At 43.4% G+C, this 144,179-nt stretch overlaps 3 protein-coding genes across 14 annotated transcripts; 1 reads left to right on the top strand and 2 right to left on the bottom strand.

The window, feature by feature from the left end:
• Nucleotides 1–1,607: 1,607 nt before the first annotated feature.
• On the top strand, nucleotides 1,608–32,056 carry vwc2l (von Willebrand factor C domain containing 2 like). Of its 7 annotated transcripts, XR_001479737.2 has the most exons (7): nucleotides 1,608–2,875; nucleotides 4,698–5,104; nucleotides 12,532–12,624; nucleotides 18,905–19,034; nucleotides 26,975–27,526; nucleotides 29,183–29,250; nucleotides 29,341–32,056. XR_001479737.2 is itself a non-coding variant. In XM_015358654.2 (5 exons), the coding sequence occupies exons 2-5, from the start codon at nucleotides 4,715–4,717 to the stop codon at nucleotides 27,121–27,123; spliced, it is 747 nt and encodes a 248-aa protein (XP_015214140.1). In that variant the 5' UTR covers nucleotides 1,608–2,875; nucleotides 4,698–4,714; the 3' UTR covers nucleotides 27,124–32,056. The 7 variants fall into 7 exon arrangements, 3 of the variants coding, with proteins under 3 accessions (XP_015214140.1, XP_015214139.1, XP_015214141.1); XR_001479738.2 differs by having other exon boundaries at nucleotides 26,975–27,175; nucleotides 29,183–32,056; XR_001479736.2 differs by having other exon boundaries at nucleotides 29,183–32,056.
• A 1,226-nt stretch (nucleotides 32,057–33,282) lies between these two features.
• On the bottom strand, nucleotides 33,283–52,539 carry bard1 (BRCA1 associated RING domain 1). 2 transcript variants are annotated; one of them, XM_015358663.2, is made up of 11 exons: nucleotides 52,103–52,539; nucleotides 51,690–51,746; nucleotides 50,825–50,970; nucleotides 48,620–49,590; nucleotides 45,854–45,934; nucleotides 45,281–45,453; nucleotides 38,469–38,589; nucleotides 38,083–38,203; nucleotides 37,331–37,423; nucleotides 35,398–35,495; nucleotides 33,283–34,050 (listed from the first exon to the last, which is right to left on the bottom strand). In XM_015358663.2, the coding sequence occupies exons 1-11, from the start codon at nucleotides 52,261–52,263 to the stop codon at nucleotides 33,589–33,591; spliced, it is 2,484 nt and encodes an 827-aa protein (XP_015214149.2). In that variant the 5' UTR covers nucleotides 52,264–52,539; the 3' UTR covers nucleotides 33,283–33,588. The 2 variants fall into 2 exon arrangements, with proteins under 2 accessions (XP_015214149.2, XP_015214147.2); XM_015358661.2 differs by lacking the exon at nucleotides 51,690–51,746.
• Nucleotides 52,540–57,293: 4,754 nt separating this feature from the next.
• On the bottom strand, nucleotides 57,294–143,892 carry abca12 (ATP-binding cassette, sub-family A (ABC1), member 12). Of its 5 annotated transcripts, none has more exons than XM_069197089.1 (75): nucleotides 143,577–143,892; nucleotides 138,721–138,796; nucleotides 136,938–137,031; nucleotides 132,215–132,374; nucleotides 128,455–128,579; nucleotides 127,758–127,831; nucleotides 127,368–127,544; nucleotides 126,716–126,912; nucleotides 123,089–123,207; nucleotides 121,702–121,790; nucleotides 120,928–121,086; nucleotides 120,376–120,581; nucleotides 119,691–119,821; nucleotides 118,972–119,102; nucleotides 118,435–118,605; nucleotides 117,289–117,503; nucleotides 116,854–116,984; nucleotides 115,817–115,937; nucleotides 114,766–115,690; nucleotides 112,907–114,093; nucleotides 109,387–111,633; nucleotides 108,076–108,179; nucleotides 106,489–106,565; nucleotides 106,048–106,223; nucleotides 104,999–105,129; nucleotides 103,884–104,026; nucleotides 101,924–102,097; nucleotides 101,259–101,464; nucleotides 100,417–100,568; nucleotides 99,921–100,020; nucleotides 97,282–99,693; nucleotides 96,658–96,761; nucleotides 94,912–95,018; nucleotides 93,912–94,171; nucleotides 93,734–93,810; nucleotides 93,164–93,294; nucleotides 92,462–92,632; nucleotides 92,118–92,282; nucleotides 89,853–90,048; nucleotides 88,726–88,865; nucleotides 88,361–88,480; nucleotides 88,119–88,209; nucleotides 87,518–87,697; nucleotides 86,123–86,438; nucleotides 85,390–85,504; nucleotides 84,514–84,843; nucleotides 83,950–84,019; nucleotides 83,591–83,725; nucleotides 82,686–82,841; nucleotides 81,472–81,655; nucleotides 81,078–81,296; nucleotides 80,421–80,617; nucleotides 79,567–79,724; nucleotides 78,756–78,992; nucleotides 78,340–78,481; nucleotides 77,530–77,776; nucleotides 77,337–77,426; nucleotides 77,102–77,195; nucleotides 75,971–76,098; nucleotides 75,336–75,423; nucleotides 75,119–75,227; nucleotides 74,634–74,688; nucleotides 72,806–72,983; nucleotides 72,467–72,582; nucleotides 70,490–70,664; nucleotides 68,986–69,239; nucleotides 67,430–67,631; nucleotides 66,927–67,036; nucleotides 66,311–66,461; nucleotides 64,248–64,382; nucleotides 63,215–63,318; nucleotides 62,749–62,841; nucleotides 62,224–62,329; nucleotides 60,495–60,632; nucleotides 57,294–59,556 (listed from the first exon to the last, which is right to left on the bottom strand). In XM_069197089.1, the coding sequence occupies exons 2-75, from the start codon at nucleotides 138,787–138,789 to the stop codon at nucleotides 59,461–59,463; spliced, it is 17,073 nt and encodes a 5,690-aa protein (XP_069053190.1). In that variant the 5' UTR covers nucleotides 138,790–138,796; nucleotides 143,577–143,892; the 3' UTR covers nucleotides 57,294–59,460. The 5 variants fall into 5 exon arrangements, with proteins under 5 accessions (XP_069053190.1, XP_069053189.1, XP_069053186.1 ...); XM_069197088.1 differs by having other exon boundaries at nucleotides 112,907–114,872; nucleotides 115,113–115,690; XM_069197085.1 differs by having other exon boundaries at nucleotides 112,907–115,690.
• Nucleotides 143,893–144,179: the final 287 nt, after the last annotated feature.

Below are 144,179 nucleotides of genomic sequence, written 5' to 3'. Positions count from 1 at the left end.
GCCACCTCAGCTCAGAAATGGATTTTATTGATTTTCTTTGCTACGTGCACCTCATGATTATAAAGTTTGAGTCTTAAACAAACCAAATGCCTGCCTTCTTGCTGTGCAACCGAACCACAAATAAATATACCGCCAATTATTTTTTTTCTTGATAGAAGCCAAATAAAACAGATAGCACAGCCATTAACCCTCTACTGCTCAGTTCTGTAAAATCCATTTTTCTGAGGTCACGAAACCTGCCCCTATTATTTTATCAATTCCTGATTTTGAACCGTGACTGTTTAATTAGAATGTTACAGGGATCTTTAAAAACTATTGGTTATTTTACCTAAGCGGAAAATAAGCTCCTTTAAAATGCCTGTATTGGTAGTCTTTAAGTATATACTGTAGGTTAAAGTGTCAGTACTTTAAATAAAGAGGATTTCAATGCATCCTGATTCAGGAATTAAAAGTATTTTTAGACAGTTATTGAAATAATTGATACAGAAAGAAAACAACAGAAAACTTTACGTAAAATGTGTACTGTGTTGAGTGAAACAGATATACAGTATATGGATATATGGATACGATGACTGCTGTCATGTTTGGGACATCAATATGGTGGGATAGGTGGGTTCAAGGAAATGGGGGTTAAGTATATCCCCTAACATGTCTGCCTTTATAATCTTGGCACAATTTAACATGTTCCATTTACAATGAAAGAAGTTTCTAATTGATTGATTGGATCAATGGTGGAATCAGTCCACAGGAATACATTCCCTGCCAGTTGTCATGTAACAATGTTAACTAGGAAGAGCTGGAGTCAAAGTTATTCGTCAGGATTGAAATTGCACTGTCAGTCATTTTGTCTGTTTTTTCTTTAGTAGCTGACAAAACCGTTTGTTTTTTTTTTTTACAGTAGCTCTGGAAAACTTCCCGTGTGCTGCTGGTGTCAAGATGTAATTATAAGATGTAAAACAATTGTCTGTAGATGGATGATGCAGAAAATAAACTACTTTAAACAGAATAATAAAAATGCGTCCCTATGTAAAAGTCCAGGTTGAGCTTATTTTCAATTTAAAGTCATGTGCTGCTTCTGCACACGCAGTTAAGGGATAGGTGTGTAGTCACAGTTTCTCACTACTCCTCTAGAAACCATAAAAATATTTGATAAATTCGCTTTGTAAGTTCTCTTTCCTCATTGTATTCTGGAGACAAATACACAAATAGAATGTTTGATTTAGAAATCCCTCACCATCAGGCTGTATTAGTGGGGGGTATAATTGTTCCAGCGATGCGTGAATTTGTTACAAATACTCATCACGGGATTTTTTTTTAACTTGCTAGGAAGAGTTAGTCATGTGAAGTCACACCCTCTGCTGTCCATGGTAATTAATCCAACCGGAGTCAGGGTCGAAGACTGTTTATTGCAAGCTGTATTGTAATTCATAAGATATCCTTTAATTTAGGATTTTTATTCTCTATATGTTTCCTCTTCTTTAGTCTGTTTAATTTATGCTTGAGGAGCAGATGAAGCCTGTGGTATATAGTAAGGCAGTGGCCCCTATAGGTAAACTGAAGTATTAGCTTCTATTCTAAGGTTTGTTGCATTTAAGGAATCTCACGCATAAGGCACGTTTGAACAGACTGTTTGGCGTTCACATTACAAAACTCGTATGAATATGCCTCTTTTACATTGAGTCTGACATTTATTATTGCAAAGTTTCGCAGAGGCCGAGAGCTTTTTGTCCGAAAATAAAGTGCGTATTATTTTGCTCAGGAAGGTTGACTTTTTATTGCGACAAGTAACCAAACTACAGAGAGCAACACCCTGGCCTTGGCGTTCTTTCTTTCCAGAGACAGTATTCAATGGTGGGAGGCGGGGGGGGGTATCTATTTTTTGTTCATGATGTTTCGGGCACGGAAAAAAAAAAGCTTTTCATTAAAAAAGACGCCTGAATTTTAGTCCCTTGAAGAAGCCAAGCGCCACAGAGCTTGCGTGGACTGGTCTGAGGAGGCAAAACCAAGTCATGCAGTTGTCTCTAACGAGACGAGCCCCTTGCCTTGTTGTGTAAGCGACGGCGGTTCACAGGCGCTGTCCGTGGTGCTGAAAAGGGGAACGCGCGCGTTAGCTTTCAGAGAGCGAAGCTGCTGGGACGAGCCGCGCCTGTGCTCTCAGCTCGCACGGCTCTGGGCGTATTTGAGAGAAGGATTACAGTACTTTGCACCGGTTTTGTGAAGCTGTGGGGTTGCGGTCTTATCTGTGACTGTAAACGGATTAGTCTGCGGTTTGCGTCTTGTTCCGCTCCTGCATTGATGTCCTTTTACATCTTCTTTCTTTCCTCTGTTTCGAGTCTCCACAATCGTCTCGTTTTCTTCAGAGGGCTTCTGGAACAATTCATTCCTCTTGCTTTCCTGTTACATCTGCGCTATCTGGAAGTCCCGTGAGCATCCTTGCTTCACAGAAGACTGAAAGTGCCATCGAAAGCCAAGAACTTTAACTTCTTCATCTCTTTCGGAACTTCGGATAAAAATCACAAAACCGACATTTCAAGAACCCAGAAAATATTTTTACTGTTCTTTTTTTTTCTTCTTTTTTTTCACCGCGGTTATCACTCATCGGCTCGGTGGAGACAAAATTGAAAGTAATGAGTTCATCCAGGTTATATACGAAAATAAGCGTGACGCCCCAGCTTCCAGAGAAACGTGTAGATGGGCAGGGGTACTAAAGTCTCACGTCGTTTTCAATCACGTCTTGTTGGGGAACGGATTATTATCTGCCTTCTACAACCACATGGTTAAACTCTAAGCTGGACTGTATGTCTAGGCAGTCCAGGGGGGAACTGGACTCGCTTGATACCGACTTTAACAAAGTGGAACCAGAACTATAAGCGCGGTGAGTCCAGTAATACCTATTGCAACTTCATTAAATATGGCGTTGTGATTCCAATCTATTGCACTGCATTCATTTTAAGTCTAAACAATAGACAAGTATAATATATAGTATCTCCTCTTGAACACATCTGTTGCTGTTTTCCACAATACGCCCATAGAGGAACCATTTCCATTCTCAATGAATGTTAATGTTACACGGGATGTATCCCAACTAAATAGGCAATTCTGAAAAAAATAAAACGTGATATCAATCCTTACACGTCACCGCGATTTTTTTTTATTTTTTTTTATTTTAGAAAACGCAACGGTATCTCAACGACTTCTGTAAAGGTTCACTTTTGAGTCAGGCAGCTGCAGCGATTCTGGTACAGCTGTACAGTACGTACAACATCTGCCAAGACGCTGAAATCGGATTCAAGTCATGTGCAGTTTGATCACTCATTCTTATACTGCCGTGAGGGGTGTTCCATTAGGAATCGAACTCGCTACCTACCTGTAATTTGTTTTAGCAAATTGGAATTAACCCGATTACATACAGGAAGAAGTAACCTCTGATTGCCAAGTATTTATTAACAGATTATTGATCTATATACCGTTATATACTGTATATATATATATGTTGATTAACGGAGTAAAGACTTGCTACCTGCTGTTTGTGTATTAACCAGGCGTTCCTACTTAACACGTACAGTAGTATAGCCATAAATAGTTAAAGCTTTACGTGCTCAAAAGCTTTCGATGGCCGTCTGTTGAGGCTGTTGTAATGTAATCAAAGTTATGAACAGCCGAACTCGTTCTTCACCCAATGCTCTCGGTTTCAATGAGGCATTGTCTCTGCTGTCAGTACAGTTTTAACAACAAAAATAAACGTGCAAATGTGTTTTCTGCAAGCTTTCGGCAAGCGGGAGCGTATTTAGCAGTCTAGCTCTGAGGGCTACGAAGTGATCGAATTAGAAGGGGGTGGGTAGGACTCTCACGCTGTCGCGGGCGATTGTCCAAATTATTTTGACAAAGAGGCCAACTCGGAAGACCCTGTTTCCGAGTTCTCTATGCGAGAGGCCAGCCGGTGGGGGTTGTCTTTGCCACGCTCTACAGATGACTAAGAGACAGAAAAGAACTGGTACTCGTACTGTAAATGTCGCCGGCGCTTTTATTTCTCCCTCTCCATTAAAGAAAAAAGCGCTACCTGTACCAATAATGCATTTATCGATACATTAGTCATATCTTCTGTCCACAAGGGTCAGGCAGATCTCTGTTAAGGCGGGTTGCCCCAGCTGAAACCTTAATAGAAGTTCTATTCTTGTTGTTCTGACAGAACAAGGCGAAAGGCAACAGGCAACAGGAAGCCCAAATTATTTTCCTGTTCCGTGTGTTTTTGAATGAATTAAATCTATTTTCCCCCCACTCCGAGAAGAAATTCTGGTTCTGACCAGCACTTTTGCAGTGAATGCCAGGAACATTCACATTTTTGTGTGAGAGTGAACACCAGACAAACAGTATTCCTCTTTTGTAAAGTATTCTGAATAATGTTTAGACTTTTGATTCAGAGTTAACGGTAGGCCTTAGTGTGCTGTTTTTTTTTAAAAGCCCTTAAAAATTTGAACCTCGCTGTGGCCTTCATAACTTCCTCCCAAATCAGGAAAAAAACATTAAAGTGCCTACCGAATCGTATAGCAACAATCACAATTTCATTTTGCAGGAATGAGTGGAGCGGAATAGTTATTGTATTATTATTACTCATAAGAATAATATTATTATGTGCTAACTCAGAACAGGTTCTGTTCCCTGGTCTGTTATTAAGACCCCGATCTTTTAATGTCTAGGAAATCCACAGAGAAGGATGGGCCCTCTTGTTCAAGTCGCTTGTGTACTCCTTCTAGCCTTCGAAGCCCCCGTCTCTCCGGCCGCCATCAGTCCCGAAGACTACCCGGCGGACGAGGCCGACCACGCCGCCAACAACGACAACATCCTCTTCGACGACTACCGGGGGAAGGGCTGCGTGGACGACAGCGGGTTCGTCTACAAACTCGGGGAGCGGTTCTTCCCGGGCCACTCGAACTGCCCCTGCGTGTGCACGGAGGACGGCCCTGTCTGCGACCAGCCCGAGTGCCCGAAAATCCACCCCAAATGCACGAAAGTCGAGCACAACGGGTGCTGTGCCGAGTGTAAGGAGGTTAAAAACTTTTGTGAATACCGGGGGAAAACGTACAAAATCCTGGAGGAGTTTAAGGTAGGATCGACATCTGTTTTATTTTTGATATTCGGGTAGAAACTTACAAAAAAAAAACACTTCAGACTAAAAAAAAAAAAGAGTTTAAAACTACTGGACGATCTTTTGTTCCAGGTGCAGTTAACAGGGATCTTAAAACACACACATTTAAGACTTTGAGCTGAGTTATGGCCCATTACAGCTATAACTGCCCATACTGACGTAATTAGCTTTGTATTGCCAACACAAGTCTAGCATTAGGAAAGGTAGTGTAGGTAATTGCTACTGAAATTGATTGTTTGCGTTTGTAATTGTGTCTGAAACTGTAATGTTATATTCATCACGCAAAGTACGTTATTAAAGTGTATAAATACACAAAACGAGGCCTATTAGTACTACGCTTGTTGTTGGTAGATTGAGTAATTGTGAAATAATCTACACTGCTGTCAATAGATCTTGAAATTCCGAAGCACCGATAACTGTGGCTGTCTGTGGGCCCCTTACAGTGCATTCAGTTAAAAATGTTTTCAAATCTTTGCTTCCCTTACAGTAAGTAAAACCGTGTCCTTTATCTTTAAGGAAAAGACGTTCAATTACTTAAACCAGTGTATTTACGGCAGTCTTGGTAAAAGGTCCAACAGGGGGTTTTATGTGCTGTTTTAATGCTTTATGGACATTTATTGTAACGGATGATTTCTGCTTGTTTTATGGATGTATCGATTATGCGCTCTTTGTATAGCAACCTGCAAATTAAACATAATATAAATCTTAACCTCCTGCAGCGCAAGAGGTCCCGGACAAGCGCTTGAACGGTACAGAGATCATCGCCTTATGTCATTAACAATACAGCAAATCGACACCCATCCATTGATTGGTATTTACATAGCTTTATTTCACTTAAAGAACTCTCCCCCAAACACGGGCCGACGTACCGTTACGCTTTAAAAGCTGTGACCTGTTTTTTTTAAAGGTCATGGTGATTTATACCGTAATAATTAAAAAGAAAACGATTCGTATATATATATACAGTCGTAGATGTAGTAATATTTATTACACAGTGATATGTCTATGCTGTGTTATATTTCCTCATTGTAAAATTCACTTTTTAATGCCTTGTGTTTCCGTTACTCGCATTCCAGAGACACTGTATGTCTTGAAGAGGGTTTTACCTTCTGTATCTAGAGCTAAACTGTTGTTTGCAGTGAAAGTAATTCTGTTCACACTCTGATTTCACGGAAGGCAAACCCCTGTACAGATTATCATTAAGCACAGCAGTGTTTACAAACACGCATAAATGATATTTCAGGGTCATCGTCATTGGCATCAGAAGACTAGGAAATACTGTATAATCTTCTTTGAGAATATTATAACCTGCTTAAAGAATATCAGGGGAATGCACAGAAAACATACAGTTCAGCCTTTGACTTTTCTTTGAAAGTGAGAGCTTAGTTGTATACCAGAATTAGAGAAGAACCCTGCATGTCTGCCTCTTTAAAAAAAAAAAGATGAAAGGTAGTTTTAACAGAAAGCAAGCCGTATAGTGGTCTGGTCACTAACTATGTCTTCAGGAGCACTCTCTTTGTGAGTGAATTCTCGCCATTGCTGTAGGAGCTTGAGCAGTGTCACACCTGTGTCTCTCGTGAGGGACAAGGGGTGTTCAGTCTCCCCAGGGGACGCAGGGCAAGTAGGATCACCTCTGGCTGTTTGGTGGAGACAGGAGCATCATGGCAGCATCCGTGAACCCCCTTCATCATCTTATTACCTGAAGGAGAATCTTTGCAGTCTCCCTGGGTCGCTCTTTGCTGCTGTTCTGTATTTACGGAGCTCAGTGGGGCCTCAGACATGAGGGCGGGCAGTGTCTTCTCCAAGTTAATAGCATTTTTTTTAAAATGCACCTGGAAACTAGCTAGGGGTTTTACATTTCCTGTAAATCCCAGATCAGGCTGTGCAGGCAGTTATCTTGGACTTGCTGTGGCTCTTGTTAAGGAGTCCTGTGGTTTAGAGGGTTCTCCCAACATGAATGGGGAGCGCCAACTGGCAGGGAGATCAGCAGAGACAGTTGTCTTTGTTTGAAGGAGAAAGACAAAGGTTACATTGTGCACCAACAGAAAATGAAACTAATACAAAGACGATGAAAGTACTGACAGGGCTCATTTAGGGACACTCAAGAATAAGGTACAGAATAACAACTATCATCTTGGCATGTCTCCTTACACAAGATGTCACAATGTCTGGATGAGCTGGGTTAATGTTCAGTGAGACCAGCTCATTCTAACAATGTGTCTGAAAAAGTTTCCAAGATGACATGGCCCAGGTGCAAACATTGTCTAATCATTTCAATATCGAGACCACAGGCAAGATTCCCTTTGTATAGGAGTTTAATTTCAGGCTTCATGTTTCTAAGGCTCTAATACTGAAGTTGAAAAGCAAAATAATAAAATTTCATTTCAATTTTAATCTGTCCATTTTTTTATATTTTACTCATAATAAAGTAGGGATCCATTTCCTGGTACTTGTGTTGATCTCCTTCACTACCCAGAATGGATCTATCTGCAATGGGACTTTTGCCCCTTCATGTTTGAAAATAAACATGAGAGTATTTATCTGAGCCTGTTCAGAGATATAGCCCTTGGGATTATCATCTCCAAAGACTGAAAGTTTTGCCCATTAAAAATATGTGAACTACAGTAACTGGGTACTCAGTTCATACGGTACAAAACTTCCATATATATTTCAAAAAGAAGCATCAGCTTCTTTCATGGATCCAGGGTAATGTCCAAGGAAGCATTCCAGTGCCTTTACACTGTGACGGACGAGCTGGCAGGGCTCCAGACAGTTGGTTTAGCCAGAACACAAGTACTCCGTGAACTTTCCCTAACTTTTCTCTTCATGTCAGTCCAGATTCTTGCAGAATACATCACCTCTGAAATAACAAAAATGTCTCCCTGCACTGCCTGCTAGAAGGCAAGACTTTCATCTTCTGCCCAGGAAAACTGCTCCATGTACCTCTCGGGGATTCATGCTATAAATTTATAACATTGACTGGTAGCAGCAACACACATTGTACATTTGGAAGACATGGAATTAATTGTAGCAGGACCGACGAGCACAGGAAGTGTTTGTTTCTGTTATTTTTTCCTGCTTTTGCTTGTACTGTGGGCTAGGAAAAATGAATAAATGTGAGTTCAATTGACTAAGACTTTATGAAGCTTTGCTGCTGAAGACAGTAATATATTTGTTTATTTTAAGCGGATTTCTTAATTGCAGTATTACACCAGAAGAAGGTGAATGACACCTTGTATACATGCCACATCTTAAGCAAAAATACTGTAAGTTGATTTGTAGAAAAAAGTCTGCCACCACCTATCTGTCGGAGAGCTTATCTGTGATATTTTAGCAGGACTAGGACCGCATTACCTAGCGAAGTGAACACCCTCACATCACAGCACACACTTTTACTATTACAAAAGGTTTTGCGTGTAAAGATAATATCTTATTTTGTCAAGTTAGCTTCATTATAAAGCCACTGAATTGTATAATGGGTTGTGGGCCACTAAAAATGAGATGTCAGCACATTGCCCTCTTATCCTGGAAGAACATACATACAGTACAGTAAGAAAGGTCAAAAATGAGAGGAGCCTATTTGGGTAATCTAGCTCATTTTTTAGTTATTGCTTGGTATTAGGATGGTATCCAGCAGTTTATTGAAAGAAACCAAGGTATTCTTCATACGGCCATAATATGTGGCTGGGTAACTCATTCCACATTCCCACATCCCTTTGTGCAAACAAGTTCCTCCTGTTGTTTTTACGTGTAGTTTCCACCAGTGTCTGATGGATTATGGTTCACTGTTGATTCTGAGGAAGTCCATGGGCTTGACTTTCACAGTGCCTTTGAGGTTTTGTGAAATTTGAATTGGATACTTCTCTAGCCTTCTCTGTTCAAGACAAAAAAATAATAATTTTCTTTTGGTTTGAAAGAGTTGGACATTTATTTTAGGCCATGAATGTAGAGCAGGTATCTCTCTCCATGCACACTGAATGGATAATGTCACCAAGCTAGGGACCTGCACTTACCTCAGGGAAAATTAATGAAATTTGCAGGCAGTCAGATCCAATTTGAAAGAAAGAAGTGAAATATTTTCAGACAGCGCAGTAAGGTTTTAAGAATGTGAATGCATGGCAAATAGATAACTTAGATAACTGATAACTGAGCTCCTTTCACTGTGTACTCTTTTCCTCAGCCTTGATCGTGATTATTCTGGTTTGTACATGATTCCTGCTGCATTATGTGTTGATTTTGTACTTTACATTTCCTGAAACGCGTGATTGCAAATCTTTTCATACATTCATTAATGTGTTATTTACTAAGGCCATTAAGCATAAGGCAAAGCAAAAATATCGTTTCTCACTAGATAGTTGGAAAAGTTCTACAATTGAACCTGCTTTTTTGAACTAAACTGTTGTCAATAGTTTTACAAGATTTAATAATAATGATTTTATCAATGCAGTCTCATGCCCATCCATTTGCCCATAGATGATCATCTTCATCTGACATTATTAGTGTCACAATCACAGGCAACACCAGTCAAAAGGTTCCCGCATCTACACTGTCTTTTTTTTTTTGTTATTACCTCCTGTATGAGGTTCTAATTAACATGAATCATGAAGAAATAATAAATTTCGATAGACATACAATATCCTCTGAACAGTTAAACTGTAATATTCCAACTACTTTGAATTTTGTGCTCTAGATTTAGTAATGACATCGGTATTTGTATTACATTGTAACGATCCACTGAAGTGTCTGCTAGATCAGTGGTTCTCAAACTTTTTGGACCAAGTACCACCCCTAATCCAAACAAAGCATTCAAGTACCACCTACAAGTCATCATCTCATAGGAACCCCAGAAATTCTCAATGACCAACATGAGTGTGCGTGCACACACTCACACATACATATAATAAATATTATAATAATAAACTTTGATATAGCGCCTTTAAATGTAGCTTCTCAAAGCGTTTTACAGAAAAAAACAGTAACAACAACAAATAAAAATAATAAAAAAGCACCATTTTAGTGAGAGGGGTGAGCCTGTTTAATCGAGCAAAGCAGATGTGAATTCATTTTTCGAGCCTTGATACAATTCACAACAGAGTCCAACAGATTTTAAATTGTCAGGCATTTTCTTGATGGAAAGCTCTCGCGGTGAATGTTGCAATGCGTCCATTAATTTCTGGAGCAACCTCTTTAATTCGTGCAACTACACTTCTATGTCGGCATGTCATCGCTCTAGCACCATCTGTACAAACTCCAACACATTTTATCCAGTCGATGCCATTCTCTTCGATAAATTCAGAAGCTGAAATATGTGCTCTCCTGTAGTTCCTGTTGGTAGCGGTTTACAGAACAGAAAGTCTTCATGGGAAATACCCTCAAACTTGTATCTAACGTAAACGAGCAAATTGACCAAATCGACTACAGACTCATCTTATTGCATCTTAACGCGCTCATCTTAACGCGCTCTATCAGCGTACTTTTGATATCATTTCAATAATTCTATGAATGACCGTGTCTTTCAGGGGGGCAGCAGGTCGAGCTGTTTAGCAGCTTTTTCTCCACACATAATACGTGTCAGCTCTTTTGCCAACGGTAAATAAGGTTCTTCAAAAATAGTGTGGAGCTTACCTGCTTTAGCAATCCGCAAGCTTGCATTTTTCCCCGTTTCTGTTTTTATTTCCGTATTTATTTTAAGTTTTTACTTCATCCGCATGGGAGCGAAACGCAGAGACGCTCTGTGTATTTTTGTGTATTAGCGCGCACTGTATCGCAGTACGTAGGCTGCGTATTCGACACGTATTAAAATAGAAAATATGAAAACCGTCCCGATTTTTCAGCGCACACAACAAAGTTCTATGGATCGTATGGCGTACCAGCTGGCGGAGAACCACTGTGCTGGATAAAGGCTAATATGGAATATTGAACCAACTATCTAACCTGGAGATATGAGAAGCTGAGAGGGCAAGTAAAAGGTCTGAGCCTGTGATAAATGAACATAGACTCCTCTGAATCATCCCACAGCAAGGGAGACAGTCTTTCACTGTAACAGGACATTTCACTGTCTGGGATTACTGAAGCCGAGTGGCTCTGAATAACCTGTGATGCGATGTTGAAAATATATTTAAAAACATTTTAACACACCTTTGATTCTTGGAGCACAGACACAGGTGGGCTTGTCACCTATGGTTCTCCGTCCGGTCTTGTGAACACATGAGAGCCCAGCATCAGCAGGCAGAAGGTTGCAGCTAGGAGAATTATAATAATGTCCAAACATCTCTTCACTGTGGAATGGATTTGATTTAATTTGTGTTAGGCTGTCGGAGACAGTACAGTGTAGTATGGTAGCCTTCGGAGTCATGCCTGGCGGTTAGCGGGTTCATGTCATTACTGAAGACATTGCTGTTGAGCTTGAGTGAGACGCTTTGCCTCCAATTGCTCCAGTCCATTCAACTGTGTGAATAGGGACCATCTGGGGGGAATCACATGGTCTCCATCCCACTTAACGCTATAGAAACCAAAATGAGCTCTGTCCTGTTGAGCTGCTGTGGATTTTATCTTCACTGTTCAGTGTTTTTTAGTTTATGAAATGAAGTCAGTTATGTAGACAGTTGCTAAGCAGTTAAGTCACTAATGAAATTCTCATTTATTGCCACTCTCTCAGCGTCAGTGTGAACACAAGTGCCCTGTAGCACAGATGTCCACAGCCTAACCTTTCTGAAGTGTCAGAGAAAGCGATTAGCTGTTTCTAATTTGAGCAGCCCAGTTCCTGCTGAGACTTCTTCCAAGTAATCAGTTCTTATTATCAGATCCATTTGTGTAATATACATTATTCATTTTTGTAGATACATTTCACAGCAATATTTTATAGGATAACTTGTATGAGACTGTCTTTTCATCCATCACTCTTAATGAAAAATTAATATAGACAGCAAAATATTCCCCCTCACGGCAGTGTTTGCAGGCAAGTTTGCTCACGGTGTGTTTAATTGATGGCATCTCTCATTAAGACGCCCACCAGCATAACCTTTTGTGTGGGAATTTTGACATTTTCTCCCTGGTGTCCCAGCATTTTTCCGAATAGCCCTGCATAGCAAATGTCTGTAGACATCAGGATCTAAAAAGTTCATATCTGATGAACAATGACCTGTATGTTCTTTTAGTAAACAGTGCAAAACTACAGGAAAATCTTGCAATAATAATCTGCATTCTATATAGTTACTGTATACTCTATGAGAATGAAAGTCAAAAGAAAAAGGTATTGACATGTGTTTAGTGACATCACTAATAGGCTTTCTGGTGTGGACAGAGTATGGGAGAAGATGGTTTATTGTGTGTGTGTGAACTGTGCTCATGTGTTCCCTCAAAGATCTCTGACTCACCCTCAGTAGGTGTTTCACCTACAGGGATCCCCGCTACCTGAGGATGGGACTGAGTCGCCCGCGACCTCTGCGCAGCTGCAATCAAGAATCGGGAGCAGTAGGGTGAGTTCAGATCCCAAGCGGATGGGTTGTGCTGGGATGTGAACTCAGGTCCTTCCACAGCCAAGGAGCGCCAGCCTAGGGCTGCAGAGCGAGAGGCGAGGACTCACTGAGACAGCGCAGGCCTGCTCACACCACAGGGCACGGACCCTTGATACACAAGGCAGCTTTCCCACAGCCCCGCAAGGGGAACCAAGGGGCTCTGTGCGTGTGCCTTTATCCAGTCACGTGCATGAGAGATCTGTAACACTGTACAGTCCAAAAAAGCATCACAATCTGTCCTTACCTCGATGTACTTCACCTGTGGAATACTGCGATCATGATGCCATCACGCATTTCTAATTCATGCGAAGGCAATACAACTACATTACGGATGCATTTGTCCTAGTGTCTACATATGACTTTTTCTTCAAGCTTTACTGCTGTGTAAAGGAATAGACACTGTAAACAAAGTATTTAAATTTCAGTTGTTTTAGTATAAACAGTGAAGTGACAAATCTTCATTAAACAAGAGGTTTTAAACATTTTACTCATACGTTTCCCTTTTTACTATGTGGACAGTTTTTATGAACAGAATAGATATAACATATTGCACTATTTATGAACAGAATGAATATTAAATATTGCTATATATATGGTATACTGTAAATCGTATATTTACAGGACATCATTGCTGTGGTAGTTACCCAACAGATTGCCTTGCAGTACAGTTCCTGGAGAACATGGCAGAAAGTAAGGATAAATAGAAAATGACACTTTTTTTTGTACAATGCTTTTTCAAAGCGAATTAGGTCAGGAAGTGCTCTGCAAAGGAATCTAGTAAGTACTGTCGAACACAGTGGATTCTTCAGTGTTCGAATTGATTGTCTAGTGAAAACCTCCTCTGCACAGGAAGTTCTTTTTATTCCAGGGAATCCAGGTACCAGGTACAAGCGAGGATGTGTCTCTAGGGGAGAGAGAGATCCTCTGTGCACCCCACATTTGGCCAAGCGACATTAGGAGTTTGAAACAGGGGAACAGGCTGCCAGGACACCGCTGCTTGGCAGTGAGGTCTTAGAGGGTAGCCGAGTCTGCTGTGTGGTTGACTCATCAACCTCCGAAGCTTCGGCTCCAGCTTTTACAGAAAGGAGTGTGTTATAACACCGCAGGGGCTCTATCTGAGGACAGCAGGAGTGAGAGATTCATTGGGACAGCATGACAACCGACCCTTTCAAAGTCACACATGAGAGGGGAGAAATACTTGGGGTCCCCAATGCAAGAATACAGTAAAAGAAATACAGCCCAGGACAACATGTACAACTTAACTTGGCTCATTGTGACTGAATGAAGTGTAGTAATTAGCTACAGCAAGCCACACCCTGTTCTATCAAATCACAGACGCTGTTTTACACACATGTGAGCATTCAGTAGCCTTCTTTTATAATCAGAATCACGTTAGCATTGTCGATTTACAGTATATGAAATCATCAGGTATGTAATAATCCATGTCAGTCATGCCGTTTTGAAGCAAAATAAGAAAGAGAAGGTTTTTTTTTAGAACTATGGCACATATGGTAGCAAATATCTCTCTCACTCTTTCTTCCACCTATAAAAAAAGTTGCCTTGTGTCTCCTGTCCCTCAGTCCTCGGCCTCTCTGCTCTGCACTTCCTGACGTTGGTAAGATGCTGTTTGAAGTTGGCAGATTTGGCATGCAGACTGTCTTCATACCTCTCACTGTCCTTAGTTAAGCACATCGCATGACTCCCCAAGAATACATTTCCTTTATATAACAACGTTGCAGAATTAAAGTGCCATTCAGTAAACGTTTCCTTACTACCTGCAATATAAAATGCTTGGTCAGTTTTTTCGTAACATTGTAATATTTAAGTCTCACATCGATCGGCCATTAATGTGTTTGGGCATCACTGATCTACAGATGCTACGGTGATGATGCTGGTAGTGTGTGTACTGGTGTTTGTTCATCATTGTATACTAGCATGAATTATGTTTGTTATTTCCATTTATTTATCTTATTTTACTCATTGAATTCATCTTATTACCCTTACAGCAATATATTGAAAATATGCTAAACTAAAACATACAGGTTACTTTTTCAGTATTTTAACAGTCCCTGTATAATCCAATAACAATTCAGAATTATCAATATATTGCAAAATAGTCCATTCCAGCACCTGTTCTATATTTTGAAAAATAAAATTGGCAGTTAGTTGAAGTAAATTTACATTTGTAAAATACAAGTCACACGAATGAAAAAAGCACTCTTGCACAATACTAGAAAAAAGGAAAAGTGTTTCTAAGATATATACTATACATTGTGTGCAATACAGCAGGGAGAATGTTTGTCTTCTGGTGTTGTCTGTAATTGTAACATGTATTGCAGCAGGAATTATGGAAACTACACAACATGAAAGCAAAGCATGTTGGGTGATAGGTACCATGGAACAGACTGGGCAGAGTGGCACCAGTCATCCCTCGTACAATACGTCTTGGTATACCCTTGGTAAACTTAGGAAGAAAACCTTTCTATAGTCCACCTGAAGGAACACACACTGCTTCTAGTCTAGCTGTGTAATGGTGGGAGTTTTCACTGGTCCCAGTGCTGTCTAAAAGTTATTGAAGGCATCACAGGACACAGACTGTCCTAAGCTGGAAAGAGTGATGCTGAACCCTAAGTTCTCCAGGTTAGGGGCTGCTGCTGCCTTATTCTCAGCGTGGGTCCAAGAGCAGACTGCAGTGGGTACAGAAGCTGATGGCTCATTCGTGTATCTGTAGATGCTGTCGGAGCTGCTTTGTTCTGATAAGTGAACACAGAGTTTAGCGCTTGAATTGCTGTAGTAAGGTGAGGGCGCTTGTCCAAAAGTGCAAACCGCGTGTTCCTCAATGCTCATTTTGGGGTTGAATTACAATTTTTCAAGTTTATGTTTCTAGAATATTTTCTGTAAAATTATATATGCTGTAGTCTCGTGTTATTTAAGTGAAATGCATTGGAATTTAATTTTGAAAAGAGATCAAAGGAACATTAGTAGTAGTAGTAGTAGTTGATGAGGTTTTTGTCCTTTGGAGTGTTGATTTCTTGCCTCCTTAACGTTCTTTGGTACTTTGCAGTTTGACTATTTTTTTACTTTTTACACTACCTTGTCCAGTCCTTGTCAAACCGTATGCTCTTGTCAATAACACTTTAAACAATACTTCCTGTTTTGCAACAAGAAGTGTATCTGTAGTACGACTCGAAGACCCTGTATGTTATTAGAATGTTTATTAGTATAGATTGCAGTGTCCATTTGCAGTCCACTTACGGTACCACTTATTATTCCTGCTAAACTAATTTCTACATTTTTATTTTACAAGAAATAGTAATGGTTCTTAAAATTGTAATAATAAACTATAGTGTGTCCAACAGTATATGTCATATTGTTAATGTTGTATTATTGCAGAGTAATTTTGATCGTTGCAGTGTTAAATCAATGAAAATAATCCTGTTAAATACTGATATCTAGGCACACTTTCCAAGCATGTAAAGACAACCTGCTGCATGTCACAAAGATTTAAGTTTATTCTAATTCTTTCTGCCCTGATGTGATATGTTCAACTTAACTTGTGACGAATGCGTAGTAATGGAATCACTTTGTGTGTAATATAGTCTAGCTTCGGATAACAGCTCCCTTGATGGCTTTTTTTGTGAACAACTTTGTATTACCTTGACAGTGAAAACATGTGAAAAGCAAGCAGAGAAATTAGATCTAGACCCAAGGGACCATAGTCCCTCCTACATAACGGTCTCTTTCTTAAAGAATCCAGTGTGACTCTGCGACTACACTTGCAGTCACAGAGACTGGATGTCCACCTCCTTTCAGTGCAATAACAAAATAATATTTTTGGCCTTTGAGCATGGTGATGCCGCAACATTTGTCATACTGAGTTTATCATTTCCTGCGTTCAGCTTAGAACAAAAACACCTTTAGATCAGGCTTCACTGATCGGAGCAGCTTCGTCCTGTGGAATCTCTGCAAGACCAGGGCACTGTGGTTTTGTGGTGAGGAAGCAGGAGCCTGTATCAAAGCTGACGGTGCTCAAGAGATTGGCCTGCATGAACATGGACATCACTGTGCTGTATAAAGTGTGCTTTCCATTCTCCTGAGAGGTCTGTGATGTGAGCTCCCTTATCGCCTTGCAGTATGGACACAGAGGGGAAACAGAAATGACACTCATAGGAGTATGCTGTAGTTCTCATTCTCTAAAGGTATCAAGAATAGATGAGAGTGAGATCATTTTATATAGTCCTGTATACAGTACAGTACATTGCAGTGACACATCTCAGTCATTTTGCTTTGGTCTCATTTTCACTTAATATGTTTCCTTTTTAATGCAGAAGCACAACTCGGTTGAGATCATCTGTTGAAATGTTAGCCTTTGTATTTTACGTTAATAGCTAATCCGCACAGATCTGTTTTTTGTAGTAAAAATGATCTTTTAGCTTTATAGACATGTTGAGAGGAATAAATTATCTTAATGACAAGGAACCTGACAATGATTCAATTAGATTTGACTGGTAAATATGACAGGTTATTTGTTGTAACTCACCATATTGGCTGCTTTTATGTAGTTTGTCTGCAGTTGTTACCATCAAGGTTCTGAAAATTCTGATCAATATGAATTATAGATTGCTTAATGGCAGAATTGGTTTCTATGCATTCCATTCCATAAAGACCCATACAGTTGTTTCCCTGTTGATCCAATTAAATAACTATCAATTATAACATTATCAATATTGGAACAATAAAAAAATCATTTATTTCACTTTATCATCTGAATCCTGATTCCCATGTGCTTTTCATACACTGTTCTCAAAATACACGTTGCCAATTCTACTCTTCTTTCCTTCTTTTACAGTACGTGCTTTTAAAACATCTTACGTTTCTAACATCTTTTACCAAACCTCAGTGGCAGATGCTATTTGAATGAAAAAATAAAAACAAATACAGAGTGCATGAAAGAGATTTAACATTGGAGATAAACCAGAGGACTCTATTTTATTTCTGTCTTCACAATAATGTACATTTTGTACATTGCAGTGCCATTAAAAGCAATCCTGTCTATTTTTTCTAATGAAAAGTGGTATTATTCATCCTGGAATACCTAAAATCTAATACAATGACTTTATGATTGCAACTTGAAATGCTTCAGACAGGACCCTAAAATATGAAACAGAAATTTCTCAGATTTCAGCAGGTATCAGAAGGATGTCTTTGTCTGTGATTTACTGTGGCTCGTTGTTTGTCAGGTTGGTTTTATTTCAGTATTGTGTTTTGATTGACATCAGTTGAAGCTTATTCGATACACTTTGGTGATCGAGGTCACATAATGGTGTGTTGCACTTTTTAAGGTAGACAATTCTGACTCTTGGAATGGTAACAAGATCAAACAGGGCCTCATGTTGATTTTCTTCCTTGCATTTTCCTTCTGGAAAGATATGAAAAATTTCATATATGCATTATATATATGAAATCGCAAAATTCGTGTACTGTACTTGTATACTTTTCATATATTACACATATGTATTTTAGTGCATATGTGATTTTGTGTACATAAGTCATGTATAGTGATACATGGAACTGGAAATGACTACCCATATTCTTTCCATTGAAAAGGTGGACAGTGTATGTCCTATTCTGTCTCTAGTGCCCACCTCCAGCCTCTTGTGTCTGAACTAGGCTTTGAGATTAATATTTTCACGTGAGAAGAAGAGGACAAGTACAGAAGAACCTTTTTTTCAGGAGAAACTGACACAGATGATCTGTTTAACCATAAACAGAGCTGTGTAATCACACTTATATGAGACTCTGGTCCCGTAAAGCTGACAATTCAAGTTCTTGCAAATCACTGGAGTGCTGATGCGGTGGCCTTCGGAAGCTGGTGTCATTTTCTTGATTTGCTGCTGTTTGGTTGAAGACGGAGTTCTGTAACAACAGCTGAAGGTTAAGGATAAAGAGGCGGCAGCATCCTGGTAATGAAATGTGGGCTGTGGTTCTGAATAATGTTGAAGTGGAAACTCTGCCAGATCCCAATCAATATAGCTGTTTTTTTTTTCACAGTTCTGCAGGGCTTTCTCAATGCTCTGCGGTCTGAACATCTGTTACTTGCTTGGACTCACTGTCCTTCTCCTGAGAGTAGAACTTTGATTTATCCATCATTGCAGGGTGTAGCAACAGCCCTCTCCCGGGTCGGCTTTTCTGAAATCTCTCTTTCTCCCATCTCCTCTCCCTGCCCCTCTCTGCCCCTCAGCCCTCGCCCTGTGAGTGGTGCCGGTGTGAGCCCAACAACGAGGTGCACTGCGTGGTGGCGGACTGCGCCGTGCCAGAGTGCGTCAACCCTGTGTATGAGCCCGAGCAGTGCTGTCCCATCTGTAAGAACGGTAAGGGCCTTTCCCGAACGTCCTGCTGTTCGAAAACGGGAAGGAAATGATAGAGCTGGAGAAAACGTTTTGGAAGTCATGCTGTCTGTCCCGCCAGATCATTTTGGTTGACCTAATGAACAGGTATACAGTATAGGTTACAGGAGGTCATTTTAAGTTTCAAGAGCATGTGCTCATTAAGAATTATGGAGAAGAATCTTGTTTGGAACTTGCCGCAAAGGGAAACTGACTGAAGAGACTTCTTATTGCTCGTGTATCTTGTATATAAAGCGAAAGTTAGCAGCCATGGGCTAACATGTTACGTTTCAAGAGATAATTAATATTCATTCTCCTAAGTCATAGATAGATTATTTAAGTATTAATTAGTCCTGGCCCTTTCACAATGCTAGTAGGAAGACTAAAGACTTAAAAAGCTCTTACAAAACACCATACCCCTGAAATCTTGTAAGGTGCATACTGTATATATGATCCATTTCACAGGTCAGAGTTAGTTGTGTCATGCGAATGAGTCCTAAGGACAAAACTGTTGTCTGGGTGCTGGCTTTGACATATTATGTATACACAACTTACATAACATACAAAACATTTTCCAAACCCAGCCCTCCAGAGGCCGTGTCTGCCTGGAATGGATGGGTCCTTAAACATCTTGCAATATCTTGGAAACTAGAGACAGTATACGCCTGGTTGAGGACTTGAATTCAAGTCAAAATCTCTCAAGGTGGTTTTGATTTCTAGCCTTGTGGAAAGACCAGAGCTATTTCACATATGCATTCCCATAATGCAAACCAATGCCTTTCTCTGAAAAACAAGAAAGATAGATAACAAGTAAGGCAGATAGATAGCATGCAGAGCAAAAGCATAAATGTTTTATGTGTACAGTGTTAATGGCATGTCACAAAGTTGTGAAGTTCACTCTTGAGGATGAATTTCAATAACTCAAGAAGAAGGAAGGGAGGAAATATGACAGCAAAGCCAACTGAAACATAAAAATAAAAAGTCTCCAATGAGGTGCTCTCCTCCTAATTGCTGCAGCCCAATTTATGCTCTTTGTGATAAATAAAATAGTAAAACACAGGAATAACAAAGTGCATTGATTGAGGGTGCCGTGAGATATATTAATTAACCCCAAGGGAGTTCTCTGCCTCCTATTCCTAGTTGTGCTTGTCAGCATTAGCCAATGCTTAAATTAGAATTATAGGATTCCAATTGTTATTGGCTCGTAACAAATCTTGAGTGTGGAGTCAGCTGAATCTTGGGTTTCACCTACCCTCTGGAAAGTGCATCTTATCTGGAGCTCTGTAATTGTCAGGCATGCTGGAGAATCAATGATCACACAGGTGACTGGGAAACTCGCAGTTTTTGTGAATGAGAGATAGAGGCTCTTCATTAGTATACCACAGCTCAGCCTGAGGACAGATGGGAATAGATCCCGTACTCAAAGACTCCTACTCAGTTAGAGGTTTGCATGTAAAATGGGTCTGCGGAACAAGTCATTTTACACAACATCTTGTCATGTTCAGAGGATTTTAATAATGATAATTCCTTACACTTAAATGGCACTTCTCTGGACACTCCACTCAAAGCGCTTTACAGGTAATGGGGATCCCCTCCACCACCACCAGAGTGCAACCCCACCTGGATGATGCGACGGCAGCCAGAGTGCGCCAGTACACTCCCCATACACCAGCTCTCAGTGGGGTGGAGAGCAGATTGATGAAGCCACTACACAGATGGGGATTATTAGGAGGCCCTGATTGGTAAAGGTCAAAGGGAACTTTGGCCAGGACATTGTGGTAACACCTCTACTATTTTCAAGAAACATTCTGGGACTTTTAATGACCACAGAGAGTCAGGACCTCAGTATTACGTCTCATCCGAAAGACAGCACCTTTTTTCTACAGTAGTAGTGTCCCCGTCACTATACTGGTGCATTAGGACTCACACAGACCGGAGGGTGACCGCTCCCTACTGGTCCCATTAATACTTCTTCCAGCACCAACTGTAGCTTTCCCATTTTTCATTGCATGGCTGTATCAATAAAACTAGCACTGAACGTATCTCTGTTCTTATTCAAAGTTGCATGAATGGAGTAACTCAAGTACAGTGTGCTTTCATTAGAAGTGATGCGCTGTCTTCATGTCGAAGTTAAGCTGTGTTTTTTCTGTGTCCGGAAGTAGAGGGAAAAAGAAATGCTCTTGTTTGGCAGAAAAAAATGACATCGTCACTAATGCAGCTGCAATAGAACTAAGAGCCAGGCTGTCCAATCTTCCACTGCTATTAAAATAATGGAAAACATAACTGAGCTTTAAGATGTATCACTGTGTATCCCACATGGCAGATCCACACTAAAACCACTAAATCAAAGGACTCAGTGATTCACTGATATCTCTCTCACTGCACAAAATGGCATTTTCACTACTGTCTCATTGGTGCTAGTTAACTCAGACTGATACTTTCAAAGGTTATGCACAAGAATCTTTTTGAACAGGCCATTTTCAATAGCCTTCCCAGATACACAGTAATTTTGCGCTACAACTTAGGTATGATGTTGTAGCTGTTACATAATGCAATCTACGAAACGCTCAACATGCAATATAGTCAAGTTTATTACACAGTTTATTAGAGAATCCATTTGATATATGTCTTATCATCAGATCATTGCATTTTTCTTCTTCATGCAGTTTTCTGTTTCTTTCCTTTCAGTACAGCCTGTTCTTTCCCAGTATGTGTTTTCTGTTGTGGATGTGGTATTGTCTTTGTTTTTCTGTTCTGTATTAAATCTTAAAAATAAGATTTCTTTAAGATTTGTGAAGGCCTGAATTTGAAGTCCCACTTGCTAAACTCACCATGGTGAGGGCAATTTGGCATAAGGATGGTTAATTGCTGTCTAATAGGGAAAGTCTGAAGTCACTGTAGTACCTCTAAAGGCAACTCCAGAGGGATTCTGAGAATTAATAGGGATAGCTTTTTGGCTTTTAGACTTTGGGTTTTGGTGATTTATCTGCTGTTTATTGCTTTTTATGGTTGTTTTTTTATGGTTTATCATTGTCAGAGTATGACTTTAATTGTATAGTGCTAGGGAAGCGCAGTTTGTTTGTGTATATTTGTCTTGTTTTTTGAGGGATCATTTTTTCTGAGCCCTCCGTACTGTTCTCTGTGTAAGAATGTACCACTGTGTAAGTCTGTAGGGGATGGAAATCTGTGAAATGAAGCAGAATTAAGAGAACGGTGACCGGTTTCATCTTCTTTTCATCACAACAGCCCTTTCTATTGCAAAAGTAAAATGTATTCTTGCTGGGAAAGAGAACTTCACATACGATTATAATGAAAGCTGCAAAAATGTTTGGTACGTGCCTCACGAAATGTTTCATCACATTACACAAGAAAAGAAAACATCCATTCATTTTAACAGAACTGTGCTGCAAATGAGGAAGTACTTGAAATGACAGGGATTCGCCTGGTTACCTTATTCATAGGAAAATTAACTTCAAAGTCAATGTGTGAACTTCACATAAAAATCAATTAGATTCATTGGTTTATTACACAGTAAATAAAAAAGTAAAGCTAGACCTATTTTTAATACAGCAAACATCACAAACTAAAATACCTTTAGTATTCATTAGGCTTTTAATGTATATTTTTACTGACTGTGACAAGTTTGTTACTTCATCTGTTTTTCAGAAAATACAGTTTGTGATCCTAATGTGTCACCCTTATTTTCAAGAAATGTAGGACTATTTGTTAAAAAAAAAACAGCCCTTCATATATAAAAGAACTCTTTTACTTAATTGATTTATTCCGGGAGACAAGGGGTTATGTCAAAACATGTCTTCTGGTGACAGATCTGAAAACAGCTTTTTTTTGCCAGATAAAAGTCATTGGCTAATTTTAGACTTCATTTACCACTGAATCGGGCTGATTTTATTTGTGTTCCCCTGTAGCGTGGAATGACCTATATACTGGGCCTCTTTGTCATCCTAAGCAAGTCGAGTGCTTCTAGGTGCAGTCGGAGCTTTCAGGTTCCTGCCTGCAGCTGCCAAACCTTTAATACAGATAGACAAAACATCGCCGAGTGCCGCTTGTTGTGGCATTTGATAGAGCCTGGGTCCACTGCACAGCCCCAGGGCCTGGTCCTGCCTTGAGGACTGATGGACTGCCAGTTAGCTGTCTACTGGAGATCCAGAGATCGGAGTGAGATGCACAGGTGCAAGTAACTCATTGACCTTTTCACCTACAAGGTCTGTTCCTGACATACCTTCTGCTTAGGGCAGAATGCTCTAGGGCCAGTGGTCACTACTGGACATGTCTGCTCTTAAGAATGAAGCCTTTTGAAAAGTGAAAAAGGTTTGAGCCACCTAGCTGTTTTGATGGATTGATGGATGATAGACATGATGTGCATTGCCATAGCACTGTCTTCTATGTCTAGACAAACGGATTGGCTTGATCACCATTGGCTGTGCTGTGTTCCAGCTCGCCCCCATGCATGCTCGGTGCTTTTAAGGCTATCTGATGTCCTGCTGTTCATCAGTTCTATTGTTTCGTGATTGATTGTGAAATGGGGTTTGTGTGAGTTATGGAGTGATTGATTTTTGGCCTGCGTAAAGTGTTGGTTAATGGGAATTAGTATTTACAGCGTACGTCTCAGGGGCTACACTTCAAAAAGGACGGGAGAGAGTCAGATGTGAACCACCATGCTGAGGGAGTGAACAGCTTTTAAAAAGGGAGTAATACAAATGCAGTACAATGGCCACAAACCGCAAACCCATGTCGATACAAATGAGTCCCCGTCTGGTGAAACCCTGATCCCCATGCAAAAGTGCAAAAGGATATGTGTACTGCAGGTGAGCAAGTACTGTAGGAAACTGGATCAGTTTTGCTTTAGTTAGGAGGAATGCTCGTGTTCATTCTGTGTTTACTTTTCAGTCTTCTGCTGAAGCTTTCAGTTTCCAGCTCAGGCTTAGAGCTGCACGCTGGGGCGACAGCACTGTCTTAGAGCATGGCACTGCATCGCTGCAGCTGCAGCCATTTCGTAAGAGCAGCAGAAAGTTCACACATGAGAGGAGGTCAGTAGGGCCCCTCTAGCTCACTCAGTTGCTGGAAGCTAATTGATCCAAGGATGTCACCCAGCTGTTTCCAGGAGGATCCAAGGGTATCAGCTTCAGCCATTTGGCTTTGTGGAGATTGTGCAGAGAGGCTCAAATGAGAGGTGACAGAAAGCTAATTGAACTTGACTAGATAAGGAACAATAGCTGCAGCAGCAGGAATTCTGTGACAAAACCATTAAGTCCTAGAGAGGTGACCGCAGTCCTCTCTCCCTCACAAATGAGGGCAACCGGAACCCAGACTGCACTCTGAAATCTGGCACATATCGGATATGGAAAGCCTTGCTTTTATACACTGTGTTATTGTGTATAAATGAACACTACAATTATTTAAAATCATATTTCAAATCTTCCATTATTACAAGTCTCATCTTTTTTCTGGGAAGGAACCGTGCAAAGTGTCCAAATCTGTACTGACTGTAATAGCAAAGTTTCGAACTGCCCCAGTGGGACTGAAAAAAACAAAATTAACAAAATCATGTGGTGTTTAGTGGTTGCACAGTCTTAAAATGTAACCCAGCTCCACTTTATTTAATATACAGTAATCTGCTCTCCAGGCAACACTGACCCCCCCTATGGGTCATCACTGAGAACACACCCTATCTGAAAGCTGGAGATACAAAATGCTAAGGATTTGGACAGTTTCTTATGTTACATTATACCAAGTGTAAATTTAAGTTAAACACAAAACTTTTGACTATAATTGCCAAATTTAAAATGCGATTTTACAACAGAAGGCACAGTAAACGTAGCACAGGTTTAGATACTATAAATTGCTTGTTCCTTCCACTAAGACATTGTCTACTTGTGGGCACGGTCAGGTTCATGTGCTACAGTGTATTTGTCATCTATTGAACACATCCTTCAGTGCGAGTGAATGGATATCATCATGCCAAGCCATCTGGGCATAAACAATTGCTTTTGGCAGAGCTGGTTACTGAACTTTGAACTTTCGTCTCCGGTGAGTTTATTTATGTCTTTCGCCAAGTGCTTTCCAGATCAATAGGAATTAGGACTTGGCAGACCTTGTTGACTGCTCTCCAGGCCCCAGTCAATGGATTTTATCATGTTCTGCTCTGCAAAAGCTAGCAGACTATAAATTCCCCAGAAGGGGTGGAACTCGCAAGGGAACCTGAATTTCAATTGACTGCTCGGCGATTTTTCTCCTTGCCCTTTGCCTGTGTGATATCAGCATAACATCCTCGTTTCGCACTATGATTCCAGTTTCCTCTCCCCTCCTAACTCCATGACTGCTAGGCCTCGGCTCTAACTGGTCTAAGGGCACCAGTGTAGCAGATGTGATTAGATCCTAGATCTCAGACGCATCTTGGAGTGTCTCGTCCACGGGTAACTCCATGTAGCCTGCCACTAGACTGAGGATTCTGGACGCTCAGGAGATCTGGGAGATTTGTGTCTCTGTAACAGTCTAATTTATGCTCTCTTGAAAACCGGTTGCAAGTTTTGAATCCAATCCTATGTAATAGCATACCTAATTCAATATAAGAATATAAGGAAACACAATAGAGGAGAATATCTGGTCCATAGCTAAATATTTTTTGCAATTATATATCATCTCTGGTGTTTTAAACACATTTTTGTTTAGCTCCCAGTTGTGTCCTCTGGATCCTGTTTCACTATTCTGAAGTGGTTCACTGGGCTGACTTTATCAGTGCCTATGAAATTCACAAATACTTGGACCAGGTCCATTCAGAGTGTCCTCTGTTCAAGACTACAAAGCTTCACTTCCTAAAGCCTGTCAGCGTAGGACGTTCCTTCAAGAAAGATATCTCACTCCGCTTCTCTGGACTGATCCCAGAGTGGCGATTTGTTTTTTTGTAAAGGCGCAACCAAAGTTGTACACAACGTTCCACGTGGAAAAAATATGTATAAAATGATCCATAAGTTATCGGGAAAACAGGGACACAATACAAGAAAAAAAGATTTCCCCTTCATGTTTACGAGAAGCCATGGGACACCTTTACTCTGGCTTAGTGGCCTAACTATTTCAACAGTCGCCACTAGGGATCACTGCTCTGTATGGCTTTTCTGTATGCAGTCCACTCCCACATGCTTTTTATGTGGCACTCGGACCAGACAGGATGGATGGCTTTCCGAATGGGGATAATCTCCCATCACTCTCAGTCTCTGGTGCCCTCTGGCTGCATCCAGCTTCTGCTCACTTTGGGAGTATCTTGTAACAAAGGGCATTTGGGGCGGACCTGATTAATTCTGTTTCTGCACGGCCCATGACAGCTCCTTCTCCAGTGGGCATACCCAGTTACCCCTATGGTACTATCCATTTAGCCATAGGCACTATCAGGCTTCAAACATGAGTTCTACAGATCCTTGGAGAGCTTTTCAGTAAGGGTGCTTTATAAAATACAGATGATTGCTGTTCTATTGCCTGCAGGATGAATTACAGACCAAAAAAATCAGTTTTACTAGACTGGATAAAAACGGTGAAACCCACACCTCACAGCCGATTGCATTCATTTGTAGATTTAGTTCATAAGGACAGAAGGGCAGCCTGATTGTATTGCACAAGTGCATAAACAGTGACAAGGCGGTCAGATCCTTCCTCTAGTCTTCACAATTCTTCACAAGAAACGCACTTAAAAAAGACAGTTGAAAAACGGAAGAGAAGCAGTCCTCGTGCTCCCCGTGTTCTCAAGGGGCTTCCTTACTTGAGTGCCTCCGTGTCCTTCCTGGCAAGCAGTCAGCCCTTCACGTGCCCACACAAGCGTGCCGAGGCCCCCACTGCGGCAGTGCGGCGCAGATTAAGACTGCGATCCGTCATTTGCTTCTCTGTTTGTTGTTGTCTCTCCCTTGTTGCTCCAGGTCCAAACTGCTTTGCCGGAACAACTATAATCCCAGCTGGGATTGAAGTGAAGGTTGACGACTGCACCATCTGTCGCTGTCACAACGGGGACTGGTGGAAACCGGCTCAGTGCTTGAGGCGCGAGTGTCTAACCAGTCAGATTTCATAGGAGCCCGAGAGGGAGACGACTGCAGGAGGCCCACCTGTTATAACTGACTTGAGTACAGCTCCTCCGCTTACCTGACGGATAAGCACTTTTTGAACAGTCATTCACATATTTATAAAAGGAAAACAAACTTGGGGGGAAGGAAAACTGAAGCAGCTTTATTAAGATTAGGCAGATATCCCTGTACTTTTTCTATGATGGTTCCTAGGTGTCCTACTCATACAATGCTTTCTCAAGAACAGCTTTTTTCAATTCTCAAAACTCAAGTTTGTGATTCTGACAATTTATTTGAACTTCTTTACTGCAGGAGTAAATCTGTCCTAAACATTAAGCTATTTTGTAAGGCGTGCCAAGTAATAATATAATAACATGGTGGTGCTCCATTAAGAGACTTTTTTAAGAGCAGGTGAGTAAGAATGCTAAAATAATGACTGAAAATTCACCTAAATGAGCCTGGCTTTGGGGGAGGAGTCCATTTTTAAATGTATGCACGGGGGGGGGGAAATTCCCAGTTCTAGGGGCATCGCTATTCCTGTACTCCTGGTGTTGCAACTTGACAAAGCTAATTGCTGTTTAAAAAGTTCCTGGACAGAAAACCAGAGCAAATCTAAGTCAGAGTGATTGAGTATATGGTGCAAATCGGAACCCTGAATAAAGAGGGAGGAACAACACAGCAAATAGTTGTAAGCACACCAGTGACAATTCTCACTGTATCTCGGTATAGACAGAGATAGACTAGAAAGACTTTGGGTTTGAGGGTGACGTAACCACATGGACAGTTTTGAGGGATAGTGAATTATTTTAAACCTCGTAAGCTGTTACAGAAGACTTCTCCCATTAAGTCCCATTAGTTTTTGGAATGACACTCTTGTTGGTGTTATAGTTCAGGTGGGGAGCTGCATCAGCATGCGTAGGCTGCAAAGAAACAAGTAATAGGTTTATTCCATGCTGAAAAAAAGAAGAAAGAAAACACAACGGCCGTGGAGCCTTCTTCAGGTGTGAGGAACCTCAGGTGAACCTCAGGAGGAACCCTCACACCTGAAGAAGTCTCCACGGCCGAAACATTGTGATTTCTTTCTTCTTTTTTTTTCAGCATGGAAAAAACCTATTAATTGAATTGTTATTACTACTTTGAATTGTTATCGGTTGCTTTTGATTGAAAAGCCAGACAAATCTAAATCTAACTTATATAAGCTATCAGTCTTAGAACAACTGTTAAATACCTTAACATTAGGGATTTTGCACATTACCTTCTGAAATGTGGCAAATAATCCCTCACAATTAGACTGCACTTAGTAATGACTCCCTCTGATTTATGAAAGGTTCTTGGGGACTCTGATTACCTCACCAATGGCCTCAGGGGAAGATTATCAGACTGGTAGGGAGTGAGACACATGAGATCTGTTCTCAGAGGACTGGGATTGTGACACCTCTCTCCTGAGAACAATGGTACAAATGAAACAGCTGGGCAAAAGAGATGTGGAACTAATGAGGCCTACCTATGTTTTGGATAAACCTTTGGGAATTAACATTTTGGGGCTAACACAGGGGTTAAAACTGAGAAGATTAATTACTGTAATGGATACTATTGCACAGTAGTGATATATCTCCATGCAGTAGCCTAGGAAGCCTATGATCGAGCTACTGTATAGTTTATTTCAATCCAAGAAGAAGAGGCATGTCTTTACAAGAAGGGTTGTAGGAGGATGAAACAAGCTATCCAGCCATGTTGTAGAAGCCAATACCCTGGCTCCTTTAAGAACCAAATGGTTCCAATTAGCTATTATAAGCTTCTTATAAATTTCAATTTGGAAAGGCAATGTAAAAATATTTTCCGTTTCAATGCTTTACCGATGTCCTCCATATATAAGATACAACAGGAATATTTTGAAAGTTTCGCTAGATTTCATTGTCCCTTACTTTCACATGCAAAAGAAGATTGTTTTGCAATACCACTATAGCTTGAAACTAAGAAATTAATAAGATGATGAAGGCTAAACCTTCTCATTTTCTTTAATGAGACCATTTTTGACTAATTACTGCCCCCTCCTTTACATTACAGGGAGCCCACAGCACTTCTCTGTAAGGAAGAGAACACATCTCTGAACAAAAGAATAAGCTGAGAATAAGGTCACCGACTTGGGAGCAATAAATATGATTCTTCAATTTTCAGTCATTACATGAGCTGTTTTTTAAAATATGTCGTCTTTCATTTTTCAGATCACATTCTCATGCATTAGGGACTAATGAAAGAGCCCTCTTTGGATTTTCGAACCGGCGGTCTCCAGTAATACCTGAAAGTGCTGACGTTAATGACACACGTTAATGAAAAACGTTGCAATTCATTACCTGTGCTTTTCTTAAGAGAAACTCACACAGAAGACTGTTAGCCACCATCCCCCAGTGAGAGATGAATTGTTTACCAAGACTGCAAAGAAATGCCTTGAAATTGCAGGATTTCCCTACAGGGCCGAGACGAGGAATTAATTTTACATTAAACTTACAGAAAGGTTATCCAGCTTTTAAGAGGCCGAGGGAATTGCATTTAGATTGCGCCAGCTCTGTTACCTGGTCTGTGGCTTATTGTCAAGCTTATCACTGTGTTTACAAGCTTGAGGGTCGGGTTCACTTGCATGATAGTATGGAGAAAAGTATTTGCTTGGTGTTTTTAATCTAAGAAAACATTCTAGGACGCATCTTAAAAGATACGCTCTTTACCACAAAAATGACTTTATCTCCCTTTTCTGTGTCGGCGCTCTCTCACGAGGTGTATGAATATGGAATACAGTGAACTGATAGGACACATATTTAAAGCAGCAAATAATCTCTTCTGAAGTAAAATGCATTGCTTTCTGTAGAACAGATGCATGCATTTTGGCTCACTCTGTTATTATTTCTATGGAGATTATCTGACAAACTAAAAAAAAAACTACAAAGGTGGGCGACGCATGGGTCAGGACTACAGAGTCCTCATCTGGCTCGCGTCTCGGGAACCCCTACATCTTTTTTTTAAAAAACACACTTGCAGAACGTGGCCATCAGACGTCTTTGGAAGGCTGTCACATTCTGTGGAGATAAACACAGAGGATCCCGGACGCATCCTACCTTCAAAGGAGACATGTCCTGGATGGATGAGGCACAATGCAGCAGCTGGAATGTGAGATCTTGGAGAGCAGAGGGGATAGTGAGTGTGACAGGGCTGGAATAGCAGGGATGAGGGAAATGAAGAGCCCGTAGGCCAGCTGTTCCTGGGGGGGGGCATTTCCCTTGGTCCTGGGGAACCCCACCCCTGCAGGTTTTCATTGCAGCCGAGATCTTTACTAGAATTAAACCTTGAACGGTTTGTTTGGAGGGAACCTGTGCGATTTTGTTTTCCTACTCGAAGGGCTGCAGAACTTCGGAACTGAAAATTCAAATCCACAGTTGAGAATAATGAGGTCTTAGTAAAGGGTCCAATGATTTGAGGAACGGAAAACGGCAGGCATGAGGTTCCCCAGGACCAGAACTGGGAACCCCTGTACAGACATGTACAAGCCCATTTTGAGACAAGGTGTCAATTACAACACCGACACTCTGCAGGGACAGCTGGACTCCTCCCATTTGGTCATTGTGGAAAACGTGTGGGCTGCAGTGAGTATCCAGCAGGGCAAGTCATAATACTTAGCAGAACATTTTAGGCAATGCAATGTGAGGGCACCCAAATGATGGGATTTTTAACGCAGCTAAAAATGTCATGTTATATACTGTATATATGGATGCACTTTGGTTTTAAGATGAAAGAAAGGCCTGAAATCTCTAGTTAAAAGGGTAGCCTATTTCCGCTCATTTATAAGTCTTTTCTTGTAACTGAAGTGTAGAATACCTCATGCCAATGTAGTGCAGAGCCTTTTGCACCTTCACAGTGCCCTACACCTACTTAGGCAACGAGCACTATAATACAGACAGACATGCACTGGAGTGTGCTCGGCGTACTGCATAGTCACTGGGCTTAGTGACATTCCAGCTGAATATTTCCCCCGTCACCACAGGCTGTAACAATAAAATATTACAAAAGAAAAGAAAACCTTAATATCGAAACGCCAGATCTTGCTGAGATCTCAAAGGTACTTGGAAACAAAGACGCAGAATTGTCAAGTTTCCAAATTCAAATTGGAAAAAAATCCCCCGGCCTGCCTGAACTTTACATAACTCATGGAAAGGACAATTCATGCTGCTTCTGGAGCACAATTAGCATATTTCCCCAGGTGGGCAGAATGAAGTTTGTAAGTAATGTTTTGTATCCTATTGAAAGCAAAACTAATCCTGGCACTTTAACCTCTTAGTAGTCTTGGGCCATATGCATGAAACTTGACATTCTTCATTGATCTGACGTTATTAATGTGGCATTTTTTTTTCAAATGATCATCTGTGGTTGATTGAAAGATCACGTAGGCTAAATCTGTCTTTCTTAACACATTCAGGATTACCAGCATTAAACCAACACTGTTGCTCAAATCTGCTAAAAAACAACATGTCCAAGCCACTCGTCACTAGGCAAAACTCCAGTTTTATAAATTGCACGCAAAGTACTGCCCTCCTTCATTTCCTTCAGACTTACCATGGACATGTTTTATACATATGGCTCCCAGTGTCTGTATCCCAGTACATTGACTTGTCATTTTTGTAAATTGTACTGCTGATCTCTTCTCACAAGACACCAGCTTACTGTAGCTGTTGGCTATCGACGATTGTTCATTTTTTTAAGATCCTGTTACAAAATGTGTGCCTGGAAACGAGCTAAAAAAATACTGTTAAACAATCAACTTCTTTACTTAAAGAAAAATCTACATATACAATATGTAAATATGTATGACCTGTGCAATGTGTACTCGGAAAAGGTGAAGGAATTGTGTATAAGAAAAACTATTTTGTTAAATAGAAAAAAAAACGTGTTATTCAGCAAAACCCATTGTGCGTTTGTTTTTTAGAGCAGCTAGTCACACCACGTCGGTGCAAGCATGTATTGGCTTTCTGCTTTCCTCCACACACAAGGTAAACTCACTGCTTACAGGAGGGCTAGACTGGCCCAGACTGCTGTATTACACTGAAACCCCAGACCCTGGCGCAGATCAGAGCACAACACAGCAGGCTCTGGGCTCTGAATGGGGAAAGGAGAATCGTCCTGATGACTTAACACGTAACACGTAGTTTTTAACAATACGATTGAGCAGTTTGTTCCTGAAGTCTAGAGGCCTAAGGAATTCTCACCAGCAACTGGGCCTGACTTCATCACCACCGATCCCAATGGAGCACTTCCAAAGCTCTACAGAAGAGAGCATGGAAGTCAGATGTTTTTCTGCAAAGGACAACCTGAATTATTTTTAAATCCCCCTTCAACGGAGTAGGAAGATTCTGTAGATGGATGTACAGCATAAAGTAGCAAATGCATAATTTCCCAGAAGTCCTGTAACAAGCTTTGTTTTCGAGCAAATTCAGATGAGACTTTTCAACAACAGGGAAAAAAACAGACAAACAAAAAAAAACAAAGCACAGGAAGAGGACAATTGTTTTAACTTGGTCCAAGCAGATGGTGAAGACCTGACTTTTGTTCTCCCCTCCTCCCACCCCACGCCTTAAGACTTCTAATTAATCACAACTTTTAAATTGCCAGTCCCATTAATTGCCTTTACCATCTTTGGGGGCCAGAATGGGGAACCAATTTAAAGCAGAGAGCCACAATCAATAGCAATTAGGGGCTTGCCATCTCATCCTATCGAAAGGCTCTTCCTGGGACGCAGCCAGACAGCACCCCTGGGGAAGAGAGGCCAGTAAATTGCAGGATTCTTCAGACTTTTTACTAAAAAACAAGCGCACCTGTCCTGGTTTCTTACAAAATCCGCTTGCTTCCTGGCAGGCGGGTGTAATTGGTTCAGTCTTCTTTTCTTTTTCTCGGCTCCTTCATTGTGCCTGAAACGCATGCCTTCCTGCCGTTCTGGTGCAAAGCGGCCCCGCTCTGTGACTGACTGCAATGAGCGCGTGGCTTGAGAACCCAGAAGCACGGGATTCTCGGCTTTTCCTCTCCGGGAAAAAAACAAAACAAACAAGCTTGGGCTTTGTTCTCCTAAAGCAAACTGCGGGCTGAAACACAGAGTGGGGAAAAAAAACTCTCCAAAACAAAACAACTGACGCTGCATGATTTATTTTAGAATATATTACTGCAGAAAAAGACAGGTAAACATAAATATTTAACAACAGTAAAAATTCACTTAAGAACACCTGCTACATTTAACATCTTCTCTTAGTGTGTGAATGTACATACTGGAACACTCTCTTCATGACAGCTGCTGAGCCATTAATATAAAAAGAGAAGAGGAAAGATATCCAAGATACGTACAGATATATTCACAGCTCTTGTACAGTCGCAGGCAGTAAAAGCAGGGGTTCAGATGCAAAGAAATGGCGGGAAAAACAGAACCTCCCCCCAAATAATCATAAATCCAAGGGGACGGACCCGGGTGAGATCCGAGCGTTTGCCACCTGAGTTTCATGCACCGTGGTGTGGTGTGCCGCCGGGAAACCTCGGCTCGGCGCGCGCAGAGGGCCCGGGGGCTGGGGCTCGGGTTCGGGCACGGGGAGGAGGCGGAAGGCCGCGATGCAGTCCAGGAGCCAGGCCGAGGGGGCGGACCAGACCTTGCCCAGGCGGACGCGCGGCGGGCGGTAGGCCGAGCCGCGGTCGTACAGCACGTACTGCGTGCAGGAGCGCTGGTCCGAGCCCGGCGGCGCGTGGTAGGCGGCCGCGGCGACGGTCTGCGTCACGTCGCTGTCGGGCTTGGGCTGCCGCAGGAGCACACGGCCGCCGCCCTCCCTCGCCAGCCGCAGCAGCTCGTCCCTGGGGGGCCGCCGGAACGAGCCGCGCAGGAAGAAGAAGCAGCCGTCGAAGAGCCGGGGGAGCTGGGGGGGACACGGGTTCCATGAGCCCCTCTGGGACCCTCACGCGGGCCTGCCCCCGGAACGAGAAGCCCGACCGCACGCAAGTGTTCCAGAAATGTATCTAATCTAATCCATCTAAAACATATAATACAATACATATCATATCATACCTGTCTATAATCTATCTATCTAAGACGCATGTAAATGTATCTAAATCTTATAATCCCCATCTCTGAACTGGCTTCCTCACTCTGCTCTCCTCCCCACTGAGAGCTGGTGTGTGGGGAGCTTACTGGTGCACTGCACACTGGTGGGTCCTCATCACTGTAAAGTGTCCAGAGTAACAAGTAATAGGTTTATTCCATGCTGAAAAAAAGAAAAAAGAGAACACAACGTTTCGGCCATGGAGCCTTCTTCACCTGACAACCTGACAACAGCTGACACCTGAAGAAGGCTCCACGGCCGAAACGTTGTGCTCTCTTTCTTCTTTTTTTCAGCATGGAATAAACCTATTACTTGTTGCTTTGCAGCCTACGCATTCTGACGCAGCTACCCACCTGAACAACTAAGTGTCCAGAGTGTCTAGAACAGCGCTATAGAAGTGGAAGGAATTATTATTATGATGTGTCTGTGTGGAGCTTCTGTAAAAAAAAAAACAACAACTCCTGCAAATCCAGAATGACAGCAAATGCTTGAAGGATCCGATTCCTTGCGAGTGGAATGCCAAACCCTGAACCTCCTCGGCTGACTTTGCTGCGACCCCCCCGTACATGCCTACATCCCACAGGAGAGCCTGTTGGGATGAGGGCCCTCCCCTGCAGAGCGGACTAGGCAGAAGAAACGGTGCTGGGCCTGGCTCCGTTCATCGCGGGGCAGCCCGGGGATGGGTTTCTAAGTCTTGGACTCACGCGCAGATTCAGGTTTGTGGACGAGCACAAGCTGCTGGAATTGTGCCGCGTCCTCTGCTCTTCCTGCAGCCTGGGCTTGCGTCTACCAGAGCCAGGACCACTGTTCTCGACTTACAGGGAATTCCAGAAATAAATGCGGACGCTGCTAAATATTCAATACCGCAAAGCAGAATGCCTCTGAAGGTTGGCCTAACAAAACCCAAAAATCAACTCTGCAATAATTCAGCTATTGCTTTTTTTTACTACAATGAACAAAAGAAGTAATTTATGGCTGTATGCTTCGCCGATTTCTAAGGATTTAAGACTCCCACAGCAGAGCTGTGTCCCACCTCCGTCAACGTCGCCCCGTGAAACTAAAACCGAAAAAAACCGAAGCCGCAGAGACATCTTCGTGGTTTCGAGATTCTCCAGTAAGAAACGGCCCGAGTGTTGCGTTTCCCAGACTGTATTCATACGTTACCATGTTCTCTCTGTTCACACGGCTGCGCTGGGCCCCCTCTCCAACTTCATAGTCGCTCTCCGGGGCAAGGGTACCAGCCTTGAGAGAGTGTTCCACCCCTGCACAGAGGAAACACAGCTCTGAGCACGCGGAAAACACCGCAAATATCCGCTGGCGCCCTCTTAAGAACACAGACATGAGCCCCTGTTATTAATGGGGGCCGTTTCGGTCAATGCGCGATCCAAGGTATTTCACCGGTTCAGAGATGTCTTTTCCTGTGACACTGCATTGTTCTATGCTTCTGTGGCTCTTTCCTGTGATACCGCATGCCTACGGGCTGCTGTGAAAACACAGCTCTGAGCATGGACAAGTAGGGTCTGAGCTCGATCTGGTTCTCAGGAGGCGGCCCATCCTGTGTACAGATGTTCCCAGGACCACACAGTATTAGTTCCATCTCTGCAAGATTTTCTGGCACAGTACATCACTCATACCGTTGTCTGGATTTCCATTCTTTCTGAGAAATGATCAAAGCCCTTCCTACTTCTGCATTATCTTCTATAAACATCCTATCTACACCTGTGCTTCTATAGAAGTCATTAACTGTAATTACTACCATTTTTTTTAATTACCACTCAGCAGAACCTGCATTTTAAAAAGCCTTCAAAGGCTCAGCGAGAAGACGGCAATACCTGCATACAACCAGATTACTTATTTCTTTCTGAATGATATAACTGCTCATTAGTGCAACAATAAGGCTTAATTAACACATCTGTTAATTACATTTGTAAAAACAGCAATGTAGTCCCCTGATGGGTGTTGGGCATTCATTCAGTGCTCATAGTGTCTGCTCTGGGGCAGTGATGCAAAACCCTGGAAATTACTCTGGCAAAGCGAATTTCAAACTTGCTTTGCAAACACAGCACTCAGCACTTGTTGTGAAGGGCTCATCAGGGTGTCGCAACACAATCTGTACTGCACAGAATTGGGGGAGAAACGAAGTTTGAAAAATGTATACAAGTAAGTATACACCTGCGCATAAAGGAAAAGCATCTTAAAAAATTAGCCAGTAAAGGACCGAAGACAAAATGGCTTCTAATGGGGGTATTTATTAATCTCGTGAAGGTCCATCATGGATCCGACACAGTCACTGACTGTGCTGGGAGATACAGTCACCGAGCTGTACAAAGGCAACACTGCCCAGTACTGCAGGATTTACCTAGCGGCACCGTCTTTTCCTTCCCCCTTTGGCTGAGTTCCCCCCCCCAATATATACATCCATCCATTTTCTAGTCGCTTCATCCGATTCAGGGTCGTGGGGAAGCCAGAGCCTACTCCGGCAAGAAAACGGGCGCAAAGCGGGACACCACAATCGCAGGGCAGACACAAACACACACACACACTCACACCAGGGCCAAACTTCCCTGAAGCCCATTGACCTATCAGCATGTTTACGGACTGTGGGAGGAGCCCAGAGCACCCGGAGGAAGCCCACACCAACAGGGGGTGAAGGTACCAACTCCACGCAGACTCCACACGGACCGGTCCGGAATTGAACCCAGGGCCCCAGAGCGGACCTCCGCGCCTACTCAAGATATATAGTGGGAGTAAACGCTGAAGGCGGGATCAAGGCACAAGGCTCCTATAATTGGATGGGAATTCTTTGGTCCGATGGGATCTGCACCTGCGGCTAGAAGGTTGCCGGTTTGTATCCCGCGGCCGGCAGAGGAATCCTACTCTGTTGGGCCCCTGAGCAAGGCCCTTCACCCCAACTGCTCCAGGGGTGCTGTATAAAAGGCTGACCCTGCGCTCTGACCCCCAGCTTCTCTCCCTGTCTGTGTGTCTCATGGAGAGCAAGCTGGGGACTGCGAAAAAAGACAAATTCCTCATACAAGAAAGTGTATAAGTGATCTTTCACTAACCGGTTACCGCCAGCGGACTCGTGGCGGATACTCACACTGAAACTTCAGGATCCAACAGCCGTTCAGCACAGCCAGCAGGCAGCTCAGAGTGGTGGGCATTGGGCCGTCCGCGACCACAACGTGGGTCACTGAGGGGCAGAGGGAAAAAGCAGGCTGTGCCTCAGACGTGACAAGGCCCTTTTTAGAATAAGTGTGGCGTGCGACCCCACTGGGCAGATGTATTGGTCGCTCAGAAAGACACCTCCTTCGACGACAGTGTAGTGAAAACCAAGCACCGGGGGGAGAATCTGAGAGCAGTTCACGTACAAACAGCCAAGAGGAACATACCCCCTGTGGCCAGTGGCCGCACACACCAGGGTGCCCATGAGAGGGTAAACCATGTACCTCCCGAGTTTAATCCTGGGGAAACCACCTCTGCTGTGCGCTGCCATTGTCGAAAAGCAATCTTCACTCTCCCACTGACAGTTTTCAATATGCAGCTGTTTGAATCGGCCTCCTAAATTGATAAGCACCCTACATTAATACAATCAACACCAGTTTCTACAGTTTTCCACGGAACTTTAACTCTATTGTTTGGTCTTCTTTCTAGATTTCACCTATGAGAAGGAGAACATGGCATATATATAGCATTCCCTGCTAATCCCGAGATTGCAGTGGGAGAGGTGATGATCTCAAATAAACCCGGTGGAACCCGGAGCTCTAGACCCGGCGGCGGACAGAGGACAGCGGCCTTGGGAAGTTAGTTAGAAACAGCCCACCGCGCAGTCCAGCCCCTGCGAAGTCCTACCCGCGCTGGTGAAGCTCTCTGCCTGCCCAACTCCCAGGACTCTGCCCAGCCTGGAGAGCTGTGCCAGCTGGGGCTTGGTCAGCTTACTGCCCAGCACCGTCACGGACCCAAATCCTCGAACCTGGAACAAAGCGCAGGGACGTACAACACTACCTGCCTCTGTTTGTCTTTGCCCATGCTGTCTTATAAAAGCTTTAACTGAATACGACTGCATTAATTAGACTCATGAAACAATTAGCCGTTTTGGGAATGATAAAAGACACTTGACAACATCGAGCTTCTTCTTAATATTATTGTTTGTTGCAATATCGAAGCTTTACGCTGTGAAAAGGGGTAGCATCAGAAACGAGCACCCCCTGTCTGATTCTGCCTGGCCCAAGCCTTACCTTGCTCAAACTGGTTTTGGGGCTCTGCAGTGGGGTTGGGGTCCCCTGGGGAGTTGCCTGCAGGAGGGCCTTCATCTCGGGCGTCTCGGCGTAATCGGCAGGCCGCAGGCCGAAGATATTCCTGCAGCAGCGACACACACGCAGGCTTGATCCACACGGGCAACTTGCAAAGCTTTGCGCTAAAACAAAAAATCCGCTCCTCTACTGGGGCACCTGCAACTTTAAACTTAACTTCTCCTGCAAGCACTTGGAGAAAAAAAAGACACCCCAAAAGCACAGAAAAAAAAGCTTTGGAAGAATACCTTGGCTTCCTTTCTAGAAACAGGACGTTTTAGTAGTTGTGGAAAGTTTCAGAAGTTTTCAGAAGAGAGGTGAGTGAACTGAAAGGCCTCCTCTCATTTGCCACTGTTCTCCTGTTCTTTGAAAATCACCCTGGAACTTGTTAGCAGGGAGGATGAACCAACAGGGTGCGAGAGGCTCTCAACAGTACCGTGTGCCTTTTCCCGAGCAAATGCTCACCGCACACCGTCCCACTGCCTTTCCCAAGCTCATGACTCATTTCTTAATCAAACGCCTCATTTTAATTAAATGCTCCTGGCCCAAGAAAGACTTTTATTACTTCCTCTTCTGTACTCCCATAGCTAAGAGCGCACGACAGGGAGTTCGCACAGACGAGCGCTCAGCTCATGGACCCATCAGCAATGAACTCAGTCAGGGCTCCGACTGAGGAGGATCTCCTGCTTATCGTGACCTTGCACGCAGCAGCTCTGCTCTCCTACCCTCGCAGTCCCCCTCTCTCCCCGAGACCTCTCCTGCCCAGTTTCTCTGAAACGTTCCGTCTGGAAAAGCCCCTGAAGCACACAGACCAGTTAACAGTTTGTGAAAGCGCCCTGCGGCACTCCATCGGGAAGGACACTAAACCAAATAAAAACTGAACGGAGACGGAGTTTTTTTTCTAACACGTTCTCCGCAGATCAAATCCTAACCAGCCCCAGGAGGAATGAGAAAAACTGGTTGCCTGTGAGCCCTGATCCTGCTGTATCTCACTGATATAAGACAAAAACACACTGCTCCCAACTGACTGCCCGCTGAAACAAGAATTGAGAATGACTTTCCTCTCCTTCTACAGCCTCCCTCTCTGATGAACATGCTATTTCAGCTGCGTTACAGTGACTTTACATACAATTTCGTACAGTACAGGTATATTCTATGCTATCACAAAAGTATGCGAAACATAGGATATAAGCACACTAAACTGCAAGAAACAATAATGCTTTCGTTTTGCAGCGGCTGCTTTGTAAACCACTGCCTTCTCCTCTTTTTCCTGGACCTGCAATTCCACAATCCAGCAGGTTTTATACTGCAGGTCACCCTTCAAGCATCATCTTTTAAAGGCTTGGAAGACAAACATAGGTTCTTGGCCAATTCAGAAGGCAATCTGTTCTGCTTATGCAGGACTGTTCATCCCTAGTCCCAGAAGGCTGAAGCCCGTTCTTATTTTCGTTTTAAATGATCTGTAGCCGAACCCAATACCCGATCAAGGATCAATAAGAAACCGTCTGCAGCCCCCCAGGCCCTGGGTCTGTCCCCACTTGCAGCAGACAGAAGCAGGCTCTGCTTTCACACATGACGTGAGTTTAAAAGCAGGCACTCAGCTCCAGACCACAGAGCGCCCTGCTCTCGCTGGCAGCGGTAACCTCCCCTGACCCTACCGACCCTGGTCATTCCTTTCTCCCTGGCGGGGGCAGGCTGTTGAGTGCCCGTTCCTCAGCGCCAAGCAGTAGCTGGCTCAGGCCATGGAGGCAAATTACTTTCAGCTCATTTGATTGCTTGCCAAAAGACAGGAGAAAAAAAAAGCTGCTTTCTGCTGGATGTCCAGATGCAGCTATGGACCGAATCTAGAACCACGCTCCTAGCTAATCTACTGCTTTCGTTTTGCAGCCTAGTGTTCCAGTGCTTTACTGAACAAACTAAAAAAAAAAACAACACAATGCCTGCTGTACACATCATCGGCTGAAAAACCAAGCTACCACACATTGATACACCCCAGCCTCTCGCCTGCTAAACAGCCAGGCTCCAGTGTCAGAAGAGACGTTTTAAATCCCTTTAAAAAAAGGCCCGCGAAGCACAACCTGCAGACGATTTTCTTCCCTTCCTACACTGTCGATTTGCTGCACAGCTGCAGCTGAAAACAGCACCTGAAATGAGGTGCTGCATAAACAGCACTTTAATGACATGTAAAATGAAACGGTTCGAGAAGTAAATGGCTAACAGTATGTCACCAGCTCTGACAGAGTCTGGCAAAATGCATCCTAAAGCTCAATCACACTTTTGTTTTACAAAAATCGCAATTGGCAACTGTGTGGCACTATTACTTTCTTTTTCTAGCATTCTGTTAGCGCTCACTGGCAGAGAGATTTCGCTGACAATTTTCGCCCTATATCCAACCTTACCTCTTGCAATTCAATTAAATTCCTCTTTGAACCCTTCCAATCAACTACACGGCACAGATACCGCCCTGGCTAAAGTCAGTAATGACCGTCTTTCTATCCTTATTCTCCTAGAGCTCAGTGCCGCTTTTGACACTGTTAATTACAACATCTTGAGACTGGAGTTTCTGACATTGTTCATAAAAGGTTAATCTCTTACCTTAGTGATTGCCAACGCTTTGTCTCTTTTGGGGTTTTCAGTTCCACAGTGCTCAGGAACGGGCCCCCATTCTATTCAGCATTTACATGTTCCTTCTTGGTTAACTCTTAAGATCACATGGTCTGAATTGTCATTTCTATGCAGATGATTCTCACATCTACCTCCATACTAAACCCGACACTAAAGTGGCAGTTTCTGCACTCTCTAATTGCATCTATGACATGAAAACCTAAATCCATAGTGACCAACTTCAGTATGCCCAGAATTCAGCAGCCAGAATCCTGATGCTCACCTACAAGGCCCCTGCATGGCTTGGCACATCAGTACTTGTCTGACTTAATCGCCCTACTCCCCACCTCACAGCCTTTATTTGTCTGGCTCTGGTCTACTGTTTGTCCCCAAAGTTTGTCTACTGTACATGCAATGGGTGACAGAGCCTTCTCTTGTTGTGCCCCTAAGCCCTTGAATTCTATCCTCAAGGACAGCAGGGAGTCACATCCCTTGAGCTCATTCAAATCCAGACTCAAAACCTTCTTCTTCAGAAAGGCTTTTATTTAATTGATATCTACTGTGTTGGCCCACCTACACCCTTGCTTCAATTGTTCTAATTCTGTTATCTCCTCCACAAAGTGCTTTGAGAAGCTGTTTTGAGGCGCAATGTAAAATACAGTTTATTATTATTAACACTCTAAACCAAGGTCTCTAACCCTGGTCCTGAAAAGCCCCAGTCTTATAGGGCACCTGTGTCTAAAGGTTGGGATCACTTGTAAGTTATTAATGAAGCAAACATCATTAACAGAAGACCTCTGGTCCTTGAGGGCAGAAGGGTACTAGGATTCTTGTCCCAGATGATCTGTACTTGACTTTTTTAAGACATGTGCTTAATTGACCAAGAGGAAACAGGTCCAAGTCTTTAGTAATCTGTGATTTAATGGTGTCCCATAAAACCTGCTGCACTGAGGCCTTTCAGGACCTGGGTAGGAAACCTCGTGTTCAGCAAAGTTGCACAAATAGCTGTTGTGCAGTAAGCCAGAGAAAAACCTTCAAAGATTCACATTCACCTGTTTGCCCAGGTGATCCAGATGTGGTTGGCACAGCTGGCACATCCCCACTGGAGGAATCCCACTTGCAAGTCATGTCATGACAAGGTCAGGCTCAAAGCAGCTCTGTCTGGACTAGAGGACTGAACCCTGCCTCTGAGCATGAGCCTTAACTGAAGCAAAATGGGAGCTCCTGAATTCACACTTAGCGATTCAGTAACAGCAAAACGAGAAATGACTTGATGGCTGTATCTGAAGTGTGTACCCCTCGGCAGACCCTTCGCAATTCCAATGTGCAGCACACCCAGAGCTTTAGATCCTGAGTTATTTAAAATATGAGGTTTGCCAACCATGACACACAGCATGCTCCCAGCACCCCGCACTGTTCTCTGCAGCTATCAGCTCCCTGCCCCCTGCCCCCAGCACCCTGCTATCTGCTGCCACCAGCTCTCTGTTCCTCGCACCCTGCGCCCTGCTTTCTGCTGCTATAAGCTCTGCTCTTAGCACCCTGCTTTCTGCTGCTCAAGCTCTCTGGACGCTGTACTCTGCCACCAGTGCCCTGCTATCTGCTGCCCCCTGCACTCTGCCCCCTGCACTCTGCCCCCTGCACTCTGCCCCCTGCACTCTGCCCCCTGCACTCTGCCCCCTGCACTCTGCCCCCTGCACTCTGCCCCCTGCGAGGGCCGTGGCGAGCCGGAGATTGATGGCGGGCGGCGAGGACTCGTGGGGAGCGCGCGCCACGCGGCTAGGCCCCGTGTGAAATGAAGGGTGACGCCGGGACCATATCAAGCGATTAATTAAAAAGAAGCAAAGAAAAATAGGTTTGGTTCGGGAGATTAAACGTCTGCACCGCGATAAAACCTGGGGGACAATTAATAGGTCCACTGGTCCATAAAATATTTAATTTGGATTCATGAAGCCTCCCCCCCCCCACCAGCACCAGCGGAGAAAATGTATTGCTTCTGTTTAAGAGGAGAAAAAAGAAAAATAGAGCTGACGTGGTTCCAATTATTAATGTGTATGAAAAAAAGAACATGCCCACAATACAGAAAAAGTAAACGATATTTATTCAGCAGCATCTGGCTTTGGAGGCAATTCCAGAGGGAAAAGAAGTAAATAAATAAAACTCCTTTTCCTACCACTAAGTGCTGGTGGGAGTTGCCAGGTAACCTGTTTTCAGACAGATTTTTTGCTGCCTGGCTTTTTTACAGAAACACTGGCTCATTTCTCCTTTAATCTTGGCCACAGTGTGCAGTGGGGTTATGTGTAATATGAAACCAGCCTTTTGCTAGGAAAGACCAAAAAAACATCTCTCTGGTAAAAACTATAATTAAAAACCCTTCCTTAAACGTACCAGCGCTCCATTACAACACTAGATTACCACACACCTGCTGGTTCTTCCACCAGCCCAGCTTCATTACTCAAAGCCCTAATTGCTTTCACAAGGAGCTTGATTGGAACATTTGAAAATGTCCAAACAGTTCCAATGAATCCTATTGTGAAGTCTAGGGGTTCAGCTGTACAACTGCGACTCTCAGTGAGAGCTCGGCTGGAACAGATCCCAGTGTGTGGCCCTGTAAGACCAGGACTGGGAACCCCCGCCCTTAGGGCAGAGCGGTGGCACTGTGGCTCAGGATCTGCGCCTGTGGCTGGAAGGTTGCCGGTTCAAATCCCACGGCCGGCAGAGGAATCCTACTCCATTGGGCCCCTGAGCAAGGCCCTTAACCCCAGCTGCTCCAGGGGTGCTGTACAATGGCCGACCCTGTGCTCTCACCCCAAGCTTCTCTCCCTGTCTGTGTGTCTGTGTCTCATGGAGAGCAAGTTGGGGTATACGAAAAGATTAATTCCTAATGCAAGAAATTGTATATGGCAAATAAAGTGATCTTATCTTATCCTTGTGCACGCACCATGAGGGCTCCCAGACAAGCACAGAAGCCACAGGACTGTCTTTCTGCAGTCTCAGACCGCTTGCAGGCAGGATTCCAAACACAGTCTGCAGTCTCAAACGCGTAATTTCTCAATAGCACAACACAACATCCCAGTATTGAAAAATTCATCTGATTAAAAAACAGAATAGCTAGTCGAGAGCATTACACCGCACATATCTGTACAGTATGAGACTTGCAGGATGGAACAGTGTAGAGATTTCGGAAATTAAAAAGAGATTACACCCTTAAATTATTTTGCAATTTGCAGTTTAGCCCCTCCAGTCAATGTTTGGCTAGCCTTGCTGACCAAGAGCCGAGTCGCTTACACAGAGAACCTTTTCTCATTTGTCATTCATGAGCTGCATTTGTCTTTTGAATACTGCAAACTTTTTTTTAAATGTAATTGTTCATTTAACTAGGTAAATAACTGGAGAACAAATTCTCATTCGCTATGCCGAACTGGGAGACAGTTCACACAGCAGGGCGTGAATCCTAGCACTCTGAGTGAAGAGCTCCGCTCTCGTCACACAACAGTGCTTCACATCTTATTTGAACCCGCAACCTTCCTATTACAAGTCCGCAACCTTAACCACTAATCCACACTGCTGCCCAATTTCAGATTCTAAAAGTCAGCCTTTGGACACCCGTATCTCTTTCCATGAGCTGATGAGCACTGCAAGCCTTTCCAGAGGCAGAAGGATGGCAACCTGACGGTTAAATCCGTTTAATTAAATCCTGTATCTTCCCCAGAAAAAGAAGAAGAAAACATCCTGATCTATTCACCTCCCCCAGGCTACAGATGTCTCTGCATTTCTCTGTGTATTTATCCATCAGATTTAATTAACGTTCATCCATCTCGCTATCTACAAAACCTGCATCCATCTTTCCAAAGTGATTATATATCCTCCTGCCTTTCTATTTAAACATCTATCACCACTGGACTGTGACGATCCCTGCAGTCGAAGTGTCCGGCAGCCTGCAGCTCTTTGTCCATCAGCACACAGTGTGAGGGGCCCAACACACTGCCTGACAGCCTCTCCCTCCATCTCCTGACTTTGCCAGAGTTTAACACTTAGGCCGCGCAAGAACAAAAGTCTGCCACTTCACAAAAGCCCTGGACCCAGGAGGAAAGCAAGCATGGCTTCATTTAAGAGGGGGTGCTTCGTGACTGGACAGGGGTCAAGGGGAGACTCACACTACGTCCTGCGAGGCGCCGTGTTCCAGCAGCAGCCCGACGACGAGCGTGTGGCCGTTCCTGACCGCGTCGTGCAGCGGCGAGTCGTTCTGGTACCCCGGTGTGTTCAACAGCGCCCCCTGCTGCAGCAGCACCTCCACTACAGGCAGGTGTCCGTGGTTACAGGCCTCATGCTGCAGCATCAAGGATATCATACGACACTGGATTAGAGTTCTTTTTCTGGCACAGGGTAGGCTGGATCACGATTGAAGGAAAAGAGCCTTAACAAGACAAAACATTCAACAAGACACTGTGCACTGCTAAATCTCCACTTAGGAATCTTTGCTGAATTTAATGCACTATTTATGTATCCTTTATGTAACAAAGGTCACAGTATGTATCAGCAGATCCATTTCGAGAGCACTGCACTCCTGTCTGGCACAACAACCCTCTAGAAAGGACGGGAAGGGGACCCCAATGGTTTAAACAGAAAGACAGAATCATTCACACTGAACAAACTGGCTCCGTTCAACACACTAAGACACAGCTGCCACCTCACCGCGGCAGGAAGAGCACCCAGACACAGACACTCACCAGGGGAGTCCAGCCAGCATGATCCTTCAGGTTGGGGTCTGTCCCGCTGCTCAACAGCTCCTGCACAGCCTGCACATCTCCCTAGAGAGGCAGAGGATGGAACCAGGAGAAAGAAAAACTGTGAAATAGAACTCGCTGATCTCCACTGCACACTTGGCAGAGGTCCTTAAAGAAACTTCTTAACGGAGCTCCCCTCCAGTCTTCTCTCTGCCCAACACACTACCATTGTAAGGGTCCCAGGTCCAGTCAGGACTGCTGTCCAGGAGGTTTTAGAGTCCCTTCAAATCTCCAGCTTCTCGAGGACAAGGAAAGGCTTCAACTGGTCCAATTGAGCAATTAATGAGTTCAATTAAGGGCTCAGGAGGAAGAAAATCTGAATCTTTCTGGCCTCCAGGATCAGGGTATTTTGGACCGCGGGGGATTCATTGATGTGTAACACCAGAAGGTTTCTTCTTCCCAAACTGCACTCAAGACCAGCTAACCCGCTAGAACTAGGTTTCAGGTAACGAGACATATATATCAAAGAGATAAGAGCAGGGGATCGCGTCAGCATGCGATGGCGCCAGTCAAGCAGAGGTTAACTTCACGCAGAGATGCAGAAAGAAGAAACACCGGGATCTCCTCCGCTCACACCCAAATAACTCTACAGCCTAAACTTTTTTCTTCCCTCTCCCCCCCATGTTTCAGCATGGAGTTAACATCTAACAGTTTCTATCGGTTAGCACTTGTTTCAGCTCCACTTCCGATGTATTTCAGCTGTCTGTCTGCGCCAATGCGCTGACACAGGAAACCCAGGCAAGCAAACTTCGCCCCAGCACTCTATTATCAGAAACGTAATTCCAGGGAATTAAATGAGCAATTAGAAAAGCTGTAATTAATGCTATACTAATTAAAGAGCAATTCAGAAGAGCTCTTAATCAGGGGTGCACCCTGTAAATGTATTGGAGACCCTTTTCTTCATATATAATGAAAGTGTTCGTTACCAATTTTAAATTTGACTTATGCTTCAGAGCAGTATGAAAATTACCTAATGTAACCGCACTGTTTTCTTATGGATGCAGAACTCTTCCCAACAGCTTGGAAGTAAAGCCCAAGCACTGTTTCAGACACTGACTAAGAAACTGTGGTGATGATTCTCAGTTTGAGCAGATGGAGATATCATATTACTCTTTAATGGTCAAGGAAGCCCAGGCCTAAATATCTGGTGTCTTCTTGTACTGATCAGCTGCCTATTTCATTCCTTTCTTCCCAGTGTGAAGAGCAACCCGTCCCTCCCCAGCACAAAAGACAGACTGGCGGATTAGGTGTGGAGTGGGAGAGCTTGGCTCTTCCACTCCAACCCAGTGCAGGACTGTTGGGTTACACAACTCGCCCAGCTCCAGGGGATCAGTCCAGCAGTTAAGGAATACCTGGTGCAATCTGAGGGCAGCACAGTGGCGCAGTGGTTCGCTTTGCTGCCTTGCCGAGCTGGGACCCTGGGCTTAATTCCTGGGGTGCTGCCTGTGTGGAGTTTGTGTGTTTCCCCCATGTTTGCAGGGGATTCCTCCCATATTTTCCGAAGACATACTGGTAGGTTCATTGGCTTCTGGGAAAATGGGCCCTCGGTATGAATGCGTGCCTATGTCTGTCTGAGCCCTGTCATGGACTGGCGTCCTGTCCAGGGTGTATCCTGCCTTGCTCCTGTTGCATTGCATTATATATATTAATGGGAACAAGCAGAGGTAAATTCCTCGCTGAAGAGTAGGACATAAAGGCCCAATGTTTCTGCTGCTGAACCTCTTCGAATGTGAGGGAAAACCAAACTCTCTTTCTCCCACTGAAGAAGGATCAGCAACCGAATCACTGTCTTTCTTCTTCCTGCTTTTCAGTGTGACATTAACTTTGCTTGTTCCTTTACAGCCAGCACACACTGATGTACTGTAGCTCCCCGCTCGAACCTAATAATAATATTTCTTTTATATAGAGCATTTTACTATGCATGATCTCAAGGCATTAACCATCAATCACAAGAGAAAGGCATGGGCACATTAAAACAGCAAACGAGACAGAAAAATGTCAGGATATAAAAATGAGTTTTCTACATCTGATAAGGGTTGAGAGATCATTCCGCAGTCTTCATGGACTGGATGATCCGGTGTGTAAATTCCACTACATCTATTGCACATTTTGTTTTAATAGCCTAAAAAAACCTTCTGCAAGAAGCAGCAGAGGGGTGATGTACGAGATACCCGGGTGCCGACAACATTAACACGCCGTTATAGTCATTATCAAGAGACACATGGACCGAGCGGGACAGAAACATTCACAAAGCCTTCTCCGGGCAGGTTTTCAAGTGCCATGTTTCATTTCAAACGACATCCTGCAGGTCCTTCAGCCGTGCCCGATAGGACTGCGAGCCAGCCCGACATATCATTATGAAAATATTGATTTCTACGTTCATGCTGCTCCAGAAGTGAGATGGAGATTTCCCCCTCGCGTGCCAGAACGGCTTTCACTTCCCCACCTGATGCAAAACCACCCTGACGAAGCGCAGACTCCGCTCTGCCCAGCAGAGAGCAGGAGCGTGGAACCTGTTGGGGTCCTGCCCCCTAGATCAAAGCCTACTTGCGTTTGCTGAAAGGAATTCTGGGAAGAGATCCTGGAAGCAGAGGAAAATTGTGACGGGGCCCTCGTGCACCGAGGCGGCACGGACCACGTGTCCACCAGGGATACTTCCATCCCTGAAGGGCAGCGCGAGTCAGAGCCATCATCTCCGTTCCCCCCTACCTTTATAGCTGCCAAGTGCAAGGGGGTTTCTCCTTTGAAGTTCTTCTTCATCGCTGCCAGTCTCCCGGGGGGCGCCGCCTGCCCAGGGGAGGCCGAAGACCCCCGCCTCAGGGGCGCCCTCCTCCTCGGCGAGTGTGGCGCGGGCTCCCTGCCACCCTCCCCTCCCGCGCCGGACTCTGGGCCCACCCTGGCCTTCTTGGGGACGGGCGGCACGCAGGGGCCTGCGGGTGGCGGGGAAGAGGAGGCGCCGGCTCGGCAGCCGGGGGACCTCCGCGGTGTTCTCGGGGAGCCCTGAGCACTGGAGCGCGTGCCCCGCCTCGGCCTCAGGGGGGCGCCCTCGCCCGCGGAGCCTGTCCCCTGCGGCGGAAGCGGCGCCGGCTCTCCCGCCGGGCCCGGGCTGGGAGCGGGCTCCTCCGCCCCGTCTCGACCGGTCTGTGGAGCCCTCACGGCCACCCGCAGGGAGGACCTCCTCGCTCCTTCCCGCTGAGAAGAGCCAGCCCGCGGCCCCTCGGGGTCTCCAGCACCGCGGACCACATCCGGGGCCAGGAAGGACACAGCTTTCTTGGACGTCACCTGCTTTCCCTCCAGTCCCTCTTCCTCCTCCTCCTCCTCCTCCGCTGCCTTCGCCCCGGGGCCCCGTGCGGTCTGGACGCCCCACTCCCGGTTGACGCGCTTCAGCCTCTGCCTCTTGCTGACCCCGCCCTTCGGTTTCCCCCGGGTTGCGGGTCTGGCGCCGTGCTTCCTCTTCCTGCCCTCAGCCGAGCTCTGGGACGAGGAAGAGGCGGCGAAGTCGAAGACGGAGGCCTCGGCCGGGCCCGCCGGGCGGCCGGCCTCCGCCTGCGCGTCTGGGGCTCCGCTCCCTCCCCTCTCCAGCCGGCACCTGACCTTGCGGCTCCGCGGGCTGAACCAGATTCTGAAGTTCTTCCTGTGCCTCCCGAGGGATCGGGCCGCAGGGCCAGCCTGCGGGGAAGCTAGAAGACAAGATCGCCTGCCGCATTAAGACCTGCTTTTCCAGCGGTCGCCCACTGAAAGACACTCAACTCACAACTAAATTGAGATAAAACGCTGCACAACGGGGATGCAGTTTTGTGTATTCTGCAGACATCCAGAAAGTCAAGCAAGCGGAACGCCGAGGTCTTTAATCTTTAATTCAATCAGTGCTTTTAAATGCTTTCTATTTTAAATAACCAGAAAGCACAGCATTCACCACAAAATAAAAACAAACTTAAAACAGAGGCTTCCGAGTGGCTCCACGTGCAAAGGTTTTCTTACAGAATGCAGAGTTAGTGCAGGATGTGTACTGATCTGAATTCTTCATCAGTGAAGCAGTTTCACTGTGGCTGGCTGGGCTGATCTCCACCAGGTTATCCCGGAAGAGTCAACAACAAGCGCTGCTGCTTGCTGTGTAAGCATAGCATCGCCCCTCTAAGCGATGCTGCCTCTCCTGTAGGCACTGTGGGATCTGCAGCAGGAACATTTGGTGGAATGGTTGTGCGCAGTTCAAGTTTTAGACAGAGATACACATGGCCCCATTCACTGGTGCAGGTAGGAGAGCCACAGAACTAAACCCAAGCTGGTGAACCCCTGGCGAGTTCAGATTTGACTGCATACACTTCCAGTTCTAAGTGAAGAAAAAATAATCCGCAGTTAACTATAAAGTGCTCGACAGCAGATTCCGCAGAAGAAAAGGGTAACGAACTGGGGAGCTCAAGTCCGCCTGGCCTGTGTGACAGCTTAGACAGCAGGTTGGTGCTTTGCGCTGGGCGCGAGAAACCCAGGGTGCCGAGCTGTCGACGGCAGCTGGGTGCCGGCTCTGAAAGAGGGTGACCCCAGAGATTAGCGCCGCCGTCATCGGAGACCCCGCGCAGCTGCAGCGCAGAGTTAAATCGGCCTGCTTTGTCTGTGCCGGGAGCCCAACGCACAAATACACGCCAGAGCTAATTACACTGAATAATGACAGTAATTAGCTCTACAAAGATAACACTCCACAGAAGAAAAGAAGAACTATGTAGATACGGAGTGAGCTCCTGTGTGGACTCTTTATGAAGGGTTAGGCGAGGCACCATTATTATGCTTCATCTGTTGCACGTTGCCTTTTAATAGCACACAAAATCCCAAAGAAGAAAAGAACACACGTCCTGCATGGGCCCTGTTAAAGACCTTAACACTTCGCCGGCCGGACAACGGCGGGAGTAGCTGAGTTACCTGCACCTCCGCAGTGAAGCAGGGACTCCAGCTTGTGGACGTGCTGGGTGATGCTGTCCAGCTGCCGGTTAATCTGCAGGTCTGTGAGCCACACCGGGGTGTGACACACACTGCAGCCCTCGCTCACACACCCGACAGCGCATGTCCTGCAACGACACACACACACCTCTTGATGACTGGCCCTCAGGTGAACAGAAATGTCTTGACCAGTCTGCTCCCATCCATCCATTTGCTAAGAGCTTCTTCCAATTCAGGGTCGTGGGGGGAGCTGGGGGCCTATCCCAGCAAGCAACAGGCGCAGGGCAGGGTACACCCTGGACAGGACGCCAGTCCACAGGTCCGCAGGGCACAGACACAAACACACACACACGCACCAGGGCCAATTTTTTTTCCAGAAGCCAATCAACCCACCACTGAGAGAGGAAACCCATGTGAAAACACATGGGAACATGCAAACTCCACACAGACAGCACCCCCGGTCCGTAAATGAACCCAGTGCTGCGAGACAGAAATGTTAACCACTGCACTGCCATGCTGCCGCCCCCACTGCGATCCCACCTTGAATATTTCACCAATTACACATCAGGAGAGTCGAAGGAGGTCGAGTCAGCATTGCGAACAGCACCATATTATAACAGCAAGTGCGTTCGGTTTAAAAACACAGTGCTCAAAGGTTCTTGTCTGGCATGACTACAACACGATGCTAAACCATTATTCTGCCTCTCATCGCAGGCTGGGCGAAATACAATGTCATTCCTCTTGTGCTGCACTCTGACGATCCCCGTTTTGATACTGTAAGAGGCTTGCCTGATTGCAGTCGCTGATTTGCAATAGCTGCAGGGTGTTCATGCTGCAGGACACTCACCGGCAGAACACATGTTCACAAGCCCCAAGACACACGGGCTCGCTGAGGAGGTTTTCACTGCAAGACAGATCACAAAGCACCGCGTCAACACAGACAAATGCGCCCTAACTTCAGTCACACCTTCTCAGTCATGTCGTAGATCATGTAATCCTGAAGTAAAGGGGTACATACGGTATGAATCGTTCCCTTTACTCTCAATCGGCTGCATTTATAGATTTAAACATTACTAAAACGCGCTAATAAATCCTTCAAGAAATCGATCACGTAAGAGGTTTGCTCGAACCAAGATGCTCACTACTGGATTATCGCCGGCTGTTAGGCAAGAGGGGGGGGTGCGAGTGCGAGGGAGGTTAACTGTGAGCTGGAAACAAAGTTTTTCCATGTTTCAGGGCTACCGGAGGGGGCTACTGTACCATCTGCAGCACAGCAAGAGGCTCCGCAGCTGCTCGACCGACTGGCGGGTTCTCGTCCAACTCCCGGCCTCGGCCTGCGGGGACAAGCGGCGGTCCATGGACCTGCGGGCCGCTTCGTTCCCGGAGTGACTCCGCAGAATCGCCGTCCAGTTCCCTCTCATAAGTAACACAGAGATATCCGGGTTGAAGAGGGAATTCACTTCTCCCGCCACAAACGGCAGGAAAAGGAGGAGTTCGCGCTGCCAGCCTGTGAAAACAGACACAAATAGCAGTTATTCTACAACGCTGTTTTATTCTGGCCGGCTGTGTGAAGTGTGTAATAACTTTTTGCAGAACGCATTTGTTTAAACACCGTAGATCCAGTACTTTTGGATTATACGACTTGGAAAAAACTTAAGTTGCCGTGCTGGCCGCTTTATTTTTGTTTCCTACCCGAATTCGTGTAGTTACACGCCCTATTCGGGCTGTGGACAGCTAGTGTCCAATCACAGCAGACCTCGACCCGAAGCACACCCACACTTCCGCTGCAGCCCAAATGGGGCGTGTTTCTGCATGAATTTGGGTAGGGAAGATGATGCGCCCTGTCCCATATATAAAACCTAGGCAGCAGTAACATTTTTATAATTAATAATAATTCCTTACGCTTATATAGCGCTTTTCTTTCACTTGTATGCATTTTTAACGCAAATGTCTGCACACACCACTGTATGCATCTGTATAGAATTCCACTTAAAATGCATTTTCCTCGTTTCAGATGAAGCATCATTCTATGATATACCGAGTATGTGTATTTAACTATTGCGGTCTGTCATCTGAATTCAATTTGGAACGGTAGTTGTGCGATTTTTTTGTCAATAGAACGCAACTTTTTAATTTTGTACATTATAGTCTTGTTTTGTACTTCAAAATACAGAGTTTCAGCATGACGAGGAAACTCAGGAATTCCAATCCACAGGATTTTCTCTGTGGGCGCGTTTACGGGACCGCTGCTCTGACCATCACATTTCAGTATGCTGTAATGTGACGAAAGACTGATACACAGTTCTGTCTGCACCTGGGCGACCCCCGTGTCTGCTGGGTATCGTTACAGCTAGGCCTTTAATCACCGGTGTTTCCTTGATGAGACTCTTTTCTGCACTTAGGTCTTGGTCTGAAAAAAACCCTCCGTCCGTGTATCCAGTTTCAGTGTCCTGAAAAGCTAAAATCACCACAGGAACAAGTTATAGGTTTATTCCATGCGGAAAACACAACGTTTCGGCCGTGGAGCCCACTTAGTGTGATACATGAGCAGTTCGCTCATTTTATTGTGAACATTTTCATTTTTTTAGACGATTTGGGAAATCGATTAAAGGGCAAACAGAATGTTTTTGTTTTTATAGACATATATTTTAACTGTTCTTTTGAACAGTGTGACGACTTTGAATGCCTACCACCTACAATTTGAGAATTAATCTTACCTTATGAGGAACTTGATGAAATGCTTCTAGAAAGGCCAGATCTACCACATCACATACTTTGTTCATGTTTCATGTTTGGATCAATCACTGCTGTAGTTGATTAAAATGACTGTAAAGGGTAATTCTCTTTCTTTCTTTTAACTTCACACTTAAACATGATTTTATTGTATTTTTGTTTACTATACATTTGTATAATTCATGTACAGTACCTTGAGAACGCTCCATAGTAAAACGAACCATATAAGAATAACATTGATTGAATTAATGAATTGTCAGAAGTAAGACCTACATAATTACTTGCTTTTGTTACCCTCTAGGTGAGTGCTACAATAGTATTTTTCCTGTTAAGTGCTAATAATCAGCTCCGTGAAGTTGCCCCCATTACAGACAGCACAAACGATTAAACCCACCTCATTCGTTAGTGCTGCGTTTGTGCCGGTTTGTGCTGCTTTCGTTCCCGAGATACAGAGCCTTGTTTTATCGGTGTCGTGACGTCACTCAGTCCCCCTACAAAGTTGTAGGGGAACCGGACCGGTTCTTCTTTATATATATATATCATTTTTGAAGTACAAAGCAGAAGGTGTTTTCCTACCTTAAATATACGATTAAAATCGTTTAAAAAAAACATGAATTCATTACAGAAAGCAGAGGAGACAGTTATTTGCAAATAAAACATGTATTTATTTCGAAGAGTACGAGGCATTGTGAATCAATAAAGACGTTTAAAAAATAAGCCGATGTAGTTATTTTGTAAATAAGTAAAGCATTTTAAAATCAGATTCTCATTGACAGTAAACAAGCCGATCCACCTGGCGCTGCTCGCTTGAACAGCTCTCAGAGCCGTGATTGGCTAAACCCCCGAACAGCTCGGGCCGCGATTGGGTGAAGAGTGAGAATCGACACTCTGATTGGGTACAGCGCCACAGCGGAAGTTCCGAGAACATGTAGATACACAGGGGATGGATGTTCTTCTTGGTCCAAATACTGTAGCCGTGTGTGCTGTATGAGCACGCTGGATATACAGTAACACATCCATTGGTTTCCAATTACTGATCAATCTAAGAGAAGTCGCACTGAGGTCAAAACTGAATAGCAGACAAAGAATGTCATGACATTCACAGCGCGTTTACGACTCCGATAGCATGTCATGATAGGAGTGCGGGTATGACGATTACATCGCCATACCCATTGCGACTGGCGCATCACTGTCATGGCGCCACTGTGACGACTTTAAGTCCACATATCGCGATATGGCATGCCCCGACAAAACGCCACCGCCCATGTCGCGACACGGAGTCCACATATCGCGATATGACAAATGCCACTCCGCGTCCATATCGCGACATGAAGCCCACATATCACGATATGACATGCCCAGCCAAAACGTCCACCCCCCATGTCGCGACATGGAGTCTATATATCGCGATATGACAAAAGTGCCCCCGCCCCATGTCGCGACATGAAAGGCTTTATATCGCGATATGACATACCTCTGACAAAATGCCCCGCTCCAATGTCGCGACATGGAGTCCACATGTCGCGATATGGGGGGGCACTTTTGTCATATCGACATACCCTGACAGGATCTGATGACCCCATGTCCAAAGTCCATATATCATGAGACGTCCTATCTGGATATATCATGTCCTGATATGAGACCTTTGTTGCAACAGCTGATGCCAGGGTGGCATGGAAGCAGGCGCCAGTTATACACTGCAATCAATACACTGCCGCGATATACATGCGATATACATGGGGTCCCTATCATAACATGCTGTGGAGGTCTTGTCGCGATGGTATCCAACAGTTATGCATTTGGTAACAGTGTCACGGTAGGGAAATAAAAGGAAAACGTGCCTTAGAAAATAAAAACCATACACAACCTTATAATCACGGTGATTTTATACATTACAGCCACAGGTTTATGTCATAGATGGTTAACTTGTTGGTATGCATCATGTCTTAGTATTATTCACATCCAAGGAGGCTCATACTGTATGTTTATGGATATTGATTGTCTTTAAAATGTTAAGGGTACGAGCTAAACTGTAACAGAGCGCTTGAACTCGGCAGACGGGGTCACTGGAGGTCAAACTCACCGTGCATGGTCACGTGATCACCGGAAACACAAGGCTCTATATCTCGGGAACAAAAGCAGTAAAAGCAGCACTAACGAATGAGACCGGTTTGGTTTTCCTACAACATTGTAGGGGGGCTGAGTGATGTCACGACCCCGAAAAAACAAGGCGCTGTGTCTCGGAAACGAATGAGGTGGGTTTAATCGTTTGTGCTGTCTGTAGGGGGGCCAACTTCACGGAGCTTTAATATTCCTGTCCTGAGTGGCTGAGCAAGAATTGTATTTACTAATAGAGTGCCATTAAGCCCTGGAGATCTGTTTATCTCAAGGACTTGCCACACTTGTGACTCCTCTGTCTCCACTATGCTTATAATACTATTTATTATGGAACTTTCTTTGATCAGCTGGAGGCATGGTGCCGCTCAGTACTGCCTATTATGTCTTTGGTAGATAATGTAATTTTCTTTTTTATTTTCATTTTTGATGTCTCCCTATGATTTTATCCAAGCTGCATAGTATTTATATTTTGTTTGTCCTGGAAATGTTTGTTGAGATGGATTCTTAAAATGATAGGATCGTTAATAATGGCACAGGTTTTATATTTATGAATTTGTATGGCACCTTTGTGAAAGATAAGCTACGTTTTTGGAATTTGTAACAAATGGAAAAACAGAACTTGCACAAACTAAGTGCTTTTGCTATACAATGAGTACCAGATGAAGTGCTTTTTGGTTTGTTTGTAGGAAAACATACAGAATCATTCATTCATATGCATATCCTTGCTGCATGACCCCTTTTAAATAATGATGGGCAATGGAATTTTTTTTTTCTGTGAAGCTCTTCTGAACTCATAACCTAAATATCTGCATCAGCATCTGTGTCACATGAAAGGCTAAATCCCAAGATACGGGAACATTCGTGTCCGTTTATGATGTCATTGTTTTGCCTGAGCTGTGGAGTCAAGGCTTCTTACTGAAATATGACAGAGCTCTGTATGCATGTGTGCACGATACATGCCTGGACTCTTCAGGAATCAAGCAGCATTCCATGAGTAGTCCTGAGGGCTGTTTTTAAGGTCCAAGGAGGACAAGAAAAACAATAATAAGGCTTGTTTATTTCGGCAAAGAATTTATGCTTTTAATCCACTATGAATTGGAATTGGCAGCTTTCCAAGTCTATCTCTGAGGCAGTAAGAATTTGAAGTCTAGGCTGAATAACATTTTTATTTTCTCAAAAGCATACTGTTATTGGTTTCCCCAGCTTTCCGTGGTACAATGACTGCAGTACCTAAATGGAAGGCAAAGCAGGGATTTATCTTTTTTCGGTAACGATCAGTAGTGTGGGATGAGAACTACAGGGAGCTGCCCAAGGATAATTTATTACACACCCTGACACTTCATCCAGGTCTTCTATGGCCCAGTCTGAGTCTTCTGCATTAATCATGTGGCTGCTGTGATTTAAAACCATTATTCAGCTCTCTCTCCCACCCCCTCAGAAGTTTCGACACCTTGAGAAACGCAGAAACAAGTTTGGGAAGATGCAGGGGGTCTTTTTTGTAGAGGATGACTACATCATACTGGCACAGTGCCTGGCGTACTCTCAGCACGCACATAGTTCTGTGATCTATATAAAAAAATCAATGCCTAAGTCATATGGCTTGCATTTCATCCATCCTCAAGTTTATTTTGCATAATCTTTTTTTTTTTTGCAAGTGACATTTTTCGAACTGACAGATGGAGCCCACCTATAAATGCAGTCCAACGCCTTTTTGTTCAGACAGTTTTATTTTAGATTTAAGTCGGGGGCAAATGACATTGTGTGCAGTGGAATGTCTGACATTTTCTTAGAGCTGTGAGTCTGGGGAAGCTGCTATCTTGATTTCTTTTGCCTATAACAGTAGTGTGGGAGGATATTAGTGACAATGTAAACGTTAGGACCTTGGTCAGGCTAGCATTCACTAATAAATACTTGTAGGGCATCTTTGACTGCTCCCTGCAAAATTCTCAAAGGTGCCCCACCTCTTGGGATCTCCTCATATAGATACTGAGCCAGGAATGAGCTACGTTGCTGCAGACCAGCATTGCTGATCTCGTATGCATACCAGCAAGCCTGTAGGTGCCAGTGGTCATCTCTGCACATGTGTCTGTTTATTTCTTTAGCTTGTTCCAAACTGTTTTAGCTATTTTAAACAGGGCCTTGAAATCCCTTTCCCCATTCTCCCTCCACCTCCGTCGAGCTTGATACGGTTATAAAACCATGACGTGAATAATTCGGTTTAAAAAACAACGGTCTTGTAAAATTAAGCATACGCCCTAGTACATTTGTGCATTACAGCATATAAAAATATGCAGAAAGACATTTTTCCCTTCCCATAGGACTACAGTAGCAGGTTAGAATGATCATGAGGAAACCTAACCAGAAGACACGTATGCTTTGTGATGTGATTTCATCAGATGGCAACACAATTCCTCCAAGTCCCAAAAACAGCTGGGCATAGGTCGTTCACTCCACCCCCACTGCCTGTAAGAGAAGGGCTAATTGATCCTGACATAGCAGAGGAAACGCTTCCCCCAGGGTTGGGTTATTGTAGAAACAGGACATTACAGGCTCCACGAGATATTACAGGATTCTATTCTGAGCATAAGAAAGATGACTGATGAGAGAAGGCTTTCTACCCTTTGTGCTCTTCTGGTTGTATTCCAGTCTCATTGCCTGTACTGGCTGTACTGGGAACAACACTCCCTCCCAGGTTCGAAACTAAAGAAGGCTTTCGTGATGACCATCATGCCACTCATTTGAAGTGTCTATGGAGTTTATCCGGTGCTTTTTTTTCAGGACTGTAAATTTCCAAACCCTTTTTATTACAAGTCCTCAGAGGTCACAATGCTGACCATTGCTGTTGTTTTAAATAGAATCCACTGGGTTTTGGCTCAGTAATCATGCCATGTTACAAATGAATCTGGGGAAATGCCCGAATGTGTGAGAATATGTGCTACTTCACAGTGAGGGTCAGTAAGCTGACCTTGGGTATTGGTTTATCTGCTTTCACTAATGAAATGAAAACTTCCTTTTTACTATTTTTGTCCTTTCCGTTATAAAATAAAACACAACAATAGTTACATTTCAAGGAAAATAAATATTTCAGGAATTTCTCATTGTATATATACTGTATATATTCTGTAAACCATTTTCACATTCTGTTAGCAAATGTGCCTTTTCATCTCCTTTAGTTACATGTTTCACATAGAATGTTGCAAAAGAAAATTGGCAATGTCTCAGCATTGTTTAAACAACCACATTTTAAACCTGCACCTGAAATGCATTCACCAAACAGTGACAAACAAGTGCAGAACAAAGCCTTTTATAAATGAAAGTTCAAAACACTCAGAAATAAAAAAGAGATAAATAAATTAAAAAGTTTGATCTTTTTTTCCCCACATCTGTCTCATTAAAAAATGATCCTGGCAAGGAAATTGTTCTCATTTCTCATTTGAGACAATAGAGATTTTGGGAGGTATCATATTCCTACACCTCAGGAATGGAACCTGCTCAATCGTTGACAGATCAGTCAGAATAGCCTCCTTTCTTTTAGGCAAAAGAAGTCCTTTACTACAGCTACTATTGAAAATGATAAAATGCCTACTTCATTACCGTTGATCTTTCAAATTATAAAATGAGGTTCTTAAAAAATCTTGAATTACAAAAATAGGTCTTTATCAAGTATTGTGCAAGAATAAAAAGAAACGTCACAGAGACATTTTCACATGTGCAGCATAGCTTTGACTGTCCATACTGTGTGTGCAGTTGCAGGCACTGCTTCTGCTCTAAATGTTCACAAGCACTGTGGGATCTGTAGTCTCAGTTTCTGACCCGTTTGAGCTCCTCTTGTTTGTCTTGCCCATTGCAAAGTTAATGAAGACCTGCAGGAAAAAGAAATGGATTAGTCACTAATTCCTATAAAGGATTTGTAGAAATGTAAATGCTATAACCACATACTTTATGGAATGTGTTTTCTTTTTAATCTTAAAGCATGAGGCATTGGAAAGAGAAGAAAATGCCATGTCACAGTTTTTCAAGGTTTTCACTTCCTGTACTGTCATTTCATACCCAGGGCTCCAGATATTTCTAAAACTTTCTCACTTTGTGACATATGTCACTTTCTATAGTAAACAGGGCAGCTTTCTCAGCATCCCAAGAGGTGGTTTCTATTTCCTTTGATTCAAATTTGAATATTGGAATTTCTTCCAATTCTTTGCGTTCCTTTTAGTCCTTCTTAGTTTCATTCACAGCCGGGGAGTCTAGGGAGGGGTCTACTTTTCATGTGCCTGCTTCTGGGTCAGGTCACGCTGCAGGTGTCACGATCGTAACCCCTCCTCTTAAGAGCGCTCCAGCCCTTCCTCGTTTGTATCATTCCTGCCACCTGTTCCTTGTTTCTTCCCTGTTTCTGTTCGCCTTTAAAAGCCAGGCACTCACTTCACCCGGCGCTCTGCATCTGATCCCTGCATCGTGCGAGCCCGGGACCTGGTTGTGCCTGGCTCCGTTATGTTTTTAACTTCCTGCTCCTGTCCTTGTTCCCCCCGCTGGTCCCGTCCCGGCACCTGATTTTAATCTCCTGTTTGGACGGATTCCTCAGCCTTGGACCTTTTGCTTTAGTTTCTGGATTTCCCCTTTTGGATTTATTCTGGACTGTTCGCCTCGGCCACACCTCCCCGGATCACCACCACCGTATGGACACGCCCCCCTGTTTTCATCCCTGTTCCTGCATGACTTTTCCCTAGTGTATTCCTTCCTCATTATTCTGGATTGTGTCGTCCGCATAGGGTGCGGAAAGAACTGTTCGTTACAGCAGGCCTCTCACCTCATCCAGCGTGGTCTGGCTGACAGAGAAGTGTTTGATGTGCAAGGCTTCCTTGTTGGTCTCCAGCTTGTCGAAGATGTCTGCCACGCCTCCTGAAACCACCGGCACATGGTACTCCACCATTCCCAAGTGCTGATCCTGGGGAGGAAAGCCGGACAGTCACACCTGAGCACCTGGCTCCTTCTGCTGGGAGCGTGCGTTCTGCCATGAGCTTACATGAGTCTACTGGGTAAGAAATATTAATAATAATAATTCCTTACACTTATACAGCGCTTTTCTGGACACTCCACTCAAATTGCTTTACACGTAATGGGGACTCCCCTTCACCACCTGGATGATGCGACATAGTGCACCAGAATGCTCCCCACAATGAGAAGGAGAACAATGTAATGCAGCCAGTTCGTTGTTGGGGATTATTAGGAGGCCATGATTAGTAAGGGCCAATGGGAAATTTGGCCTGGACACCGGGGTTACACCCCTTCTCTGTTCGAGAAACACTCTGGGATTTTTAATGACCACAGAGGACCTCAGTTTTATGTCTCATCCGAAGGACAGCGCTTTTTTACAGTATAGTGTCCCCACTAACACCTCTTCCAGCAGCAACCTTAATGTTTCCCAGGAGGTCTCCCATCCAGGTACTGACCAGGCTCACACCTGCTTAGCTTCAGTGGGCTGCTAGTTGTGAGTTGCAGGGTGATATGTCTGCTGGCATAGAAATATTGTACTGTCTTAATCCTTTCAATCAGCATGTTTCGTTCGGTATATAGACAGATAATTCTATTGGATTTCTACTGGGATTTGACATCTTTTTTTGATGCTTTAACCATGTTTTTTTTGTGCCCCAGATTGCAAGCCGTGGTCTGCATTTTGCATCACAAAAAGTTAGCTTTCAGCTTTAGGGATGTTAGGTGTGGAACAAATGCTGTTGATGGCAAGGAACACCTGACAAGGGGTCAAGCGGTCAGTAGCTTTTCTGTAGCCAATAAGAAGTCTTGTAGTAGCGAGTGTGTCGTTTAAGAATTAATATATCCCAGTCAATTTGAATTAAAGATTGCTGAATAATAGGAGTGTTTTCTTCCACTCCCCCCGGCTAAGCAGCATTAATAAACAAGTTGCTCTAATCATGGAATACACTCGTGAGGGCTTTGAATAAATTGTAGAGCTCACGATTCTATCTGAGACATTTACACATCAGCATACATTTGGTGGAGAAACCACTTAACTCTGGAGTCACTTAGTCAGTCTGTATATCAGTCTCTATTCTGCCACAGGTACCTGCCAGAGAACTCACTCATTTTGAAAGCTTGGTGATATAAATGATCTAATGTTAAAACTTTTTGTCTTCAGAAGCCAGGATCGCAAGGCAATTATATCTAGCCCATTGGGACTTCTTTATCTACATGAACATGCAGTTAAGAATAGCTTCTATTTTCAGTCCCACTGATACATGCCTCATTGTTCTGATTTGGTTTAAGATTCATTAATTAGGATCTGACAGTTAATGAGGCATTAATTATATAGTACTTCATCTATCTTGTGCAGTGCAAAGGCATTAAATTTGAAGAATATAATTTAAAAGGGCAGGTGCCCTTAGGTTAGAGAGAGACAAGAGTGTTGACCATGCTTTGCAGCTGCAGATCACAGATGCAGGGGAAGAACTGTGCTTTTACCATGATCATTCCGTGTGGAGGACAAGCTGTGAAACATGTGCGACTGATGCTGCACCCACCTTCATGTAAGTGCTGGGGAAGTGAATCTGCATGAAGTTGGTGATGAGGTCCACGTCATGCATGCCCACAGAGAGGTACATTTTCACAGTGAAACCGCTCCCAAACCTTCAGTAAAAGATAGGAACATGCACTCCTTACATACTTCATATTTTCAGAACTGCTTCTGTCAAGAATGTCAATAAAATTAGGGACAGCAATGCCAAAGATCTGATCTACTGAATACTTTGGTGCAATTTTTTTAAAATGACCACTGTAATCCTTTAATTCCTGTTCTTTATTGTGTGAATTTTTAATTCTTTAAATTTTTATAGCACTAAAAAAGTAAAATACCATTACACGTGTTCATTCACAATGATTTTGTAAAGTTTAGGGATGCCTGGGATAGGAAATAGAAACAAATGAATGAAGAACTGTGATTCACCACAGAGAGTTAAGAGTCAATCAGGTAATTTAAGATCATGTGCAACCAGAAGGTGATTACCACTGTGGTATTTTCAGCATGTGCGAAGTGGGAAAATACGGACCTGCTCTTGATGTGCTGCAGAGAGCCCAGACACTTGAATTGTCCTTTCACCATGATGGCCAGTCTGGTACACACAGCTTCACACTCCTCCATGCTGAAAGACACCAGGAGACAGACAGCCATCAAAAGGCAGTTCTTCTGTTTAACTAATCTGGCTCATTAGTTGATATCTGGCACAGCTTTTGTGCTTCTAAATTAAGAGGAGTGAATTATTTCATTTTATGAAACTGAAGAACAATGCTCCAGTAAAGAAATAGGTATTTGAAATCCTGTTTTAAAGATCTCTTACACCCAGAAACTTGACGCAGGTTTGTGACTTGTCACTAGAAAGGTAAGGCTGAAACGTCTTGTCCTGATTTGTCAAGGCTTGCAGAAACAATTACCACGGTAACCTGAAAGGTATGTCAGTCTCCATATGTGGCACAAGAAGAAGTCCATGCCCATCAGGGGTGGAGAGCGCTTCGTACCTGTGTGAGGTCAAGACGACAGCAGTTTTGGCCTTGACCTCCTCGGAGATGATCTTCCAGAGATGACGTTTGGATTTGGGATCCATCCCCGAGCTGGGCTCATCCTAAAGCGATCACAGGAAATCACAGTGAAGAAAGAGCAACCACAGCAGATCTCTCTGCAATGATGGAAATGTTCAGGAGCACGGAGTTTGGTTTTCTCCACATGAAATCTGAAGGTATTACATTTCAGATTCCAAAATATTTTAATTGCAATATCACTGAACACAGAACATTTTATTCTGAGACAATTTTCCAAAGTTAATTGAAGTGCAAAATGTTTCAGCAGCAAATGTTTTCAAATTAGCTCTATGCATAGGGACACATCTATCCATGTTTCAGACTTTAAACCTGTTAATTCTCTTTTTAAATTAAATTACCAAAGTTATCACATGCAAAAATAAAAGACTGAGAAATTGAATTCAGGAGTAATTAGGATGCAATTCTCCACTGGTTAGGTTTTTTCCCTGTTTCGGCACACTTTTAGTTTACGAGCTGCAAATAATGCTTTATAAATATGTGGCAAGTAAACATATTAACACTAAAGTGACCACGCGTGTTATAATAAGCATTAAATCAATCATCGCAGGGGTCACGTTCTTAACACGTAATTAACACTGTTCATGTCTTGTTCATGTATTACATTTTATAAAGCATTTATAAATGGAGCTTGCAGACACTAAACCAGGGTTTCCAAGTCATGGTGACCCCCCAGTGCCACGCTAGCCTTAAATTTGAAACAATATGATTGATGACTTTTTTTTCATCATTTCTGTTGCTGATTGAATTTATTTGGTCAACTCAGTAGCCCAGGATCTCTCCATATGTAAGTGCTGAAAACACTAAAATAGCCCTAATTCATGACATTCTTAGTTCAATAAAAAAGCCGGGGTCACCAGCAGCAGGACTGTTAGCTGAAGTATTGCCCTTCCTCTGCGTGCCAGAAGGCTGCCAGCGGTTTGGGAAGGGCAGGGCGCCGTGGCGGTAGGCTCACCAGCAGGAGTATCTGTGGGCGTCCAATCAGCGCGATCGCGGTGGACAGCTTCCTGCGCATGCCACAGCTGTAGCGCTCCGAGGTCACGTCCTTGTGAGGCGCGAGCTCCAGCTTCTGGAGGAGGTGAGACACCACCTGACGAGGGAGAGACCCAGAAGGGGCTGGAGATGAGGCTGTGCATTCTCTGACCTTCCAGGCCGTTTCCAGAGATCGTTTGGTGAGATTTCAGGGCCAAGGAAGCTATACAGAGCCAATCACTCCTTGACCCCTCCACCCCCTTTTACATGGAGTTATAGAAGGTGGTAGTAACAGAGCTGCACACTACAGTGAGCTCCAGCAACCCTCCCTGAACAGCACAATACCCCTCACCCTTCCCTACACTGCTTCATATACAGTACAATACAACCTGCCACTATGTTCTATAATCAGAAAGAACTGATTACTTCCTTTTTTAAAGGCTGTAAGGGTAAAACATATTAATTGAGGCATATGAAACTGCTAGTAGTTCTTTTTACATTGGATACCAATATGCACACCACACTCATAATCATACAGAAATCCATATATAGTATACATATTACATAGTATATATAATATATACCCGTATATAGTGACCTATATTTATGTTCTCGTCTCCAGCTCCGCCCCAAGCAAATCAAATTTTTCAGGTTCAACAAAATCCATGCACCACTGAACTCTCAGCCTTGTACACCAATTTGGTTTAATGGACCGCACACAGTGCGTTCCTGTTGGAGTTCCCTGAGTAATTCTGTAGCACACATGTAAAAAGCCAATTCGGAAACTTCTTTTTCTGAAAAAAGGCCAGTGCAATGCAAACTTTGCTGAGTATTTGAATTGACTGCTTAGTCTGCGGATTCATTGTTCTGGGTGGACTCAATTAAAGCAGGAATATGCTGCATGCTGCCACTGTGAAATGTTTAAATTACCTTTATTATTGAATGCCCTAGCTGTTACCACAAGGATTTCAGAATGAGGTGTTTTCTTTAATTCAGGATGGAAAATTATTGTTTCTGAGAACTCGCTTTATATGTTCAACATTTTCAGAGAATTCTGAAGACAATGGGACAGGATGTTCTTAATTAAAAGGAACTGCTGATTAAAAAGTGGAAAAGCAAGCAGCTCGTATTTGTCTAAAAGAAAAGTGTTGTCAGTTTGAATGGCTGTTGCAGACAAGGTCAGTATTGAACATGCACTCCACTATTGCAGAGTGTATTTAATTCTCTGATTCAGTGACAAGAATGAGCAAACTTTCCACATGTCCCTTCAGCTCCTGTCTGGATCAATCGATGAGAAGAGGGAGAAGCATTGTTATTGACAGCAGTGCTGATAATTCAAAAGCAAAAAAAAAAAACAGTCCCATACATTTGGAATTTCTGAGCAATGTGTAGTAACTCGGGAATTTCTTAGTCATTCTCAAATCTTTGCTGCTTTTCAAGAAAAGATTCACATTCCCCCGGAGGAACATCAATCGACATTAGAAATTTTGGCAGCATGCAAAACCAATTTGATGTCTGTTTTTGGAGTTTGTAAATTACCGAGCTGAGCATACACTGGGGCATTCTAATTGCAGAGATTTTAATGGGAAGAACTGATACATTCTAATGAAATGTCCTCATTATAGAGATACTCCAAACATTACAATACAAGAAATAAACCTTTTTTTCTGTCTGTCTACTTAAACGTTAAGACTGTGTTGCACAAACTTGTCTCATTGGAAGACAAATTCCCCTAAACATGAAAACAACTGACATGCCTCTTCCAGTCCTGGGCCATCATCTCCTGTGTTGCAAGGTTAGCAGCCGTCATTAACGCCACATTCTCCTTCTCTCCCTTTCTCCCAACTATTACATCTACTTTTGAGCTGGTCAGAAGCAACCTTAAAGTCTCTTTCAGCCCAGAAATGGACTCATCCAGTAGTTCAATTATTTCAGTTACTTCATGGAAACCTCCTGTGCAAGATCCCTGACTGTGAGTGTCTAAAGGCCTATAGAGGTTTGTATTGTACTGTAAGACTGCCTGTGCCCGCTCTTGGCATGCCTTACTCTGCTGATGTGATGGCTGGAGATGCCTCGTATCCGGGCATAGAAGTACAGGTGCTCCTCTGCAGTCAGTAGGAAATCCAGCGCATCCACCTGGGGACAGTAGCCGATCTTGAGGCCCTCGTTGTAACTATCCGCAACGTTCACCAGTCTCCTGCAACCACAGCACACAGCTCCGTGAAGCAAAGTCCTCCTTGCTGTGCACGTACCCAACACCAAAACATTGATTCTTTTTTTAAGATCACTTTATTGGCCCTATACAATGTCTTGTTTTAGAAATTCGTCATACCCCAGCTTGCTCTCCATGAGACACACAGACAGGGAGAGAAGCTGGGGGTCAGAGCGCAGGGTCAGCCATTTATACGGCGCCCCTGTAGCAGTTGGGGTTAAGGGCCTTGCTCAGGGGCCCAATGGAGTAGGATTCCTCTGCCGGCTGCAGGATACGAACCGGCACCCTTCCAGCCACAGGCGCAGATCCTGAGCCACAGAGCCACTTTGTGAATAAATCATACAGATAAATAAAAGTCCATAGCAAAGTGGAGCAACTGGGGTATAGCAGTTCTGTCTGCTGGGGATACCCGAACCCACAACCCTTCAGTTATAAATAACAAAGGCTTACCCAGACTGGTCCCTGATGTGCACTGCCCCGTCAGTGGGCATGATTTCTCCTGTCAGTATTTTAAAGGTTGTGGTCTTCCCAGCCCCATTGACTCCCAGCAGACCGAAGCACTGCCAAACAGAGAAGACGTGGGGTTAAAGATACACCACTTACCTGCATAGAATACCTGTCCAGTGGAATCTTTCAAAAACCCTGGGGAGGCTTCACAGAAAGACAAACTTTTGATAAACCCAAAAGCATCACTTCAGTTTACTGCTGTAATCAATGTTTTTCCATCTTGCCTTGAAAATATATACTCAAAATCCCTACACAAGTTTTTGTTAACTTTTTTTAAGGCTAGACTGCCAGGGTTTTATTCAGTAAATTGGTAGCTCTTATGTTTGATGCTGTAACCAAGTGATTTTGTTTCCTATCACAGCAGGACATTACAGTCCTAGATGAATGTAAGGGGCAGCCTGTCATTTCCAAGTACAAAATTCCAGTCAGGTCTGATTGTGCCTCACCTCTCCAGCGGGAATGCCCACCGACAACCGTCTGACTGCGTGGACCTTCTTGCTCAGGTTCTGGTAAACCTTGTTGAGCTGGCTGACCTGCAACACATCAGAGCTGGCCCCCTGACTCTCCACACGGTGGCGCTCTGCCACCACATCTTCATCTTCATCCCTCTCCAACAGGTCAGGAACACTTCTCCGGCACAGCAGGCTCCTGTGTGATTAGAGAGGAGAACGTGGGTCACTGCACCACCCTAATCAGGAAGGCCCAACCAGGAATGTCAAGATAATAAATGCTTTGAGTAGGCCACGATGTTTTCTCAAGAGAACCCCGTGGACTGGGAACGGGAAGATGGCAGAAAAGGCAGGCGAACTTCAAGTAGGCTAGATTTCATATCATCTTTGAATTTCACATTTCGGCCCTTAACGCATGACACTGTCCATCTCCGTTGTGTAGACCAGCCCTCAGCTGTCACCTGAGAGTGTCGCTATGTACAGCGTTTCTGCTTCCGTGCACTTCGTTGAGTCATTCGTTTGGAACATCCGACGCAATGGGAAAATTGTTCCTACTGATCCAACAAGAGCTTGTGCAGCAGCAACCAGGTTTTGCTGAGATGTCTGCCCTCCACTAACTGACAAGGCCTTGGTTAGCCTCTGAGACCTGAGAAGGTGCGGCGTGAAGGTGGCGGAGAGAAAATGCTCTGTATCATCACTGAGAATTTAATCTCAAAGAAAAAGGATATAACAAAATGAAACAGAGCCTTGTTTGAAAACCTGCTTGAACGGTTTTGGAAAGGATACGTGGCATGCTGCTGCTGACACAGATAAAATCTCTATTGTGTTTTGCTTTTTCACATCGCAGCCTGATTCGGGGTGTTTAGTGATCCTCTGGTGAGAAGTGATGCCAGGGGCCAGGAGGGGGAGAAGTTGTTGTGATATACTTGTCTCTCCTTTAATCCGGCGTTTGAAAATTTAATAGTAATAGAAATCTGGTTTACAGGAAGAGAAAAGGCTGGGAGGTCTGAACGTTTGCTGTTGAACAGAGATGACTAACGATGCTTAAGAGAATCTCCTACCCTGCCAAACTAAGACTGAACCTAAACGTTTTGAGTGCACAGCAGGGAAGACTATGTGGGGACCTGACACAAGTATTCCAAATATATTCCAAATGAGAAAGTCAACCCTGCACACTTCTTCAAAACGGATAGTGGAACACGATCAAAAGAGTGCAAGTGGAGACAACATGGAAGTGCATTTAAATTGAGACCAGGGGCTGAATTATTTACCCAAAGTTATAAGGGAGTGTGGAACAAGCTACCCAGCCATGTTGTTGAAGCTGGTGCGCTGGCTTCTTCCAAGAAACCGCGTGGATCAATTAACTAGAAACTACCAAACAGGCCAGACAGGCTGAGTGGCCTCTTTTCATTTCTAAGCTTTCTTATGGTTTTAACTAAACTCCCAAAAGTGGCTTTCTCTTAACAGCGCTTGTTTTAGTAGGACAAGCAGTAATAGCTCGTCTCCATTGCTCCCATGCTGCATGTCTCAGGTCTCTCAAAACTCCAGCACACCTGATCTTGAGGAGCAGCCAGGTGTTCAACAGCAGGCGCAGGGCGGAGAACACCACAAACTGGATTGCCATGGAGACAAAAATCCAGCCCAGGACGTCCATCCTGAAGGGGTTTTTGTAGGCGTCCACCCCGTACAGCGCGAGCATCTCCACCTCCATCTGCAGCCGGGAGAGCTCCATCAGCCCATTCCCAAAGCTGAACTGAGGGAAGATCAGGAACACAGAGCTCAGCACGTCGTAGACCCGCTGGATATCCTGCAGGGGAGGCAGGTAGACACAGGAGAGTGGTCACACATGGGGAAGACATTCAAAGAGCTGTGCTTCAGGGCAAAACATACTTCATTCCCTCCAACAGATCACCGACGCTATTTAAATGGTAAACAAATTCTTTCTTCATTTTTGTTACTCTTTTACAATGGATTTCAGAATGCTTCTGAGCAAAGTTTGAACATCTGTCCTTGCACATACACTCTCTGTTTATACAAGATGCCCTGGCTACGTTTTTAGTTTGCTGTATAGAGTATTTATTTTATTTAAAAGGAGCATTGCTATGATTTATTCAAAATGTGGATAAAAGGTTCATTGTCATTCAAGGAAATCGAATTTAAAAAGAGATAAGCTGCCAATTCTTCCAGCTCTTCATTGAGCAAAGGCTGTGAAAATACAGAAATCTTTTTTTTCCTCTCACATGAATTACAATTGTTTATTGCATTTATGTAGTGTATTTCATTCCCCGAAGACGTTACACATTGAAGATGACCCACTGGACCACTGAAGTGTACCACCCACCTGGGTGATGTCTGGCAGCTGTTCTAGTCATGCTGAGATTGGAGGGAGAGGCGTGAATTCAATTTAGGGGCACTTTTATGGATGTAAGATTGCACACGCCCAGAGTGGAATTCAGCCTGGACTCCAGGGCTAACACCCTGCTTTTTTTAATTGTGCTATGGGTTCTGTAATGACCTAATAGACATTAAACAAAGCTCTTGACTCATCTGAAGAATGACATCACATATAATGGTGTCCTCAGTCACCATGCTGGGATATTGATTGGACAATTCTGGTCCAGAGGGACCCCCTGGTCTGCCAACACGATATATCTTGTTGAATCTTGGTTTTCCCTAGAAGTCTCCCATCCCAGTACTGACCAGGCTCGGCCTTTCCTAATTTATGGAGTCTGACAAGATCAGGCTAGATGGTGGTTAGACCACCTCTCAACCACCCAGTCAAGCAGACAGACACAGGATTAGGAGGTGGTTATTGGTTTTCAGGACTGGCTTCAAACTTTCCCAAAATTGTCATTATTGGCAACTTTGAACAGTCTGATCAAAGCATGATAGATGACAGAAATGCATGATACAAATTAATCCATTACATTTTTACTTCTCTAGAAACTTTGACTGGGAAACATAACAAATGCATGAGTAGTGGAACAAAGTCTGTCAGGTCATCTAAATGCGGGTCTATCTAAATGTTGATCTTTGCTCCTCTCTCACTCTGCTCACCTTCGGATCGCCACGCCCGTTCACCTGGTTGATCTGCATGAGGAAGTACACAACAGAGGTGGAGATGATGGTGTTGACGGCGATGAACAGGTTGATGCACACGTAGCTGATGAAGGCCATCTCTGTGTCCTTGAAGGTCCCAGCCAGCAGGTACATCCATGGGAAAGTGGCCAAACTGTAAGGGGGTAGGGCGAAGATCATATGGTCATGACATGCATGGTTTTGCAGAAGAGGAAATGACACATCCTCATTGATGCAGACCTGGGTATTGCAGAGCTCTGGTAGGAGGGGTCAGAGGTCAGAGAGAATCTGGATCTGCTCTCCAGGGTACATGGGACAAGGAAAGGAGACAGAAGCCTGGGGATCCCACTACTTTTAGCACTCTCTAACTGTACAGGGAGTTTTCCATATAAGGGAGTGGAAAGGGAGGAGGAAAATAGTTGCAAATATACTGTATATGTGGAAACCTTCAAGGAAAAAATAAAGAGGAAAGAATACTGAAAATCAAAAAAGATGCAGAGTTGAGTAAAAAATATCTTCAGGCTGAACAATTGCCATTATCTATCTTATGCCTTTTTCCCGTCCTCTTGCATGATGATATGTTTTGGCTTGATGAAGCACCTCTCTCCTGCTCCCAGTTCCAGAGACTCACTGTTTTATTCATGAAGCTGGGTGATTGAGGTACAGGGGTCAGGTGAGGCATTGCGGTTAAACAGTGCCAGTAAGAGAGGCTGATGGGACATCATGCCTCAGAGCCAGGCTCTGAACAAGAGCAATTAAACATTTCCAGGTGAGTGCAGACAGCTTGTATGCTTCTATTGTTATTTATTGCCTGGGAATTACTTTGTGTTTGATGAATGGTAAGAGCTGTGCTGAGGTTGTCTGAAATTGGGGGCTACTCGAGATTTGTTTCAGTATTATTAAAAGCCAAGTGTTTTTGAACTGATTAAAAACCAGGAATCTTTTTTTCCTTTTTCCTTTTAAAACAATTATGTCCTGTTACCATGAGGCTGCTAATGGAATGTCCTGAGGATGGATTATTGCTTTCAGGGAGGCTTCATCTCCGTATATTAAGAAGAGCTGAGATGTGATGCAGTACAGTGGATTTCAACTTCATCACAAAATGTGTTAAAGGAACTCATAAATTATCCATAGTACACCTGCACTGTCCATTCTGGGTGATTCTGGGTAATTTCCAGGCAATAAACAACAATAGAATGTCTAATGTGGTGCCCATCCATAACAAGGGTGATAAAACTGAATCACATCATTACAGACTAATACGTCTGACTTCTCTTATATGTGAGATTATGGAAACAATTATTATAACTAAATTAGAGAAACACCTATAGTACATGGAAATCAGATTCTTGGGAATAGTCAGACAAGCAAAACTCTGTGAGTTTCTGGCGTAATGAAATGTACATTGAAGTATACAGGAACTTGCCACAAGTAGTGGGTGTACCTCCTGGTTTGGATTGGGGGATAAGGAAAACTGAGGCAGACTTTATGTGTGCGTGTTTCTTAATGCAAGTAGGAAACGGGTGATACCTGTTCTCTTTGCGTTACTGTGTATGATTCTGTTTTTTGCACAACAGCCCTTTGCCTTGTGGAACATGAAAGGCACAGGCCGCCAAACAAAAACCAATACGTGGTGGAGGTGAGGTGCTCTGTATCAGGGGTTCCCAGTCCGGGACCTGGAGATCCTGCTGGTTTTTGATCCAGCCGAGCTCTCAGTTACAGAAATGAACCTTTATTTGGCTCTATATCAGGATTCATTGGAACTGTTTGACTACTTTCAGCTCTGAAACATGTCGGAGGTCGTCTTTTAGCTACGGCATTTAATAACTAAAATTAAATCCCAAAAATGTCTGTGCGGAAAAGAAAACCACTTGCGAATATTCCACTCTAGCACTTAGCGCGACAAAGGCTTTGGTTAGGCGAGGAAGGGCGGCAGGAATTGGGGTCGGCACTCACCCAAACAGCACCAGCAGCAGCGACACGGCGCCCAGGTTGTACTGGCTGTTGAAGGCTGGCAGCTGGAAGGCAGCGATCACGGCGACGGACACAGCCACCGGGAACAGGTACAGGGTCTGGAGGGAGACAGGGAGAGGCACACTCACACAGCCACCCACACTGCAAGAGGGTTCCCACTTCTCACTTCCTTCTGAGTGAAAAAAGAGGCTTTTCAATGCTGCATTCCTTCAACTCCTGACCGATTTAAGGTGCTTTTGTTCTCCGGGCTCTCAGAGTGACTCATTGTGATCTATCATTTCGGGGGTGGGGGCAGGATTTCGGGGGTCTGGAGTGCAGTACCATGTCGTAGAAGAAGTTGACGATCCAGTAGAAGGGCTCCCCGATGCCAGAGATGTGCTGCAGCCTCTTGGCCCCGCTGTGGTGCTCCTGCACCTCGTAGACGACGAAGCTGGCGGTCATGATGGAGTACCCAAGGAGGATGCACAGGGCCACCAGGGTGTTCACCAGGTTCCGCAGGCTGATGAGGAAACAGGGCCGCGGGGGCGAGGACAGAGGGTCAGAGACAGAAGGAGCAACACAGACTTGCTGCGTTTAAGTGAGACCTCCGCAAGCAAGCACAAAGGAAATTTTCCAGTTTTCCAACAAGGGCACTGTGACAAGGACCCCCACCGAGATTTGATCAAGGCCACTCACAGCTCACAGGCAGCTGCAGTCTCACTGAACGCTTTCAAGAAGCTGATGCTGCCTTCTGTAAGAGGCTCAGTGCACGTCCCATAAACACAGACATCAATCCTGAGCCTTTACTGTACTGTACATCAGGCCAAGAATAACACTTAAGGCTAGAAGGCCCAGACGTGCTTGCACCCTCTAGCACCAGGCTTGACCTTAGACATGTTTGCACCTTGTCTGTTTCGATCTTGTAATTTCAACATACCTGTAGTTGTCTTTCCCCCTGTGTCAACTCATGCTAATGCCAACTTTTTGAATTTACAGCTAACCAGGGGAAAAATGGAGAAGGAGGATTTTAGCAAAATGCACAAAGATGGAGTTTTCCCAAACTTCTTTGGCATGCTATGAATCCTCTTGTCGAGGCAATATATCACTCCTATTATGATTATTCCTGGGAAAGGGGTCAGGGGAAGAAAGAGTAGGGATGGGCTTATGGGGCATAATGGAAGGCAAGAGGGGTGGAAAGAGAATATCAACTGCAGCACCGTGAGAGAAGTAGGACAGAGAAAAGTTTTGTCGAAGATGATATATGTTTCGCAAAACTCCGAAGACACATCTGAATCCTATCAGGAATATCCTGCTGTTTCTGCTCCCCAGGGCCAGATTAATGCTGCTTTTCTTCAGAGAGGCTGAAAATCTACTGGAGAGAGGCGGACTAGACAGGACTCTGGGCTGCTTATTACCAAGTGGTGATATGGTTACTCTATGGGAATGAGCCTCCTCAGAGCAGCTGGTATCTGAGTCGGGTGACAAATTGTAAAATACTGTCGCCGAAGATTCTAAAAGCAGAAGAATCATGAATCAATCTCTGCATGTTGGAAAGGTCTTTCAGGCTTTTAAATATTTCTTGTATTCAGCCAATGGCAGTATTGTAAATGGCTGTTAACTTATTATTGGGAAAAGTATTGAAAGAAAGCAATATTTGTTTTTTTCACAGGGATAGGAAAAAAAAAGCAATCTAAGACAAAATAATGATTACAAATTCCCACGCCACCAATATTTATAAAGCTGAATATTACACACTTCTTTGTTGATTCTCAACAAGCATCACGAACTGGAACAGACCTAATCTAGGAGAATTAGACCTTAGGAGAATTCGAAAATACAAATCCCTGTGCCAATTCTGTGCTTATCCATCTGTTTAAAAGACAATTAAAATAGATTAGGACTGGTAAAGCCCTCATTCTCATGAGTTTCTGGTTGCAGGGACTTGACCAAGAAAAACACAACATCCCAACGCAGCCTTTGCTACCTCATTGCTACAGCAATACACCAGTTACTGCCAAAACCCTCAAGCGACATGACTTGAAAGTGTGAAAACAAAGTTTGCAATCAATGAAAGGATCTTAAATAATCACACCGTTTGCAGTAGATTAAATCTGTGCAGTAGTGTGGGAGACACAGAAAGGGCCTGCCCAGTGGGCTGCCATATACTTACATGACATCGTCATTCTGCACCTGGCCAGGGTAGGGGTGGCTGAACACTGTGATACCTATAGAGAAAACACAACTCACTTCAATATCAGAAGTTCACAAAGAGACCTTCTGTTGCATTTTTAATCATCAGACGAGTGCTGTAATTAACTGGAAAAAAGTACTGTATGTGGCTGAGAAAATGTGGATTTCTTTTAAAAGCCCATGATGTATATGTGCATTAGCATAATTGTTTCCTTGTTTATGAGAGGAAACTATATTCATCTCCCTGTAAGATAGAAGTGAATATATCTAGTATGGTTCTTGGAATGCACTTTGGCGTATTTTTTTTATTACAGACCACAGTGCACATGCTTTCTGTAGTATTAGAGGTAGCCTGTATCAGTGTGCATGTACAGTCCAGGGTAAAAGTATTGTGGATGTACCAGAGAAGTGATTATGCCACCACCGCATTTCTGGCGGGCTAAGAAGACGAGTTGGAGGTCTCACCGTATTTCTTTGGATCTACGTCAGAGGGCAGGTTAGTCCTCAAGATGAAGTTGTTCAGACTGTTGAGGAAAGCAGGCATCGTGTGATAACCTTCTGGATTGTACCACACCTGGGAAGCAAAAGTAAAAGATACTTGTAATCTACTTTTCCAACCCAAACAATCTGAAAATTCTGGAGACAGACACAGATACTGCATAAGAACTGATGATCTCCTTACCTTGGTCAAGGTTCGGTTTTGGGGCTTTTGCACCATATCCATCCTGAGGTCAGTGGGAAGGGATGCCCCAAAGGACCAGCCCCCATACCTGAGACAGAAAAGATACAGGAGGTCAGCAGAGTCACTCCTGAATAGATCCTCGCTCGTTTAAAAAAGCTAAATTAGGTGTATTATACTATAGTAACGCTGAACAAGCAATGGCTAATATAACCATTATTAGTGTAGTACTGAATTGTATTGAACACTGTATTGAATGCTAAAATAGAATTAATCAGAAGTAGTGAATAGAGCATTGGAAATCACCTACTTTTGGCTGGAAAACATTTTTTTTTTCATTTCAAATGTCATAAACTCATTAATTTCTATCCAAAACAGTTCCCCCCAGATTAATTTACTGAAAACCCAAATTACCAGTGAAAAAAAGTCATTCATCTTCCCTGGCGAGCAATACTACATCTGATCTACAGTAACAGTGCCGATTAACATACACAGCACGGTCCGAGTTATCACCGTATTCCCACATAGTTTTAAAACGTAGCTTTTAACCCAGGCCAAAGAAAAGAAATCAGGAAATGTGGAATCGCAGCAAGGAAACAAGGAGAGAAACAAGCTGGCACAGGGTCTGCTGTACTGACCTGTCTTGGATAAAATTGTTGGCAGTTAACAAGAGGTACTTCTCTATGTTGACATTTGTCAGGTTGTAGACGATCTGGGATGATGGATTCCTCTTGCTGGGGGGCTCAAAGTTGAACCTGGGGCAAGTCTGAGGAAGAATACATGGGCAAACGTACTGAGATGTGCAAGACTGAACCAACAGCCCTGAGAGGGGTAAGGGATTTGGGTAAAGCTGTGCTGGAATATCATTTCGAATCCCTTAGAAGTTAATATAAACTATATGAGATGTACAGTATATATATAGGAACAAGTAATAGGTTTATTCCATGCTGAAAAAAAGAAGAAAGAAAACACAACGTTTCGGCCTTGGAGAAATGTTGTGTTTTCTTTCTCCTTTTTTTTCAGCATGGAATAAACCTATTACTTGTTCCTTTGCAGCCTACGCATGCTGACGCAGCTACCCACCTGAACTACTACAGTATATACAGTATATAGCTGTATATAAGATATATACTTTATATAAGATTATATTGTTAATAAGTTATGTAAAGGGGTTTGAACTGGGTATTGCACACTCGGCTGAAGTGATGAAAATGTGATATTTAAGAAGGAAATTGCAACTTTTTTATTTCAAAAGGTCCTTTAACCTTAATAGCGCTGTTACTGTACGAAACTGTTGTGCAGAGATTCTAATGGCTTCTTACAGATCCCTAAACTGAAACGTTACTGCCTGCTCTCTGTTGGTAGACTTCTCTCCCGCACTTCTGTTTCATCCCATGTGGAACAAAACCCCTGGAGAAATATCGGGACAGTTCTAGCAAGCTCAGCAGACTCATAAAACGCCTCTTCCATGTCATCTGGACCATGCATTCTTCTCAAAGCCCAAACAGATGTGCGATCATTTTTAATCCAGATCCAGTTTTATTCCAGCAAGCTCTGACGATATGAAAGTCACACAGGGAAGACATCTTGAGTAAAGAAATCTCCAGCAGGTCCAGCACAGTGGATCTTCAGCTCTTCATCTGTCAACTTCTATATTTCCTGCAAAGCGCCCTCAAAACTAACTTTAAAAAATTACCAGTGACATACAGTACTGGGTTCAGTGGGCGCTGCCACTGAGCAGTGTTTACACCGAGCAGTGGGCCTCTCACCTGTACAGTGCTGGTGCATTCACAGATCCCATTAGGAAGGGACATGTTTCCACTTCTGGTCCAGTCACCCAACTGGCTGTCTTTCAAACAGTATCTGATGGAGAAATCACAGCAAACACAGTAGAACACATTGAAACCAAATATATGTGTTATGGATTTACACTGTTTCAATAAATCCTAGAAGCATGCCGGGTATGGCAGAGCAATAGTTAAGAGGGAACAGCGGGATACATACTGACTGGCCGGGTTCTCGAGGCACACGTTGTCTATTCCAGGGAATGACATCATGGTGTTGACCAGGGGACTGGAGCTGGGGTTGTCGTTGCTGTTGAGCGGATAACATCAGGTTATGGATGAAGACTGTGCAGCTATTTCCTAATACTAAAGAGTGGTGGTGTGGATTCTGAAAATGCTGCAGGGCGTCTGACCTGAAAAATGCATATTGTTGGCCATCAGGGTACAGTGCTGGGGAGAGCCTCAGCTCAGGGAAGTCCTGCAGGTTGCTCTTGATGGTACCCAGGCCCATGGCAGCAATGACGAACAGGACGGGCAGCAGGATTTGAGAAATGAGTCCCTTCCAGTTCCGGCGCGAGTGGTGTAGCCGCTTTATCAGCATAGCTAGCACACACTGACCAATCAGAGCCAGCCCTTCCACAGAGGCGGAGCCTGTGAGTGCTGGGGGAGGGGCATCAAAAAGAGAAATAGATGTAAAGCTGGGAACTGCCCAGTGCAAAAGCCATTCATCCTTTCATCCTCATTCCTGGTAAAAATGTTTTTTTCAGCAAGTGCTATGCTGCCTTCCACATTACATATTCATCAGGTAGAAGAAGAAAACTAGCAGGAAACTGATTTAATAGTATGTAAAGAGACAGAAATGCCAAACACTTCATAACAGCATTAAAATAATTTTGAAGTACTTCAAGTAGGCAGCTGTGTCTGCATGCAAAGGAACAAGCAAATGTTCATTCTATGCTGAAAAGAGAAGAAATGAAACACATTGTTTCGACTGTGGAGCTTTCTTAAGGTGCTTAAAATAATTTTGCAGCTTTTACACCGATGCTAAAAGAACTGTCAAAAGAACTTGGGTTTCTGTGTGTTAACTTTATCATGGATTACAACAAAGGTGTGAGACTCTATAGTTTACATAGTTGCTTCAGGTACGGAAAATGAAAAGGATATCTGTGTGTGTGGCAGGGTTCTTCTGGTCGTTTTGTGACCAGTATGTCGCGAACACACACCCTCTTTGTCGCTGACGGTGTAGCTGCTGGATGTAGTCTCTTCTGGCATCCCATCACTCTCAGCTGCCAGGTCTATCACCCGTTTGGTCCGCGACCAGGCCCGGCTCTCCTCTTCCTCATCGCCCGTCAGCTGCAGGAAGACCTGCCGAAACACACACACGCATAGCGCCACCTTGAGGACATCCCACTGGCACAGAAGGCAATTATTTATCCCACTCATCCTCACCACACAGAGGTTAAATGAACTTTTAAGCATGTAGATGGTGGACATGTGTGCTTTTAAATAACTGATTTAAAAACTCTGGATATGCCCCTGTATTTCCTTTACTGGATGTTACCCTCTGTTTTGAAACTGTGTGTCCTGAAGGCTGAATGAGTGTTCAGAGTGTGTGGGTGGGGGGTCTGAAAGTACCCACCTCCTCCAGTGTGGTGTCAGAGATACCGTAGCAGCCCAGCTGGAGGGTGTCCAGGTTCTTGTCCAGACTCGTCAGCAGGGACCGGTAGTCCTCGGCATTTTGAGAGCTGAAGGGAGGCAGGGAATAAACCACATCGCCCACCTCCCCCTCCTTCAGCCAAGCTTCCGGGAGGTGGGACTTGATGAAGGCGCTCACTTCCTCACTGTTAAACCCTGCGTCCGAGCCTGGGGTCTCCGCCTGTCGAGATAGGGGGTGTAGGTTTCTGTCATTTCGGGGTGTGCTGTGCAAACAACCGCCGCATTCATGAAATAACCTGACAGCTCGGCAGAGTAAGGCACACCCCTGTCTCACATATATGGAAATCTGTATGAAGGATCAAAAGGTCAACTTCAGTAGATGTGCTTCTCCATTCACTGCCATGGCTTCTTCTCCAGCTCATCTTTGAAATGCCAATCAGAGTAAGGGTAGGTTTCAGAATACACAAGGTGCTTGTGAACATTGGTGTGTAAATCAGAAAATCACTCTTACGGTGTGATCTCTGGGAGCCCTCTCTGTTACAAAGTAAACCTGTTTTCAAACCTTCACTGAACTGCGTAGTGACTCCTGGCATCCCTGCCAAGGCATCAGGGATGGAGGGAACAGCTCTGGAAGCCAGGGGAGACCTTGAGAAATGTCCACCCTGCCAGGTGGGCAGCCAGAGAACAGGGGATGTGCAAATGAAAGGGCGGCAAGGGACAGACAGGGAGGGCAGACTGAGAGGGAGGGAGCAGAGAGCCGGAGGAATGAAAGGGGCTGAAGAGGGGAGTGTCACCTTCTTGGTCAGGGTGAGGCTGTAGCCCTTCCCCAGCTTGTCCTTCAGGAAGAACGGGGAGCCACAGCACTTCAGGCCCCCTCGCTCCAGGAAGGCAATGCGGTCGCTCAGCACCTCGGCCTCGTCCAGGTGGTGTGTGGACAGGATGATGGTGCGTTCTGACCACACAGACAGACACACAACGGGTTAGACCCCGCTTGTCAAAGGCTCGGCCTGCACAAACTGAAGACCAGCTGCCCACCCTGCTGCTATATATGGAGTAGAAATCGTTCAACGGTGTTTTTGCTCTTGGTTTGTCTCTCTCAGTGGCACGAACTATTCTTATTCTCCATTTTCTAAAAGTATATATTTGTGGTAAGGTTTGTTGAAGGACCAGGAGTGATTTCAGTGCAGCGTTTTCTAACACGTTTTGAGAAAGGAAGAAACATAACCTCTTAATGTTAGAAAACTAAAAAAAAGATGAAAACACATCTAGTGCAAAGCTGTACGTTGCATTTTTGCATGTATTTTCGATGAAAGCAGGAATGAAAAATGACTCCCAAGTCTGTAATCTAATACTGGGATCTCAGTCAGAACCAGTACCTGATGCTAGAGCATGGAAGGCTTCCCCAGTAACTGGGGGCGCAGGAATGAACTTGAGCAGCAGAGAAAGGTGATGTATAATTCTCCAGAATGGGCTCAGGTCTCCACTGGGACTAAACTCAGATTACTCCAGTCTACCCATCTGGAATTGCCCTGGGACTGACCAGCATCCCATCAAGATGGGAGTAATGCGCAGTATGACTCAAGAAAGGGCTTAAATAATAGAATCCCTGTACGACATATAGATTCTTCTCTCCCTCTCCCTCTCCCACCTGTCTTGTTCTGAATGACGATGTCCCAGATGCTACGTCGAGAGCAAGGGTCCACTCCACTCGTGGGCTCATCCAGGACCACCAGTCGCGAGCCCGCGATGAAGGCAATGGAGATGGACAGCTTCCTCTTCATGCCACCCGACAGCGTGCCCACGCGCTTGTGCCGGTGAGCGTACATCCCCGTCTCCTGCAGCGTCCTGAAGAGACATTGAGCAGCGCTGAAGTCTGCTGTCCAGCAGGGGGCTCCACTCACCCCTTTTTTGGCTTTTTTCCCCAAGATCTGACCATTTTCTCACTTGTGTACATGTGTATAAAACGTGGACAAATTCAGACGATCACACACTTTACACAAATGCTGTCTTTGGATGTTGGGAAACGTCGAGCCATTAAGCTCACTGCGGTCGTGTCCAAATACACTTTATCAGTGTGTTAGAAATGGATACATGGATTAGAAAACAAACTCTTTGCCTCTTCAAAATCCGATCCTCATTTTCCGAAAGGGATTTGTAAATTCCAAAGACGTACATTTATAACAGGGCTTAAAACAGGTCTAGAATTTCAACTGGACCTTATCTGCAACAGAGCATGTTTGCAGTGGAGAAAAATGATTTTAAAAAAGCAAATTCCATTTCATTGCCCAGGTCAGGGGAGACTCACTTTTTCACTTGCTGGTACAGTTCCGCTTTGCTCCAGTGGGGGGCCTTGATGCTGCCGTACAGTAGGAGGTGCTCCTTGGCGGTGAGGTGGTCAAAGTGAACATCGTACTGCATGCACACTCCCAGATCCCTCCGCACTTCTTTGATGTAGGTCTGCATGTCTTTGCCGTACACAACGATCGAGCCCGAAGAGGGACCGAACAGTCCAGTCAGGAGGGACCTGCGTGCAGAGACACCCAACAGATGATCAACAGACATGAAACCGGACAGCGGTTCAGCCAGCGCTCAGGATAAATACGTTTAGAACAATTCTTATATTGTATATGAGCCGGTTGTTAAGTACTCTAACATCTGAAAAGGCTAGTGACTGGGGGAGAAGAGGGCAGCTGTCTCACATGGTGGTGGTCTTCCCTGCTCCGTTGTGTCCCAGAAGCGCGGTGACCTGGCCTTCGTAGAACTGCAGGTTGAGGTTCCGGATGGCAGTTCGGCTCCCGTATGTCTTGGTCAGGCCGTGCAGTGCCACGCCCACAGGCAGGCCCGCAAACTCGGACTCCGCCTCCGAGACGTACACGTCCCCGTCTGCAGCGAGAGACTCAAGTCACGCAAGTGCAGAGAGAGGAGAAGACATGGCCGGCAGGGACACAGAAAAGACAGCAGAATAGGGACAGGGTATCAAGTTCCTCCCCGGGGCCTGCCTTTGTTCTCCTGGTGTTTTTGTGTTGTACTTCATCTTCTCAAACAACTTAAATGATTCAGCTAGTTGAGCTTTGGCCATGCACAATCTCCTGTCAGCTCCTGAGGTAAGCAATGCTCTTGCCTTCACGTGTATGTGCTGCACCTAGATAACACTCTGAGCACTAGAGCAAAGAGTTCAATTCATCCAATTTAGGAAATAGCAATATAAGAACCATTATATACTGTATGAGAAGAGGCCATTAAGCTAATACAGTAGTTAGTACATAATTTAACCAAGAATCTCATCCAGCTGTTCCCTGAAAAAAGTCAGGGTATGGGCTTCTACAGCTGGGCTGGGTAGTTTTCCACACTCCCTTTGGTGCAGAAATGCCTACTGTTCTTGGTTTCACACACACTGCAGACTGTCAGTGTAGGGCATGGCATTAAGCCTTGGAGTGTGTCTGTCTGTTCTTGTCTGGACTCATTCCACAGTAGCAATATCTTGCTGCAGCAAGGTGACGGGAATTGTATGCAATATTCTAAATAACACCTTTCTAATGCTTTATACACTTAATGCTGCATTTAAATTCAATATTTTTATGTATATATATAAAAAAGGTTTACAGTTTATATTGCTTCCCCACATTGTCTAAAAGTTGTGAATCAGGAGTCAACATAAAGACTTTTTTCATAAGTAGCCTTTTTATATATTGTACATTATATTGTATATTGTTTGTATTTATAGTTGATGCGATTGCTACCTGCATGCAAAACCCTGCACCTGTCTACATTTAGGTAGTGAATAATTGGGAAATTAAGTAATAGGCATCCTGAAGATCCACAGGAAGTGAAAGCATTCCAGACAAACAGAAACGTCGGGGGTGTCTCTGAGGACTGGGCCTGCCAGGGCGAACGGGTACAGCACCAGCAGTACCTTTGTCCTTGGGGAAAATGCCCTGGTTCTGCCGCATGACGTTGGCGAAAAACAGGCCACGCCCCTGCGTGGGAGAGCGCCCCCCGCACCCACAGCGATCTGCCCAGAAGGACGGCAGCACTGGAAAATACCAGGGGGCCGCGATGCCGTATTTGCCTGGCAGAGGAGAAAGATGATCATTACATGGACTAGTGGGCCTCCCAAAGCTGCTGTACTGGGAGTCAAATGAGAGGCTGTTTTATACAACAGTACTGTAGGCGATGGATATTTCACACCATTCCCACAGCAGTTCAGAAAACCTGCCACGCAGCAGGCAGAGAGCTCTGTGTGCTTTTCTGCTATATCCTGCTTTCTCAAGCATAAGTTAAAGTAAACAAAGGCATCCCATATTCTGGTCTATGATGTGCATGTTCAAATAAAGAACACAATTTCATATTTCATCAAACAAAATTCATAAAAGGCTTAATTTTTACGATGACTCTAAGTAATAAACTCTTACTAGCATCTCTATACTGCGCTAGGGTTGTCACACAAAAAACATGTTTCCGAACCATCCAAGCTGAAGGATATTTCCTATGCTATTTGACAAATGTCCAATCACTGTCTCCAATTCAGAGTCATGGGAGAGCCAGAGCCTATCTCGGCAAGCAGCGGGTGCTAGGCAGGATACACCCCGGATGGGACACCCGTTCATCGTAGGGCAGACAGTTTCAAACACAGATACTTGGGTAAGCACTTACACCAGAGCCAAGTTCTGAAGAAAAACATGCAAATTCAAAATACGTCTTTCGTGTCCTCTATTCAGAAAAACTAAAATTTGATCACTACAACTCCAAGAAACTAAAGAGATGGTGAAGGTGTGGTGAGAATTCCACAGAAGGAGTGTCCCAGAGACGTGTGTATACCTGGAAAGACGATACGGATGTACCACCCCATGATGAAGTACAGCAGGGAGTCGATCAACAGCAGCCAGCACATCCAGCCGAAGGACGATGTGTCCCCCGACAGAGGGGAGGTGTAAGAGTTATTCCACTGGAGCCCTAAAAGAGGAAAAACAAGAGTCTGGCAATGAGGGCCTGGATGCAGCGGACTGTGACTGCTTGCAGAAACCAGCAGTATTCACAACACCCCCCACTGGCATGCCAGGGACTGCAGAAGCAGCTCTTTGTTCGTAGTGGGCCCTCTGACTCGCTGATGATACATTACTGGTGCTTATCATCCCTGCATGCAGCTTGCAGTAAAACGTTACAAAAATGGTACCTACCTACTCCTTGCTCCTCATAGCGAGCAATGTATTGACTGGCGTAGCTGAAGCAGGTTGGTGAAAACAGGCCCTGCGGGATAAAATAATCAGATGAGCCAATAGGCCGTGTTCAGCAGCTCTTATTTTAGCCATTTGCTGTATATAGTCAAATCCTTTTCTCAAAGAGAGCCTTTGCCTTGAAGTCATGAAATGTAACTACATGGTTATTGGAAGTGCAGAACTGCACCTAACAGCTCCAGTTCCAGAAAAGGCCGTGAGGCTGAATGTTCTGAAGTTTGACAAGCTACAACACACTGAAAAGGGAAGGATTGGGGTGAGCTTCACATGTCTGAGCACTAACCCTAAAACACATTTAATACAAACTTTATAAAATAAAATCCACTTCTGATCTCAAGGGAAGGCTGTCAGGTCTTCTTCTAGAATTGATCTGATTAAATCTCCAGCCTTTATGTCATGTGTTGGTACAGTAAATGGGGAAAAGCAGCTGAAGGTCTCTGCGGTGTTGTGCCATTATAAAAGCAGGAAGCTTGACCACTGAAGTAAGGAAGCTAAACCTGGACTCACCAGCAGGGTCTTGGTGGAGAAGCTGAGGTTCTGCTCTAAGGACATCACCACGATGAAAGGGAAGAAGAAGATGACATAGATGAGGCTGCCGCTCAGCCCAGCAATGTTGGTCTGGTCGAAGAACGAGCTGACCAGGAAGCTGATGGCCAGGATGGACAGGCCATAGTCACACAGGTACAGGAAGAGGATGAAGCCGTCACTGCTGGGTAGGATTCCACCAGCCTTGAGGATGATGGTGAGGAAGATGATGGTGATCAGAAGGAAGGCTGCACCCTCCAGGAACCAGGCGAAGAAGTGGCTGGCAGGGTTCACCCCCATCATCTTCATGTACTGCGCAAAGGAAGAGCTGGGATCAATTCCGTGTTCGGGGATTTTCAGAGTAACTTTCCAGTTAAAACATACTATTTTATTCATACATTGTTTATGCAGACATTGTTTCTGAAGTCCAATTTCTGTGCATGTTTCAACACCTGGGAAAGCTTTATTAATTCCTCTAATCCTGGCAGGCACAATTTATAATAATTGTGCCAAAGTAATAGCATGCTAACGGTTTAAGCCATGAGAACAGATGCATCACAGGCGGCCCCTTCACAATTAAATGTAGACAGATCGTAATTGACTGCAGCTGCCAGCAGCTTCCGTTATACCACATACTGTACATGACAGTGTGTCCAGCTTGGACTTTTCCAGCAGGTCAGTTCCAGGGCAGGCGCGCAGGTACAGGCAGCCCCTTCCTCGTGCAACTGCGTTCATCATCACTCATGGCCTGTGCAAGAGGGCCGTGCCCCACCCCGGCATTAGGATGAGCTGGGAGTTTCTAGTGGGCCTGCAGTGGTAACTGGGGGTCTCAGATAACGAACGACGGGCAAGTCCCACCTCGTGGAGCCGCAGCTCCCGCTCGTGGACGAGCTTCTTAACGAAGTTGGCGACGAAGAGCACCCAGGCGATCATGAGGACGAGCGGGAAAGCGTACGAGATGCTTTGGAGGTAGCTGCAGAGGAGGAGAGACGTCTTTTAGCGGGCGGAAGTCAGCAAGATGTGATGCAAACCTCGGCTAAACATCAGGCACAACTGAAAACTGTCACATCTGAACTCCGCCATGAAACATTAATCATAATAATTCCTTACACTTCTATAGCGCTTCTCTGGACACTCCACTTAAAGCGTTTTACAGGTAATGGGGATCCCCTCCACCACCACCAGTGTGCAGCCCCACCTGGACGATGCGACGGCAGCCAGAGTGCGCCAGTACGCTCACCACACATCAGCTCTCAGTGGGGAGGAGGACAGAGTGATGAAGCCAATTAAGAGATGGAGATTATTAGGAGGCCCTGATTGGTATAGGCCAGGAGGAACTTCTTCGAGAAACGTCCTAGGAATTTTTAACGTCCACTGAGAGGACCCTGGTTTAATGTCTCATCCAAAGGATGGTGCTTTTTTACAATATAGTGTCCCCATTACTATACTTGGGCATTAGGGCCCACTGAGACTGAAGGAAGAGCACCCTCTACTGGCCCCAATAACACCTCTCCCACCCAACATTAGACATCAGGGTTCACTTGTAAAAGCAAATATGAAGGAGTCCTCGTCCCTGGAAAGGAAGTCTTACTCGTCCTTGTTGTAACAGGGGTAGGGGAATGGCTGCAGTTGCACTGCGGGCTCCTCCACGCTCCTGCCGGTCTGCAGCTCCATGATGGCGCGGTCGATGCTCTCCTGCAGGTAGACAAAGCCGCGGGTGTGGCGCTGGTTCCTGGTGGGAGAGATGTAGGAGTCGCGCGCCCACAGGAGGTCGCGCGTGCGGTCTGTCCTCATGGTGTTCTCGATGCTCATGCGGATGGTGTAGGCCACCAGCGGGGGCAAGGGCAGGCCAGTGTCCAACGAGCGCTTCCGCCGCCCAGGATTCTTCTGGAGCTTGAAGACGACGCCTAGATCGTGGGCAGAGTTTGATCAGCACACGCACACTGGCTCGGTGTGTTAGCAGAACATCTGACAGGGTGGCGGGCTTTCATCCTCGCCCAGATCATGTGAATCTTCTTTCACTCTTTTGCAGTTACAGGCCCAGGCCACAGCGCCCCCTGGGCTGCTCACCATGACAAGGTAGAAGCCCACACAGAAGGGGGCTGGGGAGAGTAATAACTCCTTATTCTCCTTCACCGGGCAACAAAATGCTACCAAACTTATCTCGTAAGCATATTCTCTGCACGTTTCAATATCATCAAATGACCAGAAAGTAAGTTTGGAAAAGTATTTGAAACACAATACACTTTGATTTCGATAAATTCTAACTGTTAAAAAAGCATCTTATTCCCAGTAAGCGTCAAGGTAACCCAAAGTTTGCTAATCTACTACTGTACAAACACCTTGCAATTGGAGGCTGTGTCTCTATGTCTCAGTTCACAGTGGTGACCCCTGTACACACATAAGGACGAAGAAGGAGGTGCAGAGACCTCCTTTGACCTGCCCACCTATCAAGTCAATCATCTTGTCACGTGCTACAGGCACAGTCACAACAAAAGGAGATTCTTCGCCAATGGGAGTCAAGGCACATCCAACACTGGTTGCACTGAAAGCCAGTAAGGACCTAGGGAGCTCTGGCCAACTAACCTACAACCTTATCCTGCCCAGTGCTGCTTGGGTCAGCTCATCAACATGACTCCGGCAGGATCATATCACTCTTTGAACATAAATGGTGCCTTTTTTGTTTCTTTCTTTCCAAGCTGTCTGTCTCAAAGCGTATTTAAGCCAGACACTTCATCGCTTCTTCATCTAACTTTACAGCTGGGAGCTCAAAGATTTGTGGATTCTCTGCTCAGCAATTAGGTGCTGAGAGGTACGGCCATTTATGTCTTTTCTGCATTGAGGTTTTCCAGTAGATAACATGGTTAAGGTGAAGTGCAGCACAGGTTCAGTTGAACCACAGAATTGGCAGATGGATAGATACTGTCTCGTTTCCCTGCTGGTGGCTATCTGCAGGATTTGTACGGCATGCCGATGGAGTGCTCACTGGCATAGTGGTCGCGTGTCTGGGTGAGGTCCAGGGCCAGGCTGTTCAGCTCGGCGGTGGAGTTGAGGGCCTGGAAGCGGTCGAAGCTGACACAGGAGGAGAGGTTGAGCATCAGCTGCGAGAGAGTGGTCATCTGCTTCAGCACGTTGCTGTTCTTCTGCAGCTGGGCAGACACGTTGGCTGGGAACAGCAAGGGAAGGAAGTGAGCATGCACATCCCCTTTCAAACCTTCTCGGGCCATTGCGCCAGCTGACTGAGACTGCCAGAACCATGGTAAAAATTGCTCAATTCCCTGCTTGCTTGGCATTCTGCTAGATCTGCACCGTTGAGCGTTTAACAGTTGCTTCCAATATGAGGAGAAGTGCCCCTTGCCCTGGAGGACGAGGTCAGCAGGGTTGAGGGTTATATCACAGACTGACACTAAAGAGACTGAAAGGAAAAGCCATAACATAACATGAATATTTGCCATTTTGTACATTTTCTTGAGGGGATCCAAGTCTTTTTTTTTTGTTCCCTGCGGTGATCTCAGACATTATTTCCCATAAAGAAAAATTAAGCAATAGCAAATGAAGAAGAAATTTGAATTACACGGTCTACTCACACAACCCCTGGAGAGTCTGTTTCATCTCATTGACATCAATATTGGCCTGTAAGCGAATGAAATTCTGCACAAAAGTGTTGTTGAGGGAATTCTGTGGAGAAAACAATCCTTATCAGAGCTGCCAGCGTTCAGTGTGATTGGTGGTGCTGCACGTATTTCAGAGCATCACATGTATAAAAATGAGTAAGCATCAGTTTTCCTTCTGTTAAACAAAGCATATCAGAGTGTCCTTGATTTCCTACCTGAAGAATCGGAAGGGTTTTCTCCAGCACTTGTACAGCGTCCTGAACATAGGATGATGATTTTATCCACTCTTCAGCGTACACCTTCAGATCAGCGAACTGCTGTAACGTGGCGTTAGACTGAAAAGTGACGGTGCACAGTACATTCAGTTAGAAAATGGTGCTTTATCATGCTCATCACATCTCAAACACTCATTTCTTGTGTTCTAACACAGCTCCTGGTATCTGGTATAGAGCAGAGGTGTATCAGAACTGCCCATCGCTGATGTTTTAAATGGCGTATGCAGCTGCGCCCCTGTGCCTATACGTGTATCTGTCGCTCGTTGTGTGTCTATGCGGCCATCGCTATTGGAGGCGTACTGTACCTTCTTCATGATGGCGGCTGTCTCCGGGGTGTCAGGGGTGTACAGGATCTTCCCCAGCAGCATGGGCTTCAGGAAGGCCCAGGCCACAGCGCCCCCTGTGGTGTTCACCATGTCGAGGTACAAGCCCATACAGAAGGGGGCTGGGGAGAGGAGGAAGAGAAGGGGAGGTTACTCCTTATTCTCCCTGACCGGGCAAGAAGTGCCACAAACCTCTGCAGAACAGGAAGTTTAAAGATGGAAAACACTTTCACTAATAATAACATCCCCTGATGCAGGTTGATGAGTTTGTGCTGTTTACTGATAGCATGCTTAGTAACATGATCCATTCTCACCGAGAGTTTACATACAAATACAGCTCACAGACTAGCCAAACTTTGTCAGACAGCACAGCTTGGAGTGGGGTGGTGTTGGCAGACACAGCACAGTCCGAATCAGCAAGTGGTTTGCTTACTCATCTGCGCCTACAAAAGTGTCCCCGGCCACGAGCTTCACTGGTTTGGAAAGCCTCACCCAGAGAGAAGAGCACCACCTACTGGTCTACTGACACCAATTACAGAAGTGACATGGGTTTCCTTCAAGGTCGCAAGAGTACACCAATCTCTTTGTTTCCTCAAAAGTCATTTGTTAAGTGAATGTTCAATGAAAATTACAGGCAACAATTAGAGATGCATGAACTGAGACAATAAATCAGGGTTATACCATGTACCTGTGGTATGGTTGATTTGTAAAGCTGAGTAGGTGATATAGGCAAGTACTGCGAGTGTTTCTGGATTGCCCTCATTGTACATCTGCTGAGAGCTTTCTAATTGTTGCTGTCTGTAACATACCATGTCAAATGGGCCCATGACTGATGTTCTATAAAATCCTATGAATCTATTATTAGTAGTATTCGAATTCAGTATGTCTGTGTTTTAATTTAACCAATCTAGAATTACATCTCCAGGCTGACAACATGAAGAAGAGGAGATATTAAAACCCCACTCAACCTAGCTAAGAGCTTGAGGACACCAGCAGATTCAGTCGATCCACTGAAGCCTGACAAAGGAACCCAAGTGGATTGAAAAAAGGTTATGTGTGATTGTTCTTCTTTGCTATCATGTGTTGTGACTTTGCTAATAGCCTCTTACTGGCATTGCGTGGAATGTTGAATTTGTCGATGAGCTGCTCTCTCTTCAGGTTGCCCTGAGTGGAGGGCTGGGATTCATCAACATTGGGCACTTCAGAGATCCCGAATAGAGCCAGCATGCCATTGGTGCACATGGCCTGGGAAAGGGTGGCAAAGGTGGCCCTGCTGGAGATAAAGGACCTAGTGCCTGACGACAGCTGGAAAGAGAAACAAGAGCACTCCATCACACCCTGTACAAAGAGCACTCCTCACACCCTGCACAAAGAGCACTCCATCACACCCTGCACAAAGAGCACTCCATCACACCCTGCACAAAGAGCACTCCTCACACCCAGCATAAAGAGCACTCCATCACACCCTGCACAAAGAGCACTCCATCACACCCTGCACAAAGTGCACTCCTCACACCCAGCATAAAGAGCTCTCCATCACACACTGCACAAAGAGCACTCCATCACACACTGCACAAAGAGCACTCCTCACACCCAGCATAAAGAGAACTCCATCACACCCTGTACAAAGAGCACTCCATCACACCCTGTACAAAGAGCACTCCATCACACCCTGCACAAAGAGCACTCCATCACACCCTGCACAAAGAGCACTCCATCACACCCTGCACAAAGAGCACTCCATCACACACTGCACAAAGAGCACTCCTCACACCCTGCACAAAGAGCACTCCATCACACCCTGTACAAAGAGCACTCCATCACACACTGCACAAAGAGCACTCCTCACACCCTGCACAAAGAGCACTCCATCACACACTGCACAAAGAGCACTCCATCACACGCTGCACAAAGAGCACTCCATCACACACTGCACAAAGAGCACTCCTCACACCCTGCATAAAGAGCACTCCTCACACCCTGCACAAAGAGCACTCCATCACACACTGCACAAAGAGCACTCCCTCACACGCTGCACAAAGAGCACTCCCTCACACACTGCACAAAGAGCACTCCATCACACGCTGCACAAAGAGCACTCCATCACACCCTGTACAAAGAGCACTCCTCACACCCTGTACAAAGAGCACTCCTCACACCCAGCATAAAGAGCACTCCATCACACCCTGCACAAAGAGCACTCCATCACACACTGCAAAAACAGCACTCCATCACACCCTGCGCAAAGAGCACTCCATCACACACTGCACAAAGAGCACTCCATCACACCCTGCACAAAGAGCACTCCATCACACCCTGCACAAAGAGCACTCCATCACACACTGCACAAAGAGCACTCCTCACACCCAGCATAAAGAGCACTCCATCACACCCTGTACAAAGAGCACTCCATCACACACTGCACAAAGAGCACTCCATCACACCCTGCACAAAGAGCACTCCCTCACACGCTGCACAAAGAGCACTCCATCACACACTGCACAAAGAGCACTCCATCACACCCTGTACAAAGAGCACTCCTCACACCCTGCACAAAGAGCACTCCATCACACACTGCACAAAGAGCACTCCCTCACACCCTGCACAAAGAGCACTCCCTCACACGCTGCACAAAGAGCACTCCATCACACGCTGCACAAAGAGCACTCCATCACACGCTGCACAAAGAGCACTCCATCACACACTGCACAAAGAGCACTCCATCACACACTGCACAAAGAGCACTCCTCACACCCAGCATAAAGAGCACTCCATCACACCCTGTACAAAGAGCACTCCATCACACCCTGTACAAAGAGCACTCCATCACACCCTGCACAAAGAGCACTCCATCACACCCTGCACAAAGAGCACTCCATCACACCCTGTACAAAGAGCACTCCTCACACCCTGCACAAAGAGCACTCCATCACACACTGCACAAAGAGCACTCCCTCACACACTGCACAAAGAGCACTCCATCACACACTCAGTCCATCACACCCAGCTCAAAGAGCACTCCATCACACACTGCACAAAGAGCACTCCATCACACACTGCACAAAGAGCACTCCATCACACACTGCACAAAGAGCACTCCATCTTATCCATCCAGTCTTACATCAGATTTTTTGTACAGTTTCCTCTATCTGGACATGGGGACCTGGTTTTCATTCAAACCCAGTTTCTAACTTCTTATTTAACAGATTCCTGAAATTAGTTAAAATTGTATTATGTTCATAGGTAATTGCGTCAAAGCATTCAGGTCTGAAAGCATCTAGAAAGGCCAAATGAACAAATTGTTGTATCTATTGCCACTATTTTATGTTTCTCTTACGCGCAAGGCAAAAAGAAAAATGCATGCTGGAACGTACTGCTCTGAACTCCGGGTTGGCAATTAGATTGAGCTGCTGGACCGATCTGAGATATTGCATTAGTACTTGAAGCTGCGGGAGCAGTTTGTTCATCAAGCCCAGGAACGCTTTCAGAAGCTGCATCATGACGCCAACCGTGTTCTGCATGTCAGAGGACATCAGCACCTGGCCAGAAACAAGAGTCAGCATGCACCCAACATCCGCAGGAAAAAGGAGCACTTCAATATCAAAAACCGATAACTGATAAATTAAAATGTCATTTTAAACCTCTATATTATAAGACCTTGCCCCATTTACTTGTTGTATAAACACACAACAAACATACACAAAGCACAAATAGCTACCCTGTAAATGACCGTTTCCAGATCCAGGTTGTGGAGAACAACCACCGCAAAATTGTACCACTGGACTGGGGAGAAAGTGCAGAAGGTCCTGAACACCAGCTCCTCTGACTGGTTCAGTCCAAGCTGGGCTGGGTCACTGCAGTACTGAAGATTGGTCAGCCAAGCCAGCATCTACATTCAAAACACAAATGAAAGCTCTGAAACCACTGGCACTATACCTTCTGAAGAAAAGTGCCAACTCACAGACATATACTGTACAAATCAATATCACACAGACACATGGACACACCTGAAGAAATATTACACAGATATATGGACAGATCTGAAGGAATATTACACAGACATACAGACACACCTGAAGAAATATCACAGAGACACACAGATATGATATGAAGAAATGTCACAGACAGATATTTCAGAAAACAGAAAATAAGAAACATGACATTAACTCTAACAAACACTACTCCATTGTGAAATGGAAGAAACTGTATGGGATAGTTATTTCTTTATGCAAAAAGAAAAATGTTAGCACCATGACATTTTTGGAAATTCCATTGGTGACCATCATGGCATGGGAAAATCTGTTATTTGATGCCTTCCCAGAAATCGAGACGCACAGGCAGACTTTGCTCCACAGTCTTCAGTGCTGCTTGCTGAACTGCCTGTGACCTGGCTCTGTGTCGGACCTGCGTGGTCACTCACGTGTATGCTGTTGTTAGGGACCACTGTTAGCAGCATATCGCTGATGACCTCAAGAGGAACCCCTGTCAGGTTGTGTAGTTCAGATGCAAAGTCTGTCTGGTTTCGGAACAAATTGAACACTGTGACCGAACCTGGGGAGCAAACATCACACAACTCATCATTACTCAATACTAATCATTACTCATCATTACTAATCATTACCAATCATTACTGGCTATTGAACTACAGGCGAGGTTTTTCTCCTGTTTTGCGTGGAATTAAACATCAGAGAAAGATCACATAAAATATTCATACATTCACAGATGTTAGTATTTATGTGTTCTAAACTATAAGTAGAAAATATAATATTCTCTCTTTTTCAGGTTGACAATCATATACTGTATACAGATTGTATATGTATCTGCGCACTGTATGCAATTAAATTACAAGGTCTAATCAACAGCTCTTCTGTAAATTGCTTTGCACTATTCATGTACAAGCACTGCTTTAATGTTGATGCCCTTAATTTCATTTTGCCTTCTAAAACAGTTAAGCGCAGCACCAGCCCTGAGAAGCATGTAGATACTGTACCAAGTGGAGCCGTGCTGATGTTCAGGAAACCCAGGCTGCTCGTGTTGATGCCCAGGTCACCGATGATGGAGGAGATCCTGAAACACAGGCACACCGTCAGCACTGAGACCACCGGACACCCGCAGCATGGACCGAAAAAGAAGAAAGAAGACTGAGAGAGAAACGAGTGGTTACTTACCAGTTGGTGTTGACGTCATAGGTGCTGGGGTCCCCGATCAGGATGTTGTACAGGTTCTCTGGCATGGCGCTCAGGTTGGTGGGATGGTTGAAGCTTGAGTTCAGGAGGCTGTGAAACAAGCTGAGGACAGCGTGCAGGACAGGAAGGCCAGTCCGGCACATCGACCCCGGGGAGAAAGGACTCAGGTCGTTCAGCAGCTGCCCGGAGCTTAATTTCTCCAGGTCACACACTGAGGATCTCAGCCGCTGCACTGCTACAGTCTGCAGACAGACAGAGTTCCAATCAATGACACACTACCTGTCTACATCAAAGCCCCTGCTGTGCTCCAATTAAGAATGAGGTCAAATTAGCCTGCCTTGCACAGATGGGTTCATTTCTTCAAAAAAGAGGTGTGAGGGCACAATCGCAAATGTTTTCACATTGGTTAAATTTAAACAGACGTTTGCAAAGACTTGATTGTTTTTTAAGCTGAGTGATTATGTTTAATAGTGCTGTACACTGACTGCAACAGCACTACTGCTCCAAACTCGCGCTGCAAACCCCATCTACTCCAAGAGCTTTTAGGAAACATAAGCAATACCACCAGAACTGCATGGCTGCTGCTCTTTTAAGCAGTCATGGAAAGTCTGTCAGCAGCTCCTAACTCTGAAGCCTAAAGATGTGCGGGACTTGTGTCAGCACCACTCTCTGGACCTGTCACTTCACTCATGCAGTGCCTGGCATGAAATCAAGGTCCGGCTCATCATTGGACAAAAACACAGAGTGTCTGATCTTCCCTTTTTGCAAACTGAGGATCATATAATATGTTGCAAAATACTTGAAAAACACTATGAGCTCTATGGGTTGGTTTATATTCCTAGATTTGTTTACCTGAAATAACAACAGATCTGTAGGTCTGTTTAATGAATTATATAATCCACTATTTTTAGAAGGTGCTTCAATTGCTTAGTTGTGCAACTTGAGCTGTACTATTTTTTTATAAGCCAAGTGACATCCTCACCTTTGTTTCCAGGTTCTTAAGAGCCTCAGAGATGTTATGTGTCTCCCAGTTTGTCAGCAATACTGCGGAGAGAGCCTGTTGTGCCTCTGACAGCACAGTCAGGTTACCTGGAGGGGTGAGAAGGGGTAAAAAACAGGAGCGAGAATGTGAGAAGGGAGTGATGCTTTTCCATGGGCTTCCTCACAACACCTCCAAGATGAAGGGATATGCCGGTCAAAACATTTCAAATATCATATAACAACTACGACTAGAGGATTCCAAAGCTAGAATGTGTTACCGAGAAACACGTTGAATTATACAGGAAGAATGAAGAAAAATGTTCATATTGCATTCATCAGTTTTTCAAAAATCACATGTCACATGTCACATAAATGAGGTCACATGTCACAAGACAAATTAAAATGAATGAGGATCCTGTTATGTGATTGTACATCATGTCTTTTTTCCATGTGACTGGCAGACTCTCAAATCAAGATCATGCATCACACAGCAACAATACCACGAGAATAGCTGCTGCTAGCTCCAGTGACCTGCAAGACTTTTTTAACAAAAAGCAAACATGAAAATCCTGTCACGTCAACTAGTCAACATTCCTACAATTGTGACAAGAGGGCACATGTGCTACACGGCAGGAAATTAACAGTAGATTTGATGGAAAAAAATGATAGAGGAGCTGGGCCTTTGCACAAATGTATTTATCATTATTAAATCAATACAGTTAATACATTAAAAGGGGCCACATAGCAAAAAAGAAAAGTGTCAAATTCAGTTTTATTCCGATAATGAGATTTTTCTAGATTGTTCTTATGACATTGGTTAAAGGTCTCTGTGCTTAATTGAGTATTTCTAAAGCTGTATTATTTGGTTTGAACTTGTACAATGCACAGAATGTACCTCCTCAAAAAACATCATTTGACATTGAGCACAGAACCATAGAAACACAGAGACTCTGGAGAGGGTTTTTTTTTTGCTACTCTGTTGTTTTATTGAACATGCTGCAGGAAATGAAAATGATTTTAAGATTTTTCAGACACGACTGGACATCTGTGGTTTCAAGGAGAGCTTAGGTGTGCTCTCAATAAAACAGTTTGAGTTTTATCATTGAGCAGTTAAGCTAGAAGACACACACAACTGCTCTGGCTGCTGGGGTGCCCATAGAAACAAATGTAGTTCTACTGACAGTGTGCACACTGTTGGCCAAGATAGTTCTCTATTTTCACAGAGCTCAGTTTTATCACACTCAATCCACTCTGTAAAGTAGGACGAAAAGAAAAGTGGGTTGTTGACCCTTCTTCAAATGTGTGAAGTTGTGTTTTTCTTTTTTTTATTTCTGCTTTTCAGCTTGGAATTAACTTCAACTTGTTTTCCTTGCAGCTCACACACATAATACAGCTCCCCTGTCAAATCTGTAGATTCTGTACTCAGTTCTCTGGAGCGACAGTTTTTGTTGTGACATATGTTTAAGAAAAGAATTAGCAAAACAGAACAAACAGGTTAAGTTAATATGGGCTAGCACCATTTTATAGGAAGACAGAGATAAATGATTAAATTATGTTATTATATCTTATCTTGTTCTTATTATTATGGGTGTTCATTCTAAAATGCATAAATATATCTGCATCACTAGTCAAAGTTAGCTGTGACACACTGATGAGTCTTAATTAGGGCAAAACAGTTGCACAAAGCTTCTCCCACAGCACTGCGAGAGCTACTTAATATTCATACCCATAATTAATTTAGATTTACCTTGTATGTTTTCAGCCAAGTTCTTGGTCAAGTTCTTGATCAGAGGTGCATGGGGAAGCTCTGATGGCACCAGAACCACAGTGTCCACCAAGACCTGCAGAAGCCTGTATCACAAAGCATGCTTCTTTAGACTTTTAATCGTATATAATGGAGAAAAGTCCATCTGGCAAATTAACACAGAAGAAGTTAAGTGGCAATCAGAAATTTAGCTGTTAGATGTGTTGCCAGGTTAACAGAGGCACACTTAACTCCTAGAGATCCCGGTACAGTAATCTATAGTAAATAAAAAAGCTGTCCCAATCATCAAGTACTATACAATTACAGTCCACAGGTGCTGGACAAGCAAGACTGAAGTTTAAATGAAAGCTACAGTTTTTGTGTCAAACCATCACTCGAAGAAGGGTTATATGCTAACTGAACTTGTAAATTACAGCTGTGAAGACTACAATTCATCAATCTGCTGGAATATATTTTTTGGGGGGGATTACATTTAATTGACTTTGCTACATTTTTAAACAATTTCTGCAAGTTGGAGAAATATATTAAGCTAGGATTAAAATCAATGATCTCAAATTCGCTGTTTCCTTGACTTAGCAATAACCAAGAATAGGTCAGAATACTTACTCATCCACCCAGTTTGTTGAGTTAATTTTCCGAAGACTGTCAGCGTTTGCCTTTATGACTTCCAATACCTGTTTAATTTCATTCATCTCATAACTGCTGTTGGCCAGCCTCAGGATGCTCTGCAGCTCCCCGACAATGAGCATCGTAATGTTAGCAGTTTTGGACAAATCGTCGTCATTAGATGAATAAACCTGCAAAATCCTTTGAAGGGTGTCTCTCAAGTCATTGAAAGTGCTGCCAACTGACTGAGAGGCTGGGTCCGATTTCACTCCCAAAATTTTCTGCAAGGAATCTGATATTGCAAAGCTGGTGGCCAATATAGTGCTTGAGTTAGTGGTCTTATTCAAGAAAGTGGCTAACATTTCCAGGATCTGGACAGAGGCATTCAAGTAATGGATTTCCTCAGGGGGCAGTAAGGGTGATAAAATATTCACCATCTGCTGCAGTGGACTAAGCAAAGTGACTATCTGCAAAGAGGAGTTATATTCAAGGCTTCGCCAAAGATTACTGGACAGCAGCTCGGAGACATTGAGTAAGCCCTTGACCAGGTTGCCTGCTGATGTTTCCTTTGAAACTGGGAAATCTGTAAAGTTAAGCACAGCCTTTAGGGAGTCTGTAACTGTCCTTAAAATGGTGAAGAAATTCTTTGTGATTTCAGTAGCATTGGAAATATTTGGAGTGGACAAAACACGGAGAAGAGTTTCATTTATATAGAACCTTTGCTCCTCGGGAAGATATAAAACTAAGCCTCTAACCAGCCTTTCTGCAGATTTTAGCTTGTCAGAAGCATTTGTCAGATTGTGCGTGGAGACTGAGAGATTCCAGAGAAGGTGTGTGATGACAACAGGGTCTGTGATGAGAGGGTTTAACACTTCTTTAACAGTTTGTCCAGTTGGAAATGTCACATTACCTACATTCACTAGGAGGAGATCAAGTGAGGTAGCAATCATTTTGGTGGAATTCACTACATCCTCCAAGTTATTCGGAGCATAAACAAGATGTACGAAGCCTCTGATCATCTGCACTGAAAGGTTTAAATACGTGTTCTGCTCAGGGGACAGGAATGAGCTAAAAACTGCAAGTGTTTGGTCTAATGCCTTCAGATAGGCACTCACACCATTCTGTGAGCTTTGCAAGGCCTGGGAATTTAAGAGTTCTTGTAGAATTTCAGACATGTGGATGTAAAGCTTGATTTCATTGGAGATGTTCATGTTCTGGTGCAGCAGGCCATTCATGGTGGAGAGAATTGTTACAAAGAAATCAGTGCTGTTCTCCAGTTTATTCTTAGTTATGTTGACAATAACAGCGCTCAGCTCCTGGAACGTTTGACCCAGCCTCTGTGCATAGTCTTCAGGTGGTTGCTTTAAGAAGGCATTGATCAAGTCTGTCAAATTGCTGAGGCTCTTTAAGATTTCCTTTAACTTAGCAGGGTCCTGCTGAGAAACTTGGCTAAAAATCTCAGTGTACTTTTCCCATGGTCCAGACCTGGTCATGTACAAGAGAAGATTCAGCATAGTCTTGATGGGATTATTTTGGTTTGGATCTCCAGTCATGTTCACAAAAACATAATCCAGGACTGAAATTAGGCTGTTGTCTCTCAGAAGCCTTTGGATTGACATGATAACGTCATTGACATTGGATGGCGTCGAAAGCCCTCCCAGTAAGGAGAGGTAATTGAGGACGAGCTCCTCCATGATCTCCTGCGATTTCCCTTGCTGACTCTTCCATAAAGTCTGATGGTCCTTGATGTATGAGATTATGGTAGATATTACCTTGCTGAAGTTGGAAGACCCTGATGTGTTGAACTGTGCAAATCCAGTACAACTTTCTAGAGCATCCACGGATAAGTCAACAAAGAGTTCATAACCAGATGGGAGATTGAAGCCCATGTCAGTGATAGCTGACAAGACGGCCTTGGTTATTCTGCACAGCCATTGAAGAGCCTGAACCACAAACGTCATTCCAGAAGAATCGGTGGTTTTCCACCAGCTAGCCAGCTCAAACATCCTCACAAACATCAGTTCTGTGCCATTTGCATCCAAAAAGTTGTCAAGGATGCTGAATGCAAGAGACCCATTCTCTACAACTTCCAGTCTTATCATTTCCCTTATTGCATCCTTCAGAAAGTTATTGGCATACCGACCATCAAGTGAAGCATTGAAGACAGCTGCTTCCCAGGCTTGATTTAGCAAACTGATGTTCCATTTTGTCCCCACATAGTGTAGGAGGGTCTGTAGAACTTCTGCCAAAAGCTGGGATGACACTGTGTCATCCTCCAGAAGGAGATTCAGGGTAGCCGTGACGAAAGGCTCAACCTCTTTCCCATCAAACTGGATTCCAAATTCGACTTGGCCTTCTGCAGTGAACGCACTGTTGTTTTGTACAATATATTTCCAAGTTCCTTCAAGCAACCTGAAACATAAAGTGTAAAATAAAAATACGGTAAGGTTTTAAAACTATTTCCCCAGAAAGGGCATAGTCAGGTTGTTTCCTTAAAATGGAGAAAAATAATGAAAAGAAAAATAATAAAATGTCCTAAATCGCTGTTATGCAATGAATGCTTCATTCACAGTGCTTAAGGTTAGAACAGTGTGCAGCACACTAAGCAGTAGTGATGAAATGAGGGAAGGAAACCTTACATTGTAGTAAAATCTGGATTGGTGACAATAGCTCTAAGAAGCGCGTCTTCAAATTGTGTGCCGTTAGAACTCCAGATCTTGGAAAACGCCCTCATGTTACCTGAAAAAAGATAAAAGAAACTTTAAGTGTACTGTCTTTTCTGAAAACAATGTCATCTATACCATCACCATGTTCCATAAACATAGGTATTACTGTCAAATCATAATGAAATCTGTCTGAGAAAGTGATTCACATTATGAAGTTAGTTTTTCTCCGTGAGCCATCAGATTGTATTTTAAATATCAAAATTTTGTTTCAGTTTATTCAGTTTATCTTAAATAATTTGCTGTGCAGTTATAAAACAAACATAGGTATAATTCTGAACTGTGTAGTAGAGCATCGTTATAACACTCAATTTACAATAATCTTTGTAAATAGTTTGTTTCTTTGAGTTTGACTGAAACAAACAGTGGAGTGTAGAACTGTGTCTCAGAGTGAGACAAGCTGCTGACTGACCATGCAGGGAGGTGCAGTTCTGCTCCCAGGTGCTGCTGTTCTGGATGATGTAATTCACTATCCACTCCAATGCGTCCAGGTAGACTCTCATCCCCGGGACAGCTGCAGTGTTGTTCAGTAAGGGCTTCAGAATGGATGACACAGCCAAAGTGCTGAAGGAAAAGAAGGAAGTAGCTGATTGATCTGAGCAGTAGTTTCCATCTGTGTGTGCATGGCTTTTCTATGGGTGCAAATATTTTTCATGAGCAATCATGGTTCCAAAAGAACTCTGGATTAAAGCTACAAAAATTAACAGACATGGCTATTATTGTCATTGTAAAAGCCTATAAGGCAGTCAACAAGGAGTAGGAATTATGGCTCTGGACTTGAAAATTTGCAAGTTCAGATCCAGACTAGAGCACTTGTGTTGTACCCCTGAGCGAGATATTTTGTCAATTAGATAGACGTTCAGTCAAATGAATTCATAAATATATTAATGACCCAGAAATGAAATATAAAGACTGAGTGTAAGGGAGTATTGCTGCTTCACAGTACTGGGTCACAGGGTTCAATTGTGGGCCTGGGGTGCTATCTGTGTGGACTTGTACATTCCCCTCTGGGTCCTCCGGCTTCCTCCCACAGTGCAAAGACATACTTGTAGGTAAACTGGCTTGGGAAAACAGGCCCTGGTGTGAGTGAGTGTGTGCGTGTCTGTTTGCCCTGGGGATGGACTGCCCTGCGCCCCTTGCTTGCCCGGACAGGCAATAGGCCCCCCCAACCCAGGTTTGGATGGATGTGTACAGTAGGGGGGTAGAAGACTAAGGGGAATGAAGGAGGAAGAAGAGAAGTGTTGTCTATCATACACATGGGAGGCTGAAAGACGTTTCAGCTCTTCTTTGTTGCTGGCGTTGTTTGTGGCTCCGTAGCCCAGCAAGTCTTCAGTCAGATCCCTGTAGAGCTGCCTGACACTGAGCGAGTAATTCTGGGCTGAGGAGAACAGGGTCTGCAGGGTTTTCACTAGCTCTGCTGCTGTGATGTTGACATCTTTTACTACGATCATCCCGACCTTCTGCAGGAAGAGAAACAGAACGTGATTCACCTAGTGACACACACATTCACTGACTGTATTCAGTACCTACACGTTTCAGTGCAGAAGCTGTGTTTTATAAATTGTTGATCTACACTGCTATCTAGTGGAATTAACATGGAAGTGCAATATTACAGAAACTAGTGGAAAAAACTGTTCCACAAATACTTTAATACAGCTCCTTAGCATTCCTGTTAACATTTAATACATTTTAATAAGTAAACTATACTGTACACTGAAGAAAATGGTCATTTTATTTTTTTAGGATGTCGATCAGGCTTTACATGGAGTTTAAATGTTTTTCTCCAATAGAGTATTGGTAAATGCAGTTTTACTACAGAAGCAGAAACATTGATCACAGCTGGAGACTGAATACAGGCCTCAATGTTCCCCTGAGAGGGCTGTGAGCATCTTGGTCATGCAGAGAGAGAGCATACTCACAGTGCGGTTCAGGAGCTGGCTGATGCCACTGGACACAGAGAGGACCTTCTCTGACACAACGCCAAGGCTGCGGTTACACCACAGCTCCACCCTGCTGTCGCTGATCCCCAGTGCCTTGCTGATATTGCCTCTGGCAATGTCTGCACAGCTCACCCCTGGTGCTGTCAGCCCAGCCTGCAAAGACGACACATTGCCATACAATTCCAACCACAGACAGCTTTGTCACGCCCGACATCCCTCCCTAGAGGGCGCTCCACTGCTCCCATTATTGTTCGTGTGATAAAGCTCTCCAGGTGTACCCTTTTAGTTTTATTATTTAAAGACCAGCTCCTCCAGTCCTCGGGGCTCATCATTAGGGTAAGATGTCACGAGGCCCGCCTAGCACCAGGAAACCCTACGTCCGTCTCCTGAGGGCATAGGCCTCATCCCCGACACCTCACGCTTCCTGAGCCCGGGGTCTGGAGGATCTCGCCCCGTCACCCTTGGACCTCCATGTTTCGTTTGTTCGTGTGCTCCCCCCTCCCGGTGATTTTAACTTTGTCGCGTCCCAGGATGGATTTCTAGTTGATGGACTCTCGGACTGTGCTTTGACCTGCCCTTAGACCCGTTTGGATTTGGATGCCGTTTTGTCTTCCCCGTACACTGTCTCACGGACTGTCACTATTATTTTTTGCACTATTAAACCCCTGTGTGTTCCTTTTTACCACACCTCCTGTTTTCTCCAGCTCTTACCGCATCGCATAGGGTCTTCTACAAGATCTGACACAGATTTCAGTCTGTGTTTGTGACAGCTTACAGTGAAATAGATGACCCTAATATTGGGAGACAACTTCCTTCAATGCTTGCTGACAAAACCAGGCCAAAAAATGTGTATGGTTAAAGTATAATACCCAGTGTAACTGGCTCAGCCACTGGATATAAAAACAGAGGGATGATACTTTATCAGGGATATAAGATTTCACATCTTATTTATTGAATTGTGTTGCCTAGGGAATTGTACAAAAAGTATATAGTGAACACCTACCTCACCAGCCTCCAGCACACACCTATGCGTTTACAATACAATATACCCCTCCATTATCAGAGAGCCATTTATTTCAAAAGAGGGTCACAGCAATCTCGAAGCACAGGATGGAAAGCAGTACAACACCCTGGACAGGATAGCAGTACAGTGCAGGAAACACTAATGGACAATTTAGAGACGCCAATTAACCTAGCAACACTTGGTATTGGGAGGTTGGAGGAGACACAGTGAAAACACAGTGGACACAGGAAGTTCTGAGGACAAACTCCACACAGAAGGTGCCCCATGGTACAATCGAACCCAGGACCCAAAATGTTGTGAAGCAGCAGCTCTGATCATTATCCTGCTCAATACATTCATTGTAAATATTCATTCTGAATATATGAACAAGACCTGGGTTGTAACAGAGATATTGAACTCCAGCCCTGGTTAGCCTTCTGTCTTTGCTGACAAAGCTGTGGTTGGACTGATGAACAGCTGTATTCACCCATTTTCTCTTTCCCGGAATACTAGAGAAATCCAGGTGTCACAGACGCCGTGCTGGCCTGACACACGAGACGCTGCTCCCTCCACTGTTTCACCCTGTTAAGCAGGGCGTTTCCAGAACTGGGGATATTATTCACAAACAGGTTAGATCGAAAATAAAGGTATCAAGATAATGGTGCCTGGGACTGAGTGGGAGGGCTGACTTCAAAGTCCCACAGAAAAGAAAGTTTTCCCGTGTCCTTGTTTTCATTCAGAGGTCGGCTCCGAATTTCTCCAGATGTTTGGTATTCTAAGAGTTAGTTATCTCACCTGCCCTTTACTCAAGACCAACTCAAGGAGCTCTACAGAAAGAACAAAGCCAGGATTCCTAGTGGCAGCCCTCCAGAGCAGCTCACAACTATCTTTCCCCTTCCAAGAGGACGTAATGGCATCCTGCACAGTGAGCCTTACCTGTCTGATGATGTCATTGGTGTCCAGCACTGCCTGAAGGACCGAGCCTGCCCAGCCTGTGTCATTCGCTCCAGCAGAGCCCATGGCTTGTCGAACCTCACATGTCAGATTTACGAGCGCCTCCTTCAAACTGTCATGCAGCTCTGAAGAGAGGGGTAACAGGGATCGGGGATTTTTCACTTATTTTCAATGTTTTTATTATTTTCAATGCTTAGATCAAAATTCAATCATTAATCTTAACTAATTAAAAATAAGGAACGAGAAAAAGGTTTATTCCATGCTGGAAAGAGAAGAAAAGAAATAACATTTCGTCTGTGAAGCCTTCTTCGGGTGTCAACTGAAGAAGACACGGCTCCACAGCCGAAACATTGTTTCTTTTCTTCTCTTTCCAGCATGGAAAAAACCTTTACCTGCTCTTTATTTTGACGCAGTTCCCTACTTGAACTATAATAAATCATATCTGCAGTTTACATGTAGGAGGTGACCCACTTCATCCACCGCCACTGAAGGGCAGCTCCCCTGATGCACCTGTATCCCGGCTACACAAGCCGATCAGGCGGATAAGTGAGGCACTGTTTCCAATTCCAACTGAATTAATGAGACCTCTAGGGACATCGGATTGTGTAAGCCCAGGGTGGAATTTAACCAGTACACCCCTCTGTTACAAAGAGTGCCAGGGGATCTTTAATGTTCAAGCAGTCAGGACCTCAGTCTAACATCGGAAAGACCGCACCTTAGTAGGGAGCTGGGTTTGGAAACCCGGGTGCAGAGGAAACGGTACCACCAATGGAACATTCTGGTCCAGCTACACCACTTACAGTAGCAAACGTCCCTTTGACATCTCCAGTCCCAGGACTGACCAGGCTCAGAGGTGGTGATGCTGCTAGTGTTGGTAGCTCTCTCTTATTTCTTATTAAGCATATCCAGCACATAATTTTCCACTAGTGATAGAGCATGCATAGTTTCCAGATATTTCTAACAACTGATGCATGAGGTAATGTTTTAAAGATATTGCTTATAAGGCTTGTAAAAGGTCTTTATTACTTAGTATTATTGTTATACTAGCACATGACATATACGGCATTACTGGAATATTTTCTGATGTGTGGGATCACCTGTTTCTGCGCAGAAGATGCGTATAAGCAGCTTGACAATGTCCATATGCGCTGAGAAGAAGGCCTGCACTCTGCCCCAGGCGGGAGTGTCCCTCAGGATGGACAGGGTGTAGTTCAGAAACTGCCCCAGCCTGACACAGAAAGAACAGCTCAGAGATTGGGACAAACACACGGCTGTCTTCGGGTTCAATTCTAACACAGGCGGGTCACACACAGCAGCTGTGGATTAGAATCAGAATATCAAATGGCCAGGTGGGATCTGGGACAGCCTGGCTGTTCAGGGGGGTCCCTGTCCTGTTTTGGGGATCCCCCACCTACAGGCTTCCAGTTACATCATGGAAGCCTTAACTGACCTGATAAGAGGATTAAATTGATCCCTGTACTTGTCAATCAGTTCCCTCAAATGTTAAATGTTGCATTTTAACTACGGGGGTTTCATAAGTAAATTAAGATCCCCAACATCTGGGTATGAAAAACTAATTCAGAGGCTCCAGTCAAGCACTCCTTTAGGTCAGTTAAGGACTTGATTGAGTAAAGAGCTGGGTTGCTGGAAAAACCAGCAGCTGTGGGTTTATGGGTCACCAGGACCAGGGAACAGAACCCCTGAATTAGGTCAGTTATAGCCAAATGAGAGAGATCAACAGAAAATCCATTTAAAAATGAAACCTGATTAGAAGAAATTATTTTATATAAATATGTACTTTAGATCAATTAAATGTCTAATCATGCGTCATCATGCCAGCTCATATTGTGTTGGAAATGCAGGGTGATGGAGTAGCCCCAAAAGATGTAGCAGTGGTCAGGGATCTGAACTTGTAACTGGATGGTTGTGGGTTCAAGTCCTGTATGACACACAGCTGTTGTATCTTTCAGCAAGGCTGTCCCAGTGAAATACCCAGTTGTATAAATGGGTGCAAATGTAAGAGACTTCAGACAAATTAATTAGTAATAATCATTAAGGCCTCCATTATCTCCACCTGGATAGGAAAAGAGTTATTTTCCCTCTGCAAAGATGTAGCAAGACAATTGGCACAGCACTTTGAACTCACGTTTCCCAGGAATCCTGATGGTCTGCTCCAGTGATGATGTCCAGCAGGACAGGGAGCAGTGATTCATTGAGGCTGCTAGTCCAGGTCTCTCCATGGGGGAAGAGAGAGGACAAAGCAGGGAACACAGCCTGAAGCAGCCTGCTGCCATTCTCACTGGAGATATGACTTATGAGCACCTGCAGACACAAAGCAGTAAAACAAAATAAAAAACAGATGAACCCTTGCATGCCTCCATCCTATTAAATACCAATGACAACCCAGATGCAGTCACTGCACTTGAATGTTGATGAATGACACTTTCTTTGCCTTTGGCCTATTAGAAATTATGGGTCCTGAAGTTTTATTTTTTAAATGAACAAATACAGTTGTGAAGGCTGAGGCAGAATCTGATGTTGTGTGTCTTGCATGCTGTACATCAGCGTACTGTAAAGAACAGCTTACCCTCTCAATGATCGTGATCACAGTGGACATATTCATGTCTAGCATGTAATCACCTCTCCATTTGAAGACAGTGTTTCCTGTTCAAGACAAACAAAACAATTAAATAATTATACAGAAGTACAAAAGCTTTACAGTTCTTCTCTAATTATTACTGTTGAAAAGAGATTTTAAACATACAATCCATTAAATATATATAACCAAGTCTTTCACTATGAAATGCTTACACTTTGGCTTAGTGAAGAGAACATGTAATTCACAATGAAATACATACAGTAGGACAATTATCAAACAGAACAGATACACGTATATGAAATTTAATTTTATTGGATTGTACAAATCTGCTCATAAGAGTATAGCTTCAAAGACAATTAGAATTTGTAACTGCATGATTGTTTTGTTTAATGTGATCAGGTAAATACCTGTTTTATATTTCTTAGAAAATCCAATAAACTGTGATAATATTTTAACAATTTAATAAAGACAAGAACAAAAACAACACTTGTATGTTTCTGTATTGCACTTTTCTTCTCAAAGGATGCCAATGTGCTTGATCTACAAGAGGGGACTCAGTTCACCCACCACCATCACCTGGGTGAGCTCTGCACCAGTAGCCTTGCTACACAGGTGGAGGTGTGAGAAACCGTGTCACCAATCGAATTAAGGAGGAACATAAGAAAATTCAAACTCAGATCAGAATTTGGGCAGGGTACCAAAGTTAACATTAACTAACAGACACCTTTAATAATGAAGAACTGAAGATCTTGTTTTAGCATTTTATCAGACAGGTTAGGGCACTTCGTTCCGCACAGCATTTGACTAAGGAGCAAATTTGTACCCTGTTTTCAATATGTCCTCCTTCGAGTTGGCTATACTCATTAAGCATGGTAACTGATGATGAAAACCGAGGTTTGCCAGGGGAAACAGGATACATTTTTGAAACTGTTGCCTTTAAATCCTGAATGGTGTGTGAATTGACCCATCACAGGGAAAACACTCCTGGATTCAGACAGATTGAATGGCCGAGGTCAAGCCAGTTGGAACCTCCTTCACTCTGGAGTCAAACTCCCCTCACAGAACAATCTTGGTGCATGGACACCTCTGGCATACAAATTTCAGAAGATACTGTATAATTTCCACCCTATCAGTATAAGGAGCTGTAGTACTGATCTCATATATAACCTTTCAAAACATTGTATATAATGATTTTTTTCTTTAGAGACTTTAGCTCTGATCTCTCTCAACTTCACATTGAGTGGTATCATCAATAAAATAAGTTGAAACATGTCAAACAAATGGAGAATGGCAATGTACCACTGCACGTTCTGCCCTTGTTCATGTGAAGTTTCCCGGGAGCCCCAGTTTTCTCCCAACTCCAAAGGACATGCTGGTCAGGCTGACTCAGGTGTCTCTAAACTGGCACTGTGTGTGTGTCCTCTCTTGGAATTGTGACTATCCAGGGCATAGCCCTGCCCTGTATGACCTTCTGAGATAAGCTTACCTGGAATTAATGGCTCTCTAATAAAGGATGGATAGATGGGAAAAAAATGATAACTGGATAATAATTTTCCTGTGGCAAGAGCTACGTACCTTTGCTGTGATCCAAGAAAATGCCAGGGATATTCTGAATGAAACTCAAATCCAGTTCTCCAGTATTGTTAAAAGATAAAAAGTGCCAGAACTCGTTAAGGATGCTAAATGAAGTCAGCAAAAGAAACAGTTAGCATATTAGCGATCAAACGATTCTAGGTAGACAAAAAGAAACTTGGATGTATGTTTCTATATAACGAAAGAGCATTGCTGTCACTAAGGGAAAAAAAATGCCCCCATATCGCGTAATTACAAGATACGTATCTCATAAGTACGAGATAACGAATTATCTCGTAATTACGAGATAGCAATGCTTACATCAGTGTATATACAACCCATTACGTGGTGCACTGAACACATGTAGAAGCTACAGTGAACTTGGCTGGCACTTTCGGTTTAATGATTGTGTCCGGCGCTGCAGAATTTGTACAGATTTTGACTGGGGTTTAGTCATAATGAAATCTGGCCATTTTTAGCAAATATGAACAGAATCATTACAAGCATGAGGACCATTTTTTGGGGGATTTAAAGATCAAAGCATTGATGGTTCCGTTATGAACAGTTACGCGTGCAATCACTTCCACTGCTTAAAACTGTAAGTCCGCACGTAGTGATATAGGTATTGTAACAGACACAGCCGACATTACAGGTTGTGCGAGCCGCTTGCCAGTGCAGTGACGTCACCGCCCTTCACTGTGAATAGTGACACTGGAGACCCGGGTTCGAGCCCCAGCAGTGGAGGACCAACCTGAGGCAGGAGCTGTGATGGCGCAAACCCACGAGAACCTGAAAGCGCTATAGTATTAAAGGAATAAATTAAAGGTTTATTCCATGCTGAAAAGAGAAAACAACGTTTGGGCTGTGAGGGCTTCACAGCCGAAATGTTGTGTTCATTTTTTTTTCTTTTCAGCATGGAATAAACATGGAATAAATAAAGAGAAAAAAGCATGGGATAAATAAAGAGAAAAAAAAAGAAACACGACATTTCAGCTGTGAAGCCCTCACAGCCCAAATGTTGTGTTTCTTTTTTTCTCTTTTCAGCATGGAATAAACCTTTAACGTGTTCCTTTGCAGCCTACTCATGCGGGCGTAGCTACCTACTTGATATAGGTATTATACGACAATTGTGCTATCGCGTGAGCGCATAAAGTACACGAGAAATACTAAGTCATAATTACGAGATAATTTTCTCGTAAGTATGAGATACGTTTCTCGTAATTTCGAGATAAAGGTGAGGATTTTTTTTCCTTGGTGGCAGCAATGCGCTTCTGTACTATATCATTGCACGTAGATTAAAATAGTCTTACTTACATCTGATTCCACACATCGGAGGGATCAGCCTGAGAAATGGTCTCCAGGTATATCCTGACAGCTTGAGTCATGTGCAGCAGGACAGATGAGACTGGCTGTGGGGCCAGAGCTCTGACCAGGTTCTCCACTTTCCCAATGACTTCAATGCTGAGGTTGCGCGCCTGGTCAATGTCCAGCTCTGAGGACGGGGAGGCCAGAAGCATGGAGCCCTGCAGCACATCCATCACATCCCTGACAACAGACTCAGGCACGGGGCCTGTGAAGACACTGGAGATGTTCACAAGGACATTGGCTAGGTCCAATATGGCTCTTGAAATGTCTGTGCTGTTAAACTTCCCTGCACTTCCCGTCTCAGATGCCAGGTTTTTCACCATCTGTGAAACCTCAAGAATAATATTTAGATGGGCTCTTTGTTCAGCAGATAGAAGAGGCTCCACTGCTCGGACTATGTTTTCCAGGTTTGTCAGCTGGGACAGAAGACTGAAAGATGTCTCGTTCTTGAACAAGAGGTGAGAGATTGCTGAGGTGAAGGGGCTGTTTTCTAGCCACAAGTCAGTAACATTAGAAAAGCTCCTGATAATCTTTACAAAGTCAGCAACCTTATCTACCAATGTAGAATTAAGCGTCTCTTGTCCCGTGTACTGTGCTATGTTTCCTAGGAAATCCAGGTTAGAGTCAATCTGATCTGTTAATAACTGCAGCTGTGGTAAAACAGCTTCTACAACAACCTTTATGACCGATCTCAGGTCTGATTCATCAAGAGGAAGCTGGATGGACTCAACCAAGCCTTTTGTCTTATTAAAAGCAGAAATAATACTGGATGTGAACTGAATATTGGAAACAATTTCAGATAAGGTCAGTTCTGTCATTTTGAAAAATGGATACAGTCTCTCAGAGATGTTCCTACTGAGAGTTATATCCTCCACTTTTTTAAGATACCATTCAATTATTTCTAGGTATAGTGTGACATTTTCCATGCTCTGGTTGCTGTAGTTTGTGCTGTTCATCTCAAAGTAAGGATAGGTTCCATTCATGAACAGTTGATTTAACTCATCCAGTAATTGAATTCCAGTATTAAAATCCCCTGGATATTCTATGCTCAGCTTCTGTAAGTTTATTTTTATTATCTTCAATGTATTGACAATTGATTGAGAAGTATGCCTGATCCGGTTCACTTCAAGTCCTTCCTGTAACAACAGTGAAGTAAAGCTGTGAAGAGCTTCCAGCTTTTTTGCCAGGACACCTTCCTTGTCGAGTTCTTTTATCCAAATCTCCAGAATGTATCTCACAGTCCAGAATGTGTCTTTTATTTCCTTTGGCATGGGTTTTGCTACAAGGAAATCGAACACATTGTAAATGAGCTTCAAAGTGCAATGCAGGGAGCTGTTAGAGGTCAGATTATAACACTCTTGAATGCTGACAATCTTGTTCAGTTTTGATACCAATTCAGACACGTTGGAAGCTCCAAGCAGTTGAACAATGGTGTTGAGTTCAGTTATGTTGAAGTTTGATGACTCTAGTGTCTGCTGTAGAGACGTCAAGCTGAAATTAGATGAGGTTGCAATTTGATTGAGAAAGGTGAGTGTCTGGATTATTGTCGTTTGTGCACATGACATGTTAGTAGAGTTGTCCCAAGGAAGAAGCATGGAAATCAGTTCTGCAGTGAAGATGAGGGAGAGGTTTCCCTGTTGATCAAAGCTGAAGAAAGAGTTATTGACATGGATGGCTTGCCTGAGCAGAATGGACAGGCTTCCATTGTTAACTTCCTCTAAAGCTTTTGCTACCTCAGCCAGGATGTGTGACGTTTCATTAAGGAGAACTGAGCAGTTCAGCTGGCTCTCTGTGCATGAGGTCACTACCTTGATCAGCTCCTCATACTGCTCCTTAACTGTCCCAGGCAGGAGTACAGTAAAACTTTGAAAGAAGGACATCAAACTGTCAGAAGAGTTGTTAAGCTTCTGTAGACTCTCTGGGGAGAGGAGAGGGAGAACACGCAGGGCTAGTTGTTTGAGATCAGAGCTGAGCAGCACAGAGATATTGCCTTCCAACTGGACATAGGGGCCGAGAATCAGGAGCTCAGTTTTCATGTTTAGAGCAGAGATGAGGAAGGTTTGTAGCTGTCTGAGGTATCCTTCTACAAGAACCTGCTGAATGTTTCTGCTTTGAGCTTCATTTTTGAAAAACTCTGAGATCTTCAGCACAAAATTTGCCAAACCAGATATGTTCTGATGAGTGTCATTAAAAATGCTGAAATAAATCATACAAGAAAAGTGGTTAAATAACACATTAACAAACAGTAGCTAGAAAATGAACTTTAAGAACTTGTCGTATTTTGCACATATTAAGACATTTGTATTTCATGGATGCAATTGAGAGATTTCTAGTTTGCCAGTTGTGCTCATAGTGACAAACACACTACATCAGAGCTACCAAAATAGTCCCGTCTTTGGACAGATATTATCCTGAGATACAACCTTAAGCAGTGAACAGCCTGCCAAAGTTCCCAACATTTCTATATTACATTCCTTGCTGTTGCTTCACTTTAAATTCACATAACATTTTTTTCAGAATTCATCATAAATAATGGAGACAAGCAGTTCCTGGCAATCAGACTAATGTACTGATTGCAACAACAACTGTGATTGTTTGTTTCAGGGAAATATAACTGGTACCTCCATTCATCTGTGCTTGTTTTGTAGTTGCAGATCAAATTTAATTGCAATCGTAAAGACTGGTAACTTACTGCTCATTGCACAGTGACATACAGTAAAGGAAAAAGTCCCCCTTAAAAAATCCTTCCAAACATTTTCCTCAATGGCCCAGTCCAATCAAGGATCACAGTAAGCCAGAGCCTAACCTGGCTGGCAATGGGCACAAGGCAGGAAAACCTGGATTACTGATCAGGGTGTATTTCAAACATACAGAAATACGGGAGTCACAGTCTAGATACACTAGATAACCTAGACAGCATGTCGCTGGACTGTAATGGTGCCTAAGTGTGGAGTTGATTCCAAGACCTAAGTGTTCTAAGCAAACTGTGATTATCACCACACTATCAATGCACAACAATGAAAAAGCATCCTATTAAGTCCCACCTTAATTTCCCTTTGGGATCAATAAAGTCTTATCTTATCTATCTAACTCTCTATCTAATAAAATATAGTGTTAAATTCTCTGAGTGTGAAAGATAATGGGAGTCCCATCACCAGTGAGACGAACACAAGTTTGAATGAAAAGGCAGGGAATGGCATCTTGCAGTTGACTAGGTTTGAGCAGGTGTCTTATGCTCCTCTTTCATGTCAGACAGGTTAGGTGATGTTCATAGGGATGAATATTCTAAACCCCCTCCACAACAGAAATTATATTGCTTCTCACTTAATAGGGCCGATGCTAAGCCATATGTTTCAAAAGTTATAATCTTTTATACTGTATTTTCCCTCATTCATCCAAACAATTCCACATGCTTGTTCACAATAAAGGCTTATTTACAAAAATTTAAGTCTAACAAAGTGATACTTACATCTGATTCCACACATCGGAGGGATCAGCCTGAGAAATGGTCTCCAGGTATATCCTGACAGCTTGAGTCATGTGCAGCAGGACAGATGAGACTGGCTGTGGGGCCAGAGCTCTGACCAGGTTCTCCACTTTCCCAATGACTTCAATGCTGAGGTTGCGCGCCTGGTCAATGTCCAGCTCTGAGGACGGGGAGGCCAGAAGCATGGAGCCCTGCAGCACATCCATCACATCCCTGACAACAGACTCAGGCACGGGGCCTGTGAAGACACTGGAGATGTTCACAAGGACATTGGCTAGGTCCAATATGGCTCTTGAAATGTCTGTGCTGTTAAACTTCCCTGCACTTCCTGTCTCAGATGCCAGGTTTTTCACCATCTGTGAAACCTCAAGAATAATATTTAGATGGGCTCTTTGTTCAGCAGATAGAAGAGGCTCCACTGCTCGGACTGTGTTTTCCAGGTTTGTCAGCTGGGACAGAAGACTGAAAGATGTGTCGTTCTTGAACAAGAGATGAGAGATTGCTGAGGTGAAGGGGCTGTTTTCTAGCCACAAGTCAGTAACATTAGAAAAGCTCCTGATAATCTTTACAAAGTCAGCAACCTTGTCTACCAATGTAGAATTAAGCATCTCTTGTCCCATGTACTGTGCTATGTTTCCTAGGAAATCCAGGTTAGAGTCAATCTGATCTGTTAATAACTGCAGCTGTGGTAAGACAGCTTCTACAACAACCTTTATGACCGATCTCAGGTCTGATTCATCAAGAGGAAGCTGGATGGACTCAACCAAGCCTTTTGTCTTATTAAAAGCAGAAATAATACTGGATGTGAACTGAATATTTGAAAAAGATTCAGATAAGGTCAGTTCTGTCAATTTGAAAAATGGATACAGGCTCCCAGAGATGTTCGTACTGAGAGTTATATCCTCCACTTTTTTAAGATACCATTCAATTATTTCTAGGTAAAGTGTGACATTTTTCATGCTCAGATTGCTGTGGTTTGTGCTGTTTATCTTATAGTAAGGATAGGTTCCATTCATGAACAGTTGATTTAACTCATCCAGTAATTTAATCCCAGTATCAAAATCCCCTGGAGATTCTATGCTCAGCTTCTGTAAGTTGATTTTTATTGACTTCAATGTATTGACAATTGATTGAGAAGTATGCCTGATCCAGTTCACTTCAAGTCCTTCCTGTAACAACAGTGAGGTAAAATTAGAAATAGCTTCTATATTTTTTGCCAAGACACCTTCCTTGTCGAGTTCTTTTATCCAAATCTCCAGAATGTATCTCACAGTCCAGAATGTGTCTTTTATTTCCTTTGGCATGGGTTTTGCTACAAGGAAATCGAACACATTGTAAATGAGCTTCAAAGTGCAATGCAGGGAGCTGTTAGAGGTCAGATTATAACACTCTTGAATGCTGACAATCTTGTTCAGTTTTGATACCAATTCAGACACGTTGGAAGCTCCAAGCAGTTGAACAATGGTGTTGAGTTCAGTTATGTTGAAGTTTGATGACTCTAGTGTCTGCTGTAGAGACGTCAAGCTGAAATTAGATGAGGTTGCAATCTGATTAAGAAAGGTGAGTGTCTGGATTATTGTCGTTTGTGCACATGACATGTTAGTAGAGTTGTCCCAAGGAAGAAGCATGGAAATCAGTTCTGCAGTGAAGATGAGAGACAGGTTTCCCTGTTGATCAAAGCTGAAGAAAGAGTTATTGACATGGATGGCTTGCCTGAGCAGAATGGACAGGCTTCCATTGTTAACTTCCTCTAAAGCTTCTGCTACCTCAGCCAGGATGTGTGACGTTTCATTAAGGAGAACTGAGCAGTTCAGCTGGCTCTCTGTGCATGAGGTCACTACCTTGATCAGCTGCTCATACTGCTCCTTAACTGTCCCAGGCAGAAGTTCTGTAAAGTGCTGCAAGATGGTCTTCAAGCTGTCAGAATTGCTGAAGTTCTGTAAAGACTCTGCGTAGAGGAGAGGGAGAATGTGCTGGGCCAGCTTCTTGAGATCAGAGCTGAGCAGTACAGAGACATTACTTTCAATCTGCACATCAGGGCTTAGGATCAGGATCCCACTGTTCATGTACAGAGCTGAGGTGAGAAGGTTTTGCAGCTGTCTGAGGTATCCCTCTACAAGTACCTGGAGGTCATACGGAGCTTCAATCACTTGTTTGACCACATGGAAGATGTTCAAAAGAAACTCACCAGTACTGGATGTATTCAGGTTTGTCTGGATGAAGGGCTGAAGAAGGTGGTGCAAGGAGGCAAGGTCAGTTAGATTCAGGATGTAGGAGTACCGAAGCAGTATTTTTCCCATGCCAAATGACAGCGAATGTAATAGACTGTCCTCTCTTGACAGCCATTTCTCAATCAATGCATCAAGCTCTTTCACGGACTGCATGCTATCATTCAATAATTCAACCATCAAACCTGAGAGCAGATGTTGGTTATTTTCTGCTGCTTGTAAAATGCTGCCGATGATGGTGGAAATATTGGAATGCCCCTCCAGCCAGATAGCCTCCAAAGGTTTAAGACTGAATGTCTCTAGGAGGTTATGTATGAGAGCCAGCGACAGGCTGCTGTTAACCTGGTCAAGTGATGTGATGTTTGCCAGAACCTGATTATACATTTCCAACAGACGAAGAACTCTTCCTAAGAGGTTTTTATAGACTTCACTTGTTGTGTTTTGGCCCAGTGACTGTTGTCTTAAATACTCCTTCAACAGATCCGTAGCGTAGTTCTGGAAGCTGCTCTGCAGAAAGACTGCAGATCCTTCAAGCAACCTGGAAGAATAACAACATCCATAATAGAAGTAATATTTGTAGCAGTGGTATCAGCAACTGACCAACCATCATTAACAATATTTAAAAATATTTAGATTTTACCTTTTAAAAAAAAACATTTTTTACCTGGAGAGCGATGATGAATTTTTGAGAATTTCTTCAGATAGTGACAGAACTTTTGGAACAAACTGTTTCCAGCTGAAGTCCACGTTGCAGGTGAGAGACAAGCTTGCATTCTTGAAAGTGCCTATAGTTAAAAGGTTAAAACAGTCTTAAACATGACTTGTGGATCTCAAGACCAGAAATCTAATCTGAATATTTTTGGAAACTGATGAGAATTTGTTCTCACATTATTATTGTTGTACTCCTTTATAATATTAGGCAGAAAATGCAAAATGATTTCCTTATTTCTTACTCTTTCTGCTCATATTCAGTTACATTAGCCTCACATTGACGACTACCCCCTCTTTCCTCTCCTGCTTTGCTTTCTTATTTTGAAATGATTCATATATTCTCTACAGATTTCACTTGCAAGCTGAATGATAAGCTGCCCCCCTCCTATGAAACAAATATTGTATATAAATGTTTAAGCAAATGCTAGAATTGTACAGTGCACCCGTAAGGCATATCATGTACAATCATGGTTACCACATTATAGAAAATATATATCTACCCTGAAATTAAAGGTGCTATATAAAAATAAATTGAATTGAATTAGTCCAGAGAGGAATGACCAGATACTACACAAGGCCAAAGGGAAAGTCCTACACCAACAGAATGAAGGAATTAAACAGAGAAATCAGGAGGTCAAAGACATTGAGACATTGTCTTCAACAAAGTGTCTGGGTAGTTTGTTCCTCACTCCCACCACCTTCATGTAAGAACCTGCCTCCCATTCTCCACTTTAACGCACTTCCGCTGGGTTTCCACTCGTGTGGCCTGGCTCGTGTTGCGCTGGAGATTCCACCCAGCTGATCGAACGGCATGACCCAGTAAGTGTACTCATGGAGAATGGGAGGCAGTCTCTTACAGGAAGGAAGACTGAGAGCCTGGCCGCAGCAAAAGAACATGAATCAGTCTCCCGCCGCCGCTGCCAAGCTCAGTAACTGTGTTCAGAATAACTGGGCGGTGTTGGTCTAAAGCCTCGACTTTCCCTCGCTTACAGTTGGGTGCTCCTGTGCCATTGGGCTGGTACGCCATGATCCAGGAGGCAGCCTGGAAGTATGGCAGCACTGTGGGCCACACGGGGCTCTGCTCCAGCTCTGTGCCCATTTCCGCCACCACCTGTAGACTCCTGGAGAAGGAGACAACCCAAACAACAGCGCTCAGCTTCTTTATCCCATCAGAAATGTATCTACAGAGTGACTGTTCTTGGACATATTTGACCTAGGTTTGCAAGCCAATCATTTCTCTAAACACTGTGTTTCCAAAGGTTTATATATGCTATACATGGAGATAGTGATTTAGAGACTCGAGTGTGCTTTTTCTTTTTTCGCTCCCTTTCCTCAACTTAGCAATATTGCACATTTCCAGTCCCATTGGGTTTAGTGTACATGTCTGTTATGAGAAAGACCAGTTGTGGGTTCTGCGAGACTCACCTGTTCGTGATGATGCCTGCCCAGTCCACAGAGCTGTTGGAGAAGGTCAAGTTCCAGCCTGCCCAGTAGTCTGCGCCCAAGGTCAGGGACACTCTCCCAACGACCTCAGCGTAGTGCAGATAGGAACGTCTCAGGGACTGCCACTCGGAAAGCAGCTGGGAAGCGGTCACCTCGAATGATTGACTTCCATTGATCACAGACAGGAGCAGATAGACCTTCAGGACAAGAGAGACAGCTCTGAACTAGAACCTTATACAAGCACAATCAGGAAGATTATTTTCTCTTACATTCAATTCAATTTTTAAATTTACTAGCATTAGTATTAATTATTAATAATTGTATTGATTGATATGACTACATGTAGCATCAAAGATTAATGCACAATTTTCTATGACATGCTATGTTAATGCTTCTAAACTTTGTTTTACCCAAAGCATGGCTAACTTGTAAACAAATGGACTTGTATAAGAAAGCTTATTCCTCATGGCATCAGGCCTGCAGCTGGTGAAGCTAATTGGTGTGTGGATAGGCTCTTTGCCTGATGCAAGGCATCAATGCACATTATGTGGTTGAGATCATCAACCTTGGTCTTCATCTGTGGAGTGCATTCCTTCCTACCTAATTTGGCTGATACTTTTATCCAAAGCACCTTAACTGCAGCCCTTTACACAGCTGGGTATTCCACTGGACCAACAGGGGTGAAGTTATCCTGCTCAAGAGTACAACAGCAGGGTCTTACCTGAACCCATAACCTTTGAGGTCTAAGTTCAGATCCCTGACCACTGCTCCACACTGCATCCTCTAGCTGTGGTTCTCCTACTCCAGATTGTGTTAAGGATTGCCCGGAAGTGGTTTTAGAAGGATGCATTTGAAGGAAATGCAGGATGGCCAAGAGAGTTTCAGAGCTTTGAAACTACTTGTTTAGAAGAAATCTGAAAAAAATACTCATCCTCAGACCCGGTCTGACTGCCATATACTGCAGCTCAATTGCTATGTAAAATATAGAAGGAATACAGTACTGCCAACGCTAAACGCACAAGTCAGCTACAAGTGCAAGGTTCTTGCCATGTGAACAACTCAATCATCGGAAGTGCACTGGAAGTACATTTCAATGGTAGATTTGGTAATGCAAAGACCCCATCTTACCCTGTCAATGAGAGGCTCCACTTGTAGCTGGAGAGAGCTGAGCAGCTGAGACCCATTCAGAGAGCAAAGCGAGGCGGCCCAGTCTTGCTGCCCCAAGGGGTGCTGGGTAAAGTACCACGACCAGGAGGTCACAAAGTCGTGGCAGGCCCACTGCTCCCCTGACAGTATAACCTATTGGAACACAGATGCCTTGAAACAACAGTTCAAGAGAAGACTCTGCTACAGAATTCTTCCCAGAAGTCAGTGAAAGGGAGATAAATACATGATGCTTAACAAGTCTCTTATAAAATCAACAATATATTGAAACGCAACAAAAACAATGCATAGTACAAAAGTCAAGTTTTCAACCTCAGTTTACAGGTATATCTCTAGGCTCTTACTCTGGATCAAACTGTGGCTATCACCTTCAAAAACTTGAAACTTGGCCTTAAGGAGTCCCCTGAGACATTTCAAGGTGTAGCAAATGTTTGAACATATCTGTTTGAAGAGAAAAGTGAGGCAGATGGGGTTAAAAAATGAATTAATAATCAAACTCACCTTCAAAATGCTTTCGGTGGTTGAGTTTAGAATGGTCCCAACCCAGACATCAGAAAATGACTGATTACTCATCAAAGAGTGAATCATTTTTTGAAGTTCAATGAGCACTGCCTCCATGCGACCTAATATGTCTGTTAATCGAGAGGGATTAGAAATGATACTCAGTTCAGAATAGCAGAAGAGGCATTTCAGTTGCGGCATTTTTTAAATATTCTGAAAACATTGTATAGTTATCTTATGCCAGTATTTAAAAATATTATACATATAGCCACCCTCAAACCACACTCAAATAAACATATTTACATGTATTAAAATCAGATACACTGGCAAGAAATATACTTCCTATGTGACATCTAGGCATTTTAATTAGGGCTCATGAAACATGATAGTATAATTTAGGTTAATTCTCTAGGTTTTCAGCTTCACAGATAGAGCTATTAAATTCTTTTTCTAGGGAGATCTAACATTTCTCTTTCTTTTTTTAGGATTTAGGCACAAAAGTTTACTTTTGGAAGACATATCCAGTTTGTGAAAGATTGAAATGCCAACAAGCAGCTGTGGTCTGTTGTAACTAACATGGCCGTTCATGTGTTATTTAGTTCCAAGTTATTGAACTTGTGCTGGACATATCATGTACTGCCATCTCCGTGGCTTTAACCCTGAACACAAGTCAGCTGCTGTGTGACCCTCCCCACACGGACAGCTGTGAGCTCACACACCTGCCTGGGTGTCCAGTAGCTGAGTGGACAGCTGCAGAGTAGCCAGGCTGCCCATGAGGGCTCGGTGCACTGAAGGCCAGCCAGGTAGCTCTCTCGCAGTGCCCAGCGCTGCAGAGCCCAGGTCCACGAACCTGCAGGAAGGAAACAGTGTGACCTTTTAGCATCGTTTGCTGTTTCCTCATTTTTGATCTGCTTTTGCAGTCTCTTGATCCACCTGTCCTCCTTATATGAGCACTTGGGGTTTAGTCTATGCTGTATTTTAACAATGCTATTTGCAGACTTGTTCAAAACACAAGCAATTTTTGACCCTTCAAGAGAAAACTTCAGTAGAAGACAAGAACTTGCAATTTGTCAAGTAGAATTTTTAACACATCGCTTCTATGCAACAGGAAGCAGTCTCATCACGTACTATTGCCCAAGTCAGCTTTAATGTTTTGTACAATTAATCCTAAATAAATAAAAAAGAAATGAAAAGCCACTGCACTACATTATTTAGATATACTTATAAAATATCAATTTGTAATTAATGTTTTATTATCATTGTTTTATCAAGGATTAATGCTTTCTGCTTTAACAAAAATCTTGAAGCTTACACTGTAATATATACACATCTATAAATTTTCATTTATGTAAAAAAAAGGCATAAGCTAGTGAAGATGAACAAAAAGAGTCAGTCTGCACTTACAGATTTTCCCCAGTTGTCTGGTTAAGGGAGAGCAGTATGCTGTCATTGACAACAGTGATCCAGCTGTTCAGCAGCTGGCCCACTGTGGAGAGGTTGCCCACAACCTCCTGGTTGTCTGGCAGGTATGCTCTCAGGAGGTTGCCTGCGGTCTGAAAGGTGAAGTCCACATCTGACCTGGAGGCAGCCCGAGTCCATGCCAGAAACACCTGCACAGGAAAGTACAGAGAGGCTGGTTAAATTTACCCCTTCTTTTCTCCAAATGGTGGCTTCTTACTGCTGTTTGGGCATCATTTACAATGTCTATGTGGGCTAAGAGTCCTCTAAACATTTATTAGCAGACTACCACAGTGGACAGGAAACACTGATTGTAACTCATCTGGTTTTACAATTTCAGTGCCCTTGATTGAACATTTCAATCATACGTAGTAGATTGTTAATGCATTACTAACTATCTGTATATACACAGCAGTCAAATCAATAGACTCTTGCTTTTGTTAGACTTTTAAATCAATGGCTCCCACACATGTTGCTCCAGATCAGCGCTAACTCTACCTGCTCGGCCACCTTCCTCTGTGCGATCCGGCTGAACACTGCCTGCGTTCCCCCACTGGCACACAGACTGTCGAACTGCCCCGCCATGGGAGAGCCCAGCCCGTTCACCGTCCCGCAGATGAAGGAATTAAATGAGCTGTTGTCGGCTAACACAAGCGCCTTCAAATGGAAGGAGAAGAGAAGTTGCATATGTGCTCTCATACTGTGTGAGAACATGATCTATAGGTAACACAACCTCCTCATTCAGTTATTCTCGTTCTTGTCAAATCAAACTACATCTAACAGATACAGGTGTGGTTAATCTGTAGGGATGTCAGGGCAACAGAGTGCTCTTATTAAGAGTCAGAAACCATCGGATGCCTTGATTTTTCAAGCACCTTGATGGTCAAAGGGATATCTTGTTTTCAGCAATTTTACTTTTCTTACAGAATTTTATGGAACTTTGTTTACAATACTATTAATATTTTTCAAATGTCATGGAAATGAAAGGCCTGATGTACAGTACAAAAGATCCATTGATGGAACGACTGAGAAGTCGATTGGCAGGAATGCACAAAAGATCAACTACAGAATAAAGCTTGATGGCCACTTTTCTGTCTGAAAAGATGCCTCATGTGACAACACTCAAGGTCAACAGGAGGGCACCAGCTATAAAGCATAACTACATGAAAACAGTGAAGATAGACATCTTTTCAATATGTGTATATCAAATATGTGCAACATAACCATTAACATTATCATGTTCGAAAGACTGGCAGAAGCAATGAGACCTACCTTGTCTAACGGAACCCTAACATTTTCTATCAAGGTTTCCTCAGAGCCAGATGATTTAGTGACAACGTCTTTTAGAGAAATTGAATCACCTGCAAATACACACAGACACATAGTGGAACACTGCTTTTAGTTATGCAAATTACAGAGCATAAGTTAGAACGGTGCTGTAAACCATATTTATTCAGGGACAGGGGCATGTGTTGAGTCAGTATGTGTTACAGGTTCTATCTATCTGTTCATCCATCCACCCAACTAATTTTAACCATGCATTGTTATTATTAATTATGGGAATTGATATTAATTAGCTTTTGAAACTTCACAACACTGTAAAGGTGGAACTCTGTATAGAGACTTCTAATGTGTTTTTTTGTGTATATAAAGTAACCATTATACAGCTTTTTTAGACAGTACAGTCTAATGAAACAGCGAGAACTAATTAATTAACCAATTAATTAGTTAAAAACACAATATGCATGAAATGTGCCCTCTGTTGAGATACCTATTCTTTTTCACATGCATGCACAGAGATTGTTAAAATAAATGAGATCATGTATTAAGCAGCAGTGGTCACGGTTCAGGTTTGTAATAGGAAGGTCATTGGTTCAAATCCCAGGTGAGACACTGCCTGAGCAAGATACATCATCTGAATAGCTCCAGTGCAATACCCATACCCAGCAATGTACAGTAAAAAAAAAGTGTAAGGGCAGGCAGTGTGGAGCAGTGGCACAGGGCTTAGGAACTGGGGGGTCACTGGTTCAAATCCTGGGAAGCAGCAGCTGTAATACCCTTCGGCAAGGTACTGCACTGAGATTGCTTCAGTAAAATGTCCACCGGCTATAAATACAGTATAAGCCACTTTGGATATCAGCCAAATTAACAGTAATAATACACCGTGGAAAGCAGAGCCAGTTTTAAAATTAATGAGGCTGAATCATATCCCTGGGCTATAATAAGAAGGGCAGGGGATTCTAGACTTGAGAAACATACAGTACTGAATATTAATCCAGCTGCAACTGACTGGCAGGAGAAGAGCATGGTTATTGAGGACCACAGCTCTGGAGTCTGGTCCCTCCAATGTTTCTCAGCTAAGAGCAAGCAGGTTGTATTTTCTTACAGCTTCTGAATGTGGTGCCATCACACCGCATGGTCTAGGTGAACACTGTTCACTCATCTGCTTTCTTAATGTGGGTGGGAAGAAAACAGATTTGCTATCCCTGACCCGGGCAGAAAATGACATGAAGAGATGAAGAGGTTCCTGTGGAAGTGTGATATTAGAAGACAGTAGGGGTTAAAACGAAGTAAAGAAAGCGCAAATCCCGATAAAGCACTCCCATTGCCTCTCAGCTGTCACAGTGTGGCACAGTGAGAGATGCTATAATAGGGCTACCTTTGCCAGGCCAGTTGAGAACATAGTGCAGAATGGATATGGTCTGACCCAGCGTGTGGTTTGCATAGGACAAAACAGGATTTGCCTGAGGAAAATCCTTTTGTATGCGATCCAACACTCTGAAACAAAAGAGAAAAGGGAGTTTTATTCAGTTTCACATGTTCAAGTAAATCAGAATTAGAATCCCCTTTATTAGCCAAATACAATATGCAAGGAATTTTCCATTGGTAACCTCGGTGCTGCAAATACATAAACAAAACAACAGAGATCATTAGGACAGTGTACACATAACTAGGAATACCGGTTAGGAGAATAGACAGCCCTAGGAAAGAGGCTCTTCAAATACCGGGTGGTTCTGGTTTTAATCGACTGGTTGCGTCTTGCTGATGAAGTTTATGAAACCGGTGGTAACCTGGGTGGGACGGGAGGGGTTATCAGCAACCTTTCCTGCCCGCTTCTTTGCTCTGGAATTGTACAAATTATCAATGGAGGGCAGATGACATCCAATGACCCTCTCCGCAGAGCGGAAAACACTCTGCAGTTTGCCTTTGGAGTGGGCAGATCAAACAGTCAGAATGCTCTCAGAATGCTGTAAAACTGTATCAGTATACGCAGAGAGACACCAAAGTTTTTCAGTTGGCACAAAAAGTATGATCCCTGCTGTGCTCTCTTTATGATACTGGATACTGGTGATATTCATGTCCCATTTAAGGGTATTAGAAATATTAATTCCCAAAAACCTAAAGGGCTCCACCACACTCACAGCCACATCATGGATTACCAGACACGGAGGTTTTGGAGAAAGTTTCTAGGAAATCAACCTGGCTGTTAAGCTCCAGGTGATTGTTAGCACACCATGATATGAACGGCTCACCTCCCTCCTGTGCATGATCTCATGATCACTAGTGATGTAAGGATACTTAATTAGTTTGCTGGAAGAGTCTCTGGAGGTGCAGTCGTTGGCGTACACACAAAAGCACACATCCGGTATTCACAAACAGTTTGACAAATTAGGGCCTAGATACTCCCGTTGCTTTCTCTCTGTGAGAAAATTTGAAAATCTCCTGGCTGATGGGAAGTGGAATATTCACCAATAATTTATTGTAAAGGAGTTCTGGGATGATAGTATTAAATGCAGAACTGAAGTCCACAAAAGGAATTCTTGCATGTGTGCCTGAGGATTCTGTAGTGTAACAATGGCCCATGTTAAACTGCAGAGGATCAAGATGAGAATCTGTAATAGTTTTGAGATAAAGAAGTATCATACTTTCTACAGTCTTCATTATCACAGAAGTAAGACCAACTGGTATATAGTCATTAAGACAAGCCATTTTGTCCTTTTCTGGTAGGAGGAACAATAATGGAAGAATTAAAGCAGGCGGGGGATCTTACACTGATTCAAAGACTGATTAAATAATGCTTAGTTGTAGTAGGGGCCCCAGCATTACAGAATTAGATTGCATTAATTCTAGGATTGCCACACAGACACACCTACATACTTATCCACACAAAAATCTCATCATGTGCACATACACGTCCTCCTACACAGCAATTCTTACATTGTTTAACTGGGCATGCAATCACACACAGAAACCAGTTCCTAGATTCTGCTCCATCCAGTTTAACTGCGATATGTGCAAAACAATACAGCGCTTAGAGAACAATACTTGCAACATCACACATTTCACACATTTACTTCCTAAATGTGTACAGAGCTTAAAGGGATCAAAGTCGTGCTTTTCTCTTTTTCTCTTCTTGTCTTGTCTTTTTATCTTATCAGTGCCATTATTTTGTGTGGGGAGCTAGCACAGACAGACAGGTACGAGACTGGAGCTGTCACAACCAGAAAATTCGGACTGTCGCACGGGTAGCAAACCATTATACCTTGCACCAAACTGTCTTGCACTGTTCACTTAGGAAGCGCTGATCTTGATAAATGTGTCTCTTGGTACAGAAAAGTTTGAATCTTCCTTCAGCCAGAACAATATAAACCCAAGTACCCCATTCTTCTGATGGGAGATCCTGTGTCTCACGTAACTGACAGTTCAGTCTGCACACTGTTTCTTAGAATTAATTCAGCTACACCTATGCAAAATACATAACCCCGCCACAGTAAAATAAGAATGGGTAAAGGGTTATTCCATGCTCAAAGGATAAAGAAAAGAAACACAACGTTTCGGGTGCCAGACACATGAAGTAAGCTCCAAAGCCAAAACAATGTCACCTGACCTATGAATCACCTGACACCTGAAAAAGGCTCCACTGAAAAACGATTGCGTTTCTTTTCTTTACCTTTCTGTATGGGATGAACCTTAACTTGTTTCTTTGCAGCCTACGCATGTTGACGCAGCCCCCTACTCAAATGGCATAAAATAAGAATGCCCCACATGGTTGAAAGGCTCAGATTTAGCCAGAACTCTCCTGTGCCTGTGGTAAATACATCATTCTTCTCGATCGGGCAGGCCAAGTTCCTGCTCTGTTTTTTGTGTGTGACATGTAACCGTATGTGTTGAGTAAGATCGAAAAAAAGGTTCATGTTTTTTCTAGAGTTCTGTGAACTCTAGTGTCACAAGACTCAGATGGCCATGTTCTTGTATAAGATTGCTGACTGACTTTAAGTTGAGCACCTGATTTCTGTTGAGCATGTCCTCAGAGTGTAAGAGGGTGGGACAGAAAGCCACCTGCGTCTTAGTCCAAAGCTCAGGTCTATACAGAGTCTAGCTAACACAGTGGTCCCCAGCTAGAGCAGTGGTTGCCCCTAGATCACTATGGAGGGATTGGTGGAAAATTATTTTAATAGGTTGATTTCAAGGCACATTAGCGGGACAAATATGCACCAGAGCTGTTTATTACATGTTATTCTTGGTTCCCTGTATGTTGAGTCTAAAATGTCTGGAAGACTTTTATGATGGTCATTCTTTGCGGTTGTGTAACACTTTTCTCTCCAGGATCCCTGGCCAGGATAGTACACTTAACATGCTATTTGATCTCTAAAGACCCAGTGGTCAGGACTTCGGTTTAAAGTCTCATCTGAAGGACGAAACATCACACATTACAGTCTCCCTAGTCCTTCGTGTTGGGAAGAGTGCCACCTACTGGTCCACCAGCAACGCTTGGCACCACAACTTGTATGGTAAACCCTTTCCGTACTGTACTAGGAGCTGGTTACACTCAGAGAACTGCTTTTGAGAACAGCAGTGAGGCATTACAGGGATGTTTCAGAGCATAAGATTATCCTACACTCTGACCACCAGCCAAGTTTGATTTTGTTTTGTACCAGACATATTGATTTGAACATAAGCTGAGTTGATGGGTGCAGCTCTAGTCTCCCCATGCTGGGATTTGAACACAGGCTTTTGCGGGTTCAAAACAAACACGGGTCCACTCCCTAGAGAGCAACAAACTGCTCTGCGCTGTGGGTTATCTGCCATGGGAGAATCCAAGGGGGTGATGGTTCTTCCGTCTCCCTGCTCCGTGCTTCTTTGTAAATATTTAGAACACCAAGCATGTGTTCCGCTCAACAGAACTGCAATGTGCAACATGTGGCATGGTTTGGTGGCACACCTCATTTCTGAGAGGATCAGGGGCACTTGGGACAGCACAAGCCCTTTCACTCGGTCCACTCACCTCGTGATGCTGCCCAGCAGTGCAACGACCCTGCTCAGGCTCTGTTCCGGACTCTGTTCCGGTTGGAAGAGCTGGGGGAGCCCCAGCAGGAAGTCCCACAGAGGCGCCTCCCCTTGCAGTGTCTCAAACCCCCCCAGCACCTCCCCCACGATCAAGAGCATTTCTCCTGGGTTCTTCAGCGCCAGATCTGAGAGAACCTGCAGAACAGAATCCACATCCTCATTTTTATGCTTGTAAGAGAATGAACACAACAGCACGTGGGTGATGTCTAATAACAGGTCTGGGTTCCTTACAAAAGAAGTGAAGCCACAAAATATCTGCTATCAGAGCAGATCTATCAGTACTGTACTGCACAAAAAGCACGTTCAGAGTCATTCATCTTGGATCCAGCAATACACTATGCTAATACAAGCACAACTGTTAACACGGTCAGGGCAGAAGTGGGGAGTAGTGACCAGGAGGGTTGGGGGTTCAAATCTTTGACTGTACCCCCTGTAAGGTAGGTTGCTCCAATTAATGATCTATGGTGTAAATGGTAACTGTACAGGTTATCTTTGTAAGAGCAAATGTGAACAAAATGGACTTTAATAAAGAACTAGAACAAAAATCGCAATAATAATAATAATTATGACTGAAGAAAATTGAAACCCACATGGTTGAGAGTCACAATGGCAGCTTCGAGCAAGGTGTCTTTGGACTGGCAGAAGGTGAGGAGGCCGTAGCTTAGGGGGCTGGAGGAGCTGTCGCCGGAGGGGAAGAGCAGTGGCAGGGTGTGGTTGCATATGAGCCTCTTCAGGAAGTCCGCAGACGAGAGCGTCTCGCTCACCGCCTGCCGGAGAAGAGAGAACAACTGCTGAGCTCTTGGCAGTCACCTGATGGACTGCAGTTATAGCTTACACTGTCATACTGAGACCAGGCAGACACGACCCAGAATTCTCTTCCCGGGCTCACCATGGTGACACCTGAGAGACCATTTGGATCATATGTATATGTTAACATATTATGATATGTTAGGTAAACTCCACTTCTGTAAAATATTTACCTGCTGCATGAGGATGGTCTCATTCAGTTTATTTATGATCAGGCTCACATTGGACAGGTCTTCAGTCTTGGTGTCTAAATCACACAAAATATGGAATTAGAAGTATTTGTGATTTTAAGGAAAGGCATTGCAAATAACTATTAGGATTAATGTATTACTCTTCAGTGTAATTTAATGATGGGGAGATTCCTAAGAAAATAATCATTTAAGTAACATCAACAGTAATGTGCCCAAGAATTATAGCAGAATTTGCTATTTACAAATGATCCCACAGTATGCTTGTGGGCTTTGTATGTATTACAATTTGCTTCCACGTTCTGAAACAATACACCTCAACAAAACAATTCAATTAACAACTGGGAGTAAACTCTAAAACACCCCCCACCTTCTAAAGCACGGCCTTGAACCCCAGAGGCCCCCAAAGCAACTGTGCCTTCTCTCCAGCCTTGCTGCTGAGCTTTTACTTCAGTTACACCGCAACTATCATAACAACGTTCTTTTTTTACTTTATTTTGTCCCCATCAGAGAAATAATCATGGACACGTCTTTTTTAAAAACAAAATCTTTCATAATCATCACTTAAGAAGCTAAGAGTTCAGCAGGAAGGGGAACCAGCAGAGATGGAGACCACTCCAGGGCCAAGTCAGTGAACCGCTGCCCCCCGGAGGACTTCCTGTGAAACAGAACAAGGACTCACTCAACACCAGGTTCCGCACGCTCTGCATCAGCTGGTCATCAGTGCCCCCCGCCGGTATAGCTGACCGCAGCAAGCCGGTACTCATTTTGTCCAGCAAGGATGGTCCAAACGGGATACTGGCTAGCCTACATCGGAGCAAGACAGGAGAGGGATAGTAAGCATAGGAACCAGGGAGCACGGAAGAAGAAACACTGGAGTGTAGATTGACGTCTCATGGTTCGGAAAACCAGTAGATAAAATGGAGCCAAGTGAATTACCCGTCATTCACGCAGGAGTTCATTAATCTGTATTGCTCTGAATCACTGGAAGTTGTACGCCACACATCCATTTTCTAATCCACTTATACAGTAGAAGGTTTGGGAGGATCTGGAGCCTACCCCAGCAAGCAGCAGGCGCTGGGCAGGATTCACCCTGGACAGGACACCAGTCCACCACAGGGCACACACAGACACCTACATTCACACCAGGGCCAATTTTCCCAGAATCCAACCAATCTACCCCGAGCACCCAGACCCACACAAACATGAGAACATACAGACTCTGCACAGATAGCGCCCCAGGGCCCAGGCACCACTAACCACTGCTCCACCATGCCACCCATAATCCACATATCATGTTGCAAACAAAAAGCACAAGGGAAGATCAAATCTCTAATCCTCCACTTCATCTGCGCTGGTAGGCGTTCACAATAGAATATTTGCATGTATTCATGTGATCTCTATATTTACATTCCGCATTTTTTTTGCTTTATTACATCCCATTGTTTGTATCATTATTTACCAGACTTTGCTTTTTGTCATTACTTTACAAGCTCCTCTTTGCTTTGCTCTGCTTTTTCCGGGCTACACCACAGTAAAATGTATAGGTGGTTGACAGAAGTAATTTTGCAAGGAGATGCTGGATATTTTTATGCCCCAAACGTAGTGTTTGAGAATACTAGTGGAAAACAAATTTGGGTCATGAGCTACACCAAATTCCAGGTCCTGTCATATGAGTGGCAGGCACTGTGCTAAATATTACTGAACTACTAGGGACATAGTGACAAACCACTGCTGATGTCATAGTCACTGGATTCTTTTTGAAGGCCTTCATTATGTGTCTTTTGTGCTTAGTCTTCACTGCAAAGTCAATATCCATCTGATCATTTATTCACTGTGAAAAGCAGTTGTGTTTTAGAGTTATTAAGTACTGATAGAGGTATTTAAGACAATTCAAGCTAAGGATTTTGTTTAAGTCTGCGCCTCTAAGCAAATCCATTCATTATCAGCTTCTATATTTCACAATGTCATTATCAGAGAAAACTACATTTGCCTAGTCATGTTCCTTTGCAGACTACGCATGCTGACACTTCTACCCACCTGAACTACTTTAGCCTAGTCTATAACAAAAGGATTACAAAATATACAATACCACTCCCTTAGAAAGGTCATGACAAAACAGGTTTCCCTCGCAGAACTGGCCATGTGCTTATTATTTAAGGATACCAGAAATCTATGAAGCATGTCAAAAGACAAAATGAGAGATATGAATGAAATGCTGTTGATTGTCATTAAAGAGAGAGGGCAGCTTTAACTGTTCAAACTACCCCAGGCAGTGATATGAGGAAGTAAGTGATTGAATAAATAATACAAAAGCAATGAGAGAAATCTGAACACTTTTGTCAGTGTAACATTTCATTAAAGCTTAATTAAGTGGAGAGGGAGTCAAACGATATTTCACTGCCAATAGATTTTTTTTTTTAAAAGGGCACCACTTTATTCATATTTTGTCACGCCCTTTGCAGCCAGAGGGTGCTCCTACTCTGTCCTGTCCCTAGTTTTCTGTGCTTTGCTGTCCTTCTGGTGTCTCTCTCTCTGGGTCTATATATTTCCGAAAGCATTGACTTTTGGATGTCCTGAGACCCGCCTAGCATCCAGGTCGCCCCACGTCCGCTGCCTGAGGGCATTGGTTTCAATACGACTCCCGAACTGCTGAGCCCGGGCTAATCCCCCGTTCCTCCGCTACGCATATGGGTCTTTTTCCGCTCTCCTGCCTCTCCACGGTTCGTCCCTTCCGACATCCGTGACATATTTCTTTTTCCAACTCGTCTTTTTCTAAAGAGATCATCTTATTACAAGAGAAAGACGTTCCATAAATAACCAAACTAAATATTTACTATATTTAATATAAACTGTGTTAAATAGTTAATAACCTCTCGATTCTGCACTATATACAGTCCTAATATGTATGTCAGTGCACACGTTTGTCTCTGAAGAAATACAGAAAACTCAATTTTTGAAGACAATTTTTAATGGCAAAACTCCATTATTAATAACAATGGTATTCTGCTTTTATAACGTGGATTTCACTTACAGGGTCACTGCAGTTCATCTGAGTGAACGGAAAAATTCCAACTGTGCGATGGTGAGGAGGCTTTTGAAAGTTGCAGCTATACAGGTGTGGTGAATAAAATGTGACTGCAGAAAAAGACATTCAGAGCGACATTCCTGTATGACTGCTCACAAAGCAAACGTTTGGCCCAAGACACTGCTTGCCTGCAGTTTTATTGCCTCTGGTTTTCTCACAGCTTTTGAACTGACACAAGGCTCTCTATGTTCTTGTCTGATGTCTTTTGCATTTTTGTAAAAAGTTGGTGAAAAAACATTTACCAACGACTGTACCTTCGTACGCGTTTCTAAAGCTTTGGTTTTTTTTTAGATAATGTATGAGAAAAGATTAAATCAATAGCCTCAGAATCAATGCTGTTTATAGTTGCGTTACCTGTAAAAACTAGAAAGCTGATATCCTCCTTTTTTCAATAAAGCATGTAACCCTAGCAGTTCAGTCGTCTATGGGTGTGTTTTTCCCTTGTCTAGCTGACTCCTAGTTTCTTTATTGACAGTGACAGGTAGCATGGCCTCTACAGCTCCAAACAATGACTCTGTATTCCCCATTGACTACATAAAATACAGACAAAGCTTTCTTCCCACAATACCATTTCTCGAAACTACTATATTGTGTGCTACAATCAACCTTCAGACAAACCTTCAGAAAATTGGGCAAATATTGCTTTATACAGGTACTGTATATATACGGTACAGCCTTTTCTTTTCTGTGTGTGCTTTCTATTGACATTCCACTGAACACTGGAAAAAAAGAAACATTTTTTCATCCTCTTCTTTCTTCATTCATACTCTGTTCATTCTACAAAAACTAAGGTGTGCCAATGGGTGAGCTGGTCATGACCCACCCGGGAAATGAGAGCTTTAGAGCCCATGTGACCTCCTTTGCTGACGTGAGACATAGAGCTGGAGTCTCATGCACTCAGCTAAGTTAGAATTGCGACATCTTTGACACATCTGTTCCAGCGTGCATATCACTCATAAAGCTACAAGCAAATATGCATAGTACACCATATAACATGGACACACTATTTTGAAAACGAACACTAATTCCATATTTACGTTCATTCATATTATAGAGGTATAAAATTCATCATCATCACTGAAATTCAGCTGAATGCCGTTTAAAAGTTCTGTAATACTAAAATGAGGACCCCCAAGCGTAGCAGAAAAATATAGGTGTCCCATCAGACTTCTGCGGCCACATTATAAACACCAAGCCCTCTGCTTGGTCATCAGTGTCAGGCCCTACGTGTTGGGCAAAAGCAGAGTGACCTGCTGCTGTTGCTTGTTGCTTGCAGTGAAGATATGATCCCCGTGTCAGAGGGCTGTTCACCTCCAGCTCACAAGGCTGTGCACTGCAAAGGAGCCGGCTGTACCTGCTGGCATCCTCAGAGCTCCAGCTGAGGCTGCGGAGGGCGGCAGACCGGCTCCCCAGGAGATAGGACTTGTTGGCACAGACGCTGTCGGAGTTGCACAGCAGCGTCTGCAGGAAGGGGAAGAAGCCAGCGCTGGGGAGGTTACGAGGGGCGGCATAGCCTAAAGAGAGAGAGCAAAGGGAAGACATCATCAGTTTACACCATGCACACTACAAAACTGAATGTGAACCGCAAATCAACCAGATCTGCAACACTGAGTAACACCTGCTGCTTCTTAATTAAACCCAGAATGTTGGTGGAGTAACAGAATAATGTTATTATATTCATACGTGATGTGACTATATGGACATGTCTGTTAGCAGATGACTTCACAATGATTAATAATGTAGTTGTGGTCTTCCGAATGGCTTCCATTGCAAGGTTATCTTTGTGGAAAACATAATAGAAATGAAGAAAATTGCACTGGATAATCAAATGGTATTCCTTTACAATTATCCTGGAATACAACTGGAAACTGGATTTTAAAAAAGGTTTTTAAAAAATGTAGCTTGTTAGTTCTTCATGCACTTCCCACTAAAGAAATGGTGAAAATCTGGGACTGAATCATTCGGAAAATAGATAACATAAGATTCATTTAATTCAGCTGGGTTCACAGTACCACTATAGAATAACGAGGATTACGCATAAGCATCTATTGCCTTCAAGCCTGCTGAAGGCAGTTCTGCCCTGTCGTTTGTGTAACATTTAGGATAATTTTTGGAAGCAGGTGGGTTCTGGTGAGGGACTAGGAAGCGTGATAACAAGGGCTGGTGCAAAAGTGATGATTTTAAGTTGAATAAGTGACTGGTATAAAATAAGACACAATAACACACAGGGTAAGGGAACTAGAGTGGTGCCAAAGAAGAGAAAATAAACAAAATGGTGCTGGCTAAGAAAGTGAGGGAAAGCTAACCTGACTACAAAAGAAAACCCGAAACACACGCTCTTCGGCGTCTTCAACACCCTAGCTAACCTCCACTGGCTACCCAAAACTATACAAGACAAACGGCACTCACCCGTACTAAACTAGTGTGACTAAAACTAGAATCAACTACGTGTGTGCAAAATGTACCCAACAACCTGAACTAACTATACACAAAAGTTCACAGAAATACACAAGTGAACTATGAAAACAAATGAGAGTAGACAAGTAACGGGGTACAAAAGGTATCCTTATTTTGCCAGAACCTTGCCCAAACAGAGGTTGATACAATAACAAGTTTGGGCAAGGTTCTGGCAAAATAAGGATAACACAAACAAATGAAAGTGCAAAGAAACAAACAGAAACTGACAAACCATCAAACCAGAAGCCAAACCAGAAGCCAAACCAGAAGCCAAACCAGAAGCCATACCAGAAGCCATACCAGAAGCCATACCAGAAGCCATACCAGAAGCCAAACCAGAAGCCAAACCAGAAGCCAAACCAGAAGCCAAACCAGAAGCCAAACCAGAAGCCAAACCAGAACCAAAGTAAAACAAAAGGCCTCTTCTTTCTGAAAGCCTCCATGTTATATAGTGAATAAGATGAGTTCTGATTGGCTGAGAAGCTGATTGATTATGACATCATAATGAAACAATAGTGTAATGATGGACCAATGAGGGAGGGAGAACAATCAAGGTCAGCAGTGTGGAACATAACAACAAACACACACTGGGACGTACAGTAACACCCCCTCCCATAAAAACAAACATCTAAGGTTTGGACAAAGCAAAAAACAAAACCAATCAAACAATAGGCTATACTCTACCCCCGGCCAGGTCATTTCCTAAAATAAGACTAATGCCTTTAACAGGTAGCGAAGGTTGTACACCGACATTAACAAACCCTGTAACTAGGGCACAATCCAAATGTATCTTGTGTAGAGGCACTTTCACATATCCCATTTCAATCCCTTGGACCAAGATACTAGAATTACATGAGGAGTGATCAGAAAAAGGCAGTGTGTCTGCAACAATAAATGACTGGACTGCTCCAGTATCCCTCAAAATCTGAATTGGCTTCTGATCCCCTGGTTCACCCGTTCACGAAACTGACCCTTTCATGAGAAAAGGTTCATATCTAGAGTCAGGAGTATTTTCAATAGTCAAAGGAACGGGAACATGGGAAACAGCATTGCTAAGCCCTACACTCTTACTTGCTGCTGCTGCTGTTTACATTTTAGCGTCATACAATCAGCAATTATATGACCCTTCTTGTGACAGTAAAAACATTCGCGCTCCTCTTTAGGACGTGGGGGACTCGTTTTTACTGGGTTAGACTGAGACTGGGAACTGGGAGTAGATAAAGTCTTCTCCGCACGCGCAGACATGAAAAACGTTCTTGTGAGTGAGCACAAACTCATCTGCCAAAACAGCGGCTTGTGACAAGGAAGACACTTTTTGTTCATTTAAATAGACAACCACGCCTTCAGGCAAAGAGTTCCTAAATTCTTCTAAGGGCATTAACTCGCACAATGAGTTAAAATCGCTCACTTTACTGGCTACACACCATTTATCAAAGAGAGTGCCCTTCTCTCTAGCGAATTGAACAAGCGTCTGGCCTGACGTAACACTCTCTCAGAGAGAATCCTTGGACCGTTAATACATGAAGTGCAAATTACAAAACAAAACCCCACAGGTTAATAATACCATTGCTTTTTGTTTGGCTGATTCTTTCATGGCCAGCAAGTCACTTTTCTATCCATTCCTACAGCAGAGCAATCTGTGTAAAGAACCTTGCTCAAGGGTTCAGCTGCAGTGTCCTGCCCAGGAACCCACAGCCTTCCAATAATGCATCACAAATTCACTGCTCCATAGGGCTGTACATTGAACACAGTGAATCACATCGACAGCCCTGCCTGCCTGTAGTATGTACTATGGACTACTGTGTTGGGTAAACATTTCTAAAGTGAGATTCACAAGTCAAGACAAAAAAAAAACAACACATCAAATTTTAACAATGCACAGGTGTAAAACTTTAAGGAGTTTCATAATTTTAAAAAAATATATTACAGATTCACTTTTATTACAACTATTATGTGTAATAACATTTCTTCATAAAGTTTATCTTTCATTCATGTGCAATATTGTACATTTCTTGCCAAGGAGGCTTGCTTTGTTGTGCAATTCACAATTTTACCAAAACCAAAGACTGACGAGTTCTGTGAACCCGGAAGGAAAATTGGAACACTAGAAAGTTAATGGATAATCTTTGTTATCTCTACCCCCAGTTTTTCTAGATCACAGTCATTACTGGGAAAGGTTATGGGGAAACTGATTGTTTTCCAGTTCTCCTTGTCTTATAATTGTTTTATGTAAAATAAAATTATTTGACCACCATAATTAAATGAAAAATACACTTATTGTACTGGAACGCTGCATTGTTTCGTAGCAGAAAGGAAAGTAGATCAAGTTTTATACCCGCTAAAAAGGTGACCTCTTTCAAAGAGGTAACAAATAGTGAAGTCTGATATTTAGCAGAGTAATCTGTTTAACAGTGACAGTGAAGAATATAAGCAAGACAAGAACAGAGTTGCGCCATTTATACCAGACTGCCATTTTAAAGTCCATTCGAAAGTCCATGTCGTTCCTTTGCACTGTGTGTGTTGATGGCTTCACTGTTAACGGAGTTTGTGAAACACACCAACTGGATATACTCCAGCAATGTTTCTCTTTCTGTTGTGACGTGGTGGAAATATTGTTTGTTGTGTAAGGACACACCTGCATTAACACACATTACACGTGAGCTCATACCTCAGACATACCTTGTCAGACTACATCTTAATACAAACAAGCCATACAGGTATACTGTATGTGCACTTGGCAGCATATGTATGTGAAATATATGTCAAACGAGAATCGTAGGAGTGGAAAAGAAAAAAATGTCAGTGTTGACAAAAGGCAATAAAGGCAGAAGGAAACAATCTGGTTGCTTTGTCACGCTTTGTATACAAAAAATGTATAATGCCGTGAGTCATCACGTGTATAAGGATAGTACTGCAGTATTGCATATGCTGTAAGATTTATAATCTGCAAAAAAATGTTCCAGTCTGCAAAATGGGAACACAGAGCTCCAAGTCATCATTCATCTTCCCTTGATGCTTCTTTTCTGTCCTGTCTCTAAGTCATCATTAATTAACGTTCCTCTTAATTTTCTGGCTTCATGCATGTACTCCGGTAGTATTATACTCATAGACTGCAGCTAATCCTCCCTGAATGTCTGCCGACAGCAATCAAGCAATCCAAAGAACCCAACATCAGAATAGCATTAGTAAGGCTGCAAATGAGAGAAGACCCATTAATTAAGACTGTAGTCCATCAAGATCATCTGCTTCTTGTTCTGCACCTGTACAGTTCCACATCCAGTACTAGCTGCAGCAGGAACACAATTCTGTCCCCCACCTCCTAACCTGCCAAAAAATCCACCTGCAGCTGATTAACCCCGATGTCCATGGGAGGAAAGAAGAACACCTGATCAGAAACCTGTGTCCACATGGCAAGAACATGCAAACTCCACACATACAGTTGGCCCAGCCCACACTCGAACCCAGGACCCTGTTTCTGAGACACTAGCGCTAATCACCATTTCTGCCTACTGCTCAATTGAGAAGATCTAAAATGAATGCAAAGAAAACCCAAAAATATATAGTACCGCCAAATGACAAGGAGCTGATATTGTATCTAGCTGATTATTCCCAAGACTCACATGTCGATTTCTGGACAGGAGGGAATTGTGAGCGGGTGACAGCCAAGATAATGAAGATCACCAAAGGCCAGATGAGAAGAACAAGAGACCAGACCTAAAATTGAGAAAACAAAAGAATACAAAAGAGATGTTGAGAAAACAAAAGAGATTTTAGGGCACAAAATGTGTTCTCATTACAGAAAGGATTTTACAGGAAGACCAATGACACGAGGGGCCTTGAGCCTTAAAAAGAAAGGAAGAGTTATTCTTTAAAGTTCTAGACTCCAATATCTGAAAAATTCAGCGTGTTGTCTTTTATGGCATTGTGATGATCAAGATTATTTTTCATGTAGCTCACTGGCAGGACACCTAGTGACATAAGGTCATGGATGAGAAAGCAGAAACACCCTGGAATGAAGAACAGTCATCTTTACCAGGAAGAATGAAGTTTCTCCTGCTGCATTTGAAATACATGACAAAATCACAAGGAAATATTGAATTATCCCTATAGAATCCTGGGAGAGCAAGCTGTTATGAGCAATGTGTTAAGCAAGCTTCACCATTTTATTTTCCTACTACAAAAAGCATAACTCATGGTTAAGGGACGTGATGTTATAGAAGTGGACATACTGTATACGTAATTTCTTTATATAAAACATATAAATTATCATTTAACTGAGTATAAATATTTCAACAGGTCATGTATAGTGTTTCACATTTTCATTAACTTTTATGGTTGTGAGCTCAAGAAGAAAGAGTGTTGAACAGAGATTGCTAATGGAGTTATCTACTGTAAATAAAGTACACTACCAAGTGTACTATCAAGATCATTTGTCTCTCAGATATGGTGAAACACCCAAGACAGCTATTTTCTCATCATCGCAGTGACACCATCATTCAACACTTCATATGTACAGTATCTTCAAGCGTCACAGATGTTTGTAACTGTGAATTGCATCTCAGACAGACTGATTTTAATCAGTGGTTGTTCATGAGAGAATTCAGCATAACATTCTAGGGAAGGGACATTATCATCTGGGACAACAAAGCTTCTTCGCCAATTGCAACTGTTCTGATCTCCAGTCATGGGTACACAATCACATGGGTGCAGGAATGTGGTGCTTCTTAGCTTTTCACATTTATATGTAAATAAACTGCACAAGTCAATTCAAATTAGATTCTAGTGATTACACACCCATTGGATGAAAAAGAGAAGTGATCTGAATATTCAAAGTTCATAATTTAAGTAAAGCAATGAAGTCATGAAGACTAATCCTTGCATTCACAATTCCAATAAATTTCAAAGGAAAGGTTGAGAATAAATTAGGGACACGTCTGACTAGATTTAGGGTGAAATCAAAGGTCAGAATTTGGGTTAAGACTTATTTTAAATTTAAGACTGGTGTTAGGCTTAGGTACTGCATTAGCTTAGGGTTCTATTGAGGGATGTTAGGGTTAGTGTTACAATGTACAGACAGAATTACATTTAGTGCTAATTTAAGGCTTAAGAGTCAGCATGAGGATTGAAATAAGACCTACATTAGACTTACATTAAGGACAAGGGTTGGGCTTATTTTAGGATGAGGGAAATGGTGGGTTTATTACCATTTAGTACATTATGACATTCTTTTTTGGTTCTTTTTCCTCTAAGACGTGATATAAGCCTTTTGAATTAGTTGATATTGTTTCTGAATGTGCAGAGGAATTCAAACAAACCTGGAGCTTATAGATATATTTCATAGTGCAGCAGAAGCAGAACCACACCTGCAAGCAAAACTAAAACAACAGATATATTAATACTTACTGGTTGTCTGACGACACTCAGGCAGTTTTTCCAGAGCAGAAGTCGTAGCTGCTGAAGGAACGTTGCCATTTGCAAACTGGGAAATTAAAAAAGGTAACATCAGCAAGAGGTCAAGCCATAAACATCTTACATACATTCAGAAAATATTACAGAACTTTAATACATGTCGATATTGAGGATAACTTATACGAAAAAACGTTCTGCTCCATAGGAAAGCTTTGTGCCAATTTTCATCCCAGCAGTGGTTGTTTTTGATGTTCTCCCCATGTTAACAAGACATCTTGGTCTTTTTTCCCTCCTACTGTACCTCCCAGAGACATGCTAGCTGGGTTAAAGGGTGTCTCCACATTGTCTCTGGGTGCCAGTGCGTGTTTGTGCCCTGCAGTGGACTGGAATTTCATCTGGAGTGTAGTCCTGCTTTGTGCCCTGTGCTTCTTGGGTAGGTGCAGTGTTGCCACAGCTCTTAGCAGGAACTAGGGGCTTTCTGATAATGGATAGACATAAGCTTACTGTATACAATTTCAAGGATTTAAAACTGTCTTGAGCTTTCAAGAAAAAAGATTGCATGGGAAGATTGTTGTGTTTTTGTTGTTAATGGAGACAGAGTCCCAGCACTTCAGACATGGGCAACTACATGCAGCATTTCAGAACCAAAATATTCACTTTTTATGTTTATAAGAGTTTGTACAATTTGCTACACAGTGAGCAAATACATATATAGGTTCTGCATTGCATAAATCAGAAGTCAGATAATAATCTAAAGGTCTTTGAGACTTTAAAGAAAAATATTTTAGATTTTCTTTTGCTCTTTAAGAAAGAAATTGGGTTTTATCATGGAGGTCTCTGAAAAGTGAAAACTTTCTGTGTACCGTATGATACAGAGCCCTCCAGAATTACTGGCACCCTTGGTAAAGATGAGCAAGAACGCTATGAAAAAATGTCTTTGCTGTTTATCAGCTTGATCTTACACTGAAAATGTGAGAGAAATCTAATGTTTCAGCTAGGTAAAATTATTCAAAGAAAAAAAAACATTTTTCTCAAAAACACGTGTCACAATTATTGGCACCCCTGCATTTAGTACTTTGTGCACCCTCCCAGAAGCACTGAGTCGTCTCTTATAATGCTGGATGAGGTGGGAGAACACATATAAAGGGATCTGAGACCATTCCTCCATACAAAATCTCTCTAGATCCTTCAGAGTCCTTGGCCCTCGCTTGTGGACTCTCCTCTTCAGCTCACCCCACAGGTTTTCACAGGTTTTCACATGTTACCTCATATTTATACCCCAGTGAAACAGGAAGTCATGGATGACCACTTAGGAGTTCCTAAAGACTCAGGTGTGCTTAAAAAAGGTAAAATATGAATGGGAATATATGTCAATTAGATTTTGTTCATAGGAATTTCTAGGGCTACCAATTATGTGACCCTGTGTTTTTGAGAGAAAAAAAATTCATTGCCTTTTTTTCTCATCTTTACCAAGGGTGCCAATAATTCTGGAGGGCACTGTACATGCATTTAATTATTTGTACCCTATATTGATAACAAATACAGTAAAAGTTTATTTAACAAAGATTCTTAAGCAAGCAGGCACATTCTTAAGCAAGCAGGAACATGACAGCTGTAGTCACTGCTATTGAAAAATCCATTCAACTTCCCAGTTTTATCTGTGTCCATCATCAAGACTAGTGGGATGGCTATTATCCCAACGGGAAATGGCCATGAGAAGGCTTTAGCCAAATTACATAAGCAGAGCTGTTTCGGAAGATAGTTCATGCCCAGGAGGAAACAATTGGGAATCTTCAGTAAGCTCTGACATCATCAGAATACAGCATCTCCACGGCAACCACTGGAGGCTAGCCTCGTGAGTCTGGGGTCGGCACTGGAGACCCATGGCAACAGAAACAGAAAACAGAGACAGACTGCCTGCACTCAATCAAAACAAACAATCGTGTTCCTGGAGAAAGTGGTGCCCGTGGGGACATACAGTATGCCATTGTACAGAAAAAGAGCCCAATACTGATCTTTAAAAACACACACACACATTTATAAAGTCCGAGCGAACAGTTTTGATTCAGCGCTGACCATTTAACCGGCTGTTGTCTGTAGTTTTGACTTTGGACTCCGGAGATATTTAAGTCTAAAATCTTAAAACAGCACCATGGTCAAATGTTAAAAAGGGCATATAAAGAACAGGCATGAAACTGGGATGTGGAAGGGAGAGTCGACCTACTGTCCTGCATAAGGCGAATCGGACAGGGTCTGTCAAAAAATAAATATCAACTTCAAACTATACTTACAATCCTGAAGGGCAAGCAAGTCGAGTGTTTAGCTTTTTTTGTAGTTATTTATACCGAATAATACTGAAGGTATTATTAGAAATAATTACGAATAGGAGTTACGAATAATATAAGATTTTCGCAGCGTCTAGTTCCACTTCCTCGGGGACTGAGTGCACTTGGAGGATACTGTTCATGGGCGAAAAATGGCGTGAATACTTAGTCCTCAGCAACATTATTATCGAATTTCTGAATTTGTATCATTCACAGATAATGTTATACAAGCCCATTTAACCGAAGACTATGGAGCTGGAATGTCAAAACTGATTTTCTTAACTGCTTTCTGGACTACTTATTTTCTGGACAGATTGAAATGGGTGAATACTATTTACTGTGACTAAATGTAAAATAATATAAAGACTTAAGTTACGTCATTAGTAAAAGGGACGAAAAAAATATGGGTTATCGAATTCATTTTTTGTTACTGCTGAAACCCTCTTCTTCATCTTTGAAAATAACATAATCCGTTTGTTCAACCTCTTCTTGCAAAACTGAAATAACCAAACGTGTAAATACGCAAAACATAGAATTGAAAACGTATGGAATACATTCCCGTCCGATTATTTTTTTATTTTATTTTAAATGCAATTGTGACGCACATTTTGTCCCTTTTTTTGGCACACAAATCATGTAAACAAATTATTGTGAACGCAACATTGTGCACCCTGAACGACGGGAATTTGTGAACTGGTTTTGTAATACAAGTCACAGAACAAAGATGTGTTTTTTGTGAAGACCATTTAAAAGTATCTGAACCCTTGTGGAACTGTGCGTACTTTGCCGTAAAAGTGTCTAGTCCAATTCCAAACACTATCAAATCGCCGCTTAAAGATTTAAAACGCGGTTCAATATTTGATTAGAACTATCCGTGATCAAATCGAACCTACAGGGTGGTGAAAACAATTTTAAAAATGCAATCTAGAAGAATAAGAACATGAATTTAAACATCCTGATCATTGTTTTAACAAGTACAAACGATTCGAATTCGAATCAGTCTGACCTTCATAAATTAATCATTTTCACCGCTTTAATGGTGTTATAATGGTGTTCCGTATGTCACTCTCCATGGAACACGTTTCTCACGAAAATACGATTTTATCCTCCAGGACGCTGCTTAGACAAACTGGGTTAATTTAAGTGCGAAATGGAAGATAATGGGGAGTGACTACGATTATTTTGATAAATATCACTCCGGGAGGTGATTTCTTACCATGAAATATTATTACAATGTTAATTGCTCAGCACACTCATTCATTTACAAACAACAACGCATACCGTTTCGGGGTGAAATGTACAAAAGCACTTCATGTGTCATGAAGGTTTGTGTACACAACGAGCGTTCAACAAACTTGCGTTAAACACCCGTTAAGGTCGTCGCTGATGCTCACTTGAAAGTTCACGAAAGAACACGAAAAGGACCATTTTCAACGCTTTTTTCTTAGTTTAATGCATTTCATGACGTAAGGTGTTTTTACACGTTAAAGGGGAAGAAAACGTTAAAACTCTAAAGTCCAAGGAACACGTGCCTTTAACGGCCTTTAAATACATACAAATTGATCGCTTTTCTTAGATGCCATTCTAATGAGAGATTATGTTAACACAATCTGGACTTACTAAAATAATTTTTAAAAACGAAATCTTCACATGAAATACTGCCTTTTGTATCCAATGTCATTAAACACAAATGGACAAATTTAAGAAGACTATTCGCAGTTTCCATATATGATTAATTCTCCACCTACCTTACTTCACGTCTTTCTGTGGCGGTTGGAAACTAATCCTACTCCATCTCTCAGCTCAGTGTCCGTGCAAATCCTCACAGGTGTGTGACTTTACATAAGAGCCGCACCTTTCTACACAATAGACGGAGGATGGCCCGCTTTCTTCTCTATTTTTATGTTTTTTTTTGCTCTGGCTTCTTTCCAAAACCTCCGCTGCGGTTGCATTTAAAATATTTGAGATCTGTAATCTCTCCTAACGCATAAATTGGGGCTAAGTAGTGAACAGTGACTAATCTAATTTGGTTTTAAAAATATGACTGGTGTTGTTCCAATGTAATTGAATCAAGAAAACCGCAGGACTGTTAACCTGTCCACGAGCACCATCACCGGACTGGTGACGGAATGCGTTGTGAAGTTCAGAATAGTTTATGATTTTCATTTGCTGTAGTGTATCGCGACACTGATGCCTTTTGATGTTTACCTTTTACATTCACTCTCAGACAGGGGGTCGTATTCGTTGACTTCAACTTTCAGGAAGTTACAGACGTTATTCTCTCAGCCTTCTCAAACACAAACAAGTGAAGATACTGCACCTTTCCGGCCTTATCACAAACCGCGTTTCAATACTAAAGCACGGCAGACTTCAAAAAGCTATTGCCTGTAATTGTAGAGTAGTCCACACTCTCATAAATCTATTGATTCCATATTGATTATTGATTGATGTATTGCAACGCGGCCCCCTCGTGTTAAGATCAGCACATTAAATAAACAAATCACAGGATGATTCAGTTTTATTTACCTTGACTAGACTGTTCACTCACCCCGGGATGACAAAGCAGTTGCTATCGATATCGGAAGAAATCGATGCGGCTCTCGGAAAACATAGTGAAGAGAGGGATCTGTCCGAAGAATATCCTGGGGTTTCTTGGTACTGCTACACGTCAGCTCCGGGGATCCCGAGATTAGCCTGTCACTGAAATTGATTTATATGCATATATATGTATATAGAAATACACGCAAGTATTATTGATTAAAATCGATCAAATTAACGATGCATTGTTAGTGTTATCTGATGTGTCAGTCCAAACTGAAATCTCAGAAATGACCTAGAAGCTCGGGCACAGTCTGTATCTATCCAAACACCCGCAGCCCTTAACTAGACGAGTATTCGCTTGAAACAGAGCTGTGAACAGCCGGTCTGTCCAGTTTTCCTAAACTGCGTGCAAATGCAATCACGAACATTAAGGTCCGTCATCACGGCGGGCTAGGCGCATCCACGACCGCTGCTGTGATTTCCATGGTGCCCCGAGGCGGGTTAACATGACAACTGTTGACCGAGTTCCATCCTTATGCAATTCAGTTCGCCTTCGCGGTAGGAAGGTACATTTCTGCTGTGTACAGG

The sequence above is a fragment of the Lepisosteus oculatus genome, chromosome 12, assembly GCF_040954835.1.
Source record: "Lepisosteus oculatus isolate fLepOcu1 chromosome 12, fLepOcu1.hap2, whole genome shotgun sequence".
NCBI lineage: Eukaryota > Metazoa > Chordata > Actinopteri > Semionotiformes > Lepisosteidae > Lepisosteus > Lepisosteus oculatus.
The sequence above is the reverse complement of the archived record's forward strand: the minus strand, read 5'-3'. Positions and strand labels throughout refer to the sequence as shown.

Excerpts from the sequence above, each read along its gene's own strand:
- abca12 (XM_069197085.1), bottom strand. The coding sequence starts at position 138,789 with ATGGCAACGTTCCTTCAGCAGCTACGACTTCTGCTCTGGAAAAACTGC. Across the intron at positions 132,375-136,937 it reads TCCTGTCCAGAAATCGACAT|GCTATGCCGCCCCTCGTAAC; the intron begins GTGAGTCTTGGG and ends CTCTCTCTTTAG. Across the intron at positions 115,938-116,853 it reads TGGCACAGGAGCACCCAACT|GCACTTTCAAGAATGCAAGC; the intron begins GTAAGCGAGGGA and ends TTTTAACTATAG.
- bard1 (XM_015358663.2), bottom strand. The coding sequence starts at position 52,263 with ATGAGAGGGAACTGGACGGCGATTCTGCGGAGTCACTCCGGGAACGAA. Across the intron at positions 49,591-50,824 it reads GCTTCACTGCGGAGGTGCAG|CTTCCCCGCAGGCTGGCCCT; the intron begins GTAACTCAGCTA and ends CTTGTCTTCTAG. Across the intron at positions 38,204-38,468 it reads CCAAAACCAGTTTGAGCAAG|GTTCGAGGATTTGGGTCCGT; the intron begins GTAAGGCTTGGG and ends GCTTTGTTCCAG.
- vwc2l (XM_015358653.2), top strand. The coding sequence starts at position 4,715 with ATGGGCCCTCTTGTTCAAGTCGCTTGTGTACTCCTTCTAGCCTTCGAA. Across the intron at positions 12,625-18,904 it reads CAAGAATCGGGAGCAGTAGG|CCCTCGCCCTGTGAGTGGTG; the intron begins GTGAGTTCAGAT and ends TCTGCCCCTCAG. Across the intron at positions 19,035-26,974 it reads CTGTCCCATCTGTAAGAACG|GTCCAAACTGCTTTGCCGGA; the intron begins GTAAGGGCCTTT and ends TTGTTGCTCCAG.